Below are 106,009 nucleotides of genomic sequence, written 5' to 3' on the forward strand. Positions count from 1 at the left end.
TTTTTTTTTTTTGGTACCATTGGAGTGGGTAAGAATTTCTAGAACTCTAATGAAGAAACTGATGGGTTTGTGAAACTGCTATCCGAGATTAAACAGAACAAAAATGTATTACATGACACTGAATGAACTGACAAGAAGGAATAATGGGGCTTAATGGTGTTTTAAAACAGAAATATTTCTGATTCTTTTAATGTTTCATTATCCAGATTTAAGGGAACATTTTTTTTCTTTTAAACTAGCTATAACTTATAGCAATTTGCTAATGCATACTTTCGTAAACAAAAATGGAAACATTTGCTTTTGTTCCTTACCTGATCCCTCCAAAACTCAGGAAATAATTCATGGGTATTCTTATTTTTGTTTATGATGATATGGTTATTTGCATATATTCAACAAGAGTCTATTCTCTTTAACATGATACAACTGAAAACATTGACTGTATTATCAAGGCTTTGACTGGAATGTCATATTTGAAAACATGCATACAATGTCTGGCTTTAAGGGCAAAGTCTGATGTCTGCATTGGTTTGACTTCCTAGCATCGAGAGGTTTTAAGAAGTCCAGTCTGAGGTTTCTTGTCAAAATTATCAGCAAAGCAAATTTAAAAGGAACCTATATGGTTATTCTTGCTGTACTTACACAGATAATTAGGCCAAGTCTGAGACTAAACTTATTTTACAAACAAATTGGTGTTACTGTGATTATTTTTAGTAGAAGTGGAGGTGACAATAGAGAGAGAAATTATGTTTCAGAAGAAAACCATAGTACACATGTTAGATCGTAGCCCTGTTCATTGTTTTCAAGTTTTTATTATTTATTTAGGATTGGATCTTCAATTCCTCTAGTTTACTTCAATATCTGGCTACAACTCTCCAACCAAGAACAAAAACTGCTAAGCTGGACAATTTGACATAAGTTTCAGGGATAAAGTCTCATGCCTGCTATGTTGAGCACATGGAGAGCTCACCAGAATGCCCAATGCCACAACCCAAGGAGGGAATCATGGGAACCCTGGTTTATAGTCAGTGGGCCAGAAGCTGAGGTCAAAATCTGAGTTTGTAATTGGCATGGGAAATGGGGTCAGTTTCCTAGGACTGAGCCCTCACCTATCATGAGCTCTCAACCCAACTTTACCTGGCTGTCTCCAGGTAAGTAGGATCAGAATAGCAGGACGCTTAGCTGGTGTTTGCTGCAGAGTTGCTTGGTTGGCATGTGGAGAAAACCCCCCACACATCTGGTGCCAGAAGTACTGTGTGATTGTGAGTAGAGAGTGGGGAAACATACTTAGGGTTTTCCCATATGTATATCCATGCAAATATATGTGTGAATCTTAGTATAATTCTTTTCATCTTATTTGATTTCAAGATAATGAAAGTTGTATTCTTATTGCTATTTATTAATAGGAATTCTGATTAATCCAGAAAACAGTATTTTTTGGTCTCTCTTCTAAAGTAATTTTCATTTTCTCTCATCTAGTTTTCACATGAAAGCTGGATGGAACTATAATACAAAGGATAATGTTATGTAAATGCAATCTATTTGGAAGTGAAATTCCTGAGTCAATTGTTTCCTTTCATTTCTAGACAGTGTAAGGGTAGTACTTGAGTTGGTGGTGTTAACCCCCTCCCCAAAACATGAAAGGTAATAGGGATCCTATGTGGGCAGTCCTGCCACTGGAGACATTTGAAACTCAAATTCCATTTCTATACATCAAAGGCTAAATCACACTAGTGGTAAAACTAACATGTTTACAAAACAAATTTTGATTTAAACAAACCAACAAAACTCCCTCTGATTGCTCTCATTGCACTTAGGTAAAATCCAGTCCCCTCCTGGTGGTCCCCAAGGTCCTGATTGGACAAGGCCATCCAGTGGCACCTAGCGTTCCTGCTCCAACCCCTCAGGTGCAAGCTCCTCCCTATTCATGGACCCCTCTCTGTTGGAAGCCCTTATCCCACTTCAGGTCTAACCCTGTTTCATCTCAACTCTTACATGTTGTGTCCCTGGAGAAACTTTCATTAACTTCCCACTCAAAACTGTTCCTCCTCTTCCTCTTTTTCATCCCACTTTTCAACTCATTATTAAAGGCACTTGTTTCAACATGCAACGTGTCATTTGTGCTGTGATGATTGGTTGACTGTGTATGTTCATCTCAGAGCTCTATTTTGTTTCTTCTCTGTATCCAGTGTTTTTCAGACAGAGGGTTGGGCGTGCTTATGGCATCTGGGGGAACAATTCTTCATGCAGTTTATTAGGTTATGCATGATAATGATGCTTAACAAACAACCCCCAAACCTCATTGGTCATAGCAAGCACTGATGTCTCACTCATGGGCTTGGTGCTCAGCTGGGCTTGGGGCTCAGGTCTGCTCTGCTCTCTCACTGGTGTTTCCTGTTTGAGGGCCCAGGTGGATGGAGGTATGGTTGCCTGAGTATGTGTTCTGCTGGTGAATGACACGAGCATAGGAGAGTGAGGGAACACAGAATGGTTCTTAACATCTCACCCAGAACTGGCACAATCGCCTATCTGCTCACATTTCTCTGGTCAAAGAAATTTTTATGACCTAAAATCAATGCAGGAAGTTTGATGTCTTTAACAACTGGGTGCTAAATGTCGGTAATACTTCTGCTGTGGTCTGAATGTTTGGGTTACCCCAAAATCTATATGTGGAAATCCTGACTTCCACAAGATGATAGTATTAGAAGATGGGAGGTGATTAGGGTTCTACCATAATGAATGGGATCGTGCTCTTATAAAAGAGGCCTTACAGAGGCTCCTTACCCTTCTACCATGTGAGGTGACAATGTACATCCATGAGAAATGGGACCTCACCAGACATTACGTTTGGTAGTGCCTTGACTTTGGACTTCCCAGCCTCCAGAAGTGAGGAAAATAAATTTTTGTAGTTTACAAGCCACTCTACAGTATTTTGTTATAGCAGCCTGAAGAGACTAAGACAATCTCCCACGCTCTGTGAAAACTCCAAACTGCTCCTTGGTCCTGAATCTCTACCCTCACCCACATTGAGAGCCCTTCTCTGTGCCTGGCCACAAGAGGCATAGAATGAATATTTGGTGAAAAATTAACTTTGCCAAATTGCCCTCCAAGAAATGTTGTAAAACCTTACTGACTAGGGAATGCTACTGGCATTTGTTTAATGTCCTTTAAACATAATTATTTTTTCCATGCAAAATGATACCATATTTTAACCTTTTAGAATAAGGCTGAGTTTTTTATTTCAGACAATTAGTGACAATTTCTTTTAGAAATTCTCTATTCAAGTCTTATGCTCATTTTTTCTATTAAATTTTTCTTCCTCATTTGGAAGAATTCTTGTCATAGGTAACAAATATGTTTCCAGTTTGCCTTTTAAATGTTGTAATAATTTTTTGGCAGGCAGACATTGTTAACATTTATATAGCCTCATCTCTCACTGTTTTTGTTCATGGCCTGCTGAAGCACACATTTTCACTACATCAAATGAACAGACCATAATGTACTTAACCAATCCCTTATTATGGGCTATTTACTAAGTTTATAGGTTTTTTTTCTTGTCAGTAACATTGTGATGAAGATCTTATATAAGCCCTAAAAGTAGAAGTATCGTATCAAAGGATATTTTTTAAGTTCTTAATATATTTTGTCAAATTACTATTGAAATTTTACTTCCTAGACCCTATACCTCAGTTCCCCCAAACCCCAGGACTCACATCCCAGACATTCCTTCATCCAAAGACCCACACCCCAGATCCTCACACCCCAGGCCCTGCTGCTGAAATCCTTACTGGTCAGCCTTGTGCTGAAACAAGCAAGGAGAGGACTGACAGCAGGACTGAAAGGGTCATGGGAGACTGTCCAGAACACCTCAGATGCTCCTTCTGCCAGCAATGCTTTCCCCTGAGATCATTCTATGGCACTCTTCTGGGATTTAGGTCTCCTCTCAAATGGCACTGCAAAGCCTAATCCTGGCCCCTTCATCTAAAAGTGACTCTGACTCTAGCTATTCTTTACTGCATTACACTGTTTGTTGTGGTTGTTGTTGTTGTCATTGTTGTTTGTTTGTTTAATTGTAGAGACAGGTTTTTGCCATGTTTCCCAGGCTGGTCTCGAACTCCTGGGCTCAAGCAATCTGCCTGCCTCAGCCTCCCAAACTGCTGGGATTACAAGTGTGAGCCACCACACCCAAACTACACTGGCTTTCCCCCCTTTAATAGCACCTATTTCTACCTGATGTTCTCTTATTAATTATGTGTTTAATTTCTGTCCATAATTATCTTGTTTGGTGTGTTGACTGCAGTATCTCCAGCACCAGGAACAGTTTCTGACACAGAGAAACTCTTCTTAAATTGACTGCTCATTGGAATCACCTGTGAAGGTTTGACAGTTCCCATTACCCACCCCCCACCACAGGAAAGAGTTGTTTAGTTATTAACTTTACTGACAAATGGAAAGATTATTTTTCTCCAGGAGATAGAGAATGTAGCAGATATTCTCAAGCATGTTTATTTACTACTGTGTAGTTGGGCCCTTGCTGAATCCTTTTTAATGTAGCTAATAGAGTGTGGTTGTACAAACTATGAAAGTTATTGAAAATCTTTGATAAAACTCTCATTTTGGGGGGAAAAATGTATTGGAAGAACTCATCCAAGTGTGTGTGTGCACATGCTGTGTTTTTCTAACCTTCAGTCCAGAAGTAGAAGGGGTTTAACTCTGCTTGCACTGCCTGTGCCTCCATTATTTTACTGTAGAAATGTGAAATGCTAAATATAGGATGGAGCATTATACAATTGTACTGCCTAAGAATAGACCAGCATGCCATTAAGACTTTTTAGGAAGAACTCATTTAACCTAAGAGCTCTTTGTTTATGGATTTTGAATTTTGTATACCACTGTGATCTATAAAGCAACAAACCCATAGTGAAGTCACTATTCACTACTGTGTTGTATATAAAACAATATGTTCCAAGGCAAAAAATTCAATATTCATGCCTCTCCCTAACCCAATTAAATCAGAATTGCTAAGGGTGGAATCCAGGTGATTCCAATGTGCAGCCAAGTTTGAGAGCTACTGACGTAGAAGAAACTCAGCAATATTTGTTGGATGGATGGATGGATGGATGGATGGATGGATGGATGGATGGTTGGATGGATAAGCAAAAGAACATGGGGAATGAGAAATTTGGGGCTTTGGTCCCAGCACTCCCTCTATTGTGCTGTGTGACCTAGCTGTGTCACTCTACTTTACTGAACACCGATTGTTGCACTACATGTAGAAGGAATGAGAGAAGCCTGGAGACAGAATAATTGAGGCTTTATAGAAGACTTCCTCCAGAACAAAGCTAAGCCTAACAGGAAGCTCTTTACTATGTGTATTAGGCCATTCTCACATTGCTATAAAGAAATACCTGAGACTGGGTAATTTATAAAGAAGAGGTTTAATTAACTTGCAGTTCTACAGACTTTACAGAAAGCATGGCACCAGCATCTGGCTGGCCTCTGGGGAGGCTTTAGGAAGCTTAAACACTCATGGTGGAAGGTGAAAGGAGAGCAGGCACGTCACATGGTGAAAGCAGGAGCTAGAGAGAGAGGGTAAGGTGCCACACTTTTAAACAGCCAGATCTCATGATGAGTGACTCACTATCATGAAGACAGCACCAAGGGGTTGGTGCTAAACCATTCATGAGAAATCCACCCCAATGATCCAATCACCTCTCACCAGGCCCCACCTCCAACACTGGGGATTACATTTTGACATGAGATCTGGGTGGGGCAAATATCCAAACTATATCACTGTGGTACCTCTTTACCCAGGAACTGGAAAGTATTTGTGAGGCTCCAAAGAATCTTGCAATTAGAAGAACATCACACGACTCTGTACTCGGTGTACAGAAGAGAGACAGAATGACTGATTTCTAGTCCTCAGGTATCACACTAGGGAGACACAAGCTGTGAGGGTACCTGGAGTGAAGGGAAAGGGAGAGAGATGGATTTATCTGAGAGATTCCTCACAAGCCTCCTTCTCTGCATTGGCTGTTAAAGGTCTTCAAGACTGTGAAGAGTTCCTGTCCTCAAATATGGGCTACTCAAACTTTCTTTTCTTTTTTCTTAAGAGACAGTGTCTTTCCATATTGCCCAGGCTGAAGTGCAGTGGCTATTCACGGTTGTGATCCCACTACTGATCAGCACAGAAGTTTTAACCTGCTCTGTTTCTGACCTGGGCCAGTTCACCACTCCTTAGGCAACCTGGTTCCCTGGAGGTCACTGTACTGATGCCAGACTTAGTGCAGATATCTGATTGGCATAGCTTACTAAAGCCCAGAACTCTTGAGCTCAAGCAATTTTCCTGCCTCAGCCTCCCAAGTTGCTGGGGCAACAAGCAGGTGCCACCTAGCCCTGTTCAAACTTTCTTGACTGATATCATGGCTGTTTTGCTGAGATTTTTTTTTTTTTTTAAGCATGCCCCATGCCCCTCAACTCTGTTACTGTCACCCTATACCTATTGTAACAACATAGGACAGTGTCTTTTCTTTCTTTTTTTTGAGACGGAGTTTCGCTCTTGTTGCCCAGGCTGGAGTGCAGTGGTACAATCTCAGCTCACTGCAACCTCTGCCTCCCAGGTTCAAGTGATTCTCTTGCCTCAGCCTCCCGAGTAGCTGGGATTACAGGCATGCGCCACCACGCCCGGCTAATTTTGTGTTTTTGTAGAGACAGCATTTCTCCATGTTGGTCAGGCTGGTCTCCAACTCCCAACCTCAGGTGATCCGCCCGCCTGGGCCTTTCAAAGTGCTGGGATTACAGGCATGAGCCACCACGCTTGGGAAGGACAGTTTTTTACTGAGGAAATTAGCTACTCGTCCTTATTTAAAACATTGCAGAAGTATTATAACAGGAAACTCAGGGTGTGGCCTGAGTCCTGTTATTCTCCAGGCCCTAGTCTCCAGGCTGCTATTATATACAGCTGTTTAGGCTTGCCTGCTATATGAGATCTTACTACCTGTTCCTAGGCATCAGTACCTGTCTGGTCACTCAACAGTGGCCACAAATGATTGTCACTCTCCATGCCCCAACAACCTATACCATTTCAGTGAAGGACGGTTTTGAAACTACAAAAACAACACATTTGGGAAGTTATGAGAGTAGAAATTGAGGTTTATTGGCTTTACAAAGCATAAGAGCAAGATATACCACACAGGAGGGTTCCCATCTCAATACCTTAACTTGCATATTCACATTATTCAAATTATTGGGGACCAGGGGTTGGGGATGGTGCACAGTTTTGAGTAATATTTGCTAGTTATATTTAAGAACAAAATGGCGTCCTTAGGGCACTTCCAACTACTTGTGAGCTCTGGATCCAGACAAACCGCTGGCTATCAGGATAAACTCCAGGAGGAGTACAAAAGGTGCAAAAATAAAATAAAATTAAAATAAAATAGAAAACATCACTGCATATATATACACACACATATACATATATATACACATGTATATATACACACATACATATATATAATTTTTAGACAGGGTCTTGCTCTGTCACCCAGGCTAGAGTGCAGTGGTGTTATCATAGCTCATTGCAACCTCAACCTTCCTGGCTCAAGCAATTCTCCCACCTCAGCCTACCGGCTAGCTGGGACCACTGGTACCGGGCTAATTTTCTTATTTTTTTGTAGAGACGGAGGTCTCACTATGTTGCCCAGGTTGGTCTCCAATTCCTGGGTTCAAGTGATCCTCCTGCCTCGACCGCCAAAGTACTGGGATTACACGCATGTGTCACCGCGCCTGCCTACTCTTTTAAACATGCTAGGGATGCAAAGAAGGGAGGAAAGCAAACACAAAACCTTTTTGATCTCAAGGAGCTAAGTGTCTGACACTTCCGATCCCACACACATACACAGAGGGAAGGATCTCTTCTACAGCAAAAGTTTTCACGGAAGTCATCTCTTTCCTCACCGCTTGAAAGAAACAAAAAGCCAAGAAGCCGTTATGGAGCGGGTGTGGGGGCCTGTGACCTTTTGTCTAGTTGCCATCCTCCGGGACCGACAAGGGGTACACCAAATAAGGGACGCGGCGGCTAAAATGACGTGAACACAGGAGTCCGCTGTCTCTGAGATGTCATTCCTCCAGGAAGACCCAGAAACCGTGAATGGGGCGGGGTGGTGGGCAATATCTAAAGCGAGGTTTCCTGGGAACGCGATGCCACTGGCCAGGACGCTGGAGAGGACAGCCGGCATGAAGAATTCCTTCTCAAGGGGTCCGTTCCTGGACTGTATATGGAGAAGTCTGTCCAAGCGTGAGTTTCTAAGGGCTAGAGCTGGGCGTGCATTCAGAATCCTCAAGTTCATCTGTACTTGGACTCTGACCCTGTAGCTAGGGAGTTTCCGAAGTCTGATTCACGGAGGAGACAGGACCCACTTGGGGCATCCGATGCCAGCGAGAAGCGAAGGGAGCCGAAATGCAAAATGTCCTCAAGATGCAGGAGGAGCACCTCTCAAGCAGCGCCTGGGAGAAAACTTCAGAGAATCGGCGCGAAGATCCAGCACAACCCCAGAACCCGCAGCCCAGCCCACTGCTCCCCGGGCTGTTGTGGCGCAGGCGCAGTGGCGCCGCGCTCCGGCCCCCAGCGCGCATGCTCTGTCCGGCTGCGGCGCTCCCGGCCGGCGGCGGCGGCGGCGGCAGCGGCGGCGGCGGAGGAAGTTTCCGCTTTGCACTTACCCCGGTAGCAGCTCCGCGACAGGGACAGCTTCCTCCGGACGCTTGGCGGGCTTCGCTCTCGCCTTACGACAGCCCGGTCGGATCATGGGGTTGCCCAAGGGGCCGGAGGGCCAGGGTCTCCCGGAGGTAAGAACGCCTCCTCCTTCCCTGACACGTCGGGGTTCCTGCTAAGAGAGGGCCAAGCCGCGAGGCGGCTGGCTGAGCGGGCCCTGGGTACGTTAGGGGCGCCCCGCCCCCTTCCTCAGGTGTATCCACTTCGGGGAAGCGCCGACCCTCTTCTTGGAGGCGGGGAGCGGGTGTCCCTGCATGGGCAGGGAGCAGCGGGCGGGTAGGGACAAACTTAAGCTGCTCCCGGGTCTCTTGGGGCGGAGGTGGCCTTCCCAGCCCGACACCTTCCCTGACGCAGCCCCAAGCGCCGGGGGACCCTGGGCTCCCACCTTTCCCCCTGTCCGAGACAGGCTCCCCAACCACGAGCTGCAGGGCTAGCCCCGAGGGCCGAGGCTGCTGGGCGCTGGAGTCACGAGACCGCTCTCCGAGGCGGTCCGAGCTCGGGTGGTGCGAAGGGCGGTGACCTTGGGACGCCTACCACCACCCCGCAGGGTCCCGGCGGCCAGCGCCACCCGCCTTGCTGTCGGGAGGGAATGCTACCCTCCTTGAATTGACCCGGACCGGGGCGGCGAGAGGAAGTTTGGGAGACTTGCGCGCACCAGGGAGGTGTCCCGCTGGGTCATCGCGCCTGGGCGTTCAGAGTGGGACGCACTCCTGGGGTGCTGTGTGGCGGGGGACCGAGCTCTGGGCGGAAACATTGCAGCTTCTCCAGAAGAGGGCGGGGTTCTTTTCCAGAGGTGTTTGTTAAGTACTCACTTAGTGCTAGGGAGAGGGTCAGGAGTGGTTTCCGGATTTCCACGCTTGCGGGGAACACAGGGAAAGTGTATTCATTTTCTTTTGGCTGCAAATATCACTTAGCATCTCATAGGTAGTTTGCATCTGTCGTCCCTTTCGGTTGATTTTACTCAAAGGCTAGTCTAGTTTACTGGATTCTGGAGAGAAATGGAATCCACGCCGCACCGCTGCCTTTTTCCTAAGGTTCTGGAGCAGGCATTGGGCAGAGTGACTGTTTGCTTGACCTGGTGAGTCTAGTCCCTTCACTCTTACATGCCTGTGACCAATCTTCCTCCTCTGTACTCCTCCCAAATCCTCAATTCTTTCTTATCACAAGTGTCCACTAATTGAGGGATCGCTGTGTTCTGTGTCCAGAAGCTGGGAATATAGTGATGAAAGGACAGATTTGTCTGTCAGTGTGTGCTCCCAGAATGCAAGTCCATTTCGTTGTTTTAAGTAAACCTAACAAGCATAATGTTGTCAAAACCCCTGTATTAGCTAAAACCTTACATGCACGTTGCTTTGATGGGACCCAGGATAGTGAACAATAGGATTTGTACTGTGACATTTGAAGTTTTCTTTTTTGCCACTTCTTTATTGTAGACTCTCATCAAGTTTTTGCCTGGCCTTTTGTCGTTGACTCCTATGTAGCCTCCCACGTTCTACTTTAAATCCCTCCAGCCCAGTGTTCCGCAGTACTATCAGTGGAGGTCTTTCTAGGGAAAAATAAATAAATAAATAAAAAGCAACCTGCCGCTGTGCGTCCTTTGTTTAAACTTTCACTGACTGCTAGGAGGCCAGGTTTGATTCATCATTGTTTTCCAAGACCCTGACACAGTTCCGGGCAATTAAGAGGTCAGGGTGAATATAATCAAATTATTATCATACAGTTCAGAAGCTAGTAAATATAAATATGGATAGTCTGTGTTATTAGGCTGTCACTAGACCAGTTAATTCATTAAATTCGTTTTTTCTTTTTTCTGAGACAGAGCCTCACTCTGTCACTGAGGCTGGAGTGCAATGGCGTGAGCTCAGTTCATTGCAACCTCTGTCTCCCAGGTTCAAGCAATTCTTGTGCCTCAGCCTCCCCAGTAGCTGGGATTACAGATGTGAGCCACTGCCCGGCTCAAATTCATTCTTTTTAACCCTTTACAAAGAAAGCTAGACTGGGCCCTGCCTTCCAGCTTACAACAACTATAGGGGACGGAAGTTGAAAATTTATTGGGCTTGGTGTAAGAGCTCATTGTTGTTCATCTTTGTCAGAAATTTAGTTTTAACAACTGGATGTGTTAACCAGCCTGGTGGATTTTTATTGCTTCAAGAGAGGGTCTTTCATTCCCTGTGGATCAGGCAATGGCTCTTTTCCATTTCATTTCAGTGTTAATCTGCTAAGTGAATTTGGAGTCATACATTCCCATTTAGTGTCTTGTGCCACAATTACTTCACAAATTATATTGCAAAAGTAAACTTCTCCATTCTAGGGGTGAGTGGATGGAAGCATGGGCCCTGCATCTGTAGTGGGGTGGCCAGTGGGTGCCCATTAGATAGGTGTTGAGGCAGTGATGATCCTATTTGTTTGTTTGTTTTTTATTTTTTTGTCCTCTTCTTGTAAGTGTTTTCACAATAAATGATTGAACAAATGAAGTGTTCCTATTTTACACCCCAGAAATTTTAAGAAAGTACTTATATTATCTCATTTTCTTTTTCTGCTCTGTCTTCTTGAACTACAACTACTATTTAGCTTCTCTTCTCTTAGAGTGTTTTCACTTGTAGATGTTTCTCAGCCATCCCAGATTTTTTGCAGAAGGGGAGAGAAGGTGTGAATAATTTATATTACTTAAAATTTTTATGTCCACTAGGAACTAGTGAATGCTGATCTTCAGGATCCTTAATGGACTGGACCAGGGTCATTTCAGAGACGGATGTAGCTCAGTGATGTCGCCTCCCCCACACATTCCTACTCTATTGCAGGGGATGATCAGTCACTTTAATAATTCTGTATTAACTGTATTTTAATATGTATACTCCCTTTCCTGGCAGTTTACACATTAAAATAAACTTGTGTCCATTGTCAGGGATGTGATCACCGAAACATTTTATTAATGCATGACTAGTTTAGGTTCATTTACTTTATGTAAGCGTTAGTAGATCATTCTTTATTTAATAAGTGTGTCCTTTGAGCTTAATGCTGTTTTGGTACAGAGTAGTAAACCCAAGTATATAATATATACTCCTCTCCTTAACCAATCAGTAGTCCAGTTGGAAACACAAGCATGTACATAACACTAGATATCTCACTTAGAAGATGTTGATACTTAGTTATATGTACAGCATAGACTATAAGTAAAATAGAAATGCAGAAGAGAGTGGCCATTTCAGGATAGACTTGTGAGGGATGGCGTTGAATGGGAGCTGGAATTTGAAAGTGATTTCTCAATGGTTAGAGAATATCGTAGCCATGGCCATGTCTTGATTGTTTTCGGGGTAAAGGATGAACCTGAAAAGATAGATTGGTGGCCAAAGATCTGAATGTGAAACCAGACATCTGGAGTTTATCTTATAGGCAGTGTGTGTGGTGCATTGTTGATAAGGCCTGGGAGGGTGAGCTAAAGAGGGATAACATGAAAGCTGTGATTTAGGAAGGGGTGAACAAAACAAAGGAAGAAAGGTGAAGAAGCATTTGTAGGAGTCCTGGAATGAAGTATGAATAAAAGGGAAGGGAAGATAAATGTGAGATGCATAGTAAAGGAAGACTTAACAGGCATTGTTGGGTAAGGGAGGACTCAGATGAGTATGAGCATGTGAACCAGGGTATCTTATTGGTGTTTTATATAGAGAGATGATTTTTAATTTTCTGCAGCAATAGAAGAGAGGATAATAAATAGATCAAGGAGTATTAGAATATTTAGATGGATTTCAGTATTAGATAAAGATCTGGGGTAAAAGGAGGATATAAATTAAAAATTTTCAATCAAAGTACTGATATAGGGCCAGGTGCGATGGCTCATGCCTATAATCCCAGCACTTTGGGAGGCCGAGGCGGGCTGATCATGAGGTCAGAAGATCGAGACTGTCCTGGCTAACACGGTGAAACCTCATCTCTACTAAAAATACAAAAAAAAGAAAAAAAAATTAGCCGGGCGTGATGGCACATGTCTGTAGTTCCAGCTACTCAGGAGGCTGAGGCAGGAGAATCGCTTGAACCCAGGAGGTGGAGGTTCCCTCCTGGAACTGAGTGCGGTGAGCCGAGATCACGCCACTGCACTCCAACCGGGGGGAAAGAGCGAGACTCTGTCTCAAAAAACAAAAAACCAAAACAAAAAACAAATACAAAATACTGATATACATATATTAGATGAATTTATTGTTTTTAAGGCAATCCTATTATGTGGCAATAATCACTCTTTAATATATCTCGGTTGGAAGCCTTTCATATATTTGTTTTCAAGTTCAAAAACAGGGAGGGATACATGTTTGAATTCCCTTCTTCGTTTCTATGCCTCTTGTCAGTAATTTCCGGATGAGTATAACGTTTTTTTGGTTGGTTGGTTGGTTTTTTGGAGACAGAGTCTTGCTCTCTTGCCAAAGCTGGAGTACAATGGCACAGTCTTGCCTTACTGCAACCCACGCCTCCTGGGTTCAAGTGATTCTCGTGCCTCAGCCTCCCGAGTAGCTGGAGTTACAGGTGTGCACTACCATGCTCAGCTAATTTTTTATATTTTTAGTAGAGGTGGGGTTTTGCCATGTTGGCCAGCTGGTCTCAAACTCCTGACCTCAAGTGATAGGCCCCCTCTTGGCCTCCTAAATTGGTGGGATTAGAAGCATTAGCCACTGTGCCCGGTGAAGTATAAAGTTTTTGAGACAGGGTCTTGCTTTGTAGCCCAGGCTGGAGTGCGGTGCTGTGATCTTGGCTCACTGCAACCTCTGACTCTTAGGTTCAAGCGATTCTTGTGCCTCAGCCTCCTGAGTAGCCGGGACTGCAGGCATGGGCTATCAAACCTGGCTAAGTTTTGTATTTTCAGTAGAGATGGCATTATTTACCATGTTGGCCAGGCTGGTCTCGAACTCCTGACCTCAAGTGATCCACCCGCCTCAGCCTCCCAAAATACTGGGATTACAGGTGTGAGCCACCACGCCGGCCCTGAGTCCTAAGTGTAAAGTTTTTTTTTAGAAAACACCATAAAACCTTGTTCCTGTGTGTAAGGAGTCATAATCTATTTGAGAAGACTGTCAGAGTAAGCCATGGGTTAGAGAAAAAGGAAGTATTGTGCTCTAACCTTCCTTTTCCCTGGATTCCTTCAGCATGTGATGAGTAGTGTATACTACCTGGGCATGTGTCTCCCTCAGCTATGAAGATTAACAGCCCATTGAGGACTGGGGCCCATTTGTGACTCCGGCAACACTGTCCACATGCTTCTGTGTGACACTTGCTGAATTTTCAGAGAATCTATTGCAGTGATGTAGCCAATGTAATCTGCTCCTTGGCAATGAGATTGTGGCATCAGGGGATATACCTAGTGTTCCTTTATTCAGGATAGCTTTTACCAGCCACACGTTTACCTTTTGTTTTAGGTGGAAACAAGAGAAGATGAAGAACAAAATGTCAAGTTGACTGAAATTCTGGAGCTCTTGGTTGCAGCTGGGTATTTCAGGGCAAGAATTAAAGGCTTGTCTCCCTTTGACAAGGTAAGGGGAAATCTTTCTAACCATTAGACTATCTTTTGTCAGAATGACATGGTTAATCATGGCAAAGAAAGGAGGAAGAGATGATGTTTTAACTTCCTCCACGTCTGTGTTTCCATTTCTTCCTAATTCAGGTTCATTATGGAAGTGTTCAAACCTCTTTTCAAAGACAGAAATGATGCATCAGTGAATACATCAGTTCCTTTTCTGTGCACAAAGCTTTAGGAAATGCAGAGAAGCAAAATTAATAGTTCCTTCTTTCAAGGAATTTAAAGTTCGTGTGGGGATTATCAGACTTATGGAAAATAAAATAATCAGAGTTAATAATGAGCTATCCCAAGTCAGTGTGCTCACAGACAGTTGTCAGATATTCTGTGGATGGTAAATGCTCTGATTTAGGACGAGAGAGCGATCACTATGTGAAGAAACCTTTTAATTCAGCAGAACCTTGAATGATGATGCACAGATCATAGTAATAGGTGTTGAGGACACAAAGAAAAAACAAAGGCACGGTTCTCAAAGAGCCCAATTTCTGTAGAGTAGGGATGTGAGACAAGTAAATCAACATGCACAGAATAAATGGCATGATGCAGAAAAGTGCCACAGTGGACTGTGCACAGAAAGGACGCATTCAAATCACACAGGGCAGGCTGTGGAAGACAGTGCTGAGTGCTCCATGGGGTCACAGTCCCGGCTGTGCATAGCAGAATCACTCTGGGTTATTTTATAATACAGAACCCATGATTCACTCATGGAAATTCTGGTTAGCTAGGTCTGGGCTTGGGTCCTGGAATCTGCATTTTTATTGGGCAACTCATACATGTCTAAAACAGCCAGGGGTAAGATTTACCGTTGTTTTTTTCTAATATCAGACTGTGTCTGAAAAGGATTTTGTTTCACAATGGGTTTTTAGTCTTATTCTCATTTGCATCTCAGAGAATTCTTAAGGGAAAAGTAGGTAGATAATCATCTCAGGTAGATAAGAAAAGTAAGATGTATGGAAACAAAATGTCAGCCTTGCTGCCCATGTGTCTGGTCTATAAAACACAGAATGAATGTCTGTCCTTTTGACTATAAAGAGGGTCTATGTACAGTATGTTCATTTAGTAATAAAAGTCAGCTCCTCAGTCATGCCAGCCACATTTCAACTACTCAGCAGCCATATGTGGCTAGTAGCTACCGTACTAGTCCTTGCAGATAACCGAATATTTCTGTCACTGCAGAAAGTTTTCTGTAACGGTGCCATTTTAGATTAATTATAGTTGATGGGGTAAGGAGGACACATTCTCTCTCTCAAGATACATAATTTTGTATGTTTACTGAGTCTGTTAGAGCTATTTATAATTCACCTACCTTTCACTTCTTTCATTCTCCCCAAACTAAAAAGAGAAAACAAATATTTTCTTTATGTCTTGCAGGTAGTAGGAGGAATGACTTGGTGTATCACCACTTGCAACTTTGATGTAGATGTTGATTTGCTCTTTCAAGAAAACTCTACGATAGGTCAAAAAATGTAAGTTTTTCTATGGAAAACCTAAAGGTGGGGAGAAGGGAAGTAACTTTTGAGTGTCCACTGTGTGCCATAAGTTGGTTGGACACTTTACATAGTTTAACTTTTATTACAATAGGTATTATCCCTGCTTTACAAATGAAACTGAGACTGAAAGAAGCCAAGGTCACACAGCTAGATCAAAGTTTGTAGTGACTACTTAGTTTATCTTTCCAAAGACAGCTAATATGGGTGGAAGTTGGTTAGGAAGAGGAAAGGAGATGCTTTCCTTCCCCATTGCCTCTGTGTAAGGCAGACCCTCACTTTGCCTTGTCTTTGAGAGAAAGCAGCATGGGCTCCTTGCTAGAGATCTCACCTGAGCATACCCTGCCCAGTCTTTTGTAGTGCACCAGCTCACCAGGGGCTTGGCCATTTCATTAAACCATTTGGGATACCTGGTTCTTCTCCCAGCCCTCCAGTGGACCTCTGTGTGACCTTCAGACAGCCACTCCTTCTGTGGGCCTCAGTTCTCTTACCCGTCAGGAGAGATTCCTGACCTCAGATATGCATGATTCTGTGACAGTCTGTTTATTCATTGCTCTGAAGTATTACCCTCTTCCAAGAGAAAACACTTCCAAAAGGAACAAAGATGTCTTATAAATAACATATGAAGCAATAATGGTGGGAAAATGAAGCAAAAGAGGGAAAAAAGTGGGGACCAAAGGCAGAGTTGGAGATAAGACTACCACAGTGATGGATCACAAAATGCTTTGTTTTCCTACAATTGGCCAAAGATTTGCCCCTGTGTTTCTGGCACCCAAGTGGAGGCAGTATCTGTGAGTTACTGAGCATCAGGAATGTTGTAATTTACTTTATACAGCATTTTCCCCTTAAGTTCCTAATTGCCTTTTTTTTTTTTTGGTTGACAAAAGAAGCATATGCCTTTAGCTGTAGCTCAGATCAGCCAGCTTTTTTTTTTTTTTTTTTTTTGAGACAGGGCCTCGCTCTATCACCCATGCTGGAGTGCAGTGCTGTGAACACCACTCACTGCAGCCTCGACTTCCTGGGCTCCAGTGATCCTCTTACCTCAGCCTCCTGTGTAGCTAGAGCCACAGGCATACAACACCATGCCCAGCTAATTTTTAAATTTTTTGTAGGGATGGGGTCTCACCATCTTGTCCAGGCTGGTCTTAAAACTCCTGGGCTCAAGCGATCCTCTCGCCTTGGCCTCCTGGGATTAGAGGTGTGAGCCACCGTGCCTGGCCTATGCTTCTTAATCAGGCTGTTTACTAGCATGAATTCATTGTCTTCTTGAGGATGCTCTTCTCGGAAGCTTCTATCTTTGACCTCATTGCTTCCTATACCTGTGGCACCCTTGATGTGCTGGTATTTCTTTTCATTGCATCGTCTAGTTTTGCCATTTCTTTGATTCCACATGTGCTTTCTTCCTAAATTCCCCTTGAGTTTTCCAGTGGTTGGTAGGCCCCATTTTCATTTCGATATCCTTAGGGGATATGATAGACTACCATCAGTGGCAGCATTCCATTATACTTTTAATAGATAGGGGAACACAGTATTTTTCTATGTCTTCTCAATTCGTTGTCTATATTTCTGAAATCTAAAAGACACTGAAAACTGTTTTTTCTTCTTTTGGAGTTTGGATACAAAGCTTATTTGGAAGCAAAACATGGCCTGAATTGACTGAATTTATAGCTTTATTGATCCACTTATGTGAATATTCATAAGTTTTGCTGAATAAATTTTTTTTATTATAGAGTGTGACTCTAGATTTTCCTGGGTTCTTAATAATATATAATATATACCCCTTAGGTATTCTAAGGAACTAAATCTAAAAATTTCAGAATTCTGAAACACATCTGACTCAAAGGGTTTGGATAAGGGATTGAGGATGTGTTATATTCTCTGGTAAGTGCTTGATGTGTGTTTCTTAAGTGCAGAGCCATGAACTGTAACTGTGGGCAAAGCTGGAGACGGGTTTACGTGACTAAGGACCCACCAGACAGCAGTACACCAGGTAGCTCATTCTTTATTATCTGTAGAAGACATTATAGCCACAGGGTACTGAGTCATCTAAAAATCATGTCAGTTTGGTTTTGGAATGTGTTCTGTTTGGAGTTCTCCCCCCACCATAGAGTTTCTGGTTAGGTGCAGTTTAGACTAAAACCATCCTGTGTTTGCAGTTTTCCAGTATATCTAGTCAATTTAATGGGTGGGCTGGACATAACGTCCAAGGAGCACACTTGCCTGTTGAGGGCATGGTTGCCTCTCAGGCTGTCTTCTTTATGTGCCCCAATTGAAGCCTTGTTCCTTGTCATCCTTCTTTGCTGAGAGTTCCATAAGCTTCTATCCTCTACTTCTATCCTCTTCCGAAGCCCCATTAACAGAGGGTCCTATGGCCGGAGGTCCGTAAATGAGATTTTACATTTATAACTGAGTTCATTTCAACAACAGACATTGTATTGGGCATCTGTGTTCCAAGCACTTGCATGTGTATTTTATTATTTTACCTTCACTGCCACCTTTGAGTAGGGATTATCCCTAGTTTTATGATAGGAGTATTGGACCTGGACCGAGTTACTTGACAGAAGTTTCAGAGTTGGTGGTGGAGCTTGAATTTAGACCCAGGCTTAATTCATTCTCTTTCAAACTGTTTGCAGGGGAGAAGAAAACAGTGCACTGAACACTCTTAAAAACTAAAGGAGTCAAACTAATCACAGCTGGGCGTGTTAAAATCTTAGTCTAGGAAACCTGCCTGGTGACCTCTGTAATTGTCACTTTCTATGATTTTTAGGAAATCTGAGGGATCCACCTTGAGCCACAGGGAGAAGCTGAAAAGGGATTGTTAGATTTCTGGAAGAAGTCTTTCTTTCTTTCTTTCCCTGCCCCCAGCCTGCCTGCATTTTCTTCCATGTCCTCACCTTGGCTGCCAGGACCGCCCAGACTTGGCAGTAATTTCCGAGAGGTGGGTTTAAGAGAGTTGTTAATCCTAGGATGACCTTCTCTCTGGGCCTTTATGAACTGGGTGAGTAGGCTGGCTCTGAAGAGTGGCCAGGAAGAGCCGTGTCTGAAGGCAGGGGTTAGGCTGGATGGTGGTGTGGGTCCCAGCCTCTTGTTTTTAAGCGACCATGGTTCTAGGCAATTGGGAACTCTATGCAAACCAATGTATCTGAAACCACAAGAGGGAGCTCTCCTCTTGCTGAACCAAAATGTAACTAAGGAAAGGCTGTATTGATCACATGCCCCTGTATAGATAGTTAGGACCTGCATTGAGCAAAACCAGGACTGATACTCATTTTCATTTGCTAAGCTTGGAGTTTAGGCAGCAGAACCAGTTGAACACTCATCTCTTCTTACAAGTTTCAAGGAAATTAAATAAGCTATAAAAGTCTGACGGAGATCAAAATGTAAAAAAAGCTTATCAGAGAGAGAGCCTCAGATATGTTGCCAAATGGGTTTGTTGGTGCTTCACTACCAAGCTATCCCATGCGAGTCCCAAGCCGACCTGGACAACCACAGGCTTCCCCTGTAGGGCAGGCAGCACATCTTATGGCAGAAAAGATGCATGTGTCCCAAAGACAGGCTGCCCAGAAGGGAGGGGCACCAGGAGTGGCTGAGAGCTGCATGACAATTTTCTTCATCCTCTCAGGACTTTTGTTTTAAGAGACAGAGTTTCACTCTGTTGCCCAGGCTAGAGTGCTGTGGCATGATCATAGCTCTCTGCACCCTCAAACTCCTAGGCTCAAGTGATCTTCCTGCCTCAGCCTTTTGAGTAGCAGGGACTGTAGGAATGCACCATTATGCCTAGCTAATTTTTAAATTTTTTTATGCAGACAAGGTCTCACTATGTTGCCCAGGCTGGTCTCAAACTCCTGGCCTCAAGTGACCTTCTGCCTTGGCCTTCCAAAGCACTAGGATTACATGCATGAGCTACCATGCCCGGCCCCTCTGAGGACTTTTGAATAAATCCCTCCTCACCCCTGCTTCTGTTGGGGAGGAAGGGTGAGGGGGAAGAGGCAGCAAATATTCTCCTATATGCTTCCCTTCTAGGAGGTAGATACTCCCTCTCTTCTATGAATGTGTGCAGTGAGGGATTAATCTTCCCCCTTCCATATTTTTTTCTGTTAACACATTGGACCTGACATTTGGTCTTATGATCAGTGGGGTGTTACCGTTGTCCTCAGCAGTTTTAACCTTGGTCCCAGCTTGTGAAGCTATTTTCCAGATACCGGACACTGTTTCTTACGTGTTCTTAGTGACCATTCCCTGGGGGACTGCTTCACTTTAGCTCCTAGGTCACCTAGTTACTGTTAATACTAGGACTGAGGGATGAAACCTACTAAGTGAACCACAGATAAGACAGTAATAACTCTCACCCAACCCTGAGTCAGATGTTCATCTTGAGGGTATCTGTCTCCTGGGAAGGATTATTGAACTGTAGAAAGATAAAGGTGGACAAGACTTCTTTGAACAAGAAACACTTTTGGGAGACCCAAAACTTGTTGGATTTGAAGCACCTAGTAAGTTCTAAGTGACCCTTGTTTACCTGGACCTTTGTCTATTACAGCCTAGTGCTATACTTGTTTATAAGGCCACAGTAGCTGCTGTGACTGGCTAAGATTTTTTTTTAAAGGATCTTGTGTGGCAATATAACCTATTCATGTAGGCTGATCCAGAAGCTCCTATTTCTCCAAATGGCCACAAGACCATGCCTGGTGACTGCTTCTCAGTGTTCCCAGGCTACATACCATGGCTTTGGGGTCAGGCACACCACTGAATAGTATCTTTTTTCTCCCCTTGAGTCCGATCCAATTAAGATAGTATAAGAAACAGGAATCACATAGCTAGAGATGAAATGCCTACTGATGAAAGAAGGATATTTCAAGCTGCAATAAAACAGACTTGCATACAAATCCCTCCACCACTGCTGCCATAAACTGTCCTGCCCCAGCTCAGACTGAGCTGAGAAACCTCCCTAGCAGGAGAGGATGCTTACCTCCTGACCTGCAGAGAAGAAAACTCTGAGGCCCCAGGAAGCCTGGTTCCTCTCTTCTCAGTCCCACCTTGTGGTCTTCTATAGGAGGAAGACTGAGGCGAGGTGTTGGAGAAAGGTCAGTGTCCCTCATGAGATGCAGAAAATCTCTCTTCTGTATGGAAATAAGAGTGAGGATATACAGTTCCCTCAACTCTAGGATTTATTTTAGAGTATCAAAAAATTAAAGGCTACTATTTATTTTAAAATATTTTGTACCAGAGAACTCCAAATCTCTTTTGGAAATGGGGCTCCATGTTTCATGTTAATATTCTGGGTACCTAGTGTAAGGTCTGGTAATTATTGCCTGAATGATATTTAGAATATTTTTTTCAAACTTTTAGAAAGAGTAGATCAGTAAAATGAAATGTATAAAGAATACGGGTCACTAATAACTTTTTATCTTACTACACAAGGATGTTAAAAAATAGAAACTACTACCTCTAACTGAGGCGTAGTTTACAAAATATTTCGTAAAATATTTTGCATCAAAATAGTAGGAAGAAAAACATGATAGAATAAAGGATGAAGGCAGTTTTGTGGCCACACACACACACGCACATACACACCACTAAATTGTGCTTATTTTTCTCATTTTGCAGTCATCTAAGAGAAACTTATCATGGTCTGGACTAGCCTGGCATGGAGAAGTCCCAGATCCTTCTGTGATGCTGCCCAGACTTTAGAGATGCTATAAAGGCTACTTAGTGTGCCTCACTCTTTGCTTGTTGCTTTTTCTGAACAGAGCTCTATCAGAAAAAATTGTCTCGGTCCTGCCAAGGATGAAATGCCCACACCAGTTGGAGCCCCACCAGATCCAGGGGATGGATTTTATTCACATATTTCCGGTTGTTCAGGTGAGAGCTTCTGAGTGGTTTCTTGTTCTCTTAACATCAGAATTCCTGTAATGGGTCTGGCTTGTCCTGTAATTGGTCTGTCTATCCTGGATCCTGAATGTAATGGGTGTGGTAATGATTTGGTACAGCAGAACATGGTGGTGTTCCTTGTCGTCATCTTCAGAAGATTGCCAGTCCCGTATATACCCTAGTTTCATGCTGTCACCTGATAAGATCTTTGAATGTTCTCATCTGACTTTGCATTGCCTTTTTGGTAAAGACAGAACCCTATAGCCTGGTATGCTCTGTTCCCTTTTGACCTATTCAGCTTGATTTCATTCCTTGATTTTTGTTCTTTTTGTTCTGTCACTCTCTGACATTCATTCCAATTTCCCCAGGTTTATTATGCTTCCACCTGTCACAGTGCGTTTGCATTGCTGGTTCCTTGGGCTGGAATGCTCTTCCATTCTCTCCTTACCTGTTTAATTCATATGGCTTGCTTCAACCCTTCAGATCTCAGTTCCACCAAACCTCTTCAAGAAAGCCTTCCCTCATCCCTTAATCCACAGCATGTTCCTTTGTGGTATGCACTCCTATGGCTACATTCCCTTCCTTCCCCAGAATCTTCCTTACTGCAGTTTATAATCATGTAGATCCCTGTGTGTGATTGTTTATCTGCTTCTCTCATTAGACTCTAAGCTGCATGAGAGCAAGTCTGTATGGCTGTCTTGCGTATTGTTTTGTTTCCAGTACCTACCAGAATGTCTTACAGTTTATAGATACTCAGTTCGTATGGGTAAATGCCTAAAGGGGAGACTTCTCTTTGCCTCCAGCTATTTCCCAAACCCCTATGATTAAGTGGCTCATGCCATACAGCTCCCAACAGCTGGCCCTCTGTAGTCACAGTTGCACATTTCTAAATTCAATGAACCATGCATCAAAAATGGTTGGGGTGTTGGGGGGAAGCAATAAAAACAACAATACAACCATAGAAAGTAATACAAATTTAGCAAGCTAGAAAAAAGTACAAATTTAAAAATACAGTATCACAACTATTTACCTAACATTTGCATTGTTTAGGTATTATAAACTAGAGATGTTTTAAACTATGGGGGAGAATGTGTTTAGTTTGTATGTGAATACTGGGCCATTTTATATCAGGGACTTGAACACCTGTGGATTAGTATCTAGAGGGTCCTGGAACCCATCTGCCACAGATTCCCTGGGACAACTACGTTCTATGCAGTTCTTCTCTGCGGGTTTCCCCACTAGGCATCTTAGAAAGAGGAGGAGCAAAGGGACTCAGGTGTGTTGCCCGCTGTGTGAACACTACTTCCCATCTGACCCCAATAGAGTTCTTTGAAGCATTTATTTTAATCCCTTACATTTGAGGAAAGTGAGAAATGTAATTTCCTTACATTTGGGAAAAGTGAGATGGAGAGAAGGTGATTGATTTGCTTAAGGGCAGAGAGCTAGTGAGTGGACAAGCAAAGGTCCCAGTCTCAACTCTGTCTCCAAGCCTGTGCTGTTTCCACGCCACCCTTCATGCAGCCTCTGCGAAGGAAGCTATACAGCCCTAGAAGCTACAAGTTTGCAGTTCTGTGTTAAGATTATGAAATATAGGGGTCAAGACCCTGGAGACCTCCTGGGTTCAAATCTGCCACTTTCTAGCTGTGTGACCTTGGGTAAATAACTTTCTCTCTGTTAAATTGAAATAAATAATAGCACCTACCTGATAGGATGAGAATTAAATTAGTTGTATGTCTACAGCACTTAGATGAAAGACTGAGCATTTTAGCAAGTGCTCTGTAAGTGTTATATAGTTTCTGCTATTGTTAGGTGTTGAATCTTCCCCTCCGCTAGACTTCAAGTTGAATGCCATGAAATTTGTAAATTTGAAGCCAAGACTTTACCTTAAAATTGATTTGTATGTTTGTTAGCCTTTCTGTCTTTCTGATACAAGGGGACACTACCTGATCATTTTTATGAAAATAGGAAGTTGGGGCCCTGTGTTGATTGTTATTGAAACCTCCAACATCATCAAACTGTGAAGTTGTTACTTTTCCCCCAACATATGGATCTTTAGAGATTAGACCTTTTTTAACCCTACGCTAGGACTTTGGAGGCAAAAAATCTGGTCAGGCTGTGAGAAGAATGGGAAGTGATCTGCAGTCAGCTGGGTGTTTTGAAGGTCTAAATGTTCTCCATTGTGAGTGGAATGCTAGAGGGTTTGTCAGGATGGGAGGGCCCAGGCTAGTGGTTATGATTTCTTAATTTCATGGACCTGTAAAATTTTAATGCAAAAATGGAGGTTGGCCTAGGGTTGCCACCTATAGTTTGCCAGCCAAGGACACTTTAAAAAATAACTACAATCTTGCTTTATCATTTCATAAAATAATGGCCATTTAATTCTCAAACTCAGAAAAAAGCAAGCCTTCCAATTAAATGCATTTACCAATGATGAAACCTACCATATGCCTGTAGCTTTTGCCTGTTTTTTGTTTGTCTGTTTGTCCCCCGTGGGCACCAGTGAAAGAATAATCATAGGCCAGCAGTTGTAAGCCGTTGACCTGCTTCTCTTATGTGATTCTAGAAGCCCATCACCCGTGTTCACACCATTTTAGCAAAGCTGTAGTAACACTCTCTGGGTGCCAGCCAAGAAAAAAACAGATCTAATTTCTGGCCCCTGGTGGTTCTAGATCACATCTTTTTCTCTTGGGTCGGACATGTGACTCCTGTGAAGGTCGATATTTTTCTTGAGTGCAAGGGAACCTGTGGCAGAGATAGGCTGTCCAAGAGTTTCCTTCTATAGCCTTTCATGCTGGAAACTCCAAAACATCTGTCAGGACTCAACAAGCTTTCCCTTCCTAATGGGATCATGCTCTCCAGGATCCAGCCAAGCGGTAACTCAGGGTAGATCTGGGATTAGTGGAAGCAGCTCTGAAAGGGAAGCAGATGTGAAAAGCCAGAAACTGTGTCTCCCAATTCAAAAGAAAGCAGAGCTAAATTGAGTTGAGCAATGAGTCAGCTGCCTTAGTTGGCTCTTAGTTGTCCTGGGCCACTTAGTTGTACTGGGATGGGTACAGGTGAGGGGCTACAATCGTTCTGAGTGCTCTCTGATCTTCTCTCTCTGCTTCTGGATTTTAGTCTTTGTCTGAGGTCACTGTTTGGGGGTGAAGTGGTAGAAATATGTGGATGATACTAACAGCAAGGAATATTCCTCATAGAGTTATTTGCTGTGTTCTGAGCAGCTGTTTCCTAAACATGTGCTTACTTGACTTGGCTGCGCTTTTTGGACAAGCATCTCTTCCCATCCCTGCGGGAGCATCGTACAGCACCATGTTATGTGCCATGTGCCTGCTTTCCTAGGTAGCTGACCCTCACCAAGTGTGATACGCTGTTGGCAAAACACAGCTGCTGTCCAAAAACTGCTTTTGAGATGTAGTAGCTCTCTCTGGAGAGGGAGTGGCAGCACCCCCTCTGTGATGTTCATCAGTAATAAAGGGAATGAATGAAGAACTGGGGAGGAGAAGCAAAGGCTCTTTTTACACTTTACACCTTTACCCTCAGAGTGGCTGGATCTTCTGCAGGTTTTAGTGGGGTGGTGTTTTAATGATAATAACTGGAGTTTTCAGTTAGAAGAAGTGAAGAACAGCTGTTTCTGGATATCAGCCTAACAAAGCTGGGAAACATTTCATAAAACCATTTGTCCAGTCTTCGCTGTAGAATAGTCTCTTGAATTGTGACTCCCAGCTTTGCAGCTTGCTAGCTGTGGATCCATGAGTAAGTTATATAGTCTCCTGGCACTTCAGGTTCTGTGAAATTCAGCCAGTACTATCCAAAGTTGTGAGGAGTAAGAGAGAATGTTTTGAACCTCAGGATAAACCAGTGCCTTCAGCTGTGTACTCAGTATGCACCATTCTCGAATCTTGAGTATTTTGGACAATTTTTCATCTGTCAAATGGGGAGTTTCACTAGCATTCTCTGTGGTTCTCTCCCTTTCCCTGGTCTGTGGGGTAAGGAGCATAAGAAAAAGATTTATATGAAGATCTGCCAGTAGGACCAGGAAGTTGGGAGATCGCTCTGTTTGTTTTGTGCTTCAGGTATTTACAAATCACTCTACCACTTGTGATTTCATTTACTCCTATGTTAGCTCTGTGAGGTGAAGGGAACTGATATACTTTTACAGAAAGGAAAACTGAGGCTCGAGGATATGAAGTAAGGCTTTGAAGCTCCTGTATGGCTACTCAGTACTAGGTCCCATTGGATCTTAACATCTCAGATGCCCAGCTGGTTGCTTTTCCCATAGGACAGCATGTGTTGATAGTTTCTTATCACCTGGTCAGTTCAGCTATGCTGGTTTGAGTTCATGAGTTGTGCCATGTCTGAACTGGCCTTCACCGCAGTGGGATTTTGTCCTTAGCAACTCATGTCTTTTCACTTTCTTCCCCAGTGGCTGGTGAAACGAGCTATAGAAACGAAAGAAGAGATGGGTGACTATATCCGCTCCTACTCTGTGTCCCAGTTCCAGAAGACTTACAGTCTCCCTGAGGTTAGTATTGTGATTTTCTTGTCCCGCTGAGAACCAGAGTGCACACTTAGAGACTCCCCACCGAGGAGCAAAGTAAGCTCAGGCGCTCCTACATTCCCACCCCCTACTTGACATCATTAGTGCCTCTTTACATAGCCACTGAGTGCAAAGCTCTATAATTTTGTCATTTTCTCTGAATTTTAGTGTTTGATCTAGGGCTTTTATTAATTTATAAGAGCAGTCGTTGATTTTTGTATTAAGTTTTTTAGGAGGCTGCTTGCCCAGAACATCCCTATATTAACAATTTAATAATAATAATAATAACAACAATCATAGCTAATAGCCATCATGTATTTACTACATGCCAGTCTCAGCACATCTTACGGCTTTTATTCTCTAATCCCTACTGCCCCCTGAGATAGGTGTTTTTATCCCTGTTTTACAGACAGAGAAACTGAGGCGTAGAGGTTAAGTAACTTACCTGAGGTTTCAATACTTAAGAGGATATGAAATGAGAACTCTTGTCTTAAGCACTACTCCTTATGACCCCCTTTTTCTTACTGGCTGTGTAGGGATCTATGTTGGAGCTATCTGCAGGGCTCCTAGCCTTTTCCCATGGAGAATATATTTCAATTTGTTAGAAAATTGGGACTTCTTCAGGCAAAGTAATGATGAGAAATCAATTTATAAGGCAGATTTCTGAGTGGTCCACTTGAGTTTTAATTTTCCCATGGGATTTGTTTAATCTCTCTGTTTTGTCTTGTAGGATGATGACTTCATAAAGAGAAAAGAAAAGGCCATCAAGACAGTTGTGGACCTCTCAGTAAGTTCCCTGGCTGTGTTCTTTCCTCAGAGCCCTGCGTAGCCTCCGATAGCCCTTTGATTTAAATCACAAAAGTGCTGCTTCTGAGGTTTCCCTCTGCAGGGATCGCTTAGGAGCTAGACTTAGATGGCTGTGTGAGGGAAGCCCTGCCTGCTTCACTGCTCAGGGCCAGGGCCAGGACAGCAGTATGCACAGGTAGAACCTGCCACACTACTGCTCTCTCTCCTCACTTCCAATTTTAAGGAAGAAATAGCCAAACACAGAGCCCTTCCTAGTTTATCCCAGTGGCAGGTGTAAACTTTGAGTAGCTCTGAAGAGCAGATGATGAATGGGGATGATAACTTGAGGTTTCTGTCCCCCACACCCATGATGACTTTGCATAGACAGAGTAGCCTCTGAGCTGTGTGCGGGAAGCTCTGGGATGGCCTTTGTCCCCATTCACAGTACATCTTAATCACAGTGAGTCTGCACATGTGTCCCCACTTCCCCAGCATGAGGGTTAGTGGAGCCTTTGACCCTTTACAAAACACTCTGGGCCAGAGCTGTGGAACCTTGTCAGCTGCACCCTCCACCCCCAATCTTCCTACCTGAGCTGAGGGGAATGAAGCCTAGGTGCCTGTGTACACAGTCTCTCTCTTCTGAAAATAATGTATCATGTTGTTTTGTGTGCTTTTTACTTCATTTAAATTATATCATACATCTAGTTGGTTTTCATAGTTACATAGATTCTTATATTAATATGCCACCCAAATGAAATAGCAGATATACTTCTTATGCAGATGGCATGGGTTACATACCTTGTGTCATTGTGAAGACTGACATTGTCTGGTGTTTGTGGCTTTGTGAACTGGCCACAGAGTCTTTCCAGAAAAAGAATTGCAAGCCGGCTTATCTTAAAAATAAATGTGTGGTCTACCAAGGTGATTAGTCTGAAAAGAACAATTGTTTGGTAGTGAAAGATATGAAAATCTCCTATGAAACAATAAATCTTGATCACTTTATGATTGTAATTTCTTTTTTTCTCAATTCCATTTTGGAAATGGAAGGGTTGGAAAATTTTTAAGAAGGTGACACTCAAAAGCCAGATACTGTTTTCAGATTTGGTGGCAGTATTAAACAATAATAAGAAAAAATGATATGACCTCAGAGTAATTTTCTTTCCTGGTTGTGAAATAGGTGTTCAGTTTACAGCATCCTCAGAAGTTTTTAAAAAGATTGATAGATGTAGGGGAATTAAATTAAGGTTGGTTTTCACCTTAATTTCACAACACAGAAGCAACCACTTTTAATTTTTGGACATATTTCTTTTTTTAAACTGAATTGGAATCATACTTTAAAGATAATTTTGTGGTTTTTTCACTTACCAATGTAGGGCCTTTTGTATGCTGTTAAAGATTCCTGTTGGCCGGGCACAGTGGCTCATGCCTGTAATCCTAGCACTTTGGAAGGCTGAGATGGGTGAATCACGAGGTCAGGAATTCAAGACTAGCCTGGCCAACATGGTGAAACCCCATCTCTACTAAAAGTACAAAAATTAGCCGGGTGTGGTGGTGTACACCTGTGATCCCAGCTACTTGGGAGGCTGAGGCAGGAGAATCGCTTGAACCCAGAAGGCAGAGGTTGCAGTGAATCAAGATCATGCCATTGCACTCCAGACTGGGTGACAGAGCAAAACTCCATCTCAAAAAAAAAAAAAAGATTCTTGCTAATGACATTTCTCATGACAAATAGTAACCAAGTAGTTCGATATGATAATTGCTTTCCCCTGTTTTAAATGTTACTTCGATATGATAATTGCTTTCCCCTGTTTTAAATGTTACTTCGATATGATAATTGTTTTCCCCTGTTTTAAATGTTACTTCGTCTCAGGAATGATAGGAAAACCAGGTGATAATCATGTTACCTCTGAGGCAGGAAATTGCTAGGCTAGCAGTAGGAGAGAAGGGGAAATTTTCTTTTCCCTATAAACTCTGTACTATTTGAATTTTATTCTAAGTGTGCATTACTTACTCAAAACAGTGCATATTAAGGGTTTTTTTTTTTAATTTTTTTGTAACAAAAGCCATATTCAAACGTTAAAAATTTTTAATGCTTCATCGAATATCTTCATGTGTAAATCTCACTCTGAGCCCTGGGTAGAGAATGAGACAATGGTATAGTTTTCGGCCACAGAGCAAAGGCCAACATAGCTGTCAATCATCCTAGTAATGAAACTGGGCCTGGCATCTCTATGCCCATAGATTAGTTAAAGCCCCTAGAGGCACATTATTTTTTCTTCTCATTTTTAATGGAGTTTTTTGTTTGTTTGTTTTTAATCCACTTCTGCTTGGTAATGTGATTGCAGAGAATTAGGGAATATGTGATAATGACAAATATTTACATAGTGCGCAAACATTGTTCTGAGTCCTCACAACAGTCCCATGAAGTAGTAGTTTGTTCTTGTTGCTTTTTAACAAATGAGGAAACTGAAACACAGGTAGGTTATATATAAGTTGCCCAATGTCACAATGGTGATGGTAGAGGCAGGACTCAAACCCAGTCTTTGTAACTGTGCTCCTGTGAGCCTCTAGATAAAATGCCATTTGCAGCTGATGAGAAAATAGTATCAGAATAAAGGAAAATGAGCCCAGCCTGGTGGCTCATGCCCGTAATCCTAGCACTTTGGGAGGCCGAGGTGGGCAGATCGCTTGAGCCCAGGAGTTCGAGACCAGCCTGGCCAATATGGTGAAACCCCATCTCTACAAAAAATACTAAAATTAGCCAGGCATGGTGGCATGTACCTGTATTCTCAGCTCCTCAGGAGGCTGAGGTGGGAAGATCACCTGAGCCTGGGGAGGTTGAGGCTGCAGTGAGCTGTGATTGTGCCACTGTACTCCACCCTGGGTGGCAGAGTGAGACCCTGTCTCAAAAAAATAAATAAAAATAAAGGGAAATAGAAAAAAATTGTGATTCCCTGGTTATAATTTGTATTGTTTAGTTTATTTCCTTTTTTTGTGAGTGAACTTAATCTTCAGTTGATCGGCAATTTTCAGCAGGAATGATAAAGAGTCTTCATGGATGGCTAAAGCTCGCCTTTGGGTTTTCCTTTTCTCATCTACTGAAAACACCCCTCACTTCCAGGAACTGTCTGCGTAGGTTTCTTAGCTGAGCTCCATCACCATTAACTTTCCTCCCTCTCTTCTGCCACTTCTGCAAGCCCTTCCTTAACTGACTTGAAATGAGAGCCCCAAAAGCTCGCAGAGACTCTAGGGCTGTGGTGCATATCCCTCACCTATTCTTGTGAGTCAGTACAAAAAATTAAATAGCTCAAAATTTTATTTATTGTTATGCTCCTCAAGAAAGATCCCTCCTTTAATAAAGGCAAGGAAATCCTTAATTTTAAGTCATGAATGGAAAATTAAGGAATGAAATAAGGTCAGACACATAGATGGCTAGTTTTTAGACCCAGCCTTTTATAAAATAGGTGTGGAGCTGCTGTGTATTTATTAAGTTCCTACCATGTGCCTGGCATCTCAATAGGCATTTAACAAGCATTAGCTCCTTTATCCCTCATTAACACTCAAGGAGTTATATATCATTATTTCCATTTTACAAATCAGGAAATTGAAGCTCAGCAAAGTTAATAAATTCCCTCTGTAGCTTCAAAGCTAGGAAGAGGGAGGCAGATTTTGATATGATACCTGACTCTAGCAAAGCAGGTGTCGGCACTCCTCCACTTTTCTGACTTTTCACCTGGTCTCTGCTTTCCCACATATTCCTGGCACCAATTTTGCAGTACTATTGCTGACTTACTTCAGGGCTCTGGGATATTACTTACATGGGTCCGAGAGACTCAAATGCATGCAGAGTGGTTGGGTCCTCTCCCACCATCTCTTCAGTCCCTTATGGGAACATTGACTGTGACTTCTCATTTGAAGACCCTTTGCCCAGCCAAAGAATAGATGTCAGGTGGAGGCTGTCCTGTTGTTATCCTTTTGGTCAGCATGATGCCTTTATGTCTTAACTTACAGGCTTTTACTTATTCTTGCTTAGACATAGCATAAAAGTATTTAAATATTAACTCTTTAGCTTATTGTCTTTAGCCATCCTTAGGAGACTTTGAATTTTTTGCATTCATCCTTGGTTATATAGCCCATTCATTTTTTTGGTGCATGATTTTTTTTTCAGTTATTTTTCTTTTGTACTAATACTGTTGTAATAAGAATGAAAAATTAGGAAACGGAGAAAGGCAAAAACTAAATCACCCATGTTATCACCAGCCAGGGATAGCCACTGATATTGCAAGCAGGAAATAGAGTTGTGAATATCTGTATGAAGACTTAGAGATTGCAAAAAAAAAAAAACAACAACAACAACAAAAGGCACTGTACTATGTATTCTATTTTGTTGCTTGCTCATTTGTTGCTTGCTTATTTTGCTTAGTGATATATTGAGGAAATCTTTCCATGCCAATAAAGGTACCTCCATAGCATTTTTAGTGGCTGTAGATTTTTCATTGTGTGGAACTAGTTCAGCTACATACGGTTTATATCTCTCTCTCTTTTTTTTTTTCACTTGACCATTACGTAGGACATCCTTGTAGCTAAATTTATTCTTTTATCTCTAATTATTTGCTTAGGATTTATTCCATGAAGTGGAATTGGTCAAGATTATACCTAAGGCTTTTAGTACTTCTTGCCAGATTGCCAGGCAGAAAGGCTGCTGTGAACTTTATCATCCGAACCTATGATGGGTGCATTCTTTTTTTATCTTGGCTTCATTTTTCTTCCTTTGGGAGATTATTCCCAGTACCTGCTTTCTTCTTTGAAGTATATTACTTTCTTCTCCCTATCTCATTTGCACAGAATAGCTGGCTGCTTTCTAGAAAGCCTGCCCAATAGGAGGTGGTATTTTTCAAAGGACATAAGGAATGGAAACTACCACCTTCCACTTTCACATCATAATCATAATCAGCTCCTCTGTCTCACATAGTGTGCTGTGACACAGCTTCCTCCTCTGAGCTGTCAGCCCTCCACAGCCGTGAAGTGTCTGTCCTGTGCAGTGAGGTCTTTTACTCCCTCTTAACCTTGAATAACAGTGCCCACACTGTTTTACCCAGACCCAAAAGATATATTCATTTACTATTTGGGAGCATTTTTTTTGGTAGTGTAGACTTTTGTATGAGAATAGAGGGAACAGAGAAAAGGCTTCTTAGAGCTTCCAGACTAGTTGGAAGGAAGTGCTCTGTGGAACTTACTGGATCATCTAAGAGACTGCCATTTAAAGTTACCACTCCAGTGTGTTCTTCCATAGGGAATGCTGTGAGGAAGTCCTTTTCATTCACCTTGTAAAATATAAATGTAATGACCTAAGTAAAACAATGTTAGTAATAATACACATCCATATGTATGTGAATATGTATATATCTTAGCCCTTACTGTGTGTCAGGTACTATTAAATATACTGATTAGTTTATTTTCATAGCAACTCTACTTATACCTAATATACAGATGGAAAACCACAGAGGTTAGAGTAACTTGCCTCAAGTCAGAGAGGTATAGTAAGCAATGGAGCAGGCATTAAAACTCTAGCTTGTTTGACTCCATGTATTCATTCGGTAATATTGATTGAACACTTACTGCATGCCAGACCATGTTCTAGGAGCTGAGGCAACAGTAGTGACATTCCAGCTAGTGAGGAGTTTGAGGGCTGATCCAGAAGAACGACCTGACTGCGAGGTGGCAGTAGCATATGTAAGCTTTCTTTGGGTGATGCTTTGACAGGTTTGCTTGCAGGGTAGAGGAGTCCCTTACACCATGAGATCATCCAGAAGCTTGGATGCAAGGGCCACATCCAGAGTGGGAGGTGAGGAAAGGAACTCCCCAGGATCACAGAGGAGGCTCATGTGTCTTGGCGATGTTGCTCAGCATCACACAGGGAGTCTGTGGTCAGAGACCTATGAAGAGCCCCAGTGGCTTGAGGTCTACCTAGCCACAGGGTTTATCCTATCTATGGTGAGAAAATGCCAGCACTTTTGAAGGGTTTGCAAAGCAGGCAGGCTCTAAATGACAAAAAGTCTGATTATTTAGGCTATATATAAAACATTTTGATATGTAAAAATTTGAGTTTGTGCTGGTCAGCTTTTGAGCCAATGGGTGTCAGTCTTCTGTGAAGAAGTAAACAATGCAGGGACCATGTTTAGCTCATTTATATAATACAGCAATCTTATTCTTACCCACCAAGTCGTACTGTTCAGTGCAGACTCAAGGAGACCTGAGTTGGGGCTGGTGCTGTACCTCAAAGAGCAGAAGATATATACTTACATAGCAGAGCTCAGGTAAAAGAGAATGGAATAACAAGGGTGAGGGGTGTCACTGGAGAAGATTCTACAGAAATGATTGCCATCCTTCTATCTTTCATCGTTTCTTTCAGTCAATACCCAGGCACTTGATTTTTGTTGTTGTTTTATTAATGTGAGAATTTTGGAGAAACATTTATTTGTCCCATTTATAGTAACTTTTATGAAATCTTTCAGCACATTGCACTTGGCAGTGAAAACATCTATGGGGTCCCTTTAGGTGAAAGGCAGAATTACTGACAGGACACATAGGCTAAGTAAGATGGATCTGTTGGAGTTGGGTTTGGGCTGTGTGGATGAGCTGTTAAGGTCAGTGGAAAGTATTGCTTCCTGTTGAGTTGGGCGTGGGCTGGCCCACTGGAGGTTTTGACTGTAGAATGCCATATTGGTGGTGGCTGTTTTGCTGCCTGTTCCATTATTTCAGTAAAAAAGTTGTCTGCGGTAATCATGAGGGAAGCAATCAGGGATTTGCTGCAGACACTGCCATGGTGCTGTGCCGTTCTACCTCCCTTCCCTGTCTTGAGGACTGTGAACTCAGAGTAATTACTCTGACAGGTGAACCTGACTTGTAACCAGACCTGCAAAGTAGAGCTCTGACTCTCACAGTGCAAGAGTTCTCTGCTTTACAAAAGGGTCAGCTTAATTTTTTTAACCCTGTGTGTGTGCCTTTTACCATCTGCAAATATATATAATTTATATATATATATATATAATTTATATATATAAATTATATATATATATATCAGAACCTAGATAAAGGGTGATGAAAGTAGAGGTGTGAGACATTTTGCAAAGTGCTTAAGTGTCTCAGTTCTGGAGTCATCCTGTTTTTATCACTTACTGCCTTTTTCACCATCAGCAAGTTTTTTAACCTCTGTGTGCCTAAGTTCGTCTACAGAAGATAGCAAGGATAACTACACTCATAGATGTGGGGATCAAATGGGCAGCACAGATATAGCAGAATGTGCCTGGCATGTCCCTGCTATTCAGTAAGTGGTAACTATTACTGTTGCTACCACTATTAATGACAGAAGGATAAATTGATTTTCTATTCCTTTTTAAGAGCACATCATGTAAAGCATGGTATATTTTTTATTAATCTCAGACTTTAAATTTTTTATGGAATTATGTTACCAAGTCAGTATCTTTACAGGATTAAAAGAACACAAAGGAAGAGACCCTGGGAGCATCCTTCAAGATCTGTTAGCTTCGTTTTACAGATGCAGAAACTGAGGCCCATTGAGGGGAATTGCCTTTCTCAAGGTCATGCAGCTGATTAGTGGCAGAGATAGGACTGGACATCAGTATTCCTGACCCCTGTTGATTTAAAGGGTGACTTAGCAATAGCTCTTTATAGTTGGCCTGTAAAGCCCTGACATTTAGGTTGTATTACTTCAGCAGACCATTGTTGTGATCCATGTGGCAGCTTCATATTGCAGAATGAGTCTTGTGAAGGGCTAGCTGAAATGACTGGTGGGTGGCTAGAGTGGCAGTATGGGGCAAGTTAGTGTCAGGGACAAGCCTTGAAATGAGAAACCAGGTTACCTAGGGTCAGGCCTCATAGTGTCCCAGGGATCTTGGACAAATTTTTCAGTGTCTGCTTCCTCAATAGTAAAGTGAAGTTAGTGGTATGTGCCCTGTCTCTGCTTCACAGTGTGGTTTATAAAATGTAAAAGAAAGGTGAGATGTATATGAAGTTTTATACTTTAACATGGAAGGAATAATTCACAAAAGCCAACAATGTCATTGTGTGGCGGAATAAAAGGTCCTTTTAGCCTTTTAGCTGTTGGTGTCAGTATGCTCTTGTTTTGGAGTCAATCCTTTTTTTTTCAGAAGAATCCAATTTCTTGCCTTGGGTTATTGACTCTTTCAGTTGTAACTAAGGATAATAGCAGTTAAGCTCAAGCTGTAATAGTAGAGTTCATTGGAAGCCAAACCAGGCACAGTAACTGACACCATGTAAGCTGATTCTATTTTGCATCTCCCTGTAAGTGTGTTTTATGTTATTTATAGCTTCCTATTCATGTAGGCACCAGCAGTAAACTGGGGAATATTTGTGGCAGGAATTTTTAAGAACAACTTTAGCATCATCTCAGGCCCTGATCCATTTCCTTTTCTACAAAATTGTTTGAGATTATATAGTATATGTTACAGAAAGAATGTTTTTCTGTATGCTCGAAACTGTATACTAAAGTAAAATAATAAAGTTAACCAGAATTATCCATGGGGAACAATTGCAGTTAAAATAAAATGCAGTGTCTGGAAAAACCTGATAGTAGTGTTTTTTGTGGTGATGTCCAGGTAATGATTAGATGCAATAAACCCGGGTAGTAGGGAAGAAGAGAGATGTGGGGGTGAGCAGCCCGAATACCTTGCTGGCATAGCAGCTGCCTACCTGCACCCAGAGCCCTGAGCAGATATTACTAGTGTATTATTTGACAGCCAGCTTAGTGTCAAGAAGGACATTCATTTGGGGTAGAATGGCAAACCACTTCATCTGGGGCTGAAGACTTGCATTTATTGATCATTTACTACATGCCACATATTTCGTTTAGGATATATATGTGTGCATATATATAATTTTAGAATATACCCCATGGTAGAGGAAGAGCTTACAGTGAGCCGAGATCATGCCACTGCGCTCCAGCCTGAGCGACAGAGCAAGACTCTGTCTCAAAAAAAAAAAAAAAAAAAAGAATATACCCCATGGCTGGAGGCATCCAGCAACCAATTCAGGAGGAGAGCCTTCTCACACTCAGTAACTTGGCTGTCTCATCCACTTAGGAAGTGTACAAGCCCCGTCGGAAATACAAACGCCACCAGGGAGCAGAGGAGCTGCTTGATGAAGAATCTCGAATCCATGCTACGCTTTTGGAATATGGCAGGTAATGAGTGGGACCCAGTCTAGGTGTCTCTTTTAAAAGAAAAGCTAATTTAAGTTGCTTCATTTGGATTAACTTGGCTGGCTTCTACCTGATTAAGTTTCTGCTTTCAGCCATGAGATTTCCAACATCAGGGACTTTTCTCTGGTAATGAATTACCTGTTTCTATGGGCATCCTTTGTAATTCCTCTCTGGAAACGTGCACCTGGCTCTGCCCTCCTTTGGGAGTTGGGGTGTTCCAGGAATTTACAGAGGCTGAGGTACTCTGTCCTTCATGCCCCTGCTATTTGTTAAAATCTTCAGGTAAATGAAAGTAATGAAAGCAGTTTCAGTGATTTCACTTAAAGTGTTAGAATAATAATTTCAGTTTCCTGTGAATATTGTCCTAACTAGGAAAATGAAGAATTTAGAAGTAGTTTTGTCGCTTCTTAAAACATCTCTAGTTAAAAAAAAAAAGTCTTATTTTATATCCTTAGTTTTAACTTAAAAAAAATGCAAGGACATGCTTCTCCCCATTGACTTTTTTGGTTGTCACTGGGTATTAACCTTCTTTTACGTCATGCATTCTCTTCTTAGGGTAACTGATTCCTTGATGTGAGTAAGTCTCCTTGTGCTTCCTTTGTGTTGGGAGAGGCTCCTGTGTGCTGCTCTGCCTCACAGCCCAGCCCTTGTGGGGTGGCTGGAACTAACTGCACTGCCACTGGCATTTCCCTAAGTGAGCGTCTGATGGCTTTGCCTGCCCTCTAGGGTACTGGAGAGAACCAGTGGGAAATTAGGCTTAATTTTTCTAGTTTCCAAATGGAAGTGTATGCAATTGCTTGTGTTTTTTCGTTTTTTGTTTTTTTTTTTTTCCTTAGAATAAAAACTAGTCTGTTTCAAAGGAAATTGAAGTAGTTCTGGCCCTAGGCTGTGTGTGATGGCTGCCCCCACAGTTCACTAGTTGCTACTGTGAATTGAATGCCTCCTCCAAGTCAGGCATCACCCGGACTAGCTATGTACTGAAAATGCCAAGTAACTTGTTAGCAGTTATTAATGATGATTAATTATTAAGAATTTAAAGACAGCAACAACAGCCAAGTGAGGACCCTTCTAAACATGGGGCACTGTGCTAGTGGACGGGTTGTGTGCTCAGGAAGCGAGCCCTGGGAATCGTGACAGAGTCTCTCTAGCCATGCCCACCTGCAAGTGAGCAGGTGAGGCTGCACAGCTCTGGGAGAGCCAAAGCTGGAGAGACAATCTCTGTGGGTGTCACGTGTCCCAGAATGAAGAAGTTCTTGGGAGAATGTAGTGGATTTTGTGAGTTTGTATTATTTATGTGTCCATTTTTTCCATCATCATGGAAAATCGAATTTTCCTGAGGATGAAAAGGAGTTAGAAATTCAGTAAATTGTCCACCTCGCTGAGACCAATGTTGACAAAATTTCAGAACATATTCTTGTTCTGAAATTCTCAGGTTCAAATGGGATCTTTTGCATATACATTGTAGATGGTAGCTAGTATCACCATCTGAAGGCTGGGAAAGTTCAGAACCTCCCTGCCTGTCCTCAGGAGTGATTGATGCTGTTTAAGGTGAGAATCTGGCTTGACTCTCTTTAGGAAAGGAAGCAAGACAGATTTTGCATGACTCTTTTCAAACTCTGTGAGAAAAAACAGTGTCTTGATACCAGTCCTGGTTCCTGTTGGTATGGTCATGCTGACTTCTGCTAATTTCTAAGGCTAGGGTGGGCATTTCCTGAAGGTTTTAGGTTGTTGGGGTTTTCTTGGGTGGGAGAGAGATGTTACTTTGTTTTTTTTTAGCTTTTTCGGCAAGGAGAAGGTAAGTTTGTGGCAGGTAGAGTAGTGGGTACTTAGGACATTCTGATAGTATATTTCGCATTCTCCTCTTTGAGACTAATAATGACAATATTCAGAAAGGTTAAAAAATGACTTACTTAAGGTCATAAACTAATAAGAGGCTCAGACTAGTGCTTCAACTAAGGTGTCTGGAACTCCAAAAGCATGTCATTTTCATTGTCTGCAAATACTGTTTGTGCCTTCAGTGAGAGTATATTTTTAGGCTCTGAGTTTTAGAAGGACTGGCCATGTCTGTTCTTTGGTCTGAAACTAAGTAAGAAGAGAATAGTTATTAAAACTCACAGAGCAAATCAGATCAAATGTACAGGCCCCAGCAAGTGTGTGTTCTATTCCACCTCCCTGGGAAGGCTACTCCCTTCCTTTCTGGCAGTCTGTTTTCTCTAGGTTCTGTTCAGCACTCTCCACTGCATGGACATCTTTCCCATTAAATGAGGATTGTATGACAATATATGTGTGTGTATATATATGTATATAATTTTGAGCAGTTTGTTCAATGTAGAAAACACTCAGTAAATGTTAACCACTAGCCGCTGTCATCATTCTCCTTATTGTAATCATCATTATTAGCAGCAACAGTTTTCAGTTTTCAAATGCCCTCACATATGACCATTTCCCCTTACAATTCTCCTTGTGCTTTTGTGCTTGTGCATGAGTGAAGAGGGGAGCTTCCCCTTGGCCCTGTGAAGGTTCACCAAAAATGAACTGACAAAAGGCAGATTAACAGGAGAAAATGGCACACATAATTTATTATTGTATGGAGGAAAACCACAGAAGTGTGACTACCCAGTAACCCAGTGATGTCCAGATGCATATATATCCTTCTTCACAGGGGAAAGGCAGATGGGGAAATATGCCAGTTTGAGGGGTAGTAAATGATGTTTTGGGGAAATGAATCAGACGATGGTTAATAAATGACTGTCTAGAAATTGAATGGGACGGGAAACAGACCATGGTTTGGGTTCTAGGTATGGTATTTAATTTTCAGTCTCTTGCTCTGTGGTAGATAATGAGATTTCAGGGAGTGGATGGAAGACACTTGTGTTTTCTTTAATGGGTCCAGTCTTTATATAGATGAGAGAAAACACCGTGTTCTAACATCTGACCTTCAAGTGCCTTTAATCCAAGTTATTCAGCATATTAGGGTGCCATATTTGGGGGCAACAGCCCTTGGACTCCTTCACTTATTACCCCTCACGCTAGCCCTCCCTCTAGCACGTGTATGGGAAGTCTCACCCTCTGGCCTTTTTCTCCCCAGCCCCTGTCAAACAAGGCTGGCCCCCTGCTGTCCCCAGGACTCACTTTGTTCCATCTTCCCTTCTCCTTTAACACTGCCGCATTCCTGACTTCCTCACCCACCCCCCACTGCAGTGTGGCATCACTGCTTTAGGAGTCCAGATCCCCCTGCCAGTGTTTCTGTTTTCTACCTTATCTTACGTCTTGTCAGAGGGAAAGTATTTTGACTTCTAGAGCAAGAAGGTCTGAAATCAGTGTTTCTTCCTTGGGGTTGAAGGTCATTCATCAGCCTTACACGTGTACCACGGTGCCCTTTGGCTTTTAGATCCGCATTCCATCTCCTTCCCCCTATTTTGACTCTTAGTTGCTTAAATAAAGGTGAATTATGAGCCTCGTCAACTATGCTGAAAGCCTTAAGGACTGTTTATATGTTAAAAAGCATGTTTGGGTATATTTTTCTAAGTGTTAATGGTGTTAGGAAAACAAGACTCATAGTTTTGATTTTGAATGTAAACAAAATTGCACACCTATAATATTTCAATTTTATTATGAATTCAGTCAATTTTGAGAGGCTAACTTAAGCACCTAACCGTGCTATGAAACTGCTACTCTGGGGAAATGCATTTTATGTGCTGTATATTTGACTTGGAAGAGGAGGTTTGGAGCACAGCCTCCAGAATGCTGGAGTTAGCCTGTTCCTCGGTATTCAAGGCCTACCTTTGAGTTGCCTAGAATGACTTCAAGGCAACTCAAAATTAGGCCTTGAATACCGAGGAACAGGCTAACTCCAACATTCTGTAGTTAGTAAATAAAATATGACGTATCTCTCCCAACCTGTTTATATCTCCAATGACGATAAGGCCTATGACATGCTCATAAAAGGTATTTAGTAAATTCTTGTCAAATGAATAAAGAACAGAGTTCACAGTCCTTAGTATTTAGGGCTTTTTATGTCCCTATTTTGTTTTGTATTCCAAACAGATAATGTCTTAGTTTGGCCTGAGATAATTGTTCTTAAAAGTTAGTTTGTTTTCTAGAATTGTAGTGTCCCGTATGGTAGCCACTAACTATATGTGGCTATTGAGCAATCAAAATCCAACAAGTGTGGCTCAGAAACAGATTTTTGATTTTAATTAAGTTAAATTTAAATTTTAAGATTCGTGCTTGATTTACTTAATGGAAAATGTTTATCTTTGGAATAACTTGGGCATGTGAACCTACTAACCTACTAGTTTAAAAATTGTATGCATGTCCCTCTTTATATTTCTTTTGTACTGTGCTGTTCTAAATGTACATCCTTGATTTAAAGACCAGGTCCTATGTCTAAGGTATGAAGAAGTGAACTGGATGATGGGAGGGGCTCTCTGGTGCCAACAGTGTAGGTAGCAAGAATCGATGAGTCAGAGCCAAAGAAGAGGAATGCAGGAGCAAATTGAATCATGTGGGACTGCAGATCAGAGCTGGCACTTGGGGGAAACGGGCAGGGCTGACAGGAAAAGAGGAAAGGGAGGCAGTAGTTAATAGGCAGTTAAGAACAGAGCTTTGTCATGGAAACCTCACTACTTTGTGACATAGATGAGGCCTTTAGAAAAATCACATGGACTCTTCATTCATGCAGCAACTATTGATTGAGTGCCTACTATGTGGCAGACACTGAACTGCCGGGCAGTGGGGATACTGAAGTGAGTGAAACTGTACATGAATATTTATAGTGGCACTGTAAATATATTGCATAATATATTGCACAAGTATGAATTTAGCAATTCATAATTGCTAAAAAGTAGAAACAACCCAGATGTCTATCAGCTGATGAAACAAAATGTGGCTTACCCATATAATGGGATATTATTCAGCCATAAAATGGAATTAAGTAGTGATTCATGCTTCAACCTGGATGAACTTTGAAAATATTCTCATGAGTCAAAGAAGCCAGACACAAAAGACCACATATTGCTTGATTTCATTTCTATGAAATCTCCAGAACTGGTAAATCCAGAGAGACAGAAGGTAGATCAGTGGTAGACAAGGGCTGGGAATAGGGAAGAATTGGGATTAACTGCCAATAGTAACAGAGTTTCTTTTTGAGGTGATGGAACTTTTCTTGATTTCCATAATGGCGATGATTGCACAACATAGTGAATACACTAAAATCCAGTGAGCAATACACTTTAAAATGGTGAATTTTATATTACATGAATTATAAGTCCGTTTTTAAAATATTTTTTAAAAGTGAATGAAGCAGATTTCGTCCTCTCCAGGAGCTCGACAGAAAGGCTTAGAGGATTACTCATGGCCGATAATTATGTTCACCACACAATGAGTGCACTGGCTCTCACAGCAGCTCACATCTGGGGGGCTAACGTAGTTTTGGTGACTTAGAAGAGTCTTCCCAGAGCCTCTGTCTTTAAGGAGGAGTAGATTTGTCCTGGGAATCAAGTCACTCAGATTTGGTTGTTTACTTCCTTATTTGGAAAATCTGTGAAGTCCCTGGGCCTTAGATAAGGACCTTATGTGTTCTGCCCTAAAAGTCTCCACAGACTAAAGGCATAAAACAGGAAGGATGAATACTCAAGATGCAAGGACACTTCTATAGGAGTGGGACACTTGGGCAAGACCGTGTATTATTCAGGGTTCCCTGGTTGAGAAAACAGTACTCTCCCACTAGTTTCAGCAGAAGGGACTGGTTACAGGGCCAGATGAGAACTAGGCTGATCCAGGGTCAGCTCTCAAGCTTCACATGAGAACTGGAGCCCCAGGACGCTGCTTCTGCCTCCAAAATCAGGAAGCTAGCTTGCACCCTGTAAGATTAGGAAGCTAGTGCTATAGTCGTTTGACAAGGAAGGAAACCACGCTGCTTCTGTCAAATTAGGGAGCTCTGAAAAACCAAGAAGCCACTGTGATAGCTGCTAGCCTCAGAACCTGGTTGTTTCTACTGTGATCCACACCAACACAATGGATCCCTTATGCTTCCCTCTTTCCTCCTTTAACTGTTCCATATTCAAAACTCTAGCAAATGCATCTGATTGGTGGAACCTGAATAGTATTCAGAACTCTAGGTGCAAGGGAGTTTGGAAAATAGTCTGTTTTCCAGCCTCTGCAGTACTGGAAGATGCACTGGATATTAAGCCAGTCCACGGAATCTGCCATAAGGTCCTTTACAGAATTCGTGTGGATAGCCAAAATTTAACCTTGGTCTGCTACACTTTGGACCTATAGGTTTATTTCTAAAGGGTGGGCACACTGCCCAGCAGTGAGTTTTTGGTCTCCCCAGTTATTTGACAATCTGTTGCAAGGCCAGATGATACTTTTGGCTTCTTGATTTTCACATTTTTTTCACTTATGTTTAGTTTGTTCAGCGAATATTGGAAAAACCAAATGTGAAGGTAGAATCTTTGCCCTCAGGAGAATGATACAGATATGTAGCAGTTGCACATAATCACCATCTGGGAAGTGAGAGGAGCATGAACAGATGCAGGGATGGGCAGGCCCGGCTGAGCACATGTGCATGGGGGATGCTTCACAGGGGAGGAGGCTTTAGAGCTGAGGGGTGAAGGCTGAATAGGGAAGCGGGGGAGAGAAGGGAACAGCTTAGCGTGTGCAGAGCTGTCTGTTCAGGTAGTAAGTGTAATAGGAACACAGAACATGCTGCTGGTGGTGAGATGAACCAGTTGTTAGGCTGAACCATGGAAGAGAGGCTTTATGAGGCTCCTGAGGAGGTTCTGTTTTCTCCTGAGGGAAGAGGCCTGCCATTGATACATGTACATCAGGCCAATGCAGAAGTTGGACAAGGAATGGGCAGGAAGAGTGTGGGGAGTGAAGCTGGAGGACCAAGACCAGGTGAGCACACAACCCAGAAGTGAGGCATGCAGAAGCGAGGCAGAGAGTAGCCTTTAGTTTGTTCTTTATTTTTATTTATTTGTTTTTGAGACAGAGTCTTGCTCTGTCACCCAGGCTGGAGTCCGGTGGTGTGATCTCGGCTCACTGCAACCTCCGCCTCCTGGGTTTGAGCAGTTCTGGTGCTTCAGCCTCCCGAGTAGCTGGGATGACAGGCATGTGCCACTATGCCTGGCTAGTTTTTGTATTTTTAGTAGAGATAGGGTTTTACCATGTTGGCCAGTCTGGTCTCGAATTCCTGAGGTCAGGTGATAGGCCGGCCTCAGCCTCCCAAAGTGCTGGGATTACAGGTATGAGCAACCACGCCGAGCTCAATTTGTTCTCCTTAAATGTTTCTATTAACTTTATTTTCTTACAAATCACTTAAAAGTGTATGAGGCTGGGTGGTTTGCATTTTGCTTTTGAATGGTTTTGCATTGTTATTCTTGCATTTTTAAAAAACATAGATTAATTAGAGCCAGAAAATAAACTACTTGAAACTGAATTGAGTTTGTGTGTTTCTTTGAATTTAAAGTTGTGTGAAGTGAGTACACATTATTGGCATCATGCTTGGATTATGTTTGAGAATAAAAAGTGTGCTATCTAAGTTACGGAAGTAGCCATTAAAGTGCATGTTTGGCTTAAGGAAACACATTTACATTTGTTTATATAGATATTTTTAAGGCTTTTAGCTTAAACTGTGGCTCTGAAATGCAGTTCCTGATTCAAAGAGTCATGATTGCACTTAAGGGAAATGTTGCACTCTATACTGTCTGAGAGTTCCAATTTACATTATAGTATTTGCATAGCAAGTAGGGTGGCTGGCCCTGTATTCAAAAGACAGTGGAATATGTTTGTAATTTAGGCACTTGTAACATTTTCTCTAGTCACCAAATGGCATAAATTCTCTTGATGCTTTTCATGTAAAAAGTCAACCAAAATGCATTTGACTGAATTTATTGTAATTTTTTGAGTAGTAATTAAACTCCTTTTTTGTGGTCTTCAGGAGATATGGATTTAGCCGCCAGAGCAAAACGGAGAAGGTAAGAAAAACATTGATAATAGGAGAGAATATTTGAGAGATGGAATTGACTCCCTTCACCTCTAACACTCACAGGATAGGCAGCTTCCTGGGAAGCCCAGGAAGGGGATGTGGCAGGGCTGCTGCTGCCCAGGCCCTGATTCCCGGACAGGCTGGGATAGCAGGGATGTGTGAGCTGCCTTTGGCCCTTGCATCTCCGTCGTGGCTTTTCTAGCTTGCCACCTCTGCAGATTGGGGAGCAAAGCAGCAGTCTCATCCTGGGGCTGGAAATGAGGGGTGATTGAAAGTTGTGGCCCAGGGTCAGTCACCTGGGGTCTAGTAGCTCTACACTATGAAGATGAAGTCTACTGCCAGGGCTCCCAGAGCACTCCTCATCTGAGGTGAGAGACTCTGGACAGATGTGAACAGGATGTTAGGTAGAGCACAACTGTGAATTACAGGCCTGCCCTCTGTTGAAACAACTAGTCATGGAAGAGCCAGGTAAGTCAGGATGGCTTTTCTAACTTCACAAAGGATGCCCAAAGATTTCTGTTAATTTATGTGTTTATTAATGATGCTTCACTGTCAGCAGCAGGGCAGGTACATAAATCTTATGTTGCTAAACCCTTTCGGTGTTGCAGGCTCTATGTTAAGGACTCTATATGTTTTCAGTTACTCCCTTGAACAGCTCTATGAGGAGGATACTTATTTCTGCTTTTTAGATCAGAAAGCTAATGCTCAGAGAGGCTCAGTGATTTGTCCAAGGTCACATAACTCTGAAGTGAATAAATAAGAATCCGAACCCAGAGATCTGACATCAAACCTGTGCTCATAGCCACTGCTTTCTAAATAATAAAGTGTCAGCTAAAGTGGTCAGTGGCCTCTTAAAAAGATCTGTTATTAACCTCTTTTCATTCTCCACCTGATCCCCAGATTTCTTGAACAGTACACACTCCCCCTGCTGTTCCCCTGTCACCCACTCCACTGTACAGCTCCCCCAGGCTCCCCCTCTGCCTCCTGTGGTGACTGTTGTCTCAATCACTGCAGGCACCAGCAGTGGCTAAGAGTACCATTCTAAAGCCAGACTGGCTGACTTAGGACCCCAGCTCCTCCATTCACGGAGTGACTTTGGATAATAATCATTGTACCTGTCTCACAGCATTACTGTGAAGATTGAAATGTAAAGGACTTAGAATGAGCCAACACATAGTAAACATTTAATAAACATTATTATTATCAGTGTTAGTTATTGGTACTTAGTCATGTACTGATGATATCTTCTTTTTTTGTTTTCTCATTATTTTTTCCCCATTTGTGTTTTTTTACTCAACTGAGTAATGATACCCTGCAAAGCAGCATGTTTTCTGGATTTCATTATATCATGTTTTATCTGGTATATCATAAGGGTTTGATGTGTATATTTAATTTGATATGTAATTTAAGTCTGAAAAGATTGTCTTTATATATGACTGGGCGATTTGGTTATGATTGGAACAATCATGAAATGTCCCTGAAATTGGATTTAAATTGTACTTGTCCTGTCATTTTTATGTCAGACGGCACATTTGAATTAGAAGTCTCATCCCCTGTAGATGTGTCCAAGCAGTTAGGAGCTCAGAGTGTTCCCATGGGCAGTAATAGACTCGTTATAGAAAAACATCCTAGAGTTGGGATGGTCCAAGAAGGGCATTTGAGACCAAACCTCTCTTTTGACCCTAGAAGTTCTTAACATGCAGGGATCAGAGGTAAGCCTGAGGTCACCCAGCTGGTGGATGGCAGAGATAGAATTAAAACTTACAGCCTGTGATTGAGGAGGCAGCAGTTAATCCAGGGTGCCTTGAGTTTGATGTGCGTCATTTAAGGCCTGGGGCTGAGTCCAGAGCATGCTCCTTGATCATTAGATAAGGCAGTTTTCATCCTTCTGACCAGTGGTATTCAAACTGTTTTGATTACTCTGAGCAGTAAACGGGTAATTTTTCATCATGATTCAGTACACACACACTAATACCACCAAAACAAAAATTTCACTAAGCGGTACTTAACCCCTCACTACAAAGCACTCTGGCATGTTCCATTATGTTAATTTATACAGATGCTAGTCGTACCTGCCAAATTACTTTTATGTCCCACTAATTGGTCTTAACAGGCAGTTTGAAGAAACACTCCTTTAGTAGTGATCTGCTCTTGAAAGTGTTAAAGGACAGGGAAGGCTGAGTCAGAGTGGAAGGGTGGGTCAGGCAAATGTGTGTGGCCTGAATTGAATCGGTGAGCAGTTGGGACGTGGAAACAGGCATTTGCCAGTTCCTGAAGCTTAACCTGCCCACCCTGTACTTGAGTGGAGGGTCAGGCCTTTGGAGTATCCACTGTCTCGGGGTGGTGCTGCTCTGCAGGTTTGTTTCTTTCACACTCATGCCTCTTGGCAGTATTGTCCTTTCTCTGCTAAGTCTCCAACTCCCGTGCTCAGCTGTTTTCACATCTTCCCTTGCAGGCTGAGGACAAGAAAACAGCGCTTGCAGCAGGGCTGTCAGCTACAGAAAAAGCTGATGCCCACGAGGAAGATGAGCTTCGAGCAGCTGAAGAGGTATGTGGTCCATGTAGGCCCTCTGAGGTTTCTGTGTAAGTCATTTTGGGAGAAATTGTACTCTTACCCCTAGCATTCCCAAATGGCCAGCACCTCCCACAGCCAGCTGCTGCAAGCAGGCCTTTCACACCTTCCAGTTTCCTTTTATCACCTGCCTTTGAGGCTCACATAAGACGAGATCAAGGAAGACACCCTTGGATATCACCACAAAGATCTGTGTAGGCATATTGCTTCTGTCTTACATGTTCAGAACCGCTCACTGCTGCTCCCATCCATTCTTCTTTCAGCAGCGTATTCAGTCGCTGATGACCAAGATGACCGCCATGGCAAATGAGGAGGTGAGTGGGAGTCGGGGAGGTGTGGGGATGGGGACTTGGCACCACCCTGCCCTGCTGGGGTCTTCTCCCAGAGAGCCCACCTTCTCCAGAACCCCCTGTCACCATCACATAGTACCTCTTCCCCAGGGAGTTCCTTTTGGTAATCTGTTTTTAATGTCTCGTGTGTCATCCATGGGAACCTCTAGAAGGGAGACTTGAAGGACCCTTGTGAAAGCAGAATATTCCTGCTGGGAGGTTCACAGGGCTGTGGAAGAGCTGGAGCTGGCCCGCAAGTTATGCCTCATGCTGAGGCAGCTCTTGTCTTCTGCTTTCTTCCTCCACTATCTAGGTAGGAAGCAGGATTTTGAGATTATAGTTGGTCTTTCCAGAGCCTGTCCAGAAGGTATAGCCAAGTGTGAAAGAACCATTCTTTTTTTTTTTTTTTTTTTTTTTTTTTGAGATGGAGTCTTGCTGTGTTGGCCAGGCTGGAGTGCAGTGGCACGATCTCTGCCTACTGCCAGCTCTGCCTCCCAGGTTCATGCCATTCTCCTGCCTCAGCCTCCCAAGTAGCTGGGACTACAGGCACCCGCCACCACGCCCGGCTAATTTTTTGTATTTGTATGTGAAACATGGGGTTTCACCGTGTTAGCCAGGATGGTCTCAATCTCCTGACCTCGTGATCCACCCACTGCAGCCTGCCAAAGTGCTGGGATTACAGGCGTGAGCCGCCGCGCCTTGCCTGAAAGGATCATTATTTTTGAGGCCTGGGAAGACCTGTGGTAATAAAGAGATATTTTAAAGTTCTGAGATTCTTTGTCCTTTCCCATGCTCTTCTCTATTCCCTATGTCCTAAGCCTGCCAAATCCCCTGCAGGCTCTGTTGGGTGGCCCTCAGGAGGTGAGACCTTAGGGTGGGACACAGAAGGGAAGAACCATTTTCCAGGGGTGCCCAGGGTCAGAGGAGGATCTAGCACCATCTGCTCAGTGATTCAGGAGGTAGCTGCGTGTTTGTCCTGAGGCTTCTTTCCTCCCTTCCTGTTGGTAATATGTGGCAAAGCCAAATTATTTTTTCCCCTGGGAATATTATCTGTTTTACCATAATAGAGTGTTCAGATTTTCCACTGCTGTGGAAGACAAGGCTTGGCCTTGAGAACATCCCCTCCATATGCTTGCAGAGCCGTCTCACCGCAAGCTCCGTGGGCCAGATCGTGGGACTCTGCTCTGCCGAGATCAAGCAGATTGTGTCCGAGTATGCAGAGAAGGTAGGTTGGGGCCCAGCTGGAGTCTGTGCCCCAGATAATGCTCCATGGCTTTGTTCTTCCACTTCCCTACCCCACTGCCCCAGCAGTGCCCTGTGTTCTCTTGTAACTCACCAGCCATGTTTGTCAGAAACACACTGGGCTTTACCATGCACAACCGGTTATCAGCACTTACCCGTTAGTTAAATTAATTTTGTTCTGCAGTTCCCACTTTTCTGTAAATTTAAAGCGAAAACCTGTCTCACAGAGCAGTTATCACATTTGATAAATTCATGCCTGAGGGTATGGGATGAGCATTTTTTCTTCTCTATGAGGCCTCTTATAACTTGGGCTCAGTTTGATGATTGGGCTGAGGAATGAAGCTTTGCCTCTTAGGAGATAAACCCCATAACTCAGCCAAATCCAAGGCAAAATTTTTTCTTCTACTTTTATTAAAAGAGTATAGAATGAAGAAAAGCCTGAAATCGTATTTCAGAGTTTGCTTTTTTTTTTCCATCCTAAGAAAAGGCAGGAGGACCTTGAATATTTCAGGGAGACGGTGATTAATCATTTTGCACATAACTGATTCTGGTCTGGCTGAGATGTAGTATCAGTAAAATCAGATTTACAGGACATTGTTGCACATCCCTCCTTCCCCAGCCCTGTCCTAAAATGTTGATGTCTGTTGAAGCATCCAGCTTTGCTTTCCTTTTCTCAGAATCTTTTACGACAAATTAGCTCTGCCCTGACTGTCTGTGACATATTCTTCTGAAGTGATTGCACAGGTGATATATAGCCAGAACTATAGGTGCACACCACCACACCTGGCTAATTTTTGTATTTTTTTGTAGAGACAGGGTTTCAACATATTGCCCCGGCTGGTCTTGAACTCCTGGGCTCAAATGATCCACTCTCCTTGGCCTCCCAAAGTGCTGGGATTAGAGACGTGAGTCACCACGCACAGCCCATTTATCTTTTCCTGTCCATAAATTCCTCTCTGACCACATGACAGCACCAGAGTCTCTCTGGTTCGGGGAGTTATCGGATTCATGAATCATTCTTTGCTCAGTTAGACTCTGTTAACTTTAATATGTCTAAAATTTTTCTGGTTGAACATGGTGGCTCGTGCCTGTAATCCTAGGCGGGTGGATCACCTGAGGTCAGGAGTTCAAGACCAGCCTGTCCAACATGGTGAAACCCTGTCTCTACTAAAAATACAAAAATTAACTGGTCATGGTGGTGGGTGCCTGTAATTCCAGCTGCTTAGGAGGCTGAGGCAAGAGAATCGCTTGAACCCAGGAGGGAGAGGTTGCAGTGAGCCGAGATCGTGCCACTGCACTCCAGCCTGGGTGACAGAGGGAGACTCTGTCTCAAAAAAAAATAAATAAAATTTTATAGTCAGGGAAAAGTGTCCCCAGTAATCTGGAGGTATTATCGGCTATAACACCCCCAAGACTTTTGGAAAACTGTTTTAAATGCCTAGTGCTGCCATTCATGGGAACCTCTGGGAAGGAGACTTGAAGGAGCCTTGTGCAAGCAGAATATGAGTGAGTAAAACAGCTTGGAATGTCTCAGGGTGAGATTCCTTTGTTTTCCCCACTCCCCCAAGTAAGTGCTTCTTAACGTGGGCTTTCTAGTCCAATCTCATAGAATCCAGAGTGTCCTGTCTTTCCATTTACCATCTAGGAAGGATGACACTGCTCAAAGTGTCATCTGAAATTTGACCAGAAAAGGGTGTTTATTATCCAAAAAGTACAAATGAAGATGTAATTGTGGAAAGAGTATTAATTCACTGTCTGAGAAGGAAGTGTCTTGGTTTCCTGTCAGCACACACACCTGAATGGCAAGAGTGTGCGTTTACACCTCCCCTTATGTTGCCACGTAGCGTTGCTGAATCCAGTTTTTCAGGGGGAAAAAAAAGGCAACTGGATAGAGCACCCACTGCTGTTTCTACAGGGAGCACGTAGGAGCTCTGATGATTGTAAGAGCAAAAGCAGGCGGGCAGAGCCCCCTGTGGTTGGCAGTGCATCTCTCTTTCCACCCACTCCCCTGCCTAGGACTCCTGAAGCTCACCTGACTTCCCCATGTACTCTGCATTTTGCACGTCTCCTTCTGGATCTCTCTGTGTCTTTATCTCCTAAGCTTTTTCTTCCTCACCCTTGACCAGTGATCTCTGTCCAACTCTGATGGATACATTCTGGTTTATCTGTTTATCTTGGACCATTCTCTACCTCCATTCCATTCTTCTAGAAAAGAGTGAAATTAGGGGTAAATTTGGACAGGAAGCAATGCCAAGATTTTTTCCAAGGACATATATGCAGTTGATTCTTGATCAACACAGGTTTGGACTGTGTGGGTCCACTTACATGGGTATTTTTTCCCAACCAGATGTGTATGGAAACTACAGTATTCATGGGATGCAAAACTGGCGTATATGGAGGGCCAACTTTTCATATATGTGGGTTCTGTAGAGCCGACTGCTGAGTATGCACAGATTTTGGCCTATGCAGGTGGTTTTTGAACCAATCCCCCACGTATACTGAGAGATGACTGTAGTTAAACTTCTGGTGGAGAAGTGGAGGTGTGAAACATTAGTTTATTGCATTTTCATTGGGTAGGTAATATAGCATTAAAGCTGATGGTTTTTAAAAATTAAATTGCCTTTTATCCTATTCCCATACTGCAGTTATTTTACATTTGCATATTATTTTACAGTGTTTGTTCCCAGATCTTCATAGTTGTGCTTGGTTGCAATCATCATATATGTCTAAAAGAGGTAGGACAGTGAGTGAGTGCAGTGATTAAAAACACACCATTTGAAGTCATATCTTGGTTCATGTCTGCCTTTTCCATTTCCCAGCTGTGTGACCTTGGCCATATATTTAACCTCTCTTTGCTCTAGTATCTGCTTTATAAAATGAAAATAATATTATTTTTCTGACAGGTGTTGGGAAGATTAAATGAAACGTGACCAAAATGCCTCAAACAGTGCCTGGCACGTTATAACTCTTCAGCTATCGATAGCTTTATTTTCATTTTTGTAGTCTTCATTCTTTTTTGTTTTGTCGCATCATATCCTAAATATTTTCTAGCCTTCCCGTTTATTTTTATTTTTTTAAGTGTGTGTGTGCTTGCGTGTGTGGGTGAGTGTGTGTGTGATCTCACTCTGTTGCCCAGTGAGATAGGATCTCACTCTGTTGCCCAGGCAGAGTGCAATAGTACGATCTCAGCTCACTTTAGCCTTGGCCTCCCAGGCTCAGGTGATCTTCCCACCTCAGCCTCCCAAGTAGCTGGGACTACAGGCGCACACCACCATGCCTGGCTAAGTCTTGTATTTTTTGTAGAGATGGGGTTTTGTCATGTTGCCCAGGCTGGTGTTGAACTCCTAGACTCAAGCCATCCTCCCACCTTAGCCTCCTAAAGTGCTGGGATTACAGGTCTCAGCTGCTGCGGCTGGCGGTTCCCATTTATTTTAATAATTACATAATTTATGTGTTAATACAGCACAATTCATTAAACTTGTTTTTGTTAGACACAATTTTAAGCTGTTTCTGTTTGCCATTGTGGATAATGTTGTGAAATGTGAGCAGATAGTTTCTGCTGAGAGAGTTTCTAGGTGTTGGATAATTGGGTTATGACTCCCTCTATGTGTTATAACTACATAAAATACTATCAGTGGTGAAGGGACTTCCCAGCATATGCCTTCAATATTTCCAGCTTTGATTTTTTGTTTGTCTAAATGGTTACATAGTTAACTATAAAACGGCATCTCTGTAGATCACTGAGATGATTGAAGATGCTTCTGTGTAAGTACACGTTACAGAGAACTCATCTAGTACCATATAACTAATAAGTTCTAGGTTTAAATACAGGACTGTTTACTCTGTTTTCTTCTCTGAATTGTCTGTTATAGACTATACTTGAGTAATGTGTTCCTTGTGAATTTAAAGTCTATATTTCAGATTTAAATCTATTGTCACTGTGATGCAAGTATTTCTCAGGCACTTTATTTTACTTTTGTTTTTCATTATATACAAGGAATTTGTGCCTAAGTTGGTCAGTCTTGTTGTTGTTGTTGTTGTTGTTGTTGTTGTTGTTGTTATTGTTTCCAAATGAGAGATTCATTGTTTTTCCATGGATCTGGTAAAATAGTTAATGCATGTCAGCTGATCTTTTATTAATTATGTTTAATTCTTTAACCTATGTAGAATTTATTCTTCTTTAGCCTAAAGTGGGGATCTGTCCTAGTTTTCCTGTTCATATCCACTTATCCTACTACTGTTTGTCAGATAATTTCTTTCTACTCATTTTGAGATACTCAATTCTATTTTTATGTCTTATAGCTAAACTGAGTATAGCCTCTTTCTTGTTTTATTGGTTTATACTTCTATTTTGTGCAAGTTCTGTGGTAAAGTCATGCATGGTGTTTTTGTCATTTGCTTGATTTGTTTTTGTTTTGTCAGTACTCTCCAGTCAAAGACCTAGTTGTTTTCAACAGGAACATATCTGGTTGAAAAAGTTGGGTGTATTGCTGCTTGTAGTGAGGGAGAACACATACCAATGGCAATCATGGGGCCTTTCAGTAAGAGGGTGTCAGAAAGGACTTAGTATAGGATTTGGACTTACATAAGGTGACTTGAAGAAGGGTTCAAGGAAGTGGGCTTTGCTTTGTGTTCGATGCTGTAAGGGGGGGTGAGTCTGTCAATGAGCATCTTAATAAATCTTATCTCTAAGACATGGGGAAAATGAATCAAGGTTAAAGCTATGTATGCATGATAGCCAGTATAGGGAATATTTGGTCATTTTTGTGATTCGGACAATGTTTATGTTTTCGTCCATCATCAGACATACTCATAGTCATAGGGTGACCTTGTCTGGTATTGGTGTTCTTTGAAATTGTTTATGTTTTGTAACGAGGCCTGGTTATGAGTGCAAGCCAGCCTCCCTGCAACATCAATGCCTTGCTAATAGTACAAGGCTAGCTTTCAGATGTCAGGGGCTGCTTTTCTCGTTCTCACGTTGTTTGTGTGGTTATCTGCTATTGTGTGGCAATACTGCCACAAATGTAGTCACTTAAAATAACACATATTTATTATCTCACTGTTTCTATGGGGCAGCAGTTGGGCACAGCTTAGCAACACCCTCTGTGACTCTTACAACGCCGCAGTCTCATCTGAGGCTCTACTAGGGAAGGATTTGCTTCCAAGCTTACATGGTTGTTGGCAGCTTTCAGTTCCCTGCGACCTGCTCACTGAGGTCATCAGTTTTGCTGGCCGTTAGCTGGAGGCTACCCTTAGTTCCTTGTTACATGAGTCTGCTACATTGCCACTTACTTCATCAAAGCTAGCAAGGGAGGGCTTCTCCCTGAGGGCAGGCATTATAGACTTATATAACATAATTATATATATGTAATCAAAAGACTGCCACTTCTCTGTGGCATATTCTTTTTTTTTTTTTTGAGACAGAGTCTCACTCTGTCGCCCAGGCTGGAGTGCAATGGCGGGATCTCAGCTCACTGCAAGCTCCGCCTCCCAGGGTTACGCCATTCTCCTGCCTCAGCCTTCTGAGTAGCTGGGACTACAGGCGCCCGGCACCTCACCCGGCTAGTTTTTTGTATTTGTTAGTAGAGACGGGGTTTCACCGGGTTAGCCAGGATGGTCTCAATCTCCTGACCTCGTGATCCGCCCGTCTCGGCCTCCCAAAGTGCTGGGATTACAGGCGTGAGCCACCGCCCCCAGCCCCTCTGTGGCATATTCTAAGGCACAGCTTCCATCCACATCCAAGGGAAAGGGGTTACACAAAGGCAGGTGTGCACATCAGCAGGTGGGAATCATGGGGCCGTTCTAGAGTTGTCCACCATGGTTTGCTTATTGGTCTTTTAATCATACTGCCACTGATTGGGCTGAAACTGGACACTGGCAATGCTGCCACCTTCAGGGTCTCAGTAATATACTTTGGAAGTAGAGATAGGGTTGAGGAATGCCCAGGAGGGAAGCTGTTGCTAGTATCTGAGAAAAAACTCACTTAGGCTGAGATCAGGGCTTTTTTTTTTTTTTTTTTTTTTTTTTTTTTGCTTTGTGAAGAAAGGGGACAGGATAATTTGTGGGGAGGATCAAGTGCAAAACTGATTTTGTGACCAAGGAATAAATCGAATAGCCTGCCTGGTATGAGTGTTTGGAAACTTGACAGGCACTGTGATATAAAAACGAGGTAATAAAACATGTGCAGACTTTTCTTTCACTGGTAAAGTTCACAAGTTTCTTATAAGAGTGTAACATAACATGTGACTCAAAGTTCCTGAGGTATGTAACTCAGTTTAATATGGTTCTTGTAGAGCAGCAGAAAGAGGAATGTGAAGAAGCTTCCAGATACATAATTCATGAGTGTCCATAGACTCTAGGCTGAGTAGCTCCATCTGCCATTGTTTCCAAAGGGTAACACCCTTCCCTGAATGTGCTAGAAGAAGTACCACTGTGCTTTTGGTGTTGATGTCTAATATTCTCACTGCATCATAGCATTTATTTTTACAGGGAAGAAGAATCTATTACTATGACTTACAGAAAACTAAAATGCCTGACTGTCCAAAAAATGCTTCCACCCTACAACCCCCTAAGCTTCTGTAGGAGCCAGAAGAAAGAAAAGGAAACTGGGCCAGGAAAGATGCAAGGTCCCTGGAAGGGCGGGAAGGGACTTTCCCTAATGCTGCACACTAACTAACCATATACCATTTTGACCGCTGTAATACTTAGTCTGCCAACTAAATCATTCACTGGTCAACTTCTCCCTAAGACAGAATCTTGGAACATTTTGTAGCTCTAGAGGATCTGAATATTTTATAGCTCTAGAGGCACAGATCTGTCTTGGGGAATCAGAATCTACCCTGAGTGCTTTCTCCATGGAGATTCTTTGTGTACCATTATCTCATTTAGTTCTCAAATTTTTATTATTTTTTAATTCTACAAAATTATCTCATTTAATTCGTATAGACTGCCTTCTTGCTTATAATCCTCTGCCTTCCTCCATCATTATACTTATATGCAGTTGAAACTATCTGTTTATGTGGCTGTGGGCCACCTTTATTCTTGTTTGTAATCTGAGAGTCTCGCCAAGGGCCCGCCTGCCAGTGTTGGTGCTCAGTAAATGAGTACGTGATATTATATCCATATTTCAGGCAAAGTAATGAGATTACGTGACTTGTCCAGTGCCATACAGCTAATAAGTTCCAGGTTTGAGTACAGGACCGTTTGACTTTGCAACCTTTCTCCTTGGCTAGGTGGAGCATCCTTAGGGAAAAGCAGGGACAGCGTCCTTTACCATCCTTAGTGTCTGCCTTCCAGGCGTGGCTGTGACTGTACTTCCTTAGACTGTCCCACTATTCAACTGCCTACCTTGGGCTATTGGTAGGGCATACTGGGAACTAACCACGGAAACTAGAAAAAGTGAAAATGGTACAGCTCAGCCCAGGCACTCACACACCATAAATCTAAGTTGCTGAAAGCTGTGGAAGTTTCTGTTTGGAGTATCTAAGTGACTCTTCATGTTTCTGGAGAATGCCACATTAATATGTTCTCATCCAGTTCTTTGAAGGGTAATATCCAGCTAGGCATGGTGGCTCATGCCTGTAATCCCAGAACTTTGGAAGGCTCAGGTGGGCAGATCACTTGAGGTCAGGAGTTTGAGACCAGCCTGGCCAATGGTGAAACCCCATCTCTACTGAAATAAAAAAATTAGCTGGGTGTGGTGGCACGTGCTTGTAATCCCAGCTACTTGGGAGGCTGAGGTGGGATTGGTAGCTTGAACCTGGGAGGCGGAGGTTGCAGTGAGCAGAGATTGCACCACTGCACTCCAGCCTGGGCAACAGAGAGAGACTTTGTTTCAGAAAAACAAGGCAGGGGGAGGTAATATCCTAGCCCAAAGAATGTCAACATCTTGATCTCATTTCCATAGCAAGGTGTATTTTAGATCATCAGGGGACTTGGAAAAAAGGAATTTTTTTTTCTTAATGGGTTTTGGAAATTTTCCTGTCCAGCAATTAAGAAATTCTGGCACCATTGCCTCTGACCTTTGGATTCTGAGGATCATTCTCTGGCAATTAGTCAGAAGCCTGTGTTCTATCTTGAAGTCATATCTTTCCAGAGCACCTGGGGAATCTCGCCAGATAATTAGAGCTTGGGTATGGTCAAGGATGTACTTACGAAAAAAAACAAGGAAAGGGTCTCTTCTAGAAAAAGCAGACAGCCGCATTTGATTAGAGCAGATCTTGTCCCCATCTATCATGATGATTCTTATTCCACTTTATGATGCAGTCAGCAGAGAATACTGCCTCTTTAGTTCTGTCACTCACTAACTTGGACCCTGTGCCTTGTAAGCCTTTTGGGTGCAAGTAATAGAAATTCTACCCAGCATGTTGCTATAAGCAAAAGGGAACCTTTATCAGCTCTCAGAACTGGAAGTCTTTCGGGGGACTCAAGTGGCCCTGCCATATCCCTTTACCTTTGCTTCACTTTGTCTCTCTCTCTCAGCCTCATCACCTTGGAGGCCTGGCTGTAGACAGTTTCTGTCTTACTGCCCCCTCCCTCCATCAGTGTATAAAATCCTAAGGAAGGACTCTCCTCTGTTTGTCATGGCTGAGGTCACAGATTTCTCCCCAGGCCCATTATTGCCAGGAGTTGGGTGTGATTGGCAGCCCCTCTGAACTAGAGAGAGTAGGAGACAGGGATTGCTTTTCTACCAACAAATGGGGGGACACACACGGTGGCTAGCATCCCCATAAGGCCTTCGTTTCCACTAGGCCCTCAGGAAATGTATTTAACAAAGTTGGAGGGAATTGCCCCTAAAGTATCAGTTGTTAATATATCCTCTGTCCTCTTAGTAGTTGCCTTCATGTTGTTATTTATCTACCCTGGGTTTTAACCCTTACACTTTTTCCAAATGTATGAAGTCTTACAAAAATATATTTTAAATTAGCACAAGTTTTTTATATTTTAAGTCTTCAGCTTGGTTTTTTTTCTGCCAGAGAACTGATGGAATTGACCTCATAATCACTGTCATGTGAAAGAGTGATTAGATATATTTCTTCTTTCAGCAAACAACTATTGAGTAGATCCTACATCCAGGCAGTGTAAGGTGTAGGGGGCAGGGATTGCGTTACGCATGAGTCAGGGTTGCGGCCCTGACGGGCTTCCAGTAAGGAGTCAGTCAACCTGTGAAAACATAAATTATAGAATGATACAATTTGTGTGCCTATAAAGTGGCTGCCAGATGCTATTTAGTTTGTGTTATCATTTGAAGTGACAGTATCTGCCCAAAGAAAAGTGGTTGGCATAGTTGATATTGAACTATTTTTGCTTGATAATAACCAGGCAGAATGGGTGACTTTTAAAATCATACCACGGGGTGAGAAATGGAAAAGGGAAGGGCTTAGAACTGAGTGAAGATACCACAGCCCAGGGACATTGCCTGGGCCAGAAAGTCACAGTAAGCTCAACAGCCAGGGGACCCTGACTGCTTTGTTAGAAAATCACACCTGATCTGGCACCTGTGTGATTTCTAATACCCTTAGATATGAGTGTTTCCAATCCTATCATCCTGCCCCAGCTCAAAAAATGTTACCACTTGCTAGCACCATTGGTTTGTGGAGTTGGGGAGAAGTGTAGTATGGGGCAGGAAAGGGGTGAGGGTGTTGCTCTCTTGGAAACCTCCTATTGTGGTCACAGATAGAAAAACCCAGGTTGGAATCAGGAGGGGTAGGGGCCTAGGTAGATTTTTAAACCCCTTCATTCTGGATACTGTTTCTTCACATAACATAATAGGTGTTGCATAAATCATATTCCTAACCTCTAAAGTATTAGAGGGCCAATATTTCATTTTTTATCTTTGTATTCCTGTTGCCTCATTCATAATAAATACTCAGTAGAAGATAATGAATCACTTGAAGACTTTGGGGAGACTCACCTCATAGCCATTAGCCATGATTCTGGGCCAGGCACAGAGGCTCACGCCTGCAATCCAGGCATTTTGGGAGCCTGACGCGAGAGGATAGCTTGAGGCCATGAGTTTGAGACCAGACTGGGCAAGGTAGTGAGACCCCTATCTCTACAAAATATTTTTTAAAAATTACCTGGGTGTAGTGGCATGTACCTCCAGTCCCAGCTCCTTGGGAAGCAGAGGCAGGAGGATTGCTTAAGCTCAGGAGTTTGAGGTTGCAGTGAGCTATGATCATGCTACTACATTCGAGCCTGGGCAACAGAGTAAGATCCTGTCTCTTAAAAAAAAAAAAATAATAAGATTCTACTTTTTAAAAGAGGCTCTTCTGTGATGTTGTAGAGATCAACTCTTTATCTCCTTCATAGCACTTCCCTCAAGCACTGTTTCGTTTGTCTCTTTGCCTGTCTCCCAGGACTAGAATGTTTGCTTTCCAGGAGGGCTAGGATTATAGTATACTCTGAGTATACTATATTGGGTTTTCACAGACATTTGCTAAAGGAAAGAAGAAAGGAAGAGAGGGAGAGGAAGGAACAACAGCAGCTTTCAAAACTCTTTTCCTCTGTGACACAATTTAGGCATTGAGGAGAATGCAGAGGACGCAACACCTTTGCTTATGAATTAGCCAGTTTTGTCTGGCTAGATTATGAAGGGCCAGGGGCACGGTCTTTGTCTTTTCCCGCTTCCCCAGAGCATACCACTGTGCTCCCACACAGTAAGATCTGAGTAAAGATTAGCTGAAATAAGCCAAGGAAGGTGGGGAGAGAGATGTAAAATTTTAATCAGAGTTAAGAGAGTAAGGAACCCTGTAAATCTGGAGAGAACAATGCTAAATATGTTTGTGTTTTTTACAAACAGCTCTAAGATTTCCTGAATTCGGAGCGACTGTTGCATAATTAGTATACAATACCTAACTGCAAAGAGAATGGTATCAACTAATGAATTGTCAACCTGGTAAAATGGTCTCAAGCCACACAGCACAACTTGTACATTTCAGAGTCCTTATCAATTTGCATAAAGACTTGGGCTTTAGCCTTGCCAGATTTGAGCATCACTTGCAAAGATAACTGGAACATCACTTAAGAAAAATGTAAACTGTTGAATTTCAGAAAAGTGAGTTGTACCCATTCACAATTTGGTGAGGATGCCATCTGACCTGACAGTAGTGTACAGAGATTAAAGGGGAGGTTTTGGATTTTGTTCACACCTCCTAAATGTTAAGTGCATTCTGAGCAAGCACACTGCCCTACTCACCGTGGGACCCAAAGCAAAATCTTAGACTCAGCAAGGTTACATAACTATGGGTTTTTGAAATTCATGGAATTTCTTTAGTGGGTTTTAAAAATATTGAAAAGAGCATTCATGTATTGAGTTTCATTTTTGGAAGCCGAATGTAGATCAAGGAAAGTGGATGATCCCCTCCTATCTGCAGTGGTCACGCATCATCAGGAGTGCTTCAGAAGTTCACTTAGAAACTGGGATAACAGCCAAGGTGGTGAGAGGTGTCAGCATCTTGTTATAGAAAGGACAAATGGAAGAGCTGTGGACACTTAGTTGAACTGTTATCTGAAAGAGTGATTAGATTTAATCTGTTGCTTTAGTGGGGAATGGCCATGCTTTTGTGTGTATGTTGTGTGTGCATTGGAAGGGAGTGTATTTGAATAAGTCTTTACAGATACAGTTGTGCTGTCTGTTTTCGCTGGCTTTTGTTTATGGTAGTTTGACTTCTTGTGTGCTTTTGATATTTGACTGTGAACCCCATATTCCATGGAAATTTATCTGTAGGAACTATTTGAGGCCTAGGATTGAAGCTCTGTTCTTTCAGAGAAGATCTGCTTTTGCTTCTGCCAAGCACCTGGGGATACGTCAGCCCAAGTCCATTTTATACCTTGTCCTTACTCGTGGGATTTTTGGACCAAAGTAGTGTGTGAATTAGGATTGCAGAACTGCAGGAGGTCCAATCTGTTGTTACAGAATCTCATTGTGGATTTTTTCCCTCTTACAACTGTATCAAGATTTATGTGGTAAAAAGTTGTTATTGAATTGTAAAAATCAAAGCTTGTGATCATCAGGTTTGGCAAATACCCTTAGGAAAAAAAGCCAACTTCAGTGGGTACCCATACATTCCTGGATTCCCACTTCCAGTTACTTTTTGGCCTTCTGAAATTTAACATTCTTGCTAGTTCTTAGATTTAAAAATATTTTTAAATAAATATTTCACATAGTCTGTTTACTTGTCTTTATTTATTTGTTTGAGACAGAGTCTCACTCTGCCGCCCAGGCTGGAGTGTAGTGGTGTGACCTCGGTTCACTGCAACCTCCCCTTCCTGAGTTCAAGCAATTCTCATGCCTCAGCCTCCCAAGTAGCTGGGATTACAGGTGCATGCCACTATGCCGGGCTAATTTTTGTATTTTTAGTAGAGATGGGGTTTCACCATGTTGGTTAGGCTGGTCTTGAACTCCTGACCTCAAGTGATCCACTCACCTTGGCCTCCAGAGGTGCTGGGATTACAGGCGTGAGCCATTGCACCCAGCCTACTTGTCTTTAATTGGTCAGTCAGGGTGCCAAAAACTGAATTCCATCTATTTAGTGTAGAGAACTCCTGGTACCTTGTAAGATAGGAATACTTTATTGTTGTCAGCTTAGTGACCATATTTTGGTGGGGTAGGGAAATGATATAGGAGAGAACCCTGTATTAGAAGGTTGATGTGTAAGTAACCTTTTGGGTCTCTTTCAATTATAAAAGTATATCGTTTTAGCTAAAGTAATCATTTTTTACTGCTCTTGGGAATTTACCATTTTGAACTAGACTAATATTATTCAGTGACATTTAAATCTGTTTCCTCTAAAAATAGAAGTTGTGAATATCTGTCAGTTATTAGAAAACACTGAATTTACACTAGAAGTCATCTTAATCCACAATGTGGCTTTGAAAGCACGTTCTTAATCTGAACACGTTGAACAAATTAGATTGGCACTTGAGCCCTCACTGCAATGTAAACACAAATGGAATATTTGTAGATGGTTGATGTTCTTTGACAGATGTTGCATTTTGGAAGCAGAAATCTGTTCAGATGCTCTAGGATTTAAATTTTTTCTGTCAAGGACTTAGTATAAAGCCCATTTTCCTCTCCTCCTTCTGCCTGACTTTGCCTCATCATTCAAAATCCACCTTGGTCATCTAGTTTTCTTTCTCATCGTGTCTCTCAGTGAAGGAACCATTAGATGAGACCTGCTGGTTTATGGACCTTTTTCTGTCTTCATCAGTCTGAGTTCTCTTGGCTTTGAGAAACAAAAAATTTAGATTGCTTGATAAAAGTGTGTTTGAAAACAGAGCAGTCAGCTTTCTGTTTACTAGGTTAGGAACTCTTATTCCAGCTCAGTAATAACTGTTTTATCTGACTAAAAATAACTTCCCATTAAACATTAAGCAGCTTCCCATAGCACTGTCTCTAGACTCAAAGGCAAACACAGGAACTTACAAGTTTATATGTACTGTGCACCAGTAAATGCACATTTACAGGACTCCACACAGCACTAAGAATTATTACCTACCAATAAGAGAGAGCATTTTGAAAGCCCATGTTTCCTTGGAACATATACTATTATAACAGATATGATAGAGGTACATATAGAGACTTCAAGATTTTTTTCTGTGCGTTGCCAGCATTTTCTCTCTGTTTGTATGCTTGTCTGAATCACGGGTCTAGTAAAAGAGCAGAATCAGAAAGAACTTTTCCCTCTCAGTGTTATATAAATGATGGCTGGCCACTTGGTGAGCCCACTCCATTGACTGTCCCAGTCTATGGGTGGATTACCAAGTGAACCAGGCTCCTTAGATTAAGGTAGCAGCTCTTGACATTTTATAATACTTTCAGGACCCAGTTAAAGACTCTTAAAAACAACTAAGGACTCAATAGCTTATGTATTTTAATTCATTTACAGTAGCTTATGTATTCATTTATAATAATTTATGTATTAATTCATACCCAATAGCTTATGTATTCACTTACAAATAATAATGAGCACATTACATATTAGCATCAGAGCAATGATATCACATGTCATATAACATCTGGAAGATTTCACTGTATAATCATGAGAATGACAGTGAAAAGGCAAATAACATCTTAGTATTATTATGAAAAGGTATTTGGCCTCTGAGACCTTCTGACAGGGTTTTGAGGGAACATACGGCTCAAAATTGAGACTTAGATAGATAGCTATCGCGGAAATAATCTTTCCACATATCAAGATAGCTGCTGGTTTTCCTACAAGAAGAACTCTTGTTAAGTTTGAAGGTCATAGTTTTAAAACAAAGCTGTATGTGTGCCCCATACAATATTACGAGAGCATGGAAGCTGGGTGGGGGAATGCAGTTTTTATTGTCTTAGGACTTTGGCCATAAAAGCAGTTTATGAGCAAGAAAGCTTGCTAAGAGTCAGACATTACCCAATCCATGCCAAAGCTGCAGAACAAAATTGAATGAGTTTACTCAGCCCCCGCACACTGGAGGAAGTCTGGAAGGTGAGTGATAGGTGAATCCACTGGAGCCTGCCTAACCGCCCAAGTCTCAGTCTCGAAGCCTGACAGGCATCTGGAGGAGGTCAGGATACTCAAGCATAATCCTGACATCAAACGTAGAGACGTACTGTATGGGAAATTAGTTCTGTTTCAGATATCAGAAAAGCACGAACAGAAGGCTTATGTACTTCGGCTAGTAAAGCACAATGCTCTGAGAATATGCTTATGACACTTTGGAAGTCACAGTCAAGGAAGCTAACCTGGATATTAAAACTTAAAGCTAAAATTAACTATATAAAAGCTATTAAATACATAACATACAAAAGTGGCCAAATTAATAGCATAGTTCAGGTCAATCCAATCAAAGTAGAGGAGATACAGTTAATTGTACTTCTGTTTCTGATAAGTGATTTAGAGTAGGAGTGGTCTCTTCGCCACACTTTTTTAATACTCTCAAATGGTTTTCAGAAATAGTTTGTCCTCTGTACTACAAGTTGTGAATATCTTGTTGTGTCCAAAATTAATTTTAAAAAGTTAATTCCAATTCCCAGAAATCCTGAAAGCTAAAATAATGTTGACATTTTACATAGTCCCAGGTTTCAAGGCTAAATGTGTTGTAATACTAAATGCTTAGTTTTTCTGTTTCCTTAATGGCCTACCAGCCCATGAGATAGAAAATGATGTTTCTTACCATTTTATGCAGCTATATCCTGCTGGTTGTTTTGTAACTCCAAAGTTGTTAAGTAGCAGAAGAACTCATCATCCATTAATAATACTGCTGAATTATTCAGAGAAATCCTTAACCAGAATAAATGGTTATAGCCATCCAATTTCTCCTCCTTTTCACTTTCCCATTTCTTTTTCCTGTGGGTAAATATCTCAGACTTTCAAGCCTAGGATCACTGTTAAAACATGCAGGGAAAGTTGAATATCCAGATAGTTTTTGTTGCTCCCTCAAAACCCTGTCAGAAGGTCTCAGAGGCCAAATACCTTTTCATAATAATACTAAGATGTTATTTGCCTTTTCACTCTCATTGTCATGATTATACAGTGAAATCTTCCAGATGTTATATGACATGTGATATCATTGCTCTGATGCTAATATGTAATCAATGATTAGCTTGGAATTGGGGTACTTACTATAAGAAAGGAGATGTTTTATCGTTGGTGTTTGACTGTTTAATAAAACTATCTATAATCACCCAAGAAGTATTATAATTGCACTTTTTGCAAAAAGGTCTACCTTTTAATTTCTTTTTCCTAGGGCTGCTCACAGGAGTCTTGAGGCAGGTGTTTGTATTCAGTATCTATAATAAGCTGCTTGCTTCTTTGTGTGGTTTTTGAGGAATGGCCATTTGCCCTCCTGGAAAATGTTGTCACATTCACCTCATCATTTGTTTAGAGATCTCTCTCACACTCACTCCTGGTCCTGAGGATCCTTCTCCACCTGCCTCCTCCCTTATACAGTTGCAGAACTTTTCCTTTGTGACCTCTGTCAGCACCTTTAATCCCTTTCCAATCAATCCCCTGTTAACTCCAGAACATCAGAAATAGGAAATGATTAAATTGGGGTGGGCCAACTGATGGAAAATGTGTTGGGAGACTCTTCATTATAAGTGCTGCTGAATGACTAGACTTTTTAACCACATGCTTATAATGCTTCACTCACAGTGAATCAATTCATTATTCTTGATAACTCCAGAATGGTCCTATGAAGATATTACTTTGGCTGTGTTATTCCCCTATTTAAGACTTTTTGATGATACCTATTGCCTGTATGATATTGACATAACCACAGTTACGCCCTGTACTTTTTTACACATGGTGTTCCCTCGGCCCAGAATGCAGCTTCTGTTGATAGGGATTTTGGTCATTGTGTCAGAATCTCTTCTCTACGCCAGGTTTTGAACAGGCCCCTGTAAATGCCCTGGCTTTGTGTGACTGGCTGCCCAACAGTGCTTTGCCCACATTGAACAGAGCTTGATTACATGAACCAAGGTGAACTAATTAAATCCTTTGGATTTGCCATCCCTTTTTTTCCACAGCAGTCTGAGCTATCAACTGAAGAAAGTCCAGAAAAATTAGGAACCTCCCAGATACATCGTCGGAAAGTCATTTCCTTGAACAAACAGATTGTGCAAAAGACCAAACATCTTGAAGAGGTCAGTGTTTTCTTTTCATAAGTTTATTCAAGATCTTCATGGTAGATTGCTTAAAGGAGATTCCAGAATGGGGGTTGGCATACTGTGGTGCTTGGGCCAATCCAGTTGCCACCTGTTTTTGTAAATAAAGTTTTATTACAACATATGCACATCCATTTGTTTACATATTTTCTGTGGCTGCTTTCAGGCTACGGTGGCAGAGTTGAGTGTTGCAGAAGACCATAAGACCTACAAAACCTAAAATATTTACTATCCAGCCCTTTGCAGAAAAAAATTGCTAACTTCTATCATAGGAAAAGATCACAGGGCAAGAATAAATAGCATTAGTTCACAAATGTTTACCGAGCACTACTGTATGCTAGGCACTGAATTAAGCTATTGGGATGAATGAAGACCAAGTTATGATCCTTGCTGTCAAGGATCTTAAGGTCTAATGAGAAGTCATCACACTCATCGTCATTTAATTACAGGTGTCTTAAGTGCTTGAAGGAGAAGTCTAGGAAGCTGGGAGAATGACTGATAGGGAGACCTGACCTAGCCTAAGGTTACAGAGTTCTGAGACTGGAAAGATGAGTGGGCATTTCCAGGCAAGAAGTCTGTATGGGCTCTATGGACTTACAGAACAACATGAACAAAAACCAGAGGAGGAAGGGTCTTGGCCAGTCTGTTTTGTGGCCAGAGAGTCATGAATGAGACAGTTGGTTGGCAGTGTCTGATCAAGAGGACCATCCAGGCCATGTTAAGGACAACGGAAGCCATTGAAGGGTTTAAATAGGGGAGTGGCATGATCAGAATTGCATATTGTAAAGACCATTCTGTTTGCTGCAGGAGCATGAATTAACTGGACTTGGGTGAGAAGGAATTCAGGGAGAACAGGTAGGAGGCTGATGCAGTAGTCCAGACATGGACTGCTACTATTGATGGCAGGGAAAGGGAGGAAACTTGATCATTTTTCAAAGAACTGTAGGAGATGGTGTTCTGTAATACCTGGTGATATGAGACTGTTTTGGAAAGACCTTCATATATTTGCCCTGAAAAGTAAACCTAAGAAGAAGCTGGGAAGTTTGACTCAGGAACAGTCATTGGACAATAAAAAGGTATGTGCTTCAGTTGTGTTAGCAATAGATTAGATTAGAAGAATACACGTAGTAGAAGATTAAGAGAATGAGTATGAGCCGGGCGCGGTGGCTCACGCCTGTAATCCCAGCACTTTGGAAGGCTGAGGAGGGGAAGTTCACCTGAGGTCGGAGTTCAAGACCAGCCTAACCAACGTGGAGAATACCTGTCTCTACTAAAAATACAAAATTAGCTGGGCATGGTGGTGCCTGCCTGTAATCCCAGCTACTCAGAAGGCTGAGGCAGGAGAATCACTTGAAACCGGGAGGTGAAGGTTGTGGTGAGCTGCGATCATGCCATTGCACTCCAGCCTGGACAACAAGAGTGAAACTCCATCTCAAAAAAAAAAAAAAAAATTGGGTACAAGTTGCATTTTGAGCTTTTTTTATTCTTTCAAGTCCCACATATTTAAAAGATATTAACTTATCAAATGGTCCTGCTCAATCATTTCTTTGTTTGAATTTGTTCTATTAGAATTTGTTCTCCCATAGCTGAACAAACGATAGGTTGGTTTTGCTAAATGCTCTGGATCAAAGAAGGATGAAAAGAGAGCCTACGATTTGGTTTCTGTTCAGTTATTTGTTTAGACATTTTAATGAGTTCTCAACTCAGACAGTATCATTTCTACTCCTGACTCCTGCTAGTGATAAGAATAGTTCAAAAAGAACTCATCACAGAATCAGAAGGAGTCAAGGATGAGGCTTCCTTATTATAGTGCATCTCTGAGGGAAGATAGTTGTGAGGTTATTGTGAACTCCAGGAGCCAGAGTATCCCAGCAGAAATGAATATTTGCTTCTACCTTCTGTCTAAACCTGGGGAGAAGCAATACTAAGCCTCAACACAAAGGGCAATCTTGACACATTCTTGGTCCAGCTGACAGGGCAATCCTCCCTGACTCTTGAGTCTGTTTTGCAGTTGGTTCAAAACACTTTTACCCAGAGCCTGTTACTTTTCATGCATACTGCTTAACATATAGCAGGCTGTCATTAAAAGACAACAATCATTATTGCTATGTTTAATGTAATTAAAGATGATGACCAGCACATGCAATAACCCCTGGCCATGTAGCTATTCCAACTGGATGAGGAAAATGAGGTAGGGAGGGAAGAGACTTGCTCAGTTTGTGTTCCATGTTTTTGTGCGTGTGCAGATATACTAAACACATTTTCCTTTTGTTTCTGTCAGTTTTCAAATGTTTCAAGTGCTTTTTTTAAATTACAGGAATAAGCTCAATATAAATTAAATAGTATAGAAGTATATAAAGATAAGAATAAATAGAGCAAGCTACTATTTGTGTCTGCTGTGTTGCCTTTGCAAACATGTATGCCCCTTCACCTGGGGAGAGTGAGTTGTATGGTTACAAAATGGGGTTTTTATTTCACTTATTCTATCACAGACATCTCTCTGTCAGTAATAGTAATTGCTAATAAGTGCTTTGTTATTGGTTAGTAATTATTATGTGCTTTATAAAATTAACTCACTCAGTTCTCACAGCATCCTTATGAAGGGGAGGTACTGTTATTTTCCTCACTTGACAAATAAGGATACTGAGACACAGAGAAATTAAGCAGGCTGTCTGTAGTCACATAGCTTGTTAGTGGTTGAACCAAAATTTAAGCATGCGAATCTACCTTATTCTTTTTACTGACTGGATAGTGTGACATAGTATATATGTAACATAATTTATTTAACTTGTCCCCTAAGTTTTCAAAAAATGCATTTTTTATTTTGCTAGAAACTATTGAGTTATTCATCAATTATTTTATCAATTTATACTTTTACCTGTGGTATGTGAGGGATTCCAAAGTCTTTAAATCCCACAACCTCTTTTACAAGGTCATACAGGCAGAAAGCATCTGAGATGCATCCTTTTTTAGGCTTTTACAAACATGTATGCCCTCACCTTGAGAGTGAGTTGTATGGTTACAAAATTGAGTTTTTATTTCATGTATTCTATCACAGACGTTTCTCTGTCAGTAACAGTAATGCCTAATAAGTGCTTTGTTATTGCTTACTAATTACTAAGTGCTTTGCAGAATTAACTCAGTTCACACAACATCCTTATGAAGGGGAGGTGCTGTTATTATCCTCACTTTACAAATAAGGAAATATTATTCCATTCTCACCCTGCTAATAAAGACATACCTGAGAGTGGGTAATTTATAAAGGAAAGAGATTTAATTGACTCACAGTTCTGCATGGGTGGGGAGACCTCAGGAAACTTACGATCATGGCAGAAGGGGAAGCAAACATGTCCTTCTTTACATGATGGCTGGAAGGAGAAGTACAAGCAGGGGAAATGCCAGATGCTTACAAAACCATCAGTTCTCATGAGAACTCACTGTCGCGAGAACACCATGGGGTAAACCGTCCCCATCATCCAGTTATCTCCACCTGATTCCCGTGACATGTGGGGATTATGGGAAGTACAATTCAAGATGAGATTTGGGTGGGGACTCAGCCAAACTGTATCATGGTCCAATAAGGGAATATACTACAAAGGAATTAAAATGGAGTGAAGCTGGTAGGTAGCTAAGAAGAAACCTGAGAGTAATGAAAGAAAGAGAAATCCAGAGAGGTGGTGTTAACCAGCAGCTGAATTTTTAGGGTAAGTGTAGGGATTAGTGATGAAGAAGAAAATAGAGGTAAGAGAATCCTGGAGGACTCCAGCAAGATAAAAACTAAGCTAAGCTACTGGGACACTTCCTATGTAAGAAAAGATGGTCAGATGAAGAATTAAAGAGAGCTCTTGTTAGTTAAATTAATTAAAGAAAAGAGATGAGCCTTTTCTTCTTAGAAATCTCTTACTTCCCTGCCAAGATCCATCTGAGGTAAGTCTTTGTCGGTGAAGGTTTCCTGAACCGCCTGGTGAGGGAACTGACTCTTTCCTTGGGCCTGGCTCTGCCCCATCTCTTCTCATATTTTGATCTCACAGTTACAATGTCATGTTCTTTTCTTTCTCCCATACACCTCATTTGGGCAGAGCATTGGGTAACTGTCAGATGAGTAGGTGGGTGCAGGGGTGAGAGGCTACACAAGAAGGTGGGTGAAGCAGGTGGGAAGATCCCGGGAACCTTTCCTAGAGCCTTGTCTTAGTCCATTTGGGCTGCTCTATCAAAATACCTTAGACATGATAATTTATAAACTACAGAAATTTGTTGCTTATAGTTGTGAAGGTTGGGAAGTCCAAGATCAAGGCACCAACAGATTTGGTGTCTGATGTCCATAGATGACACCTTGTTGCTGCTTCCTCACATGGTGGGAGGAGGCAAGGGAGCCCACTCAAGCCTCTTTTATTTTCATTTTTTTGAGACAGGTTCTCACTCCATCATCCAGGCTAGAGTCCAGTGGCATGATCATAACTCACTGCAGCCTCAACCTCCTGGGATGAAGTAATCCTTCTGCCTCAATCTCCCACATAGTCGGGACCACAGGAACACCACCATGCCTGACTAATTTCTTTTATTTTTTTGTTGAGACAGCAGAGTCTCACTTTGTTGCCCAGGCTGAGCCTCTTTTATAAGGGCACTCATCTCATTCACAAGGCTGGAGCCCTCATGACTTAATCATTTCCCAAAGATCCCACCTCTTGAAACTGTCATATTGGGTATTAGGTTCTAAGATACAAATTTGGGGCAGACACTAACATTCAGACCATAGAAAGCATCAACAGTTAAAATGCTGGGATTTCAAGAGACAACTAAACTTTTTCCCAAAGTACCCTCATCTACCAGTTACACAAACAGGTTAATAAAAGTTGTTGTTGCACAGATGGCTGTCTTCGAAAAGGGAGGCACCAGAACCGACCTGCTTCTCTCTCCTTCATCACTTTGCTCTCAGCTTGAGTTGGCTTCTTGATAGGCCTTATTGGAATTATAACCATTTATCAGTCATGAAGACTAGTAACTAGATTGGAGTAATGTTTTCTGAAGGTGACATAATTCTTAATACACTGCTTACAGGCCCAAGGATGGGGCATGTTACTTTGAAATAACCATTGAGATATAGGTTAAAATTTCTCATTGTTAACTTGAACCCAGTTAATAACTAGTTTGAAGGTGGTTTTCTGCCTCTTATCCTTTCTTTTTTCTTTTTTTTTTTTATTATTATTGTTATACTTTAAGTTCTAGGGTACATAGTTACCATGTAGTGCAGTAGCGTGCAGGTTTAGTTACATTCTATGTCCCCCATACTTCCTAGTGCACATGTTGGTGTGGCTGCAACCCATTCAACTCGTCATTTACATCAGGTATAACATCCCGAGAGAATGCAATCACCTCCTCCCTCCACTCCCCATAATAGCCCGGTGTGTGATGTTTCCCCTGTTCCCCTGTGTAAGTGACTCATGTCCATCCCACCTAGATGAAACATGGTGTTTGGTTTTCTTTCTTGCGATAGTTGCAGAATGAGGTTCCAGCTGATCCATGTCCCTACAAAGACACAAATTCATCCTTTTTTATGGCTGCCATGCGTCCCCATGGTGTAATGTGCCACATTTTCTTAATCCAGTCGTGATCAACTGAATGGACATTAGTGGGCTTGATTCCAAGTCTTCCTCTCCGCTATTGTGGAATAGCTGCCGCCCAATGAACAAACGTCCCTATGCAGTGCATTTTTTATACAGCAATGATTTATATCCTGTATATCCCCAGTAATGGGATGGCTGGGTCATATGGTACCTCTTATCCTTCTTAAAAGTGAAAATACACAATCCTTTTGAGCATTTAAAGGAATGTTTTCAAATTTCTAAAAGTTGATAGACACAAGGATGTATTGTTTTAGCAAGAGAAAGGGAATTGACTTTTTCAAGATGTGAGTTTACAGTTATGTAAGTTGGAACAGTAAAATAATTTATTTTCATTCTCTTAGTGTTGAAGTCCTGAATCCTATCTTTTATGTGTTATCATTTGTCAACCAGTCTTATGCTAGAATCTCAAGTGCTGAAATGCTGTTTGTATTCTGCAAACAGGCAAGCTGGTGAACTGCATTGATTGTAGCCCCACTGAAAAGTCAGAGGGACTTGAATTTGGATCTGGGCCTCATCAGTTATCAGCTATGGGACTTTAGTCAAATAACTTAACCCCATGAGTATTTATTTCCTCATCTGTAAAGTAAGAAAAATGTCTTTTTTCACTAAATATAAAGATTCAGTGATATAATTTATGCAAAATTGGTAGTACATTGGCTGACATGTACTTGGTGCTAATTAAATATGAGGTTTTTTTCTTGATTTGTTGTTGGCAACCCTTCTAAAATTTTCACATTTGCTCAGTTTAAATCTTTCTGAGCTTTCATTTTCTCATCTGTGAAATTGACATCTGTGTTGTCATGAGGATCAAATGAGAGCATATGTCTTTTATCTTTCATTTACAGCTGCGAGCAAGTCACACCAGCCTACAAGCCAGATATAATGAAGCCAAGAAAACGCTGACGGAGGTGAGCAGATAGATTTTCCTTCTTCCATGGGCCCTTATCAAGAATCGTTTTTGACCCGCACCACTAATGGAATGCCGTGTTTCATCAGTCTGTGTATGGGAGACACAATCCTGTTCTCAGAGACGGCAGTCAGTTTGAGACATGGGACAGTTACATGGTAGTGTGTATCCATGCCATCAGTTTGCCCACACTGCCACATTCTAGACCCTTAGCGGTCTTGGTGGGAGAGGTCTCTGTGGGCTGTGAGGGTCAGGAAAGGCTTCCTAGGAAGGCGAGCCTGATAGGCTGGGTGGGGCACAGGGAAGAACTCAGAATGTCACTCACAGTAAATAGCCCCTGCCTCTCAAACAGCAGCTGATATAATAGCTCTAAGATGCTGAATTCCTTGAGAGTGAGATGTCTTTTTGAGAGATGAGAGAACCTCAGAGTGATATAATTGTTGTTCAGAATTTCCAGTAATCTCCTAGGCAGAATGGGGGAGGGGCTGCAGGAGGAGAAGGAGGACTGGGAGTGCGTTTGAACCCTGGGATTCAGTCTGTAGTCTAGGTTCCAAGTGTGCTACCTCACATCAGCATTGTTGCTGCTCACGTCCCACTTCTGATTGCTGGACAGACACCTCTGCTGCCACCTCTATCATGAGCAGTGTGTAGATATTTCTGTCCCTTGGTTTCCACAGAGAACTATCCTCATCCAGACTTGAAAAGCTCTCTTCCTTCTGATTTTGGTGCTTGGACTATAGCTGTAGTATGGAAGGACCTCGCTGCAAGGTCCCTACCTAGTACTTCCTGGACGATTTGGAAGCTAGGATCTTCAAAGATGTCTCTGAAACCAACCCAGTCTCCCTACTTTTCTAGAATTCACATGACATTTACCAATTTAAAATTCTTATTTCTGTAGCAACATGTAGCACTTAATTTTCCACCTTGATGTAAACCTGATAAAGCTTTTCAATTCTGGTCTGGACTAACCTCTTCAGTTATTGTCAGAATGTTTCAAAAGGGCAGGCACATGAATGGCAATTAGAATAATTTTTTTCTCATTGTTCAGAAAGATGCCTGCCTTGCCTTTGGACAGATCAGCTTCCTTTACACTGCTCTGTGACTGCGTTCCTTATAGATTAGATGGCAAGCTCTGCGTGTTGGGAACCCTCTGTGATATTACTTTTAATGCTGCAGAGCCCCTGGCATGAAGTTTGCTAGTTCTTGGATCTGTCTTTGTATAACAATCTGGAAGAGATTAAAGGCAGAATATCTTGATATCAATTTTCTAAGACATTTATATGCCTTAGGATATCAACTGTCAGTGATTTACAAAGGGGCTTTTTATACTAAACACTAAATCCAGTATTTGTTGAGCCCTTTTCATGTTATAGAAAGGTGGTGGGTGTGATTTAAGTCAGTAATAAGACTGTCCTCGAATGAAAACAGGAGCCAACATTGCTCTGGGCCTATCATTCCTGCAGTAATCATTGTTTTTTGCAGATGGGAAAGCTAAGGCAGAGAGTTAAATAACTTGCCAAAGGCCATGCAGTGGAGTGTCAGAATTCAAATACAGGCAGCCTGGCATCAGAGCCCTCTTTGGTAGTTTACTGTCTAATAGGACAATCAGACTAATTCCCATCTGGAAAAATGGGAAAGCTGTATAAAACCTAGTACTGAGCAACTTCTGAAGAAGCTTGATTTGGTCAGCCTGTGAGTAAATAACGTCTTTCGCCTCTGGGCCTGGTTCTCCTTACCTATCAAGGTGAGTAGTGAACAGAATGAGCGCTCTGAACCCTTTCACTCCAGGCTTCCCAGATTTTACCTTTTAGCAAAACCTGCCCTTCCAGGATAACCTGGTGGCACTGAAAAGCAGGGAGGACTTGTGTCTCTCCAGTGAGTCTGGGAACAGCAGAGCAGGGCATGGAAGATCGCAGACAGCAGTGGTGCCTGACACCTGTGGGGGAGGCTGCATGACTGCTTCAGGAAGGCCAGGAGACTGGCTGTCCCCTCCGCTCTGTAATTTCAGCCATCACAATTCTAATTTCCTGTGTGTGAGGTTGATTGTTTTCATACAGTACATTAATTGTATCTAATTTTGCTTGCTTTATAACCATTACTTAAGATCAGAATTGGCTTGTTGAATTGATACATCTTTTTTAAGGTTATGTCTGTCTGCAGCTGTTTGATGATGCTTGGTTTTATGCTCATCTTTAATTTTAAAATTTCGGATTACCACCTCTGCAGATCCATCCATTTTATGCAGCCCACTTCCTGTGTTTATTCTGGAAGGGATCTACCTACTGTTTGCTGGGGTCAGCGGGTAGTAACTGATGTTCTGGGTCAGGGAACTCCCCATTTCTGCTGGGTATCACCTACTATGCGGGACCCCGCCCTGCCTCTGAGACTTAAGCACCAGCTCTTGGGTTTAAGATAGTCAGGTTTCATTGCCTAGCCTATGTGGCTCTTCCTAATGCAGATCCCCAACACTGCACACCAGTCCTTCCTACATCTGCTAACTCCACATAGCTTCCTCCTCAGGCCATTCCTGTCTGTTAACCATCTTTTTTGACCTGTGAGGTTAAACTCTTGTGTTCTAATGTAATAGTCCGGATGGTTGGGGGTCTTAGGGCAAGAAGGGGTGGCTGCGGCCGGGCGCTGTGGCTCACGCCTGTAATCCCAGCACTTTGGGAGGCTGAGGCAGGTGGATCACAAGGTCAGGAGATCGAGACCATCCTGGCTAACATGGTGAAACCCCATCTCTACTAAAAATACAAAGAATGAGCCGGGTGTGGTGGCGGGCGCCTGTAATCCCAGCTACTCAGGAGGCTGAGGCAGGAGAATGGCGTGAACCCGGGAGGCGGAGCTTGCAGTGAGCCGAGATCGCACCACCACACTGCAGCCTGGGTGACAGAGCGAGACTCCATCTCAAAAATAAATAAATAAATAAATTAAATTAAATAAAAAAGAAGGGGTGGCTACAAGTTGTGCTTAGTCTACTATTTTCAACTAGAACTCTTGGAACTTTTTTTAAACTTTTTTTTTTAATTTTTGAATAAGTAACACATTCACATGGTACAAAATTCAAAAAGTACAAAGGGTGTAGGTTTGGAGAAACAGTTGGTATTTTCTTCACCGAACAGTAGATAGTAGAGATCATTGTAAAAGAGCTACTTCATTTTTTAAAAAAATATTGGCTTAGTATTCTGTTGTATGATGTAATTACCTACTTTATGCATTAAAATCCAAGTTTAAATTTCTTCTTTAAAAAATGTCATTATCTGCCTCACAAAAAGAAGGTGAAGTTGTTCACCTATACTACCAAGGCTCCAGCAACCATGTCTCCATTCTCTCTTGCAGCTGAAGACTTATAGTGAGAAACTGGACAAAGAGCAAGCAGCCCTCGAGAAGATAGAATCCAAAGCTGATCCAAGGTAAGAGGTTTCAGCATGCACTTATTTTTGCTTTGATGGAAGTAACTTTGCTGATACTTGTTGGCTGGATTTGTTTAAACACAGAACAAAGCAGCCAAAGGCTATTGGTCTGGCCGCTGCAGGTCAGATCATTTTACTGTTCATCCAGAAAGTGGTGACTGTGTCATGCTGAGATGTGCTTGGGCTGCCCTGTGTTAGTCACCTTTCTCCCAATACCCCTTGTGTGCAGAAGCAGCATAGTTTTTTGTTTTTCTGTTTTTCAAAATGGTCATACCTTCCTAGTACAAGAAAGGGCATGTGGTGAAAAATCTTCCTCCCTCTCCTGTCCCCAGCCACCCAATTCTCTTCCCTAGAGTTCACTGTTGTTACAAGTTTTTAAACAGCTCATGCCTCCGTGGTAGAAAAGATGCAGTCTTTTCTGTCAAGACACAGCTGCTGTAGTTGTTTGTTCTTCCATGTAGAATGAATTGTCATTAGAGCATTAGAGGAGAGAAAGCACTTAACATTTGACCTTTTTAGCTTCAGACTGTTCGGGTGGTAAAAAGTCTCCCAGGAGCTGGTTATTTGAATGAGACTGAAATCAAAAAGTTTCAGGCACAGAATGAGTAGTTCTTGTTTGATGAACATTTTTACCAAAAAGTCCCCACAGGTAATTTGACTCTATAATTATAAACCTTTGTTTCATGAAACGGAGCAAAGCAGTGTCATATTTGATATTTTTATTGTCAAATTTGTGCTTTTAATGACCTTAAGTAACTTGTTTTCCTTTTCAGAATGGATTTTAAAAATAGTTTTCAGTACTGTATATGCCCTGAATACAGTTGAATAATTGGTATCATTAAATATATCCGGTCCTATTGAAACTCATTAATGTTTCTATAGTTGACATTTGAATTCTGGAATCTGTAATGTTTTCTTGGATCCGGCATGATGGTCTTGGGTTTATAAATGAATAATAATGTCAGTTAAATGGAAGTCGTTATCATTTGTGCAGAATCCATGAGACACTCTTAGAGCTGAGAAAGGAAATTGAAGAGTCCTTTTTTAGCTGCGGACCTGCTTTTAGCTGTGATTCATAAAATCATAATGGCCTGCCATATGTCATTTTTTTTGTCTTTTCTCTTCAGTATCCTACAGAACCTGAGAGCACTTGTAGCCATGAATGAAAATCTGAAAAGTCAAGAACAGGAATTTAAAGCACATTGTCGAGTAAGTGTTGTTTGGTGTCAGCAAATAAACCAGGACTCTTACCAAATCTCTTGGTTTACCTCCATTGTCCTGTTGTGGCATCCTATCCAGTGCAGTTTAAAAAGCAGATTCATCAAAAAAAAAAAAAAAAAAGCAGATTGATCCAGCAGTTGTCAGTTGTATAAGCCAAGTAGAGCACCATGGTTGGTACCCTACAACGACACCAGAAGTAAGTCAGATTAGTAACTTTGTGCCAAACCCCAAAACAAACAATGCCACCTAACTTTGGTATTTGAAAGAAAAGTTGTATGAAGTTTTTGAAAAAATGTATTTTGTTGACACATGGCCTTTGTGAAAAGAGTAACATCATACAAAACCAGGGCTGTCCTGAAAACCTGGGATGTCTATGTCCTATGTATAAGTCCTGGCTGCCACCATCTGGAAATCTGTAGTCTGGTCGTGGGAGTGATGCGTGCTCAGGTGACTCTAGTGTGAGATAGGAAATGAGGCCCGGCAAGTTCTGTGTGAGCTCCAGGGGAGGAAAGAACACTTCAGCACAGGAGCCATCAAAAAGCTAGATCTTACTTAAGGGCCAGGGAGGACGGCAAGTGGAAGAGGTACTTGATGAGGCAGAGCACCAGGCTGGAAGATGGACAGGTGAATAAGGTTGAGGCCTGCTGGAGAGAGGAAACAGTCAAGACTAATTGGAACTAGGCTCTAGATCACTTGTTCATTTCAATGCCCAGTGATTACTACACACTCACCAGCCCTTCAGAAAGAAAGGCCTCTTTTGATGGAGGAAGAGCAGCCTGTAGCCTCCTGAAAAGAACTTTCCCAGGCTGATAATTGGAGATCAGGGAAGCTACCCCATTAGCTTTTCATCATAGAATAAACTCATGAAATGTGAAAATAAGACTTGTGGACCAAATAGTTGAATAATTGCATCTAATTACTGGCTTGTCTGAATTTTGTAAATTTTCATGTCACTTTTAAAGGAGGAGATGACACGGCTACAGCAAGAAATTGAAAACCTGAAAGCTGAGAGAGCACCACGTGGAGATGAAAAGGTAAAGGCTCTGAATTAGTCCTTGAGACTGTCAGGTGTTATTACGACTTACACAGGGAAAAGATAGTTCTAGAGGACCAACGAGCAGACAGCTGGTGCTAACTCATCCTGTAAATACACATTTCTCAACTGTTTTCCTTCTGTGACCTTCTTAGATTTGCATCCATCTCTTCTCTCTTTCCTCTGGGAGTAAAAGGCAGCAGAGGGTGTGGAAGGCAGCAACCCAGACATGAATTACCAGATTACACTTCTGGCCTCCCTCTGTTTAGGGAGATGTTTCTGGGAAAAGTCTGAGCTCTATTTCCTGCTCACCCATTCTTTAAATTTTCTGCCAGTTTACTCATTTCACCTTCCTCCTTTCCTGCTCAAGGATAATGCCCCACTCCCAAAAGGCAGCAACAAACATGAAGCAGGAGAGAGCAGTGTTGGATTTCACGGAAGAGCCCTAAGCTTGCAGGAGCAGTCCAGGTTTGTGAAACACACCTGCACAGCTGGTTCTTGGAACAGAGGACTTGATCTTCCAAGGAGCTCACATGAATTTTCATTAAACCTTAAATTTTAAGAAACAGGGAACTTGAAGCTTAGGGAGGACAAGAGTGTCCAGCCACCCAGCGCCAGACCACATGCCCTGTTGCCTGGCCCAGCACTCTGCACTGGACTGTGGCCATGGCTGTACAGGACACCGCCATGCCCAGCGGGGAGACGAAGGTCTTGCAGGGCCCTTTTCACTCTCCTGCGTGGTTGCATTATTTCATCCGAGCCATACAACTCTTCACATCTGTGAGGGGACCGGCGTGGGTGCATAGGAGAGCCTAGGAGGCAGTGGTATCCCAGGCTCATCGTCACACAGCCCGCCTCTCCTGTTGTTTCTAAAACTTTAAACCTTTAAAGCTCAAATCATCAGCTTGAGTTTTGAGCCTCTGAGTTTGCACGAATTAGACTCGTAGGATCTCATTTCTCTTCTCAGCACATCTTGTTAGCGAGATTCTTACATTCAAAAAGAGCTGTACAGTTTACCGTGTTAGTGTGTAACTGACAGACACCTAAGGACAATTTAAAATCTGGGGCTCATCTAAGGGCAGTGCCCTTTCTGCTCTCTTCAGACATGCTTGGGGGACATCAACGCATTTCTCAGCTGCACCCTTATGCCCCTTCCTACATCTGGATCCTTGGCTTCTGTCCTAGTCCCAAATGCTCAGGAGAGGTGTTTATTATGTTTTCATTGTTTCAGACCCTCTCCGGTGGAGAGCCGCCTGGTACCTTGACCTCTGCAATGACTCATGACGTAAGTACCTGCCTGCTCGGGATTGGCATTGTCTCCTGAGGGCAGGCGGCCAGCTTTCCACTGTCCTGGGATGGCTTCTCATGCCTACTTTAATGTGCTCTACGGCAGACTCTGCATCTAGGCTTTCCAGGGCATTGTCCTGTTTGATACAGCTGGCCCTCAGATGGAGGCAGGGTCTCCCCAGCAGTGGCCCTGAAGGTGACCCTTCTGGTGGGTTTTCTCCCAGTCCTGTGTACCAGCATCTTGTTTTCATGCTGGCACCTCAGCTGGGAAGGGGAGAGGCCTGCGTTGGCCGCATATGCTGGTCACCACTCGGGCTCTGAGGGGTTGGGTGGCACAGAGGGGAAAACCTTCTCTCTCTGTTGTACTATATACCAGACTCAGCAAACTGTTTCTGTAAAGGTCCACATAGTAACTCTTTTCGGCTCTGTGAGCCAGCTCTGCTGTAGTGACCATAGTTGATCTGTAAATGAATGGACATGGCTGTGTTCCAATAAAACTTGGATTACAAAAATGGGCCACAAGGCATATTTGGCCCAAAGGTTGTAGGATTTAGCTCATAGACTGTAGTTTGCCACCCTCTTCTGAGTTAAACCAGTGCTACCCTCATTCCAAAACCCTCCAGAAGAAAGAGATAGGAAAGGAAGTGGAGGAAAGGAAAAGCATGAAAACTGTAAGCATTTGTCTTCTGTAAGGGTTCCTCTTCCCTTTGTACCCTCATAATCTCCCAGGAGAATGAGCTTCAGCACTCTTCCAGTGAAGTCTGTTGGATTTTGCCTACAGCTGAGTCCCTTGGGTGGGTGGGTGGGGGTGTGTGTGTATGTGTGTGTTTATATTCCCTATGCTGAGGAAGGAGGGGCTCCTTTGACCCCTTTTGTAACTTCCTCTGAGACGACAGACCAGCCATGTCTCTTACCTTGCTGGTTTCAATGAGGGACTAGTTTCTTTCTATTTTCTGTATCAATGCTGTCCAAGATAATTTTTCGCAGTGATGGAAATGTTCTGTTCTGCACTGTCCACTGTGGCTAGTGGCTATCACATTGGATGACACAGCTCTAAGTAGAAACATAGAAAACTGACGTCATCTCCAAACACAGGCATACAACAACACATTCTTCAACTAATGGTTTGTCTCTACATCATCATCGGTTTTTGCAGGGGAAGGGCATATACGTTTGGAGGTTACTTCACTTAAGAATACTGGATTTGTCCTGGGTCCCAGAAGGAAGAGTTGTTATAACATGATATGAGAGGGTATCAAGGGTCTCAAATGAGATAGGACCCAGACAGTAAATTTGGGCATTTAAGAAGAGAAATTTAAGGCCTTGGGATGGGGGAGATATGATAAAAACATATTCAACTTTTAAAGACTCCATTAAAGAGTGAAAGTTTTCTATTCCCAGATAATTACAGCCTTTTCCAATTTTTAGGACGACCTAGACAGGCGGTATAATATGGAGAAAGAGAAACTTTACAAGATACGTTTACTACAGGTAAGTAAAAGAAGGCCAGAAATATGCATAAATTCTTCTAACTAGGTTTAGATGTCCTATGACATAACTAGAAAGTCTCAATGTCTAAGAATTAGAAAAGATGAGTAATGAGGCTGCTGTTCACCAGTCTTCTTACTATCTGGAGTGTAACTCAGTAATTTAAGATGTTGGTATTAACATCTCACCTTGGTATGTTACTTTCATAACCACTCCTTTGAGTTAATCCTTACCCCAGGTGGAGAGTGGATATTACATCCCATTTTCTTTATGAAGAAATTGACTTTCCCACAGTCAAGCAGCTGGTAGGTGCCAGAGTCTGGATTCCAGTTCCCCAGTACTCATCAAGTACTAAACAAGAATTGTGCTACTGTTCCTCTGAAATTAAGTGCCCTTTCAGCTGGGTTTTTTTGTTGTTGTTGTTTGTTTGTTTGGATAACCAGTGGTTTGTGAGAGTGACATCAAATATGGGGGAGATAGGTTTCAAAATTAGCTCTAAAGTTTAATTCATACAGAGTGAAAATTACATTTAAAATCCCCTACGTTGCTGGGATCTGGCCCATGGAAGCTCAAAAGCCAGAAGTTCCTTCTGTCACACTTTGGTTCAAGCCAACCTTCTGTTCTCTGGAGGGAAAGGCCGAGCTCTGGTAGGAATGGCCAAAGGGCTGCAGAGACTAGTGAGATCCCCTTTCCCAGCTCTCTGGCACCTACTTACTTTGCTGAGCTGAGATGGCTAAATTTGGGTGAGTCAAATTTGTCCTTGTTACAGTCCCTAGTAATCTTTAAAGAGGCATAGAATTACATAAAATCGGGACAGTACAGCTGCATATTTGGAAACTTTTTGACTGAGTGCTTTGTATGTATTCAGCATTGCATCAGGTCCCAGAACTAATAGGATGACCCATCTCCTGGAAATGCTGGCTATTTGAGAACCAAGACATGTCTATATATACATCGAGTTCAAGGGAGTTTATGTGCAAATTGTTTATTAAGGGCAGCTTCAGACTGGCCAGAAGAAACCTTCAGTAAAGCCAGTAGCTTGCTGAGGGCAAGGGCCTGAGTTAGGCAGTGGCTGTAGAATGCATGGAAATGAACTGATGGGACAGATTGCAGAGCTGTAGCTAATGGAACTTAGTATCAATTGAGATAAAAAGAGGAGTCAAGGATGATGCTGGAATTTCTAACACAAGGGTGGATAATATTTGTGTTATTCATAGAGAAGAAGCATAAAAGAGAAGGAATGGACTAGGGTTAAGGGTGAGAGGAGGAGTATAAATAGGAGTGTTAATGAGATCTGTTTGGGGCTTTTCAAAGTTGGGGTATTCAACCACATTGAAATGTCCAAGGAGTACTTGGTTGTCAGATCTGACTCCCAGAATAGTGTGGGCTGGAGATTTGGGTATCTGCAATGTTGATGAGGACTGGGGCTGTGGAATGTGGAAGAGGCCCTGAGACTACACCCTGGTGAGCGCATGTGAGGACAGGCAGAGCAAAAGGAGGGATCTCCAGTGAGGATGCGCCTGAGCAGCCAGAAGGGAAAACAAGTGCATGAGGCTCATGGGAGCCGAGCAGAGAGCTCAGCTGAGAGGTGGGGAAGTGCCACTAGAAATCAAGAAGGCTAGGAGCTGAGAATTGTCCATTAGGTGTGTCCCTGAGAAGGTGTGCAGTGACTTTGGCAAAAGCAGTTCAGTGGGGCACTGGGGAGAGCCCAGTCGCAGTGGGTTGAAGGTGGACAGAGGCTCCCATATGCGTGGCTCTCAGTACATTTCTCTTCCCTATAAAAGGGAAGAGAGAGACTGGTAGCTGAAAGGTGATGGCGATTAAAGAAGGGCTTTTTAGGAAGCGAGGACGTAGGAATGTATTTAATGCTGATGAGAAGGGTCAGTAGCTAGAGAAAAGTTACAGATGCAGTAAAAGACTGAAGAGTTGTGTCTTAAGACTCCTGAAAGAAAACCAGGAGTGAGTGCCTGAGCACCCATGGGGAGCATAGCCTTGGCCTAAGGGAGAAATACATCCTTCCCTCTCCCTAGAGCTGCAGAGACCCAGTTTTGGATTAGGTCACCAGACATGAATATGAGTTTCCCACCAGGAGTCTCCTATTTACCAGTGAATTAGAGATTCACATCTGCTGCTGCAGGTGAAGCAGGCAGGAGAGTGGGAGGATGTGGTGGATAGAGGGATGCAGGCACAGAAGAAAGGCAGCACTCAGAGCCTACTTGGTCCAGAGTCTACACATGTTCAGTGGGAGCCATGCACAAATGAGTGGCTTGTTCCCCCTGCAGCTGCCCTTGCACCATGCTACACCACACAGCAGTGCCATGCCTCCCAGACCCAGTCAGTAGGGCAGTTTCCTGAGTCCGTGGAAGGGAGAAAATGCTGGAAAGTATTTGAGGAGTAGGTTGTAGGAGGTTTTCAACCAGGATGAGGAATTTGGGTTGTATCTGGAGGCAGCAAGGTGGCATAGCTTCCCATCATCTGAAGCATTCCTGTTGTTGCCTCTCCCCACCTGGCAGTGGTGGAGCTGGCTACTCTAGACTCCTTGGGGCCTGGTGGGCTAGCTGCAGGCTCTGTCCGTAGAAGCCCTTTCCATTCAGTGTCTTCCCTCCTGGTCCATTTATTTGGTGCCTTCTGTGGTTCAGTTCACAGTCGCCTCCTCCCACACCTAGGAAAGTGGGAAAGTCAATCCGAATCTGAGATGGGGACCTTTATGCTGATGGCAGAAGTTTGTGCCTACATTGTAGGGCTTGTGGTTGGGCTCAGGTCGGGGTGCAGGCAGTATTTTGGCTCCCTAGAGAACATGTAAGGCCTTTTACCAAGTAGTACTGTCTCTGCTTCCCTCTTGCATTTAGGCTCGAAGAAATCGAGAAATAGCGATTTTGCACCGCAAGATTGATGAAGTCCCTAGCCGTGCCGAGCTGATACAGTATCAGAAGAGATTTATTGAACTCTACCGCCAGAGTAGGTGCATCGACCACAGACAAGCTCTCCAGGCTGGGGAGGGACAGGCGAGGGGTCTGTTCCACTTTAGCATGGGGGAGCATGCACCAGAGCACAGTCCACAAAGGCCACCACCAGAAAGCTCTGTTTCATCAACAGGCCTACTTGGCAGTCCCGGGAGCAGCACTGTGGTGCTCTCACTGCCCTCTCCATGGACAGATGGTTGAACCAGTTGAGCTCTTAGAATAAAGCTTCAAAGCAGCCCTCATCCTCGTCAGCCACATAGCCTTCCCCTGAGCTCCTGCACCACTTTCCAACTTCACACGGAACATCGTGACCCTGGTGTTTAGAGATCAGCCCTCACTCATTGTTCTCTACAGACTTTCTTGCTGATGTGGTCCTTAACCCTTAACAGCATCATATTCACCGAGTAACCCAGGACCATGTCCCCTCAGCCTGAATAAGAGACCATGTCTCATCAGGCTCAGAATGGCCCTCAAGGCTACCACTGCCTTTCTCTTCCTAACACTCCTGCCACATCTGCTCTTGCATCATATCTCAGCTAAATGACCATTAGCTGCAGTGCCTCCAAGTCCCCTAGCCACACATCTGATTCTGTCACTTCTCTCTCTACTAACAAATCTTCAGGAACTCCTCAGGCCTTACTGAACAGAGCCTCTTTCTTTACCATGTCTGGGTTCCTCCCCAGTCTGAGTGGCCTGCCTGGAGGCCCCTTTCCTGGTCTGAACCCTCACTCTGGCCTTGCCAGTACACACACTGCCTCTGAGCAAACCATAAGCTTTGACATCTTAGCCTTGACTCCCCCTGTTCCTGGTGCCTGGATCCCTTCTCTTCTGTCAGGCTAAATTCTTCAATACCCAACTCAGATCCTGTAAACCTATTCTAGGGTCCTCACCCCAGGCAAGAACTGATCACCTCTTCTCCATGCTCCTACTCTTGTATGTCCCCATGATACCTCAAACTCAACAGGTACAAAACTGAATTCAGCCCCCCCACCCCATATTCCTCTTAGGCACACTGGACCCGTCTTACTTCTCTGACTCAAGCTGCTTGCCAGTTCTGTCTGTGTCTTCTGGACTGCTGCTGTAGCCACCTTCCTTTGCTGCCCAGAGTCTAATTAGATCTTTTTCAACATATATTTTATCATTCTACTCTAAAAGCTTTAATACTTAATAGCTCCCTGCAACTTCTTGGGTAATCTTCAGAATCCTAAATATACTGTACTAAGTCCTGCATCGTCTTGGCCCACTTCACCTAGCTTCACCCCTTTTGCACATCTGCATCTTGGCCTGTGAGCTGGTACCGGAGTCCAGAGTGCCATTATCCTACAGTTCCCACCTGGTATTTCAAAATCCACCTAAGATTTTGCCTTGAGGCCTTGGTCTTTCTGGCATCCTTCCTGGTAGAGCACTGGCTCTATTGGAGGAGTTCAGAACATGCTTCCTTCACGGGCCTGGCCCCACCAGGCTGGGGTTTCATCCAGTCCTCACACTGGACTCAGATGATCAGAGGCAGGGATCAGCAGTGACAGTTTTCAGCAGAAAGTAGTTTCTGCTTTAAGTTAAATCTTTCCCTTTACTTTTCTACTCCTACTTGTTTCAAAGTTTTTAGTAATAATAATACCTGCATCTATTTATTTCACAGAACAAATTTCACATAGGTTAAAATCATCTGATAAAGACATGTTTACACTAAGGACATTTTCAAGCAGTTACATCAAAATACTTGTATCGTAAATTATTATCAAATATCTACAACCCCCACCTAGTTCTTTAGCTGGATGAGGTAAGGGTGGCTGGTTCATTTGTGGGAGTAATTTTCAACTTTGGGTACTCACTGTCACCACCCGGGTCCCACCTTCAGACGTTCTCCTTTCATTGGTCCTGAGACTTGTTAAAAGCTTCCCAGGAGATTCTGTTTACGCACTGTGGGGTTTCTGCAGAGTGAGCTCCCAGGCCTGACAAAGCTGTCCTGGCAGTGCATACATGGGGGAGAGGGGCAGGTAGGGTGTTCTGATACCTGTTCTTACTCATGTGCTGATTGCTTTACCTTTACAGTTTCAGCAGTGCACAAAGAAACCAAGCAGTTCTTCACTTTGTATAATACCCTGGACGATAAAAAGGTTTATTTGGAAAAAGAGGTAAGAACATTTATGAAAAGAAAATGGCTAAGCAGCTAACAGTGCAGTTGACTCCAGGAAGTCAAGTGAACTTGATGTCTGGGACAGATATGTTCAGCATTAGCAGAAAGAGTGTCTATTTTATATGCTAAGTGCTGGCATACCCAGTCAGAAAGTACAAGATTCCTTGGGAGCCCAGACTGTCTGCTGTGAAGTGAGACTGGTGGACAGCCATTCTAGAGTGCTGTGGGGGAAATGCCATTGTTAAAAGGAACACAATGGAAACTCTGGAGTTGGTGAAACTAGTTTGAGTTTTAAAGGAAGGGAGGAACCAGCTGAATGGGGGTGGTGGGTTTGTTATAGTTTACAGGGAGAAAATACCTGTTTAATAATCAGTGGCCGACATAGGCGTGAACTAAAAGGTTTGTAAAATTGAAAGTAGGGGTGAAAGGGTCACTGTCACTTCCTTCATCTTTCTAATGCTTAAAAACTCAGGTTAAATTAATGGCTCAGGGCTTTCCCAAGTTGATGGCAAACGGTTCGGGCACAGTATGCAGATATCTCTTAATTTAAAAAAGAACAGTCCTGGTCTTCACCATGGCAGCAGGTGTCCTGAAGAGAACACGGGCTTTGGCGTCAGTCAGATTTGGGTTTATTTGGGTTTTAGTATGGCCTCATTTTTCTCACCTGTAAAATGGGGATGACACCTGATTGCATTGATGATGATTATAATGAGGACAGAATGAGAAAATGTAAAGTTCCGTACACATGATGGATTCTCAGTACATATTTGTTCCTACCCTCCCCCTCACCTTGAGGTTGACAGAATGTGTTTTCATTTTATCGCCTTGTAGCCTACACTAATTACCACTTTAATAAGGATAATATTACAAATGTATCTTTTACCTGAACCCAAATTGAAGCATCTGTAATTACTGTCACCTTTACTGCCTGCTGTCAGACAAACCAGGTAGATCTCTGTCATCCTAGAGGGCACTCCTTGAGAAGTTGTTTTGTTTTTTTCTGTATTCAGGGCCTTACACAGTGGTAGGCATATAACAGACATCTGATAAACGTTTGAATAGATGAATGCATTTTATGGGATTTGCATCAGACCTGGGGAATAGCTGTGCCCCACATCCTGGCCTTGAGGCCCTCCTACCTGGCAAAGGAAAGATTTGCCAACCCTGACTTAGGGATAGGCCAGCCCCTTCCTAAAGGCCTTAAATCCCATTGAGCTTCCTTCATCAGCAGTGTTTAATGTTGTTCCACTGTTTAAAAACTGGGCATTTTGTGAGGCAGAGTGGAGAGCTGGGCTTTTTAATTCCAAGCCATGTTACCAGTTTAGAATGTTACATTTGAATAAATGTGGTATTTTATTTTCAATGGATTTATGCCCGTGATATTTGAACTTTAAAACCTTCCTGTGGAGTAGTAAGGACAAGAAATAGTCTACATTGCAGACTGTGAACCTAAAGTTCACACGTGGTATTTACTTAGTTCTGAGCTCCCAAGTTGAGTAGTTTTATGGCCAGAAAGATGACCCAGGTTTCCTTACTCCTGCCTCGGAGCCCTTCCAAGGACCATATCATTGGGGCAGATAAGAGAATTTGCTGTGGGGCTAAGGCAGTGTCCACCGGGACTTGAAGAGAGCATCCCCTCGGAGGCACTCAGCCACCCAGCAGCTTAGCTTGCTGCATTGGCAAGAAGATTCTGTGGGAAGGAATAGAGTGTAAATGACTCTCACTCTCCATACTCTGACTCCCTTAAGCTGTTATTCTTGAAAATAAAGTGCAGTGTTTGGCAAGATAGAAAGGACTGTGGTGGCAGCTTGCCTAGAGAGCCTTAATGTTAGCTTAGTGGCCTCTCAGCTGGGGTCCAGGTCCCTTCAAAGCACCCTCTCCCTGCATTCCTCTGGGAATGCCCTGTAGGAAGAGGGCATTTTCTGTGAGAAGAAGGTGGGTTCCCTGAGGAAAACTGTGAGACAGAACATGTGGCTCATTTTTTTTTTCATATGTTACTTTAACCTTCATAAGCAAGGCTTGTGTTCCTTGCAGAAGCAGTATCTGGAGACAGGCAGGCTTGCAGCAGTTGCAGTAGTGTGGAAATCTTTTTGCCTGCCTTATAATTTCATGTGTTTTTTTACTTCCCCAGATTAGTCTACTGAACTCAATTCATGAGAACTTCTCACAGTAAGTACTGTCAGTCCTCCTTCCCACTAATACCCTGCCACCCTGCACTTTGAATTCAGCCCACTCTACACTGCTATACTGTGCTTCACAAAGGCACATGCAAGACTTACCGCTGGGTGTGTGATTCTTACTCTTTTAGCCCTTCTGCTAGGTATCTTGTTTACACTCTCCTGGAGTACCTGCAAAACTATAATGATAGTAGAGTGAAGGAAGAGCTTAGGAAAAAAGTTAACTTTACAATAATTTGACTGTGCCTACCTACTAAAATCTCTCTGTATATTGTCAAATTAATATTTGTTAATGAACACATAGAGATGCTTTAAAATTTACATAATGGAATTTATATAATTTTTTAGATTTTTGAAATCTCACGGTAGATTTTTTTGGTTAATGTATACATTGTTCTCTAAAAACTAGATGTCAAGGCCCACCTGTTCCCAAATCAAGCAGCCCTCAAGCATGTCCATTTGCCCACCCACCATCCAGCAGCCCCAGGACTTGCTCCTTGGAGAGCATGCTTCCCTTCTCTCTGGCATAAATCTCTGCTGTCCTCTGGCAGGTGACAGGGGACACATTGAGACTGAGATCTTAATGAGTTACAGGTTCTAGATTTTAAGCTTCTTTTCTAAAAAAAAAAACAAAAAACGGAAGCCCACAGCTTCCTAATAAGATTCAGATTCACTGTGTAAAATACCTTTTGACATTTGTAAAAATGCCATTTTCATCTTTCCCAATGATTGAGAGAGCCTGTGGTTTGAGTGTCTTGTGAAGAGTTCTGCTCCGTCAGCCCATTTCAGGATAATTCTCAGTGCATGCATGCGGTGGGGTGTGTGTGTTTGTGTGTTTATGTTCTGAGCCTCCTGATGTCCTTCCCTCTGCAGAGTTGGAGGTGAAGAAGAATGTTTTAGGACATCAGGGAATCTACTTGTTTAGCTGCTGCTTCTAGAAATAGGACCAGATTTCTCAGACCTGGTTTTAGGAAATCTCAGAATATGTCTACCAATTTCAAGTATCTGCCAATCCTCAAATTTTTTTATAAACCAAGTGAAATTCATTACTTAAGCAGTACATGCCATATTTCAAATAAATAATGTTTTTGTTAATTTTAGTCACATTTTACTTTAAGAAAATACATATTAGTTATGAAAGTTACAGGGAAAGTATGACAAAAAGATTAATATGCAATTATAAGACCAGGCTAATTTCCATGCCTTCTCAGAGGTTTAGCATCCTTAATTGCCTGGGATTGCAAGGGCCCCCATGGCTCCACTGTGCATTGCAAAGGCCTGATTGCCTCTCCCAAGAGGTATAATCTGGATACAGAGCTGACTGCTTGGCATTTCCCCCTACCTCAGAGTCCTGTGTCCCTGTCATAACTCTGCTGGTTTTTCTTTCAGAGCCATGGCCTCCCCTGCTGCCCGGGACCAGTTTTTACGTCAGATGGAACAGATTGTGGAAGGAATTAAGCAAAGTAGAATGAAGGTCAGATGGCTTCTTTTCCGTAATGTAGCCCAGGTTTTATAGTGGTGACAGGGAAAGTCCTGGGAAGAACAGGTCTCTTCTGGTAGCTGGGGAGTGTGCCCTCAATCCTGAAAAGACACATTTCTACAGAGGGATTCCCACCATGCGTCTTACTCTGTAGTGGGCAGGGCCTGTGCCATGAGCTGCCTACACCCAGGCGTTCAAAAGTTGCTGTTAGCAGCTCCCATGTATTGAACACCTACTGTGTACCAAGCATTGTGCTGACATTCCTGAAAGACCTCTGAAGTGAACAGTATCACACCCATTTTACAGATGAAGAGACCACCTTTCACCAGCAGGCTTCTGCTCTTGACTAGATTCGCTTCCTCGGGGAATCTGTGGTACCTGACATTCTGCCACAAGAGATTCATTCCTTAGGAATCTTAAGATCTTGAGAGCATTTTAGTTTTCAGGAACCCCCCTCTAAAAAAGAGAAATCATTGCTGAACTGTGTTCTGTCAAACTGAGAGGAAATTGAGCCTCAGAAGTCTGAAGAGAACAGAGAGGTACCACTCAGGGTACAGCATGGGATTTTCCTACAGAGACAGCTGCAGTTTCCTACCACCATTCTCAGATGAATCCTAACTAGTACTTCCAAATATCTCTTGCTTATGGTCCTGTTTTAAAAATGTATCACACCAGAGTGGTTCTCCGACATGGCGGTAAAATCTTCCGGGGATGTCGGGTTTCTCCTCTTATGATCTTGGGGCAAAGGGCTCCAGTGAGTGATGCCAGAATATAAACACATGAAAAAGAGAATTGTCCATAGGTCCTGTCATCATAAAAAAAACCCTGTTACAGAAGACAAACATTCAAGTTGCCTGTAATCTCATCTCACAAGAGATGAGCTAAGGGCAGAAGTGTTCCATGTCCCTTTCCCTGTAGAAAAAGACCATTAATCCCTCTGTGAATGACTTCAATAAAACAATGTCAAAGGAGGAGAAAAAAAGTATCACTAGTAACAAGCACTATTTCTGGGACTATTCAGCCATCAAAATTAGAATGACATAAGTCAGTGCTTGCCTGTATATGCACACTCACCCAAGCCAGGATAGGCTGTCTTGCAGAGAGCGAATGCAGTCCCCTCTCAGTGACCTGGGATGTGAATAGGTGGAAGACAGAGAACCTGGCTGACCAAAAGCCTGTGACAGCCCAGGTGTCAGTGTGTTAGACACTTCCTCCATTCTATTGCTCCTCAGGAAGCTGCTCTGGTTCATAGTCAAGAAGAACAGGAATTCATGGGTTCTTTCCTTTGGCTTCCGCTTCCTGTTTACAGAGAGCAGTGTAAACAGGAAGCGGAAGCCAAAGGAAAGAACCCCATGAATTCCTGTTGCTGACTATGAGCCAGAGCAGAGGAAGAAATGGGCCTCACCCCTTCACTCTCTTCACTTTCCCCCAGGCTTCATGCTCTTGGCCCCTCAGTGCTGACCAGTGTGGAAACCAGGTGTTGCTGTATCTGTCTCTCCCCTCCGTGGTGGGTGCCAAATGGGTCAATGGCACCCAGGGCAGAGTGGGCTCTCTTTCTCTGGTCTGCATCCCCAGTGGCTGATGTAGCACCTAACCCATGGTTAGGCCCTCAAGGACTATTTGTTGAATGGGTGAATTCTTTCAATGGAGTCAAAGAGCAGTTGTCAAAGAGGGTTCCAGATACACTTTGAATGTTGAATGTTGATTGACACTCTGGATGGAACAGCACTCACTTGCATGGATGTGTTTTATTGTGTTTGTTTGTTTGTTTTAAATGTAGCTTTCCCTGTAACAGTGCCATAATGGGTCCTGCTCTCATAGATGTGGCAGGGGAGTCTGTGTCCTCTCAAGCACAAGTTTCTCAGAACCAGCAGGTTCAGAGTGTTACATAGCAGACCAGCATTGGTTAACAATGATTGAATAGGTGTTTATGCCCCGTCTAAGGGTTTCTGAGTAAAGAAGAGGTCACATATCAGTCAGCATTTTGACCTCACTCAGAGGAGGTAAGGTGTCTAGATCTCTGTAATACTGTGAGCAAGTGCTTGGCACAAGCACTTCACAGACCTAGGGTGTGAATAGGTGATAAGTAGGGAATAACAAAGTAGGTAAGGGGACACTGAGAAGTGTGCAAATGAAGCTTAGATCAAAGATTCAACTCCTGCTTCTCAGAGTGAGTTGGCATCCTAGGATGTGAAATGTTAAGAAGAAAAACTGTCTTTGTTGAGCAGCTACTATGGACCAGATGATGGATCATTCACTTAACATTTAATGTCATAAGCTTCTCATAACAAAACTGGTGATCTGGGTGATATTCTTATTTTAGCTAAAGGACCTGGCATTCGAAAAAGTTAAATTAGCTGTCCAAGGATACACAGTGAGTGGCAGAACTAGGATTGGAACCCAGCCTTTCTGGCCTCAAGCTCATATTATTTCTAGGTTGCCACAGTAACTCCCACAGTGGATCCTGGATAAATTCATAATTCAAATGGATTGCTACCTCACTAGGACATAATCAGTTATGGTGAAGTGTTTTGCTAAAGTACAGAGCAGAGAGGAAAGTCCTGAGATAAGAGCTGCTGGCTGTCCTAATAAGAGAGAGGGACCTAGCTGTGAGGTCCTATCCAGCACAGCGGAAAAGGTGTCTGCTGCTTTGAGAGTTGGAGCCCACGAAGGAACAGTAGTGGGAGCTGTGGTGGGCTAGTGTGTCACTGTGACAGGATCGTGAGTGGGTGTGAGAGACCCATGGAGGCAGCATTAGGGGTTCTGTCAGCAGGGATCAGGACTTGCTGCTGAGCCAGGGCTCCAAGTGTAGTAGGACACCAGTCAAGGACCCCAGAGGGGACTGCCCACTCTGGGAGACCTGGGCACAAGAGGGCACCAAACTGGAGACGTAGTATGGGTGTGCACCAGGCATCCATATGCAGACCTATGGAAAGAGCAGGGCACAGGGTCTTGGGACTCAGGAACTGGATGCAAGGTCAGGATTTGACCAGGCAAATCAGTCCCCATATGTGATGGGTCTTTCTCTGAATAGCATTGGGGTAGGCCTTGGGGACACCAAGTTGCATTTGTCCTATGCAGTCAACAGAGGCCTATAGTGTGGAGGGAACTACTGAGTAAAATGCAGCCAGTTTACCTGTAGCTTGTGTTTACCAAATCCTTTCCAAAGTGTAACACAGAAATCACGGTCAGGCATCAGCAAAGCCATGGCAAAGCATCTCTCAGAATGTGATTCAACAAGCTTTTGAGCACCAGCCATGAGTCAGGCACCCGGTCAGTACCGTAACTCTTTCTGCCCTCATTTCCTGGCTGATGCTCTGGGTTTACCTTCTGGACATATAGCACATAGCATTGCCAGCCTTGCTCTAGTGTCCTCGGCCTCCCTGAGCTTCCAGGCTGAGGAGGCCATGCACCCACCCTCCTCTCCATCACCTCCGCCCATGTCATTTTCCTCACAGGACTGATCAGTGGTGGGAATATTTTGTGTGTCTGTTTGTCGGGGTGCTTGCTTAATGTGAATCTCTACTAGAATGTACGCTCTGTGGGAGCAGTGACTTTGCCATGTTCACCACTACGTGTAGCTACTCAGTAGATTCTAAGTCAATATTTGTTGAATGAATAAGCTTTTGGGTACCTTAGAAAAGTCTCTTTAAATCAAAGCCTCGCATCTATTTATGATCTAAATCCTGAAAATATCCTAAATGGTCTACCAGTAGAAAGATGGGTAAGTTAGCAATCAGCAGGAACATTGTGTTGTTTTTAAAATGATAATTTGTAGAAAGTTTGTATTGACATGGAAATACTTACATTAAATCAAAAGAGGATACACAGTTTTATTATATGAGCACAGTTATTTGAATCAGGGTTTCTCAGCCTCAGCACAGTTAACATTTTGGGCCAGATAATCCTTTGCTGTGGGGTGTCCTGTGCACTGTAGGATGTTTAGTAGCATTGCTGGCCTCTACCCAGTGATACCAGTAGCACCCACTCCTCACAGTTGTGACAATCAAAACTGTCTCCAGACACTGCCAGGTGGGGAGTGGGGGGTCAAAATAGCTCCCAGTTGAGAATCACCAACCTGTCCATTGTGAAATTGTAGTGAGAAAAAAAAAAAAATGGAAACAGTTAATACTCAGAGATAGAAAAATTGCTGAGTAAATTGTAGAGCCTCCATGTAATATCATGCAAATAAATTAACCAACCTCAAAAATTATGTATTGAAGCTTCCTTTACTGGGAGGAAATCCATGAAACTGTTAACAACTGTTGCCTTGTGGATGTTGCCAGCAGCCCTTGGGCAGAAGGTGTCTTTTCATCACCATTTCCCACAATGTTTCAACAGATGGAAAAGAAAAAGCAAGAGAACAAAATGAGAAGAGACCAGTTGAGCGACCAGTACTTGGAGCTGTTAGAAAAGCAGAGGCTATACTTTAAGACTGTGAAAGAGTTCAAGGAGGTAAGAGGAAGGCTGGGCAACACATTAAGGCTAACGTGAGATATATGTTCACCTCAAAAGTAGCCACTAAAAAACAGCAGTTTATTTGGTTTTCCTTTGGTCTGTGAAGGAAAATAACAAGACAGAGTGTGATCTGGCAGTGAAGTGTGGCGCCTAGGTAGCTGAAGATTGCGTTTTTCTGTGGCCCATCTTGAGGTCTAATTAAATGTTTCCAGACATCACATCATTAGTTTTCCTAACACTTAGTAAGCACATTAAACTCACAAAATGACTCCATCAGTCCACATCAAGGGCCACCTGGAAACAGCATTTGTTGTGGATTCAGATACAGAATCTCCTCTCCTGCCAATCTTAGGGTAGGGAGGGACCTCAAGAAACTGTGTGGGAAGAGAGAACTTTGAAGTGTCACAGGTTTGAATCCTACATTTACCACTTACCAGCTGTGTACTTTGGTAATGACCTAATTCCTCACAGCCTCAGTTTCCTCATTTGGTGGGTTCCGCTGGGTCAGATGAGAAATTTGAAACATCCAGTACCAGGTCTGTCATCTCCTAACACCCAACACTCAAGTCAATTTTGGTTTTCCCTGTTTTTTCTTCCTGCATTTGGGCAGTTACTCTTCATTGTTCCAGAAAGAAAAGTGCCTGCCCTTAAGAGATTTTCCAAAAAGACTTCATTTTGTCCCTTGCTAGGGTCTCAGCAGCTTTATTTTAAGGAATTCCTTCTCCCTAACCTAAATCCATGTGGTTTCAGTGAGTTTAGACTGCTGAAAATACAGCAGAGTTAAAGGTAGGTTGTATCCTGGTGTTTGGTCTGCAGAATAAAAAATGTAGTCTTCCCATGCTCATAATTTTTTTCTTATTTTAAGACCTTTCTTTCTTCCTTCCTCATCTTTCCCTTCTCTACTACTTTTTTTTTGTGATTTAACTTCTGGAAGCCATATCCCATAGGCATTTCAAAATATCATCTTTTCCAGTGTTCCAGCTCCTACTGTACCCTTGGACAGATGCCAGGTTGTAACGCAGACCTCCCCCTCCTTAAGGAGCATACGCTGTGGTGGGAGAGACGGATGACAAGCTAAGAACAAGTCATAACAAGTAGTAACAATTCCAGACTTTGCCGTATGAGGAGACTGGTTTAGGTGGTGTGGTCCGGGAGGGCCCTCTAGGGTGAGCAGGACATAGCCATGGGAAGAAAGAGTTCTTCAGCCATAGCAGTGCAGGAATGGGGAGTGGAGGGTCTGCGGCTCAGTATGGGGCTCCTTTAAGGCTAGCACAGACTGAAGCTGAGGTCCCAGAAGGGCCAGTGAGCGAACTGGCAGGGAACAATTAGGAATTTGCTGCCCTACTCAGAGCTCGTCCTTCCCTTTAATCAAAACTCACAAAAGGAGAACTGCATCTCAAATTTTGCTGGGAGACACCCTTTTGACAGTGTAGAAACAAAAAATCAAGTAAGTTGAGGAGGATAAGTATAAGCTGTCAAAGCAATTGACAATGAAGTGGAAAAGCTCATTCTTGGCCAGCAGGCTCTCAGGTGAGAGCTTAGGATGACCTCCAAAGCACCAGTTCCTTCAGAGGTGTTAAGTGGCTTGGGTCTGAGTTCCCACCTGTGCTGGCAGTCATTGTCACACCAGACACAGAGGGTGGTTCCTTCAGAGCCAGGTAAGACACCTAGACCAGATTCTGGCCGGGCCTCTTTCCCTGAGTCCAAAGCAAGTCAGAAGAGGGGGAGGGGATGTAAGAATGTTCTTACATATTTCATTTAAATATATTTGACCACACCTTTAGCATGTCCTTTTATTTTTTGGTGTTAAAATTGTCTTAGAAAATAATTGTGATGGTGGGTAGTCCTTTTTTTTGTTTTTTTTTTTGTTTTGTTTTGTTTTTTGTTTTGAACATTTTACTTGGCAAAAATTTAAAATTGGCAACCACATGTCAGTGTTCCAGCATCTTAAACACTGCTCCTGCGAGGTAATTTGGGGCCACCACAGGTGTTGAGGAGGAGGTGATGATAGGGACTTGCTTGCTACTCCACAGCCTCTACCCCATATTTTCAGCCAGACTAGTTCTGCTGCTTTTCTGTTTTATATATTACAGTTTAATTTGGACTTTCATCCAGGGTGGAGCCTTCTCCCAGCACCCTCTATTTTGCCTTCTCACCATCCCCTCACTGGTTTTTGCGTTCTAAATTCTCACTGCATCCTGGGCCCAAGCACTTGTAGTGTGCCATAATTATTCTTCATGGAAAACACAACATTATTGTCTACGAGATGGTTTTTTGCCAGCTTTTTTGCCAGCTTAGCGGTTGCCTTCGTTGGGTTTGGTTTACCCCACGTTAAATGGGCAACAGTGATGCGCCATGGGCACCATTTAGGTACCAAGTCATGCCTGCATCCTGACTCCCAGCCTCCTCTGGTTCCAGAAGCTTCTTCATTAGAGACATTGGGTTTTCTCTAAAATCCCGTTGACTTACCCTGAGAGAGCTAATTAATTGTAAGTCTGCCAGGAAACAACATGTACTCTGACATCACCTTAATCACAGTATTAAGTGAATTGTGTCTCTAAGCCACAGTTTCATCAGGTCATGAAACTAAGATTTAAATTCCATAGCACTGATAAATTCAAACCCTGCATTTTTGTGAAGCTGGCTTTGGGTACATAACCTTGAGTGAACTTAGCTCTCTGTCTGGCACCTAGTGGGCCTGGATAGAGTTTTCAGCAGGAAAGAGACTGAGGTGATGAGACATTCCCTTTTCTTCTAGAAACAAACAGCCAAAGCGCCTCTTTTATATTTGCTTTGAAGAGACAGAGACTATGATTCTGTAGGCTCACATACTAGGTGACATTGTAGGCTGTCTCTACTGAAAAGTATAAGCATCATCTAGTGTGCTGTGACACACACAGTTCCCCATGGTAGAGTTCAGATGCTTCTGGGTTGTTTTTGCCTCATTTAAATGGTGAGGTGGGTGACAGTTTAAACTTATTTATTGTTTTATATTTTTGTTATGGAAATCTTCAAAAATACACAAGTAGAGAGTATAGTATAACAACATAATAGTGTAGCTCTCTGTTCTTATTCCATCTCTTCCCCTCCATTTGTTTTAAGCTGGAGTCTTTTTTCCCTCAAATACATCTCAATCCATTTTAAAAAGGAAAACTTTGTTATTTTCTAAAAGAAAATAACATGTAACCCAGCATCACCTTATTTCTGTCACCCCCACCGCCCTCCCCATGAACTGCCTCTCCCCAAAAAGGTGCTGAAAAGTGTCAGAGCGCCTTGCTTCTGACAGCCTCAAAGTATTCAGCCTTACCACCAAGGCAAGCACCCACCTGTTTCCTTGTTCCCTGAGTGAAAGATACGTCTGAATCCCGTAGATGAGCCAGCACTAGTCTTAGCAAAACCAGGGTCGTTGTGGTCATGCTGCCATCACACCGCCAAAAGATCAGGGCCTCCAGAGATCTGAGAGCACCTGACCCTGGCCCAGGGAGGTGGAAAAATTGACCATGGGGGTTTTGAGTGCAGAGGGTTCAAGGGTAAAAGTTTTTCTCCTATAATAAATGCACCTCCAGGAAAACACAGACCCTGGAGGCCTGACCACTGCCAAGCCTGTGAGCTCTACCTCTCCGGGTCCTTTCTGCTACCGCTTTTATCTCCCAATTTAAAAGCAGGACTCCTTGTGACCCTGCCCAGAGAATGGGGTTGGAGTTATTGGAGGTTTGCTAGCAGATGCAGGTATCCTGAGCTACTAAGGCCAGTGGAACGAGGGCAGGAGGCGCAGTTAGAAGCTTTTGAAGATGACCCCAGAAGGGAACATGAAATGATGCAGAGGTGACTTGTGCCACTGGATGTCAGATTCTACAGGCAGAGGATGGGGCAGTGACCTCCCTCAATGATAACCCGTAGCACACGCCATTGATTTAATACAGTTTGGTTTTAAGGAAGGGCGGGTTTTTTTTTTTTTTTTTTTTTTTTGAGACGGAGTCTCGCTCTGTCGCCCAGGCTGGAGTGCAGTGGCACAATCTTGGCTCACTGCAAGCTCCGCCTCCCGGGTTCACGCCATTCTCCTGCCTCAGCCTCCCGAGTAGTTGGGACTGCAGATGCCCGCCACCACGCCCGGCTAAGTTTTGTATTTTAGTAGAGACGGGGTTTCACCGTGTTAGCCAGGATGGTCTCGATCTTCTGACCTCGTGATCCGCCCGCCTCGGCCTCCCAAAGTGCTGGGTTTACAGGCATGAGCCACCGTGCCCGGCCCCATTATCTCTTGATGAATATCTTTTATCCTATTTTCTGAGTTTCTTAAAGATAAGAATATTCTTTTTTTTTTTTTTAACAAAGGTGACTATTTTATTGTATTTGAAGAATATTCTTAACCTTCACTGTTGTTAGAACTCTGCGTGTTTTGCCTGCTATGTAAACTAGGGCTCTCTTTTTAGGCTGCTGTCTCCAAAGCCTTTCCCCACTCACTCACCATAGTACGCCAAGACTGGCAGATAAGTGTGCTTTCTGTTTCCATCCCCTTGAGGTTTCATAGACTTCATGAAGTCTTTAGAAGTGACAGTGCCTACCCTCTCATCCTGTTTTCAGTCTGACAGCCCAGAAATGTAGCATCATTATAGTTATTTTGGTGTTGATGTTATAGGTCATCAGGAAGCTTCACCATGCTGGCGGCAGCATGCCAAGAGACTGGGTTGGCCAGGAGATGTCTCCCATAGGGATATGGGAAGGGCACTGAGGCCATCTTGGCCTCACGTGGGTGCTAATGTAGTCACCACTCTCTCTATACTCTCTGCTTCCCCTCCAGGAGGGCCGCAAGAATGAGATGCTGCTGTCCAAGGTGAAAGCGAAGGCCTCCTGAACATCCCCAGCCATGGTTGTATGTCATTGATTTTACTTTTAAGCACCGTATATCAACTACAAGATCGTGAAATGGTTCTGAAAGCGAGAGATACAGGTGTAATGGTTTCAACAACCTGGATGTTTTCTTTCTCCTCTTTGCTTCCGTTCATCTCTGTTGGCTGCTGTTGATGGAATCAGACTGTAAACATGTGGCTCGGATAACACCCGGCATCCTGTGAAGAATGTCAGCAGTACTTTTCTCTGTTGATCAACTTTTATGTCTCCAGTAACATTGCACTTGCAAAGGTACCTGTATTTGTGTGGACTCTGAATAAAGAAGAATTCATTTGTTTAGCAAGTATTAATTGAGCACCCACTGAGAAATAAGCACTGAGGAAGAGTCAGAGACATGTAAAACAGAGTTCCTACTGCACAGGCACCCAGTAGGTGGCCCAGGGAGGCAGATACACAGCACACTTGACCACAGAACTGGACCATCTGAGATGTTTTTCAGTAAACAGAAGGCATGCAGCTGAAATGATCAGCCCATGTAGTGTTGGTCACTTGGGCCTTTCACCTGCCATGGTACCTTTTGTTCCTAGCTCCTCCAGGTGCCAACCAGCAGGCTTAGTGACAGCAACCGGAATGAAAGTTCAGTGTCGTTTTAATTTTTATACGTTACTCAGGTTTATTTCTCAGAAAATTGAAAACAGACCTTGTGCTGGGGAGACTTCAATAAAAATTACACCTTCCCCTGCTCCAATGTTCATTTGAGTCACAGCATGCAGAGGGGCTGTGCATCCCCCTCATTGAAGGCACATTCGATGAGGCTACACTGCAGATGGGTCATGATCTGAGCCAGGAGAGAGAGAGAGACACTGTTCCCTGCACTCAAGGCAAGTAGGGTGTCAGGAGGAAGAGCAGTGGGGTTTGCAGAGATCCAGGGAAACTTCCTGGAGGAGGCAGCATTTGGGCCCAATCTAAAGGGAGAATTGGATGTTGACAGGCAGGAAGATTGTTTTAAATGAAAATACACTATGATTAAAAACCCAAGAGGATGCAGAGGAGTGCAAGGCATGTGTGTTGGGAAAGGAGGGGATACACTGGTCTCTTCAGGAGGCTTCAGAGACCCATCTAGGAAGTAGGGCTGAGACTAGACTTCGGAGGGTTTTGGAAGGGCAGCTGACGGTTGACTTTAATCCTTGGAAATGACCAGTGCAGGTCAGACACGGAGCTCCTGCTGCCCTGGTCCTCAGGAGTCTGGTAACTCAGTCATGTTCAGTAGGTTTGTGCTCCTTTCTGCATAAATCTTGCAAACATACCAGGCGGCAGGTTTGGACGGTAACACAAAAGCTGAAATATGTCAACCAAGTGGGGCATTCAGCAGCCACAGAAATGTATTCATTTTTAGTTCCCTAATGGATGTGATTAAGCAGGGCTGACGTACAGATTTAAAAACACACACGTGCTGGATTAAAAACAGCCACTGGTTTCAGTACCAGGGCCAGCAAGGCCTGCCTGAGCCAGGGGGAAGCAGCAGCTTGCAAATAGAAACTGCCACGTGAGGGCGCTTCTTGGGCCATGTGCAGCTCCGCCTCAGCTGGTCCCTGAGCCGCGGTCATGTGGGGGTTTTGAAGGGCTGGGTGAAGTTGAGGCAGTTATTGCAAAAGAACAGGTGGCACTTTGAAGGCAGGGGAAGGAAACAGAATTTTGACTGCGTTTGAAATTATTTCAGTCAGGGAAACATCTGCGTTATCTTGTTAAGCAGCCTGTAGGCCCACCCCTGGCTAACTGGACTTTGTGAGCAGTTGGGGCAGTTATTGGAGTATTTGTCCACAGATGGTAGGGGAGGCAGATGACATTTTGGGGTTACTGGAGTCCACCTCTGTGCTGATGGGGAAAGTACGGCATGATTAATCCAAAGCAGCCAGTAATTCTTTTTGAAAGTGCAGGCATTTATTTTGAGCTGTGTTTCACAGGAGTTTCATTTGGTTTGGTTTTGGTATAGAGAGGTGTCCATAGATCTCTGTTCCCTTTTTTTTAAATCCACAAGGCCTACTACGGATAAATCAGTTTCTGTTGCCTGAATACACTTTGAATTAGACTACAGAAGCCAGTTTGAGCTCACATTTCACTCGTGCTGCAGGCAGCCCTCAGTGTGGGCAGTGTCTTTCTGAGTCATTAGGATATGACTTTATAATGAAGCCATACAGGCTAAGGAGATGCCCCAAGGCCCCTGATCATTTCAGAAACCACCTGGAGAGCCAGAAGAGGTCTTCCCAGGGCTATGGCTCTCTGTATGCCTAGACATAGTGTGGCATGATGCTCTAAGCCCACAGGCTTCTCCAGAGTTAAAAGGAAGCAAGAACATCCTTAAGTTACTTTTTTAAAATGTGCGCTTCAGGAGGAACCAGGTTTCCCCAGGAGGGACAGGCTCAGTCAGCACAGGGAGTTGCTAGTGGGCAGGCTGCACAGTGCTGTGGAATCGCCGCCAGCCTCTGGGTTGGGGGCTCCTTCCCACTGTGTGCTTCTTAAGGAGTGCATGGGACTGCTCTGCTTAAGCCGCAGTCAGAGCTGTTGTGAGCAGGACAAGATTGGGTGATCGCAAGGTGCATGGGGAGATGCTAGGACATTTTTTGATGTCTTTGACCTGTGCTCTGTCTCTACTGGATGACTGGGGTTAGCTAACACCACTAGAGGGAGATGCAGAGTGTTAAACAGTCGTCAGTCACGCTGAGGGGTGTTTTAACAGAGGGCAAATTCCCAGTTGGTCAAGCGTATCTCTGTTAGTCTGAAGTTCATCGTTTTAATGGTTCTAGCTCGTAGCCCTTACATATTTTCAGGATAGCTGGGTCCTGCCAGTGTCCGCTGAGTCTGTCAGCACAACCAGAAGGCCAGGCGTGGGAAGCATTCTCTGACAACACCAAGCCCTTGGGACCTCCTGAAACCTTGAGCAGAGGCTGGAGAAGGCCTTCAGACCATCCTTTCACTACCTCACCAAGTGTCATGCCTGGGACCTCAGACCTCAGGGTTGTGACGTCGATGTTGGCAGGCCCATGTCACGTCTCTAGTGACCAAAGCAGACCTGCCTGAAAGGGTACTCTGAACAGTGAGCCCTGGCCGTAACCTGTGCCCTCATATTTCTGCTGCCTCAGATGGTCTTGTTCGCCCGCTCTGTAGGTGACTGATGATCACCCTGAAAGGGAGGTAGGCATCTAACAGTAGCACAGTTACTTTGAGCCTGACCCCTTGCTCTGAAGTGCTGATGCTGAGTTGACACATGCACTGAGGAAGAACACTTTAAGGAAGCACTTTATGATTTACTCATGGCTGGTGTTGGCCTCAAGGTAAAAGAACATCTTAATGCAGAACAGTACAACAAAGTGCCCCATAGGATGGGTGCCATCATCTGTCCCCGTGGTTGAGATTCCCAAGGAAAGTGCCTTGTTCCGTGCATCTTCAGAATCCCCCACGCCCTCTCTTGATCCTTTTCATGAAGTCCAGAGCATTCCTTCTATGCCAGGCTGAAGATGCATTGTAAAAGGTAGTGCTATAGTAGTATTCCCTCTTCTCACAATAAATGTGCAAAACTCCTGGAGGATTTGGTGCCCGATCTGCAGCATACTTGGCAACACAGGGAATACCGTGGGTGCTCCACACCAGCCTTACATCCGTCCCCCAAATGTGCCGAACTCATGCCTGCCCAGGGCCACCGGGCCTGGCCCTAGGCAACAAAAGTAAGGGCCTGTCTTACCACAGTCTCCCCAGCATCTAGCTCAAGGTAGATGACTGACTGGGAAATTCCGGTTGGATAAAATGGCTTTTCCACATGGCAACTTTGCATCCTCTGTTAGCAAAATTTAGATTGAACCTTTCCTCTACTTAATGCTTACTTTGAGGACAGGTCAACAGTTTTCACAACTTTAGAGGGTCTTAGAGTGTGTTATACAGTAACCTTGAAGTTTGAGATGAAACAAGGTGTCAGAGGTTTTGAATCTTTCAAAGGAATTGCCTTTTACAGATTTTTTTTTATTCCCCAAGAAGGGAAAAAGAGAGGGAAGAACTACAGTAATGTTAGAGATAAGGTATGTTTTGGCTCAAAATGTGTCATGAATCTAAAGGTAACTTGATGGGTAGAAATGTCTCAGCCATGTGAACCAAGAAGTGGGACCACAGTGCAAGGCTGTGGGTGGCAGCACTAGATACAGTGGTGGCAGGAGTGTGACATGGAGGCACTCCATGGGGGACAGCCAGACAGCGTCTGTCAAAAGTGCAAATGCATCAGCTTTTTGAACTAAGAATTGTACCTGTGTACAAGGGTTTTGTTGAAACATTGTAATAGCAAAAAGTTGGAGAGTGCCACCAGTATAGGGGGATGGTTAAATACATTATGACCAGCTTAAACAATGGAAGAGTTTGCAGAAACTTAAAACAATGGATCCTGTGTGTGTATACTACCATAGAATGGTCCCCAAGATGCATGATTAAGTGGGGAAAAAAGAAGCCCATGGTATCTTAATGTTTGGAATGGAGAAAAATGTGTAGATGTATGTGTGTGTATATGTTTTCACACAGACATAATACACATGTATATCATATGTCTGCCTGCATATGCCTAGGATTTCTCTGGGAGGATACCCAGCAACCCGGCAGCCTGATTGCCTCTGGGAAGAGGGGTGGGAATGACTTTTCAGTGTACACCTTTTGTACCTTTTGAATTTTGTACCATGTACATGTATTATCTATTAAAAAATAGTTTTTAATTTTTAATTTGGTTTACTTTTCTTAAAACAATAGAACCAAAATGGAAGAAAATTCTCATTCACTAAATCTGCTTTCTTAAAGATAAAGCCTTTGATTCAAAAGTAGTGAGACTCTTTCTTGGGTCTTGAGGCAGTGGGCCATACAAAGGGGGGTGTCCTTTTCTGGTAGAACAGAATGGGGCAGCGAAGCAGAGGCTGGCTCGCCTCACACTCTGGGAGCATGTTGGGTCAGCAGAGGGAGGGATGGGGATGGGGAAATGGATGGTGACATGACTAATCCCTGGGACAGATGGGCTGCTGCAGGGTTCCCTCCGTCTCACAAAAATCACAGTGCAACCCTGGTCCTCTGACTTTTGGGGTACAAAAGATAAGCATACCTCTGAGTCATGATTCAAGGGGGACTGTTAACATCCTCCAGAAGCCGTGCCCATCTTGTGTGGAAACCTGCTGTGGGTGATCTCCACCCTGCCTTCTTTTAAAAACCAACACAACTCTGATTTTGTCCAGCTCCGAGGTGGCTGTGTATCAGCCCCAGGAGAGGAACACGACAGCTGTTCCAGTCGGGAATCTTACTTCTTTTGGCCAACTGCTGGTTTGCGGATGGATGTCTAAGCCAGTTATGGCCAGTTTAGGAGAGACTGCTGAACTTCTTGGAAAGATTTCACCCATCTTGAGACCATGAAAAGAGACGTCCCAACACACTGAGATTGGCAGAGGGAAAAGGTGGAAAGAGCCTGGCTCTCTGAAGGCATGACAAGCCTCTCAACCATGCTGAGGCCCACCTGCTTCCATATTCTTGTTCCATGAGAAAAATGAACCTCTGTTAGCTTGTGCATTCAACCAACAAATACTTGAGTTTTTTCTATGTGTCAGGCCCTGAGAATATAGCAGTAAAAAAAGCAGGCAAAAGAACCTGCCTTCTTGGAGCTGCCCTCCAGTGGAAAAAACATACAAGCCAGATAACTATGTAAATATTGGCATGTGGTGCTTCAGTATGCTGATTAAAGCAAGGAAGAGTATCAGGAGTGTCTGGCTTAGTGGCGGTTGCAATTTTATATTGAGAAGTGAAGGAAGGCCTCACTCACTGACTAGTGAGGCAATGAGTATATAGATACCTGTGTAAAGAACATTCCAGGCACAGGGGATAACAAGTGTAAAGGCCCTAAGGTAGGAGCATACCCAGCAGGTGACTTTGAGGAACATGAAGGGGACCTGTGTGGGGAGCCACTGGAGGGTTTTTGAGAAGGAAATCAATGCGATCTGGGTTCGTTTTGTTTGTTTTGAGATGGCGTTTCGCTCTCATTGCCCAGGCTGGAGTGCAATGGCGCAATCTTGGCTCACCACAACCTCCACCTCCTGGGTTCAAGCAATTCTCCTGCCTCAGCCTCCCGAGTAGCTGGGATTACAGGCATGTGCCATCACACCTGGCTATTTTTATATTTTTAGTAGAGATGGGGTTTCTCCACATTGGTCAGGCTGGTCTCGAACTCCTGACCTCAACTGATCCATCTGCTTCGGCCTCCCATAGTGCTGAGATTATAGGCGTGAGCCACCGTGCCCTGCCAGTCTGTTCATTTTAATAGGCATCCCTACACTGAGTGTGGTGGCTCATGCCTGTAATCCCAGCACTTTGGGAGGCCGAGAAGGGGAGATCGCTTGAGCCCAGGAGTTCAAGACCAGCCTGGGCAATATGGCAAAACCCTGTCTTTACTAAAAATACAAAAAATTAGCCAGGCGTGGTGGAGCATAACTGTAGTCCAAGCTACTCAGGAGGCAGAGGTGGGAGGATGGGTTGAGCCTGGGAAGTCAAGGCCGCAGAGAGGCATGATCACGCCACTACACTCCAGCCTGGGCGACAGAGTAAGACTGTCTCAAAAAAAAAAAAAAAAAAAAAAAAAAGAAAAGAAGGATCCCTCTGGAGGCTGTGTTGATTATGGGGAGGGCAGGGCATAGTCCAGATTTAAATATAACTAAAATGAAAGTTTTATGAGATAATACTTCCCCTTTTAATACAACACTCTTGATTATTATTATTATTTTTTTCCTGTTTTGAAAATGCTAAGCATTGAAGTGCTGCTTTCCATCATCCCATCATAGCAGATGCCTTTTTATGGCAGGTGAAATGTACTTCCCCTTGACTTTGGGCTTTTGCTTGTCCTATGGGTTGTTAGCTGACTTGATACAAGTTTTGAAAGTATGCTTGCATGGATGGGTTTACCTTCTTGCCCTTCTCTCTTGAGAAGTACCCTGTTGTCCCAAGGACAGGATGAAGGACAAACAGAGCAGGCCTAGACACAGCCTGCAGCTTGAAGCCAAGCCCAGAAGAGCCCTGCCTAGATCAGTGAAATCCCAGCCAACTCAGGCATATAAGCAAGAAATAAAGATTTGCTATGTACCACCGAGACTTCATAGTAATTGCACATGACTATTGAGAATGCAGCTGATTGAGCAAACCCCAAACTGCTTTTATGATAGGTTGTGACCTGGAGTTGAAAAGATAGCTCTCCACACCACTCAGGTGAGGGGCCAGAAGAGCAGGCTTCTGGGAATGGGACCTACATGTGGAATAGACGCTCACAGAGCACAGCCATTGTAAGAATCCAAATTCGCTCAGACAAGGCCAGGCACGGTAGCGCATGCCTATAATCCCAGCACTTTGGGAAGCCAAAGTGTGAGGACTGCTTGAGGCCGGGAGTTCAAGACCAGCCTGGGCAACATAGGAAGATCCTGTTTCTACACAAAAAGAAGTTTAAAAAAAAAAAAAATCCCTCAGATATGCCTGAAGAAACATGGAGGCCATATTCAAAGAGAAAAGTAGCATACTTCATGTGTTATAGATGGCCAAATTAATAAAGCTCTTCCATTAGCCACATCCATCCTACAGACCTGGAACTTTGTGCAATTAAATTGTGACACCTTAGTGATACCTTAGAAAATAAATCCACACATGGCCGGGCGTGGTGGCTCACGCCTGTAATCCCAGCACTTTGGGAGGCCGAGGAGGGCGGATCACGAGGTCAGGAGATCGAGACCATCCTGGCGAACACGGTGTAAATGCTGCCTCTACTAAAAACACAAAAAAATTAGCCGGGTGTGGTGGCGGGCGCCTGTAGTCCCAGGTACTCGGGAGGCTGAGGCAGGAGAATGGCGTGAACCCAGGAGGCGGAGCTTGCAGTGAGCGGAGATCGC

The 106,009-nt window shown here is 43.0% G+C and overlaps 1 protein-coding gene and 2 long non-coding RNA genes across 7 annotated transcripts; 1 reads left to right on the plus strand and 2 right to left on the minus strand.

Annotated features, from left to right (window-relative positions):
* Positions 1-7,133: 7,133 nt before the first annotated feature.
* On the minus strand, positions 7,134-8,805 carry LOC108522919 (uncharacterized). The gene is made up of 2 exons (XR_001883642.1): positions 8,716-8,805; positions 7,134-8,502 (listed from the first exon to the last, which is right to left on the minus strand). It is a non-coding gene; the product is annotated as an uncharacterized LOC108522919 (long non-coding RNA).
* CCDC93 (CCC complex scaffolding subunit CCDC93) lies at positions 8,628-102,922 on the plus strand. Of its 3 annotated transcripts, none has more exons than XM_017863369.1 (24): positions 8,628-8,841; positions 14,170-14,283; positions 15,699-15,793; positions 21,565-21,676; positions 26,109-26,207; positions 26,953-27,009; positions 36,131-36,231; positions 44,195-44,231; positions 46,698-46,790; positions 47,078-47,128; positions 48,282-48,368; positions 64,899-65,015; positions 71,506-71,568; positions 74,907-74,980; positions 76,108-76,189; positions 77,164-77,235; positions 78,466-78,519; positions 79,950-80,012; positions 82,859-82,967; positions 85,025-85,107; positions 87,241-87,278; positions 88,676-88,760; positions 93,108-93,221; positions 98,023-102,922. In XM_017863369.1, the coding sequence occupies exons 1-24, from the start codon at positions 8,800-8,802 to the stop codon at positions 98,074-98,076; spliced, it is 1,896 nt and encodes a 631-aa protein (XP_017718858.1). In that variant the 5' UTR covers positions 8,628-8,799; the 3' UTR covers positions 98,077-102,922. The 3 variants fall into 3 exon arrangements, with proteins under 3 accessions (XP_017718858.1, XP_017718860.1, XP_017718861.1); XM_017863371.1 differs by having other exon boundaries at positions 64,902-65,015; XM_017863372.1 differs by having other exon boundaries at positions 47,081-47,128.
* Positions 76,196-93,080, minus strand: LOC108522918 (uncharacterized). 3 transcript variants are annotated; one of them, XR_001883640.1, is made up of 6 exons: positions 92,969-93,080; positions 92,574-92,844; positions 87,389-87,465; positions 82,516-82,671; positions 79,436-79,574; positions 76,196-76,842 (listed from the first exon to the last, which is right to left on the minus strand). It is a non-coding gene; the product is annotated as an uncharacterized LOC108522918 (long non-coding RNA). The 3 variants fall into 3 exon arrangements; XR_001883639.1 differs by having other exon boundaries at positions 76,196-76,845; XR_001883641.1 differs by lacking the exon at positions 79,436-79,574.
* Positions 102,923-106,009: the final 3,087 nt, after the last annotated feature.

The sequence above is a fragment of the Rhinopithecus bieti genome, unplaced genomic scaffold (assembly GCF_001698545.2).
Source record: "Rhinopithecus bieti isolate Rb0 unplaced genomic scaffold, ASM169854v2 scaffold_70608, whole genome shotgun sequence".
Lineage (NCBI taxonomy): Eukaryota > Metazoa > Chordata > Mammalia > Primates > Cercopithecidae > Rhinopithecus > Rhinopithecus bieti.

Coding starts and splice junctions, on each gene's coding strand:
- CCDC93 (XM_017863369.1), top strand. CDS start 8,800: ATGGGGTTGCCCAAGGGGCCGGAGGGCCAGGGTCTCCCGGAG. Junction 27,010..36,130: donor AGACAGTTGTGGACCTCTCA/GTAAGTTCCCTG, acceptor TCATCCACTTAG/GAAGTGTACAAGCCCCGTCG. Junction 71,569..74,906: donor CCAAGAAAACGCTGACGGAG/GTGAGCAGATAG, acceptor TCTCTCTTGCAG/CTGAAGACTTATAGTGAGAA.